At 38.8% G+C, this 144,179-nt stretch overlaps 1 protein-coding gene across 1 annotated transcript; it reads right to left on the reverse strand.

Moving 5' to 3' along the window:
- Nucleotides 1-14,419: 14,419 nt before the first annotated feature.
- Nucleotides 14,420-98,093, reverse strand: LOC145979832 (GTP-binding protein Di-Ras2). Its single transcript, XM_083112858.1, has 3 exons — nucleotides 97,952-98,093; nucleotides 23,194-23,366; nucleotides 14,420-17,077 (listed from the first exon to the last, which is right to left on the reverse strand). Exons 2-3 carry the CDS (start codon nucleotides 23,329-23,331, stop codon nucleotides 16,619-16,621), a joined length of 597 nt encoding a protein of 198 aa, XP_082968984.1. The 5' UTR covers nucleotides 23,332-23,366; nucleotides 97,952-98,093; the 3' UTR covers nucleotides 14,420-16,618.
- Nucleotides 98,094-144,179: the final 46,086 nt, after the last annotated feature.

Below are 144,179 nucleotides of genomic sequence, written 5' to 3' on the forward strand. Positions count from 1 at the left end.
ATTTGGGGGGCTGAGACCGCTAAACCATCAACTTTGGGGGGGGGGGCTATGACCAGAGACAGCAAAACACATGACTTATTACTATATACTAAGTATGTAAATATGAGTATTCTTATTTTTTTTACTAAAAAGAGTTTCAAGAGACGATGTGCATGAACTAGGGTAGTGGATGGGACGTTCGGGATACAAATGGCTCTAACATTACATTCAGAACGACATCATTGATATATTAGGGAGATCTGTTTTGCGCTCCGTGGTAGCAGATATTAAAAGTCGGGAATATTTTGCTATTATGGTTGACGAAACTTGTGAAATATCCATTCGTGGACAATATTAATATTCTGCATTAGAACTGTGAATAAAAATTTTGATATTTTTGAGGAATTCATGGGCTTTTACGTGATTCCGAACACTGAGATCAAAACTTAAAAAAGGGAGAGAGTGAGTCATTCATTAATTTATTTCAGTGATCAGAGCCCCCCTAATAATTTTGAAGAATTACAACAGCCCTCTTTCCACCTCGCTTATTCTAATTGCGTTTTTTCTTTCTTTCTTTTTCATATTTAGTGTTGCTTTTCTTCTATTTTTGTCTACTCTCTATTGATGAAGAGAGACTAAAAAAGAACACCCATGCTGAGGTCAAATTCGAACCCAGGGCCCTCGCATTCTAACGAATTGTGATAACCACTTCGTCACGAACGTCAAAAACGTGTTTCTTTTTAAAATAAATTTCAGGAATATTTCACATTTACATTACTTTGATTGTAGACGTGGAAATTCCAGATAATTAATATTTACTCCGCAATCTATCCGTTAGCCCTTTTCTTTGAGTCTTGAGAGACACAAAATTCCCTGCATGTGGTTAAAATGTTTGATAGTAAGCAACACTGCTGCTTTCCGAACACTTATTTCGGCTGTACTGCCAGACACGATCGCCTACGAAGCTGGACCAACTCAAACGAGTGTGCCACTTTTTGTGAACAGGAGTGTACATAGAACCGTTGATTAACAAAAAAAAAATTATTTTATTGTGCTCTCCGAATTTATTTTGAATACAAAGATTTAATTTCCATTTGCATCATCATTACTCAGCCAACTTTCAAAATTAACCTTGCACAAAACCTGCATTATAATAAAGAAGAAATCTATAAGATGGTCAACGTTGAAATACTGATATTGATAAGATTGCGGATTGATAAATCATTCCGTATACTTACACAAACTTGTCACTCTTGCACTACAAATTTTAAAAAGATGTAACTTCCATTTGTTACGACTTTGTCAAATTTTGGTCACAGTTCAGTATTTAAAAATAAAGTGACCGTGTGCCATACTGAAAAATAAAACTAGGGATATTCTTTTTTGCAATATGTTAATTGGAGTAGGTTAAAAATAATCTGAAAAGTTTGTAAGAATAACTCCCCGCTATTTCGAAAGATTACGGGTTGTTGTATCACATAACATGTCATCTTTGATATTAAATGAGAGTAGCACACATGCATTACCTACTTCAGTCAGTTGTTTCATTTTATTGCAATAAATTTAATAAATATTTCGTTTTTTAAACATATTTCAGTTGAAAAAGCATATATTTCGAATTTACAGGCAGACACTAGCACTTAATAAACAAACAAAACACGATCGAAAACACAACTTTCTCCAGTTTCTGTTGCCAGGTCGTACGTGTTACGTACCCGCACAAGTAAACCATATGTCCCAAATGATTGAAATTAGGAATCATAGATGGCAGCACGCAGAAGAAATATTAGGATCGCAGATTATAGTAACAATGCCCACGCGAATTGAATGAAAGTGTTTGGTGAACTAAAATTGGTAAATGTCTGTTATGTCGGAGACACATTTCTAATACTATTTACTGACTGGCAAAGCTTGTGGACAAATACTGGCACTCAATGCGGTAAGGCCTACTATTCTATACAAGAAAGAATTCCAAAGGAATGTTGGTTTATACAGATTCAACTCTCCCGATGTTCCTGTAACAGATTTACCGACGTCATTATTAGTATTATTATTATTATTGTCCATAGCGGTAAAAAAAATGTGTTGATTCAAAGCGTTGAGAGTTTTAAGTTGTAAGAATACATATTTGATTTTTGCCAAGCCGACGGGAGGAACGAGACGTTCACGTGTCTTAAGGGTGAGCACCTGAAGGGTCACGTTATGCGTCTAAAGCTTAGGAAATTCGACCGTAATGACAAACATTTAAATATCTCGGTTTCCAGCGGTCAGATTCACGTGAAACGTATACCAGCGCAGCGGTAGGTGTGCAAGGACGGATGTGTGGAGTTTCGTCGCGATCAAGCAACAATTACGGACGCCAGATCAAATCGGTTGTAATTGATCAGTTTGTGGACACCGGTTGCAATTGAGCTATGGCGACAGCGAGACTGAGGCTTAATCCGCACAAACTCAACTTCGAGCACGGCTCGTCCCACTTGGGAGACAATAGAGCAAAGTGGACTGACCTCTTCGGAAGCGTCGCTTCAACGAACGCCTAGCGTCTCTTTTCAAAATCTAAATAAAACGAAGGACATGGTTTTTCGACACACAGTCTTACCGCGATCCTTGTAGCGAGAGCAGCTCCGTGCTATCTCTCCATATACAGTTTTGCCGCGATTCTTGTAACAAGAGCACCTTCGTGCTACCTCTGCGTGTACAGTGGGCTTTGTTGTGTTTTACGAACACCAGTTTGTGTGATAGACAGTAAGTCTACACGAGTGCGCCTACCTCAACCGCTGGGAGCAGTTGAAGCGAGACCGTGTTTTTGTGATTGCTTACGCCGTTTATAATTTTTTGAGAAACGAGGAACACCGGAAACTATGGCGGGCTAGAGGAAGAAGAGAGATGAGGGCGTAACGTCAATTCGCCCGATGTCAGAAGAGACTACGCCGGTGATGCCTATCCGCCGCCATGGAGAGAGAGAGAGAACGTCGAACGCCGCCCTATTGATACGCCGATGATACCTACCAGCCGCCATGGAGAGAGAGAGAACGTCGAACGCCGCCCTATTGATACGCCGATGATGCCTACCATCCGCCACGTTGACGTCCCGACGCCCAGACCACCGATCCCGAGGGGAAGAGAAACCAGAAGTATGAACGCTTTTCGCATCTTCATCGTGGCGACCAAGGAAACCTTCCGTGTGAATACTATGTGTTTTTCAATCGCCCATAACGACGCCAGGATGCACCTCGGAAGCTGAGAGTTGGTAATGTATTCATCTGTGTGATTGTCAGCACGTGACGGCCCGATTGATTTAGAGAACGCCCTTGAAATTCGTCATCATTTTGAAAACGCCCACTCAACTCGAAATTTTATATCAAACTCCCGTCGCCCTTGTCATTTGTGATTTATTCGTCTCAGGTCAATTTTTCTTATTCCTTGTGATATTTTTTAATGGTCTTAAATTTATTGTTGTTTGTGCTCCTTTGTATTCGTTTAAAGTGCGTACTATTAGAGTAAAGCGCCGCCCACTTAATTGTTTAATCTACTTGAGGTGTTAATTTTTTATGTGTCAGTGCTAGCTATGTCAGGCAGCATGTGTGATTATTTGGTAAAAGTATTTGTCTGGTAATATGAATTGCTCGTCGCGGCGAAGTGTTTAAGTCCCGCCTGCTAGAGAGTATATGTTTGCGTCACTCAACGGAGGTTATTTGTTATGTTTGAACCACGTGAGGTCTTGTAAAAGGAAAACGTCCGCCCACGTGAACGTAATTGCCGTTGAGACGCCTTTGTTTATGCCGATCAAATAATGTATAGTCACCGCGCCGACTAGTTTCTTTTTAAAAAAAGGGTGAACTTAAGTAAGGGCTGGCTAGGATTTGAGTAGCACTGGAGCAAAATCACAAATGACCTGATTAGACAAAAATTAAGGTAAAATTAATTGAGAATGCAATAATTAGGGCTTATCGTCATAACACCTGTACATGTCATGTATCATCCTTTGTGTCGATGACCCCGTAGGGAGAATCTGTGAGAGAATGTGTGTGGAATGCAAGAGTGGGGACCTGTAATAATTCCATTGTTTGTTGGTTATGAATAGAATATACTATTTATTTTCATGTTAATTTTGGGCTATATCATTTCGTACGCATGTCGCTACCCGTGATTTTCAGGTATGCAGCTAGCCGCTTCCCGGCTACAGGTAAAGAGGTGGTTATTTGAAAGTTCATATGTCTTTGTTTTTATTCGATATGGCTTATCACTATGCACTGTCGGTCACCGGTTCCTACACACGAACTTAACCTGGACCGTAACGCTATTTCGCTTGTCCGAGGGAGATTTTGCCGCCTCTATCTAGGTAGTGGTAGCATTTGTTTTTCCCGGGCAAGGGAGGGCGTTTCACATTCCTTCGCAACTATAATGAGATGCAGGCTAAATCATACTATCGCCGCAGCTCACCTTTACAATAAGAATTTAGTGACTTCAAAAGTTTGTTTGTGCAATGAATATACTGCAACTTCGAACCACATTATATTTCAATGCAAACTTTATGAAACTTACAGAGAACCATTTTTACAGGAATTGTACAGAAGTGGACATATTAAAATTTCGGTAACCACCAAACGTCTCTAATTCCCTTATTTTCGTATTTTTCACATTGATACTTACATATTCTGCATTCGTAAGGATTCTTCTATTTCGCGTTTCGTTTTTTGCAGGCAAATAATCTCAATTTTCGAAATATCGAGTATTTTTATTTTGTCCGCTTTTGCTTGCGTTACACGCGATATGGCGGAGAAATCTTGACTAGCGTAGTCCATGATCAGTGGTTATGCAGTGTTGCACCTACTTTCGTGTTACTGATTTTGTATTTTTTCCAGGTTTCTAAAACTCCACGAACCATGCACGGATAGACCCACGAACCATTCATAAATAGCCCCACGAACCATGCACGGCAAGGTTAGGTTAGGTTCTGTTAGGTTAGGAAATATAGTTAAATTTGTTTTTCAAAATTAGAAATTTTTTTCGGGTTCGAAAACCCCACGAACCATGCACGGATAGCCCCACGAACCATTCATAAATAGCCCCACAAACCATTCACGGATAGCCCCACGAACCATTCATAAATAGCCCCACGAACCATTCACGGATAGCCCCACGAACCATTCATAAATAGCCCCACGAACCATTCACGGATAGCCCCACGAACCATTTACGGATAGCCCCACGAACCATTTACGGATAGCCCCACGAACCATTCACGGATAGCCCCACGAACCATTCATAAATAGCCCCACGAACCATTCACAGATAGCCCCACGAACCATTCATAAATAGCCCCACGAACCATTTACGGATAGCCCCACGAACCATTCACGGATAGCCCCACGAACCATTCATAAATAGCCCCACGAACCATTCATAAATAGCCTTAGAGTTACTGGGCGAAAGGGGGGGAGGTTATAATTCAGATTCAGATTCAAATGATGCACATAAGTTGCAAAAAGACTTGGAAAATGCACAAAGATGGAGCATCGAAAATAAATTAAACTTTAATGTCACAAAATGTTTTGCAATAACTTTTTTCCAGGCAAATCAAACCCAATATTTATCAGTATACAATGAATAATCGTGCATTACAAAGAGTAAATCAGATAAACGACTTAGGAGTTATATTAAATAATAAATTATCTTTTGGAACACACATTGATCAGACTTGTAATGATGCTTACAGAACGTTAGGGTTTCTAATTAGGAGTTCACAAGACATGCATAATGAAAGAGCTCTGACAAGCCTGTTTAATTGCCTTGTTCGAACCAAATTAGAATATGCAAGTGTAGTCTGGTCACCTTACACTCAATGTAATAGCAAAAAGATAGAAATAATTCAGAAGAAATTTGTTCGTTACTTATATTACAAAAAACACAAAAGATCATCTTTTCAGGATCAGGTATCATATAAACAACTACTCAGAGAATTCAATGTTACACCTCTGTATGAAAGGAGAGTAGTATCACATCAATTATTTTTATATAAGTTAGTCAATGGGCTGGTTGACAGTCCAAGTCTCCTCCAAACATTAAAATTTAATGCTAAGAAGGACATGTTGCGGTTCAGGCAGCCTTTTTATTACAGTAAATCCAACTCAACAGAACACCAGAATTCCCCCATTCTAAGACTATGTATTAAACATAATGAAATAGTCAGAAACGGCGGAGACTTGGATTTCGCTATGCCATTCATGCAATTCCTGTCCGTCCTTCGAAGAATATCATGAATAAATAATAAATAATTATAGATGTTTTCTGTGTATATGGGTATGTTTGTAAATACAATTTGCCTGTATGTGTGTATATTTGTTTATATATGAGTATTTACATGTGTATAGTTATAAATGCCTCAGTCTGTATATAGATATGTACCTTGTTCTACCTCAGTGAATATCATTTTTGGATTTATGTTCTCTAGAATACTTGTGCTGGTGTTCTTTATGAAACGATTATTGTAGTTTTGCTCTCCTTTTTCTTCTATTGTTTTTGTATTGTTGGAATTATAATTTTTTAATTGTTTAAAATATATATATATATAAGCCTATTGTAATTGGAGCGAAAGCTCTGTTATAGGTGAAATAAATAAATAAATAAATAAATAAATAAATAAATAACCCCCATCAACCTCACATTGAGCACGCCACTGATCCTGTGCACGTCATGTTGTCGCAAGTTCGTAATCAGAAATGATGAACAGTAACTCACGTTTATTTACGTTCTAGAACTGTTACACAGTTACAAAACCGCGTATTTGGAAACACTGACCGGTTGTTACGTCATGAAACGCTCGCAAATATTTGGTTCACGTAGTAGACGGACATCAAGGGAACAGCTTTCGTGCATCGGAGTGACATTAATGTCGAAAATTACATGATTTACGGGCAAAAAAATTTCAACGAGGTGAAAGCAAACTTCCAAGACCTTCCTAAAGTATAAATAAAGCCATTTCGGTAAGTACTTTCTCCTGTAAAATTGAAGAAATACGTTTTGGGGATACGAAAATTTTACCCTACTAGACATTTTTTGGTTGTTATACCCGGTATGGCGCGAACTCAGTGGCGGCTCCCAAGCACTTCCATTGTGGCGCATCTATTGCTGACCCGGATCGAGGTCGAGCGCGGGACAGGCGGCACCCCTCGATTAACCCCTTTTCTCTGCTTGTATTTAGTCATCGTACAAAAAGATATTGATTTGAATTATTGTTGTATATTTGACAAAGCCCCAAAAAGAAAGGAAATCTAGCAGGGAAGATACGGGAATCAATCCAATGCCTAATAAACGAAGGAATTTGGATATAGGTGCCTTTGTAAATAAGAGATATATTTACTAGAAGAATAAATACGTACATGAAAGGCATATGATTTCATTATTAATTAATAGAAGAAGAAGTTTCTAGAAGAATAAATATATTGATAAGTAGAAGAAAAAGTCTACTAACGAATAGGGGAATAAGTATATTGATTAGTAGAAGAGGAAGACTACCGACGAATAGAAGAAGAAGCCTATTAACTAATTGATAGGAGAAGAAGTCTGTTAACTAATTGATAGAAGAAGTCTGTTAACCAATTGATAAAAGAAGAAGAAGTCTATTAACCAATTGATAGAAGAAGAAGTCTATTAACCAATCGATATAAGAAGAAGTCTATTAACCAATCAACAATAGAAGAAGAAGTTCATTAACCAATTGATAGAAGAAAAGGCTTATTAACCAATTGGTAGAAGAAGAAGCCTATTAGCCGACAGAAGAGTAAGTCTTTCACATATCCATAAATAAGAAGAGGAAGCCTGTTAGCAGAGTAAGAAAAGGTTGTTAGCCAAATAGAAGAAGTCATAACGTATCCATAAAGAATAAGAAGCCTCCCAGTAGATGAAATATGTTTAATGGAGATATATGTGACCAAGAAACAAAGAGACAGCTTTAAATACAATCCTGTATATAAATTTAATGTAATATGAAAATCAAGAATATACGGTGCATTGTACCTTCCGTAGTAGGTTAAACAAGTTGTTTCCTTTGTTTCCTTTCTCCTTCTAAAATAAGTTATCAATCAGTTTTAGTTGCCTTGAGAATCTCATGTTTTACCCTGGCCTAAGTCGGATTGGTGTCACCCTCTACGGGACCCTAACGTACGGCAAGCAGGAGAAAGTTCCACCTTCCAAGGCGGAGGATAAAAATGCTTGGTGCAACCCACCGCCGCCTAAATCTCCCGTCTGTCGTTATCCAGCACTTTGTTAAGTGGCGGTTTAAGTGGAGATGGTGCAACCGGTCCTAAAAAGACTCCCCCCCCCCCCCCGTCTGGTTCAGTAGCTCAGATGGCATAACAATGACATGGTATGCTAGAGAACCAGGTTGGAGTTCTGATCGAGCACGTGCATTATCGCTTATATTTCTCTGCAGTACATCTCCCGTGTATGCGTAAACATAAGAAAGAACTTCTGTTTTCATCTCATTTCTTATTCATTGTTAATAAAATGGCCGGAGTTTTGTACAGAGCGACCTCTTCTCTGAACAAAGTACCAATTACCAAATCAAAATGCACTGGAGTGCACAGTGCGTACCCGTGATGATTTGTACTGTAGGATTCCTTCAAAGTGCGAGAGGCCATTATTAAGCAAATTAACACGTGTGCACTTGCAGCAAACGTATATGGACTTAAACCGTAAACACGCGATTCTTGCACACTAAGAGCGAACTTGCATCCAACTTGAAGCGTCAGGCAAGTCCTGCAAGATAAAATCGAATCTAGTGAACATTTGCAGTTAACTTACGTGCTATCTGAGTAACTAATGGTTTCTGTCTGTTTAATTTTTTGAAATGGAAGAAAATTCCAGAAGGCTTGTGTCCATGTAATACTAATACGATGTTCATGTAAAATTTGCAATATTCACTAGTCGTTAATTTTGTTGCTGTAGTAGACAAAAAAAAGATACGAAAGACACCACCATGTTAACGAAAGTAAGAACATTCCGTCTTGTAAAAATTTAATTTAAGTCCTGGATGTATCCTTACACTTGAAAATTGTAATCTTACACAGCTGCCTGCGGGACGGCAAGGGTTCGAGTCCGCCTGGGTTCAGTCTCTGGGTTTTCGGCCTGTGTATAGGACAGGGGGTAACCCACCATCGTGAGGAAATTGGGGAGCTACGAGTGACTAGCGTAACCCGGTGACGGATACCTACTACAACGGCTGAGGGTTCGACGTGCTGACCCCACGTCACCCCATTACCGGTTGAAGATCTCCACACCTCTATACCCTGTCCCAGCTAACTGTAGAGCAGGGCCGGGCATATCGGCAGAGTAGGAGGAATATCGAGTGGTGAAAGCGCAGTGTTGCCAACCGTACGGTGCAGACCTTACTCCGTACGCTAAATGCATGGCTTGTCAAAATTTGCTCTTGCAGTTTTATCCCTAATATTTCCCTAAGAAATTCTTAAACCAATCGTACGGACATGGAGATAAAAATACGGTCCGTTTGCCATGTGCGTTCGGTTTTATCCTTTTCAAGAGTTTGCAACGCTGAGGAGGAAATCGGGGAACTCCCGTCGCTCATTACACAATCCCGTTTCTCTCACTGCTCATTGGTGGAGCCGTCTCGCGTCACTACTTGCGCAGAAACTTGTTCTCGTTCGCCTGGTCTACAGTTAGCTGGTACACAGTTTAGGTAGTATTGTGGGAGGGAGACTGGCAGTCAGGAGATAGGCCAAGGCCCTTCCAGGGCTGTCGAGTCACGGGTTATTATTATTATTAATAATTATTATTAATCTTATGACCCTATCTTCAAAATAGTTCTAATAAGTGGAAATATGTAGGTACGTCCACTGCCATATTACTATACATTTTTGGCTTCAAGTTTACCCCGCTTAAAATGTCCCAGTCTTGTGTTCGAATTTCATTGAAAAATTCGAAATAGGATTTACCAGTACCTTTGCTTGCGAATGTAAATAACCTCGCAAAGCAGACAAATTGGTTTCAAAGGCATTTTGAATGAGAGAGAATACTTATTTTTAAGTTTTTATTAAAATTGAAATTTCTTAAAATATCTTTAACTACTATCACTGACAATACAAGCGTCAAGATACAGAAGAATAGCATATAGATAACACAAGGTGAATATTAGATTGTGCTGAAAAAACAATGTTCAATATATACTTTCTTGGAGAAATGCATTGGTTTCAAACATACTGCAATTTGGAATGTATATGCACAGTATGATGTCCTACTGTGAAAAGAAGTTTTATATTTATACACGAAAAAAATTATAGTCCTGTCAAGTATAACAATATCGGTTAGTTTAACCCTGAAATACTTTTGATTTGGGATTATAGACAAGTATCTTTGGCAAATAGGACAGGAGTTCTTCAATTATATATTTCTAAGTAAATATTCACACGGGTGATGTTTGTTATACATTGTGTTTTGATATAGTATATTATTAATAGGGCGGAAGTGCTAGTAGTAACTGGAATTTATAGTTACTATTGTCGTTGTGTAAAGATCAGTTTTAAATAGTGGTACTATTATTTTTGTGTTTTGATAATATTTAGAACTACTAAAAAGTATATGATGCCAATTTTCTTTTACGCTAAAATTTATTATTTATTAATAAAGGCAGAAACATAGGCGTAACTAGCGGGGGGTCAGGATGTCAAGACAACCTCGAAAGTGTCAATTTTCAATTCGAATTTTTCAGCTAATACATAGGTAAATAAGTTGTACATAAGTGGATACCGATCAACTTTGACCTCCCCCAGAAAAAGAGCTACTTACGCTTGAGATAGGAAGGATATCACAAACAAAAAAATGTTTTAAGATTATTTTATGCAGAGATAGCCCAATCGGTATTGAATTTACATGCTACTATCAGATACCTATATACAGGATTCCTTGATTTCAAGGCGACACCACTAGCCACTGCTATATCAGAGCCGATATTGGTATGTGGGAAAATATCTTAAAATTACCATCTATGAAAGTATGGGTGTCGCGAAAAGGAAAAAAGGAGGTTTGAACCCGCCCTCGGAAACTAGATTTGTTCCATTTCAAATTAGAAAAACTAGAATGTTTATTATTTTGAAATTTAGACAATGATTGATTGAGTTGATGAGTTAAGTCCACTCTATGTACAGTAAGGCTAAACGGGACTGGACCTACAGTTTCAAGTGCCTCCACCAGGTATCGAACCCGGCACCCCTTGACTAAAATGCGACGACGCAACCACTGCGCCATCGGGGAGGCCTGAACTTTAGATAAGTTGATTAAATAATAATATAACAACGGCCAAAGGAAATTGAGTCAGCTCGAAAAACAAAGAGTACAGCTTAACCAAGATAAGAATGTCTCCGACAAACTATATATATCTACAGTCATTTGTTCTCACCTCCCCTTCTCGTGCCTTTTTGACAGTGCACCATAATTTGGCAACGCAGGAACACGTGAACAATGCAAGCAGCTGATTACACCCCCCACGCTCCCTCCGCTCACTTGTGGTTGAAAATTCGACTAGAGGGGCATTCTTATATTGGCCAAACTCTAGCTACAAATTAGGAAACATGCCAGAAGTTCATGTTTGTGAAAAATAAATGAGACTATGAGTTTTCAAACTTCTAAAAAGTTAGATTTCTCTGTAAGACGACGCACAATGTCAAATTCATGACTAAACATTTCCCGTAACTTTTAAATGTGTCTAAAAGTTGATAATAAAATAGAATAATTATGCATTTTAGTACATTAATGGTATGTAATGTGAGGAAATAAAGAAGTTATCCTGGATATTCGTTCATATCCACTATATCGAGTAGAAGTTTATAATTTAGCACTAAATAATACCTTATTATTATTAGTTTGTAACAATTATATTATTAATATTTCCAGAAAGTAAGTTTCCGAACACTGGCACTTACTAACAAAAACCGATTAGTGTATTATGTTTGTTCAATAACTGTTCATTCATTGCTTAGTGAAAGAATTAAATAACGTAAGAAATTGAATCACATGTTTTGATTCAGCATAATTAGCCACGTGAAACTGAAAATCTATTATGCGGGAGAATGACGTCACGTTCATTTAGTATCCCAAATTTTAGTGCAACATTATCATTATGTTTCAGACTTAATTGCAATTTTATAATGTTAATTTTAAAGAAAACACTGTTAGCATTGTGCCAGCACATGTCTACAAATTTACCGGATTTTTCCTTTTTTTTTGTTCTTACTTCAAGCACTGCATGTTTCTAAATTAAACTTTTATGCGAGATATTTTGAGCACACATTTGGAAACTTCCGTAATTCAATAAAATTTATTCAAAACACACTTCTGGTAATCAGAGTATTTTTTTCCAAACATAACAAGTAAGTTCACATACAAAAAAAATTGTACACAAAGAACACTTTCATGTAACAATGAATCTATAACAATAAGAAGTTCATTGAAAGAAAGGAATGTATGACCTGTTCCTTTCCTAGTAATCTTAATGTAAATAAACATTATAAATGTATTATAAATTAAATAATACTATGCTCTGATATATTTTGCATCAAATTTGTAATTTTCTTTGTTACGTGGTGATTCCATTTTCTACACGTAAATCAATTTGTAGAGCAACGATGAATCCTAATTTTCTCAGGTTTATATGACCCATAATTAGCATAACTTTATACAACGTTTTATATATAAGTAACATTTATACTTGTTTATTGCAAAAAGAACAGATCTTACAAAACAAACCATGTGTAATGTGCATCATGTTTACCAAGTAACAAAACAGCATCAAATGTGTTTTTTAAAAAATAAATTCACAGCACCAAGCAGATAAACAACATACCGATTAATGTTATAGCTTAACTACAAAACATGTGGTTAGAGTTACAAGATACACTATACAGTTTAAAGACTATCTAACAAGAAACATTATACAATAAATTTCACTATACATTTTGATAGTTTTCAATATGGTAAAAACCCGTACTTTGAAATATGTTTAGGTTTTTTATATTTCATGGACTACTTCAATATCATATTTTGTAGAAATTCGTATGTATGTATATATATATATATATATATATTTATTTATATTATCTATCTATATATCTACACTACTTGCCTAGTACACACGTCATCCGAATGTCATTTTCATGTCTAGTAATAAAGATTTAAGTAATCAGTCTTTCCACCCAAATAAATTGTTTATTATATTGTTATTAGTAGTAACATTATTATTTCTTGAGTCTACATGAGTTATGATCCATCCCATATTGTTCTCGGGCTATAAAAAACAAGAGTTCGTTGCTTACAGAAGCAGGCACATGACTAGCAAAAATTACATGTTTTTTATGCATATGTTTGATTAGTTTTTTAATAGTGTCACGCCTGTGAGGAAAATAACTAGACTAAAATGGTTTCTGATTGTTTATTTTCTTGATTACCAAGTTTCCTTTGGATTGGGACAAAATTATCGCTACCATTTTTTTTTGCTTTGATAAAAAAAGAAAGTCTTGGGTTACATAAATGCTGGTGACACTTTGTACATTATTTTTATTCAAAATTATATTTGTTATTTGTACTGTATGCATGTTTTTCGTTTATTGTAACTTCATAAATTATTATTGGTCTTACCACTGGCAATTTTATCTAATGTGGATTTGCTCAAAGAGCTGACAGAGCAATCTATAAACAGGATCGTGCGCCATCTATACTTACTACATGGTACACAACTTAGGTTAACAATCATTGTTACAGTGAACTGTTACAATATATAAGATAGAAATGTATCTAGAATGTATAATACAGGTGATGTGATAAATTTATCTGGTTTACATGATTTTTCAAATGCAAGTTGCATTTATACCATGGTATTTTTTATCTTGTTTTTCTTACCATAATCCTCTAATCACTAAAGCATGGATGCAATTTCCACTTATACAAGCAGTAAATTAATTAATAATAACTCTATAATTAATGTGTAATGATACCAAGGCAGGTATATATAAATGAATCAATCAGGTATTTTGAAAATCCCTCATCTCTATTTGATTTGAGGGTAAAGTAATGCTGAATTCCTTTAAAATTATTACTAGCTTCATCTTCATGTGAATATGAAGCAATACACAGCGATAAACACAATTGTTTACCAAAGAGGATTATTATTATTAAAATATGGGTAAATTACTCCAAATATGTCAGACGCTACAATTCTTAAATACATCTAATTGGTCAGTTTCATGAGTGTATAAACTATATTCTATTTCGGTTCTTACTTCATAACTTCGAAATATTAAAATAATTTGTAGAAGATCGTAGTCTTCCCCTGAATGCTTTTGCATATTACTATAGTTACATCCTTGATTATTGCTCTTTTTCCTACAATCAGTGGCGTACACAGGATATTCAAAAGAGGAGTTACGTATACTTTTTAATTAGTAGTCAGTTCTCATTTTGCTGTCTTATCCTCATTTTGACGTTCTTTTTTTAGGAGTATTGGGCCAAAGGGCGGTTATAACCCCCACCAACCCTCTCCTATGGTACGCCACTGCTACCAATAGCTTCTGTAATGAATTCCACGCAAATTTATCGTACTTCTAGCAAACGTTTACAAAAATAAATACTTCCACGTGACGTCATTTCTCGTCTATTAATACCACTGATTGATTCACCTTTATGCACCCGCCTTGTGCAACCACGTTGGTTGTCGAAGATTTTGTTCGATTCCTAAATGCACATCAAATGTTATTTTGCTTCTTATGACAGATTTGTCATGAAAAAATACGTCCGTAATCCAAAATCACCCTCTCACGTTCAATGCTTTTCTTTTGGCATGTTGTTTCAACCCCTTAATTAATTATATACTGTACAAGAGTACTTACTTGTGATAATTTACTAACCTAACACCGTACACCATTTAGGAAGAACTAACGATTTACTGTAATAGTATTGTTAATATTAATAGCAGATAGTCTACCATTTACCTTTCACAAAGACAGTATTTATAAATGTCTGTACCTGTATAAATTGGAAATTATGCAAACATCTCATATCATGAATTGGGTAAAATCATTCGAAAATATGTAATATTGAATAAAAATGGATAATAATGATATTTATTCATTTCATAAAATATAAGCTTTGTCAGGAGCAGAAGAAACTTTTAAAAATTTATAAAGAATTATTACATCTATTATAATTATTTTTTTGGAAATGAACTAAGATTTATTGTTATGTTATAACAAGATGGCTCTAAATTTAGATATGCTCGTAAATATAATTATTCTCATACAATTAAAACTATATAATAAACTCACAAATGTAGGTAGATTGCATGATCTATTTTTTTAATTAAATTTACTATATTTTGCTAAATAAATTTCTATGTGTGTATTGAAGGAGAAATCAAGGTTCTACAAATGTAAACTAGAAAGTTAATATCGGCTTATTTGTAACTTGTTCCACATTTCGTACGAACAATTAATTTGTCACATTTCCACTGCACTGAATACTGAACAGTAATTTTCACTCACATTACACAACGGTGTAAATAATATTCAATTTTTTTAAAAAAAGAAATAACTATGACAATAGATACCTTTATAACTCTCACACACACATACATTATCCTCGTATGTACATGTCTTTTATGGCAAGTGAGTACATGAGAGGTTTAAGGGTGCTTATACGAACAACAGATAGTATGACGAAAGTTCGATTTAAGCTGCGAATCACATTACAAACAAATAAACAACGCACATTGCTAATCTCGTTCACTGAAATGTAAAAAATAACAACACTATTTATATAGATATATATGTATATATGCATGTTTTTATTATCTTCTTGTCCTCTTTTATTTACCATAAACCTCTATAGACTTTAATTAAAGCTTCTATTTTTGTCAATGCTCTTATAACTTGTCTGTTATATTAATAGACTGGAAGAATCAATGAAATATGTTCATATTTTTTTCAAAACTAATTCACTAACTCACGCACACGGTATATCACGCATCATCATCTCTCTCGCGAAAAAGTATTTGCACAGGATTTAGTTCCCATGCTCAAAGAGACGACGCTCATTTGTTTTTTTCTTATTATTTTATTGCAAAATATGTCATGGAATGTGCTCTCAATGCGAAATATATTTCGCGAAAGGTGCCTCTTTGTAATTTTTTGTTGTCTTTATATCTTTTAACACTTCTACGGTGATGGCTGCATGTTTTTTTATTTTATTTTTACACACCCTAGCGAGCTGTTTCACCATTTGCACACGGACGTCTGTACACACATTTACTCCGCATGCGCACTGGATCGCATACACTCCCTTGCTTCTGCTGCCATCTGGTGGTGTGTTCTATGCCACAGGACCAGTAATGGGACCAGTAATATCGTTGTCGTATCTTAGGAATTATGAACACTTGTGACGCCACAATATTGGGAACCTAATGGTTAGGCAGGTAACTTAATCTTCTGCTGGGCATGTTAGGTTTATCATCACACACATCGCTTTCCTGTAATTTCGGCGAGTCTACCTTCTTTGACGAGGTTGAGGTTACCTAGTGGGGATCTACTGATAGTGTTATCATGAAATCAATCAGGTAACTTTACTCGCGCCAAAATTTTCACATCATGGTGCATTTCTCTCGTATCTTCTTTGTTCCCTTCTGTGACTTGTTCTTGGAGTCGAGCTGGAGGGAGATGTTACGGTTCTTCTCCATGTTCAGCAGCTCCTGGAAGAGCTCCTTGACGTTGTGATTGGTCTTCGCGGATGTCTCCATGAAGTTGCAACCCCATCTCTTGGACTCTTCCTCGCCTTCGGTCGCCTGCACCTCCCGGTTTTCCGTTTCGTCGCACTTGTTGCCAACCAGCATGATTGGGATTCCACTGAGATCCCCCTTGATATCCTTTATCACCTCCCAGATGGGTCGCAGCTCCTCTAGGGACTGGCGTGACGTCACGGAGTAGACTAGGATGAAGGCGTGGCCTTTGGAGATGCTGAGGCGTTGCATGGCCGGGAACTGGTGGGAACCTGTCGTGTCCGTGATTTGTAGAGTGCAGATATTCTTGTTGCAGCTGATGACCTGAAAGAAATAATGTTTATTACTTGTTTACGTCACAGTTGTGTAATGAAGGTATTTATAGTATAGTAACAGAGTTATTCTTGCCGTGAGAACAGTCTATACTAGCGCCAAGATTGCATGCTAGGGTTTTATGAGGTGGTGGATCTACAACTCATACATACATACGTTTCTAACATTCAAAATTACTCTATAAAAATAGCTTATATTTTTGCTCATAGATGACAGCACAACGTAAATTTACTTTCATGTGTTACAAAATCCACGAAAAGTAAGACAATTGTTAATTATTTTATATATTTTAGTACATAGTAATATATTCGTAAAGTAAGTGTAAAGATACTATGTGTAAATAATTTGAAAATTATAATACTTTGTAATTAAATTTCAACTCTTCCGAATGAGTACTTTCTACAAATTTATAAGATGAGTTCCGCATTTGTCGTTTCGGAAGTTGTAAGCCTCAAATAAACTTTTTGAACAATATTATGTATAGTACAAATCCCTTTTAATAATAATAATAAAAAGGTATTGGGATGAGTAGCTAAGATTTTTCTTCATACAAATACGGATATTTATTTGTGATTAAAAGAAGTGCAAAACACCTGAACGTAGCTAGAAGTGACGGAAAGCTAATGGTGATGCAACACGACAGTATTTTGTTAATCCGAGCTAGACAGGTGTTCTTGCGCACATCGTTCGTCTTCTGTTTTTTCCACGACTGTGGCCGTGTCCGGATTGGCAAGCACATCGTTCCGTCCTCTCCCGTTGCTTTCGTGTGCCGTCGAACGTCGAAGTCGTCCGAATCTACATGTCCCCTTGACGAGCGGCTAGGGACAGCATTAACACCTCTGGGAATACATGCTAACAGCATCAAATCTGGCCTGCCTAGCTAAGCTGCCACGTAGGCATATAATAAGAAGTCTTTCCCTGATTACAAACTTTAATCATATCCGCTATATGCAAGGTAGAGATGTGAAAGTGGTGCCAAAATGTTGGAAAACTAACCACGTTTATTTGTTGCAGGTTTGAGTAACGTGGCTGTAGTGTAGCAGTGTCAGTGCCCAGAAAACCGGAAATGTTCACAAATGAGGAAAAAGCTCAGCATGTCCTCTGGTATCACGAGACCCGGTCACCAATAACAGTGCAGAGGAACTTTCAAATGTACAGAATTATTTCGTGTAGAATATCTGCCATCAATAAGTTGGTATTTAAAAAATGGAATTTATCTTCATTCCCAAATCCTGTCAAGTCCAAGAAACATTGCATGGAAAGATGCCACCCGATGTCAAGAGCATTCATTCCGGATTCCTTGGCACTGACACAGCTACACTACGGCCACAATTACTAAAACCTGCAACAAATAAACTAACTTAGGTTAGTTTTCCAACATTTTGGCACCACTTTCACATCTCTACATTGCATACAGCGGATATGAATAAAGTTTGTAATCAGGGAAAGACTTCCGGGACATCCGGTAAGCATGTAATAGGTTTGGCAAGTTATGTTTTGTTTATTTAAGCTATTAAATATGCATACGTGGATAAGTTAGGCAGGTCAGTTTTGGTGCTGTTAGCATGTATTTCCCAAGTCGCTAGTTTACCGTCCCCTTGCAGTACGGTTGTCACTTTTCCCGCCAGGTATCAGCCCGAACGTCACTCACCGCCCTCTGGAACGCAGGTGCACAGTGCAGAAGCAGAAGGCAGAAGCCAATCGCACAGTACAATGATTTCCAGCTATTTACTACTCATATTAAAAATGTGGCATGCGATATCTACTTTTACAATTTTTCTGCATTCAGTGTTATCGATATAATGTCCCAGAATCACAGAGTTTTACATTGTCTATTCAGTAAATGATGTATCCGCAAAGCAGAAGTTGCAATATGGCTGCCAAGCGCCATATTGCAACAGCGAGTTGAAGCGTGCATCTGTCACGCCTTTCACCTCTCCCCTCAGACTCCACGTTTGCCGCCAATTCGGACAACGGAGGTAGGCTGAGTCCCCGGATGGAACGATGCTCTAGGTGACATCTGCTCCCTATTTGGACTCTGCCTTTGCTGCCGTCTGTAGTCGCGACGGCCATATTGTCAACAATTCTTAACGTGAAGCTGTAACATCTGTTCGTAGTAAATCTGTGTTCGGCAGTAGTAATTTATTGTGCAGTGGAAATAGGTAACGGCAGAGGAGTCTCGTGAACGCATGCGTCAATTGTGGAAAAACGGACAGCTTGCTCTGCGACGACATTCATGAGCATTTCTACATTCTAATTTCTTCATATATAGCCTGACAAGTTAAGTCCCGATATGCGCAGTTCGCTGCGGAGCACTTCCTATTACGTCAACCTCCCCACCACTCTTCTACTCACTGGTCTGGCGTTGAGTACCAGTGGTGCCAAATCAGCAAAATTAAGCTAAAACAAATATGACAAACAATTTTCACTGTTTATCTTGACGGTGCCTGCAGGCTCCTATTATATCAGTGGTTCATTTCATTTAATCCGGCCTTTAAAAATGCGTGCGGTGCGCCGATTGTAAACTGTAGTATTATGCACGTGCGTTAAGGTTTATAACGAAGAGAAACTACAGGGCGAATGACTTCATTTTCTGAATGCGACATCGAGCAGTGGCCAGTTTTTTTTTTTTTTTTAACTAGTGGGGTGGTGGTTCGTTTGTTTCTCGTACAACAATCACTACGAGAACGCAATCTGATAACACGCTTGCCTGTGTTCTTTTCTAAAGCATTGAAATGTTCATGCTCTTTACTCTTGGCTGCAAGATTCTTAGTTTGAAAGAGATGGACTTAAGGACGAGCGTGTAGACGAACTGAATTAGACTTGGTGAAGCCGATTCAGACATGGACACAGATTCATCGTTAGACACAGACTCGGATGAGTGGGAGAGTGAAACTGAAGAAGGAGAACTGGAAAACATTTAGAAGGTGAGCTCAGTTCTATCGTTTATATATTTTTCATTTTTCTATCCTTTTATTTCATACATTTCTTATGCTGCTAAGAAATATCCCTAATATAACTTAATTCATTTAAGGTTTAAAGGGAAAATATCAAAATGTATTTAGAATTTAGCGTAATCAATAGGTAGCGTAGGTGACGGGATACTAATTCATGTCTTTCACATTCAAATTTCGTTGAAAATTCTCAGACAATTCCGCTCCCTCCAGGTTGCAACACTGCGAACGAACGTCGCCGCAGACAATGGAGTGGGGAAATGTGAGGTGAGGTGCGCAAACAATGGATTGCAGCGTCTTGTTTTTAAACTTGTCAAGTTATAGAAGAAGTATTTATTTTACACGAGAGCTCTGAACTAAGCTTATATTACATTTCTTGGATCTGAAGTGACGCATGCGTCAATTGTGGGAAAAGAATTATTACTTTATTTCACTTCAGATCCAAGAAATGTAATATAAGCTTAGTTCAGAGCTCTCGTGTAAAATAAATACTTCTCCTATATGAAGAAATTAGAATGTAGAAGTGCTCATGAATGTCGTCGCAGAGCAAGCTGTCCTCTTTCCCACAATTGAGGCATGCGTTCACGAGACGCCTCTGGTGGAAGCTGGAACCAAACCGCTTGCTGGCCTGATCGGATGTACGTGTCCTCTCAACTCAAGCACATTTGGTAGCTGTCGAGGTTTCGCGGAGTTTCTCTTCGATACGTACACTGCAGAACGCTGCAACAGAGATAATTCTGATCAACAACGTGTTACCGAGAACAGCCGTATATGTCGTCGGAACGTCTGCCGTGAATGTCAGCATTTGGTTTCACATGGGTGGATGTGCAGTATGCGCTTCTGTGAAGTTTGCTAAGTGTTGAGTGTTATTTGTGTTGTTAAAATTCCTCAACTAAGTACACTTAAGAAAAATAATATTTATGTATCATTCTTACGTGAACGTTCTCAATAGGTATGGTAGTTTAAGTAAAACATTTCCATCATCTGTGTCACAAGTACGTGATTACTTTAATCGAAATGTGAAACATTTTAATTAAAACAAATATATGCGCTTGAGTTGAGGATATGGACATCCAATTTTGCCGGCAAGCGGGAGATTCCAATCGCTACACGGGCACACGTTTGAGCGGCACAATGCCCAAGTGAAGGCACTGTAGAAGAATCACACGTGGAGAGAGATGGAAGGAAACATAGATACAAAGAAGGAGATAGAAACAGATGAAGTAAGATACAAAGAAGGAGATAGAAACAGATGAAGTAAGATACAAAGAAGGAGATAGAAACAGATGAAGTAAGATACAAAGAAGGAGATAGAAACAGATGAAGCAAGAAACAAAGATAAGAACACATTGAGAAAGTGTAAAGAATGAGACGTTGACATTTCTTCCACAACTAGGAAATGCCGCGAAGCACTTGGCATGAAACCAAATGAATAGACACGAGTACAGTGGCGGCGATTGAGGAGGGGCGACGGGGGCCAGTTGCTCCCAACTTTTTACCACTCTTGCTCCCACACTATGCTAAACTTTGTCTACCAAGGGAAAGTAAACTGTACTTACCCCCCCCCCCCCCAGTTTTGGAACCCAATTGCCGCCACTGACCACTACTATTAATAATAATGGTGCATATTAAAATAACAATGGCGTTTATTATCCAAAGTAAATAATATGTACAGTAAACACAAGTTATGTCACGTCTATCATTGCAAGTGATACGGTCCAGGTATTAAGCGCATGGCTACAAGGCTTGGTCTTCACGGCCAGAAGAAGATAAATCATAAGCAGATATATTCTGTGTAATGCTTGCTATATCATGGTTCAATGTATTTTGAATGTTTCGGACATAACGTCCAGTTTATATTAAATATGTTAATTGCTTACCGTCTGGTTTTTATCTTGTGCAACTTATATTAATCTACATTACCATGTACTTCACTCCGAACCTATCAGCAAGAAATAGGGCTCTCATAGCACTTTCCAAAATATAGATACTATTTTTCCTAAATTTCCAGAAATACTGAATAATCGTAACACACAAATAAAGGAATTCTAACCGGAAATATTTTACTTCCATTTTTTTTATGTTATCAGGGAATAAGACAAATGAAATCACATAGAAACAATTACATTATTTAAACTTTAAAAGCTTGATTCCTGGAGCCTAACGGAGAGGAGATAACTTTCTCTTCCTCACTTTCTCTTTTCCTTTCACCTATTGTTTACAAAAGTAAAAAAGGGTAGTGTATTAATGGATTGATTCGACTGATTTGATTTGATTATTATTTTACGTCGCTTTCAAGGCCGCCTGCGGGATTTATTCTCAGGGGAGCAGAGTCCCAGAAACTTTAATTATTATTATTATTATTAATAATAATAATACTGCTATTATTGTTTTTATTTTTGTTATTATTATTACATTACTACTACCATTACTACTTATGTTCCTTTATAGAGCCACCTCGATGGCGCAGTGGTAGCGTCGTCGCCTTGTAATCAAAGGGTCCCGGGTTAGATACCCGGTGGAGGCACATAGTGGTTCGGATCCCACTTTAAATTCTAGGTCCAGTCCCGATTAGCCGTACTGTGCATAAAGTGGACTTAAAATACAAACTCAATCAATCAAAATTATGTTCTTTTAAATTTCATACATTTGTATTTCCCATATTCTGTACATCTATATACAATTTGCATAACTGTATACTTAACATTAATTCATGTAGGACAAAAACCTTTTTTTATAGTTAGATAATCAGTGTAAAATAGACTAAGCTTAAATGTAACCCTATTTCAAATAATAATAATAATAATAATAATAATAATAATAATAGGTGCTGTAACTTACTGCCTGTAAGTCACACAGAAAACAGTACTTTTTGTCATAAAATATATCTACAATTTCACCATTACATTAACTTTTTCCCGAAATCTCAGGGGGAGCAAGTGCACCCCGCCCCCACTGCGGGTGCTCATGGTCGCTTTTCTGCCACTTTAGCTTATAGAGTCTCATAAATTTGAAACTTTATAAATACACTAAGAAAATTTGACACATTTCCCAAATACGTCTGTGATTTCGTAAAGTTTTCTTGATAAATGATTTCTACATTACCCTCATAATATGTGAACAATGGTAAAAAAAAAGGGGGGTTATACCAACCTGTCGATATGTATCCTCTATTGTAGGGATGTAGGACTCCCTAAAGGTCCCCTTTACGAACCGGAGGACCAGCGAGCTCTTCCCCACGCCCCCTGCTCCAAACACCACAACCCTATAGTCGTTACTTTGCTCAGGCATGTCTTCTGTGTGTTATAATACGGTAAGTCCAATGCCTGAAACAGAATAAAGAAGAACAGCCTATTAGTTCAGCATGAAGAACAGTGCACTAAACATAACTATAATTGTTACAGGGCTACATAACATTACAAAAAAATACGAAGTTTAGAATAATTATGGACATTATCGGCCTCCATGATGGTTATCACAGCGCGCTATGACGCCAGTGGTCTAGGGATCGAATCCTGGCCTGAGCATGCGTGTTCTGTGTGAGCGTTCCTTCATTTTCATTATATCTCTAATCCTCATCGTCGTGGTTAGTCAAAAGTGGCAGAAAAGCGACGATAACTACCAAAAATCAAATCAAGTTTAGCAGTGACGGCGACTGCGAGCCAAAACTGGGATTTGGGGCGAAGAAGTTCATTAACTCTTGGTAGACAAGGCTTAGCATTGAGAGGCCATAGTGAGGGGACAATCGCCGCCACTGAAGTTTAGAATATAAAATAATCCTCAGCGAAGCATTGTTTTGTAAAGGTTATTTCATGATATCAATAGTGATACATTTTATCAGTAATTCTTACCAGAAATATAATTTGAAATTTTATTTTGGGCCACTTTTCTTCCACATTTGGCTAACTGCGACGATGCAGACTAATTAGGATTAGATTAAGTTGCTGAAGGAACACTCCCAAAGGAACATTCATGCCCCAAGCTGGGACTCGAGGTTAGAACGGTAATGAGATCCATTTATTGGTACATGAAGAACCTTGACTTTCTAAAGACTAACAGTATTTTTCATTTATACATTAACGTACGGCACATTATCCCTTCAAATCTTAATTGGGGGAAGATGGTCTCCTCTACGTCACACGAAAATTACGCACAAAATACCCTACCTGTATGAATTTCTCTTTTCTACATGACACCTAATTAAGAAGTATTTGTGATGAACCTAGTCTGTAAAATGTCTATGCATGTTCTGTAATATAATTTAAGTATGCAGAACATTCGTTTAAGAACAATAGTATTTTTTGTTAAATGTATTGTATCACAGAACATGTAAGAAATTTTAAACAAGGACCCGTAATTATTATAATGAAAGGCGATGGGTATTTTGTGTTGGGAAAGTTTCATGTGGCGCATGTTGGTGGTATCCCTCGATATTTTGAGAGTACCTTCCATCAATTAAAGTTTGAAGATATAATTTGTCATACGTTAATGCATAAATGGAAAATTAATTCTATAACACTGCTAAAATTATAATACTATTGTTCTTTAGTAAGTCAAGGATCTCCACATACTAATCAACTTTGGATAACATTGTTTTGGTTTGCGATGAATGTTCTTCAAATATCCTCTAGGCGTCTCGCACTAGCTATAGGTTATCTTGCAAAAGATTTCAATTCTAGCAAAATATCTCCGCATTTGAAGTGATCGTTCTTACAAATTTTATTCTTTTAACTTTCCACAGTAATAATCTCTTGTAAATTATTCCAAGCACATCACAACCTTCTGTGACATCAAAACGAAGTAAAGAACATTTACATGTGTCAATCCTTCTTCGCTAGTCCGTATAAATCTACTAGCTATATTTCTTTTTAACAAGCTACCTGAAAATGATTAGATGAGATTAGCTCGAAGCTCTACCTTGTTGCTTGCCCTTGCACATTAATATTCTGTAAACTCCAATATCAGAACTTTCACCATCGAAAAATATGCTTTCGCAAAAGCATATAGAAAGAAAGCTCAAATTGTGTACTCATTCCTTTTCTGTCAAAAAAAAGACGCATGCGTATATCTTAGTAATCGTTTTCACGAGTCTCGCAGTCGCATTGTAATTAGATAAAAAGGTGTGTAAACAATACCAAAAGGTTTGCGTATTGACAAAAGTCTCTTTTCTTTAGCCTATCCAGATCGTGCTTGTATCGCAGATCAGGCTGAAGGTCGCTTATTTTACCGGATCGATAACGCAACGCAGCCAGTTACGTACGCTAGCGTCATCCACCGACGAGAAAGGGAAATAAATGTTGGGAGTATGGACGTGAACTAGATCTGAAAATATGCCATTTCGGCCGAGGTCTTCCGTCGCGACATTCGAGATATCGAGAACATGATGGAAGAGTTACACCAAGGCTAAAGAAATTCTGGTTTCAATACGGCTTATTTTGACTCGAACTTTTGCACTTTAGTTTGCTCAGAAAGGGAAAATAAAATAATGAAAAAGCAAACAAAAAAGAATAGCAGTGTTCCACGTGCTATCGATCTTCTGTATCACGTGATATCTCGTTTTGATGTTATCTTGTTGGAGCCGCATTTAGAATCACGAAGGGCAGGAGAGGTGGAAAAGCTGTTTTTATGTGGCTAATCAGAAATCCATCAGACTTCTCAACAGGCATGCCAACCGTCAGTGGCGGGGATTAAGGGGACTTGAGGGCCAGTTGCCCCCCACCTTTTGCCACTTTTGCTCCCGTACTGTATCATCCTACTACTAAGCCTTGTTCAGAAACTGTCCCCCCCCCCCATTTTGACGCTCAATCGCCGCTACTGTCAACCGTTTATTGGCATTGGGTTCAAATCCAAGCTGAATTTCAGTCAAGATATGCAATAATGGTTGTGTAACATAGTAGGTCGGCATACAAGAATCTTGAAGTTAAAAATTCTGGAGTTTCATTTGCTAAGTCAAATTTATGCACAGAAAGGCTCATTGGGACTGGACCTACAGTTCAAATTGGATCTGAACAACCATGTGCTTCCACCGGGTATCGAACCTGGGACTTAATTTTCTAGATTTGACTCATGTCTTAGCAGTTACTTTATTTATAGATTCACTAATCGAAAATAATTCGATTCGCAGACCATTTTAAACCTGAAATACAACCGATTTAGAAAGTAATCTGTTGATTGTAAGTTGATTCTCTCATTTTGCACTATCAGTGTCAACTGCAGGACAACATTGAAGAAAAATCGACATCAATAAAGAAAAATTGTTGTCCAGTATGCATTATAATTTCTTCTTAAACTGTCTATACGATAGTTTCCCATTCTCAAAATAAATTAATTATTTTTCGAACAAACTTTGGGAAATTAATTTATTATCAAAAAATTATTGCTCAGTAAATACCATAAAGGCTTCTACAATGTCTAAAAAACTCCATACACCAATACAGCGTATATTTTTCCTTCACGTAAAGTTGGCAACGCTGATTCTGTGAATGTGGGATTAAGACCGATAGCGTGGTTGACGTGAGTACCCTTGTTTCTGTCTATCTGAATTCATGCTGTTTCGTCACACGCTAGCCGATAGATATGCACGACATTTGCTATTCAAGAGTTCGATTCTGCTTACAAGACCAAACCAAAGAAAGCAATAGAATTGTGCAACGAAACCGAAAAAGAAGTCCAGTTCTTGGTAAGGTTATTTATTCGTGTGTGCAATTTTGTGCACATGGTCGACTTGGATGCGTAAATATTATCAGTCAAACATCTTTCTTTTACGCAATGCGAGATTCAAGAATTGAGACAAAGGTCCAAGGAACCATCAATGCATTTCAATATCTTAAGGTTTTAAAAATACACTTTCTGATGATGTGGTTCAGAGACTTCATCGCACAAAATGATCGTTCGATGTTATCATAGAGGTATATTCTTATATAGTCTTTCCGGTTCAAAGCAACTAACTCTCTAGCCTTCTTAAACCCGAATGTTTATGGCTGCAGCAACACAAGCCTTCCATCTGTCCCCATCCTGGTCAAGATAAATCCAATCTTTTCTATCCTTACCGATTTCAATTCAATTCAATGTGGCAAACTAAATATATTTGTAATCTTTGCAGTTTGTATGAAACGTCTCTAAGGCTGTAACATACAATCAGCAGGCCTTACTGAGGGTAAGGCTAGGGAGTGCTGAAGACTAGGGCACAGTGCACATTCAAACTACTTTAGACAACAAAATCGGAATATGCGATGGATAAATTTACACTTGGATAGCCTATTTTCTGTTTCCCAAAGTATTATTAATATTACATTTTGAAAGATGTTCTTCAGACATTGACATAACTGAAATATTCCTAAATATGCTAAAAAAATTTAATCAGACATGGAAACTACGAATCTTTAAATATAATGTATATCATTTTTAATGAGTTTTTCTATGTTTTCTCATTTAACAATTTATAGAATGTAAATATCACAAGAAGAAAATATCGATGAACGCACATAAAATGTCGGTGCTGGGTAGTGGGGGGGCAACCACAATTCTGCCTAGGAAGCCAAAATATCTAGCTACGGGGTAGACAATCACACGGAATTCCCAAAAGCTCCCTTTCGTCTATCTATGCAATTTAAGACATGTTTCAGTCAATTTAATACTTTGATACACATCCCGAACCTACTAAAACGATTACAAAAGTACAATTTATGGTTATTTTGATGACTTCATGCTTTCCAGAAAGAAAATTTTGTATAAACCCTGCATGGTGAGAGCTGCTTTAATCTGCTTTCATTTCCTCTCACGCTGCAACTATGTAAGCATAACACAGAGCGTGATCTTCATGGTAAGCAATGAGTGCCCTTCCAAAGCCTTGCGCTAAACCTGAATATATAAATCTTGGTTAAAACCCAACTTGCCCAGTGCAGCTGTGACTTTCTAGGTGTAATGCACATAAATCCCACTTCGGATATTCTTCCCACTGCCGTATGACGCAAGCATAGAACAGCGTTGTACCTTCGCAGAAACCAATTAATATTCTCAGATAGTTGTGACTTCACCTGATTGCATAAGTCTTGGAGAAAATCCCACCAAGATTTCGTTGCAAAGCGTATATTATTTTGAAAGTTTAGTTCAGAGTTGTAGCCCAAGGAATTCCTTCAAACTGCATCCGTTTGGTTTTATTGGTTTTGATTTGATGTTTTAATTCCACTTCATGCACAAAAAGCCTAATCAGAACTGGACCGGACATACAGTTTAAAGTTAGTTCCGAACTACTACGTGCCTTCTATGGGTATCGAACGCGGGACCTCTGATTAAAAGGCGAAGACGTTACAACATAGGAGACCCCCCACGATAACATTTATCAACACTTAGTAAACTACAGTCACGTTCCCCCTCCATGCACTCACTATCCCTCTCACTCGTTCACTGGTCGAGCAATCTAGAGTCACTACCTCCGCAGAGACTTGTTTCGTTCTCTTGTTCCAGACATTCCAGGAACAGCATTGATCTAAAATAAAGAACTGAACAGCTTATTTGAGAGTGTGGAAATACCTCTAAAGTGTAAATAACCAACCCTGAGACCTTCTGTAAACGAACAGTCTCACCGATTCGATGTATCACTGAACACGGAGACCTTCCCGCACGCATGGAACTCGCCATGTTGAAAGTGGCACTACTTCCTTGCTGTTCACATGGTTATTTTTAGAAAATAACCAATGTTATAAAATATCATTTTGTACACAAATCTCTAAGCTCATTGAAAGTTACAATGCATATTCCTACAAAATGTTCACACTTATCTTGCCTTGCCATGTCACCAAGTTATTTTACGAAGTGCACTATATTTGGCGGAACAAAAATCGTTATTAGGATGCTTGTCAAAGGTTCCAACCGCAATAAATTTACGAACTTCCTTTGTCTTGTTTTGATCATCATCATCATCATCAATATATTTATTGGACTTACAGCATTGCATATGGCTGTTTATGACCATTATATATTTACATAAGATACAATTTACATAAAATCTACAAATTTCAAATACACTCCTATCTATATCAAACCTTCTATAATTTTGTCTAAAAAAATGCAAGTAAAATATATTCAATTCGCATGCAAGAAAGAAGCCAAATTTATGGGAAATGATTACTGGTGCAAAGAGTTAACCATAAATGTGAAGCAATAAGTACAAAAGAAAGAGCATTGGGTTTAAAGTGAGACGTCATTTGTGGCAGCGTATCCCACACTACAAATTGGCCGTTGTTTTACCTTACGTAATGAATCCTGTAACAACGCTGGATTTTCGTGTGGATTATTTTACTTCTATGAGTTTGCAATGCTTTCTGCATGCACGTGGAAGGTCTCAGGTTTGGTAATTTGAACTTTACATTACAATTTCAGCGTAATCCGTGAGGACTCCAGAACGCCTCTGTCCCTTCTTATCACGTTTCCTGATACGCCGCGCCCCAGCGAGGCATCTTATAAGGTCAAGATCATGTAGTTTCCTGTCGCATTCTGCGTCCTTGAGCTGACCCGCATCTCTGTGCAAGAATTGCCATGCTGTTTCCTGTTTCAGCGTTGGGCTCTTGCTTCGTGGCGCCAACCAGAGATGAAAAAGACGATTCGGGGAAGATAGAACAGCAAAATGATTCATCCGCGTCTAGGAATCGTCGATGCATCTGAGAAATACTCTCATTCTATGGCAAGCGGAAAAACAGGATTGAAGCTATGCAAATCAAAGAGCTTATACTGCAGATGAACACTAAATCAAGAGATGCCACTTTGACACGGGTCTACAGCGCTCGTGTGGCAGCTTCGGGAAGCATATTTACAAAACCCACGTGGAAAGAGCAACTTTGAGCGTAGCAAAAGGCAAAAGAAGAGCTACATAATGAATATGCATTTCAAGCTGTAGTAGCAGTTTTTCGAAAGAGAAGAATGCATCAGCTCTTTCCTTTGTTTAACATGCCAATGTAGGGTAGAGGTTTAACGCATGAATGCTTATTTTTCCCGTTGAAGAACATAGGACCGAATCCTGAACACCGTCGTGTATCCTAATCGAATGTTTGTAAAGTAAAACAGATATTAACCAAAATAAGTGCCGCCCCGATTGCGTAGGGGTACCAACCCCCCTCAAGGTCATTGACGCGCCCTCCTTCACAGATCTACCTTTTTTTTAGCTTTACTGAACACTTTACTTCATCTGCTCCCTAAATTCTTCCTTTTCTTCATCTAATGGATTAAGCATGGTACACCAAGTACCAAAAGTGTCTTCGAATCAGCTAAAGTAAATGAATAAATAAATAAGTAAGTAAATGAATAAAGTATACATGTTGAATTTTACATTATATTTAAAGAAAAAATCCCCCCAAATCTTGATGAAGTCCACGCTATTACCCCCCCCCCCGGCCACCCCTGTGCGCAACTCTGCGAAGGCGTATTTGGTTACACCGTCACCTTGTAATGAAAAGGTCCCAGGTTCGATATCCGGTGGAAGCACACGGTGGTTCAGATCCCATTTCGAAGCCGGGACCCCTTGATTGCAAGGCAAATACGCTATCAGGGAGGCTTCTGTCTACTTGTTGACGTCACCAAATTTGTCACAAGAACGTTTTGTACAAATTCTTGAATTAGCATCGTTTTCAGCAAGGTGGTTTTCTACTATACATTCTGAAGCTTGAAACAGAGTTGTTTAAGGTCCAGGAACACATACATTCTAATGGGTTCTATTGCAGGACCGGAACATTTCTCTCTCGCACAATTTAAATTCGGTCCTAGTTGCGTATTGTTTCGTTGAAAAAGGTTCCTGGACCGTATTTAAATTGATCTGGAAAAAAGGTTCCTGGACCGAATTTAAATTCAGTCTGGAAAAAAGGTTCCTGGACCGAATTTAAATTCAGTCTGGAAAAAGGTTCCTGGACCGAATTTAAATTCAGTCTGGAAAAAGGTTCCTGGACCGAATTTAAATTCAGTCTGGAAAAAGGTTCCTGGACCGAATTTAAATTCAGTCTGGAAAAAGGTTCCTGGACCGAATTTAAATTCAGTCTGGAAAAAGGTTCCTGGACCGAATTTAAATTCAGTCTGGAAAAAGTTTCCTGGACCGAATTTAAATTCAGTCTTGAAAAAAGTTTCCTGGACCGAATTTAAATTCAGTCTGGAAAAAAGGTTCCTGGACCGAATTTAAATTCAGTCTTGAAAAAAGTTTCCTGGACCGAATTTAAATTCAGTCTGGAAAAAAGGTTCCTGGACCGAATTTAAATTCAGTCTGGAAAAAGTTTCCTGGACCGAATTTGAATTCAGTCTTGAAAAAAGTTTCCTGGACCGAATTTAAATTCAGTCTGGAAAAAAGGTTCCTGGACCGAATTTAAATTCAGTCTGGAAAAAGGTTCCTGGACCGAATTTAAATTCAGTCTGGAAAAAAGGTTCCTGGACCGAATTTAAATTCAGTCTGGAAAAAGGTTCCTGGACCGAATTTAAATTCAGTCTGGAAAAAGGTTCCTGGACCGTATTTAAATTGATCTGGTAAGAAAGGTTCCTGGACCGAATAGAAATGCTTTACAGATAAAACTGTTCCTTACGGTCCAGAACCCATTTACGCTTGCTGATTTTCTCTCTTGGACCGGAATTGAATTTATTTAAAATTCCTGGACCTCTAACAACCCTGGCTTAAAATTATCAATATTATGTTCCCGATCACGTGGAACCAGAAGTATTTGACAGTAATAAGCTAACAGCAGTGATACCCATATTACACGAATAAATATGAACGAAAGGAAAATAAGAGGCATACGCATTGTATCAGAAGGTATACTGTAAAAAATACGGTTACCCAGAGGTATACGGCGTATACCAAGCAAGGACATGTTCCTTCTAATGAGAAATACATCACGGTAACAGATTTCTGTACTTCTTAACACTTAAATACATTACATAATGTCCATAATGAAGCAAACACAGTGCTAATTAGAAAATATATCACAAAAAATGTGTTATTTGTTTTTCCTACATCGCTTTTCTGCTTATTTAGACGAATCGCGACGATGATGATGGATAATCATTAGATGCAATTGATGAAGGGACAGTCACAAAGCAACAGGCTACAGAGGTATTTACGAAAATGTAAAAACTGTGTTATTAAGGTGTGAACAAATGCAGAGGCGTAACTGGTCGGGTGCGGGTGGCCCCCAAAATGTTTAGCTTTATAAAAATTCACAAGTAAAGGATAGTTTTGTTAACCTTCTGGGACTTGAGGAACAAAGTTAATAATTAGTAATTTTTATGATTTCCCAAATGAAATAGTTATTTACTGCTCTGGACGATATTTTTATGAAATGTGGATCTCCCCACCAGGAATGAGAAAAATTTTCAGGTTACAAGTACCACTTTGTTCACTGTAGGGGTAGCCATAAAATTAGGATAACGGATATATATCTTGACTTAAAATTATCGTATATCCGTTTCGGATGCAACGGATAAATTCGGATATCTGAATAATTCATATATCCGAATAATCTGGTAAACAGAATATCCGCAGAATTCTGTTATCCGCATTAATTCCGGTATCCGAAAATCCGGATAGAAAATTATCTGGATTTGTCCATCCCTAGCCCAGTGTGCACGGGAGAGGGGGAAGGGGCGGAACTCTTAGTCTTAGCAGAAGGTTGTTGGGAACTCGACGCTTTTTCCTTCCATGTGGATATGTTCTACGCAGCGAGGGCTTTGGGATGGGAGACAGTGTTGCCACAATCTGAGCGCACAATTTCTCTTTCAAAGGGGCAAAATTTCCCTTTTTGGATCATTTTTTCCCTTCACCTAAACAAATATAATAATAATAATAATAATTATTAATTATGATTATTAATTATAATCGTTTATTTTAAGTGTTGAGCACAGTATAAAACCTAAAACAGCACTAAGTCAAGTAAAAAAGTACAAAGTTACACGGATAGAATACATAAGCTGTGGAATAACATAGTGAGAGCAACATATTAACACTTCAAGTTACAGTTTCAAACGAGATGTATTATAGTATCGCTGATACTAATAATTGTTCATTGTTATATAACATTGTGCAATTAACTGTGTATTGTTCTAATAATAATAATAATAATAATAATAATAATAATATTTATTTAAGTGATGATCACGATTAAACAACCAGGTGCATCACTATGTCAAAATTGGTTATACAAAATTATAAAATAAAAAAGTGGATCTTACATTTTTATACATCATCATAAATTCAAATTGTAGGTTTCAACAAGATCAGCTACTAAACCTCTGGCCTTATTTGGACATGTAAGAATTAAGATATACCTATGGGAATATCTGGGAATTTTATAAGATATATTATTCAAAAAGTATTCACTGTCAACTTGGAAAGTTAATATCTTCTCTACAAAATTTACACTTTTCATTTTTCATCTTTCTTTTTTATAATTTATTTTATAATTTTTTCTTTAATAATATAATAATAATCGTTTATTTTAAGTGTTGAGCACAGTATGAAACCTAAAACAGCACTAAGTCAAATACAAAAGTACAAAGTTACACGAATAAAATACGTAAGCTGTAGAATAACATAACATAACAAGTTTGCATATTTACACTTCAAGTTACAGTTTTCAACGAGATCTATTATATCTCTGATACTAATAATTGTTTATTCTTATATAATATTGTGCAATTAACTGTGTATTGTTCTAATAATAATAATAATAATAATATTTATTGAAGCGATGATAACAATTAAACAACCAGGTATATCACTATGTCAAAATTGGTTATACAAAATTAAAAAATTGAATACATAATTATAAAATATTATTATTATTATTATTATTATTATTATTATTAGCAGTGGTAGTAGTAGTAAAATTTCCGTTGGTCCATGATCGTATGAATATAAAATGTTACACAAATTTTTCACATACATGCAAGCCTCATCGCTTTCTGGTCAGATGTGCCAGGTTTAAATAATGGTCAGGAATCCATTAATCCTTAATTCTAATCTTTACAATTATCCGAGGATACAGAAAAGCGACGTGCAAAAAACTTAATAGAAATATAAATATATTCAAGGGAGCAGAAATATGAAGGATCAGAAAAAATAAAAAATGTGAATATGAAACGACATTATTACAGTTTATGTCAAATTCCAAAGTCAGAAGTCTTAAAATTTCCCTGAAATTGTGATATTTTTCATCAAAATTCCCTTTTGGCTAAAATTTCGGTCCGAACTTCCCTTCATGTGGCAACACTGATGGGAGATAGAGTGTCATGTGACTGGGGAGGAGGCTGCTTGACGCATAAAGGTCAAAGTTCAAGATGGCGTCCCTCTCAACCTAGACTTCTTGAAGCCCAGCAACAATGCGTTTCCCAGACCAGAAGCTCTTTCGGTCGATGGCATGACTGTTTGTCCATTGTTGTCCTTTTGTTGCATCCCTTGCAAGAAGATTTTTGTTGCGGTGAACATTGCCGGATCGGTTCGATTAATCGAATTTTAAAATTGGTCGGTTCGATTAATCGATTAAGCGAATTTTAAAAATGATCGGTTCGATTAATCGATTAAATAGACAACTCAAGTTTAAATTGTTATGAGAACTGACTAATCAGATTAATTTTGTACATACCAGATTTTATAATTTCTGAGTAATCAATCTGTTTCGAACTGTTCGATTGATGGCTCGAAAGAACAAACGAGGTGGGGGGGGGGGGTGACAAATGATAGCAGTTATCAGACATCTACGAAGTTGAATATTTGGAGGTTTTCTGTTTGGACCCAATGTACATATTTTTAACAAATTCACATATGTTACTTGAAATGTTTTTGTCCAGATGAACAGCTCAACCACAAGGATGTCCCGTCAAACATGCGAACTAAAATGCTTAGTCATTTGTTTTCTCATCTCGCTTCCCCTTCTGTCGTGCCCTTTGACAATGCTGCACAACTTGTCAATCGGGGAACAATGGAAGCATCTGATTGCATCGCCCAATCTCACTTCGCTTGATTACGGTTGAAAATTCGACTACAGCGCCACAGGAGAATTCTTTATCTTGGTCAAGGAGTTTTGCTTACTAAGAAAATGTCTAATTTCACACTAAAAATGTCACAGTTTAGTGAAGTGATTTAGATTGAAAAACAAAACTTACGCTTTTTACATGGTAATTTATCTTCACATTTCTAAAGATAGGTACAATGAATTGGATGTTTTGGATGTTGACAGTGAATTGGATGTTGGATGTAAAGACAGATCAAAACATACAAGCGAAGACCAAAAAGTACTTCATTATCTGATAATGTTTTATTAGCTTAAACTCTAAGTTTGAAAAAAAAAATGCATATTATGTTGTTGTTCGAATTTAATAAATATAATAACTGAAATACATTCTGAAATATAGTGATATGAGTCGGCTAAAATCTGTAACAGAGACCAATATTGAGTTGTACATGTCGCAGCACCATCTCGTGTTACAAAATATAAACTAACAAAGAAAATTGCTGCATTCGCACTGTTCTATATGTCTACGAGGACTTTCCCGATGACGAAGTGCTAACTTTGCTACCTTGTAACCAGTGATGTGTGTCTACGCGTAAACAACGATAATCTACATTCTACACGTAGACTATTTTATACACGTAGATTACGTAATCTATGTAAACAACATGGCGAAAGGTGATAACTTATCAAAGGGCGCCGTGGAATTAAAAGAAAATTATACTGCGTATCAGTTGCTGTTGTGTGAGGAGAACTTTTCATCCTCTACCTTCCAAATTCGAACAATTTCCCACCTAGGAAAAGACCTAATATAAGAAATATTCTAGTGTTTTATGGGAAATAGACAGTTTCGGTCCCTCCATGGAACAGAGGGAACAGGCTGTTCCCTCCTACTTACTGCGCTTTTGGGCTATTTAAATTATTTATATTAACATAATAAGAACACTTCTTTCTCCCGAAATCAACGTTTCCAAAAGTAACACTGAAGAAAATCTTTCACCGTGGCTGGACGTTTTTTGACGTCATCTACCCCCAACGCATCATGGTTCTCACCCCATGCTCTACCATGGTCTCTTAGTATCATGCTCTCTACTGTCTGAAGCCGAGTATTTCCGACCACGCGCGAAGGTAAACGATTCCCACGGCACCACGGAAGCTGAACACTCTAGCTGTTCCCTCAGAGAGATATTGCGGATTCGCTTCCAGTTTTTGCTATGTGCTGAAGTTTAATCGCGTCATAAGTGATACTTTTGAGTGTAGAAAGTCCATAACTTCCTAATCTCGTTGAGAACTTGCGTCTGACATTCATAACGAACTGAAAAAATCTTCTACAGTCTAAGCGTCTGCTAAATGCCTTGGCTAAACGCTGCGAAATAGCTTCCGAGGGAACAGCTCACGTCCACCTGTTCCACCAACCCCAAGACCAAAGTTCCAAGGCACGCAGCTGCAGGACAAGAAAGCGAATGTTGCGAGTGTTGTATGATCGACCGGCTGAGTACGAAAGCCTGTAGTTCATTGAACTTTGCAGAAAATACAACAAACCAACACACATCCTAACTGAATTAAAAACTAAAACGAAATCATACACAAGGCATTTTCAAACGAGTTACTACAACTCTGTAAAATGATTAACTGGATATTCTTCCAGTGGCAAATTATATTGTTGTCCTTGTTTAATCATGAGAAGGGAGTCTGGAACAGGTCGGGTTTTGTCACATTAACAACTTCTACTAACAGGGTGGCTACTCACCGGGAATTTCTTGAATTCCGGGAATTATGCGTGAATTATTGACTCCGGGAATTGTGCGTGAATTCTGCTTGAAATTTTCTCTGTAGACATGAAAAATTGCAACTTTTTAAAATCCCAATTCCATTGAATTTATACATATTTATTAATGACCTGAAACAAGTTTTTCACAGTTTAGATTTTACTTTTATCAAGAAAAGAAAGCTGCGTGGAAAATAAAACAGAATTCTCTCAATCCGTTTGCTTTGTTAGTGTTCTTTGCGGAACAATCCATCTGATGGACGGAAGATTATTGCAAGATAAAATATCTTGAAGTTGATTAGGTAAATTTAAAATTCTTATAGAATTAACAATTTTTCGTAGATTACTATTTCCCGTAACATTTGTGACTTGTGTTTGTAGATGTATTTATAGTCACGAGTAGCAGTGGCGTGCCCAGGATTTTTGTAAAGGGAGGGGTTACCTATACTTTTTCTTGGTAGTCCGCCCTCATTTTGTCATATTTTCTTACCCCCCCTTGGGCACGCCACTGCCTAGTAGCTATGTGAAATGACAAATGTAAACTCCGCGCCTTAAATTATATATATGTACCGTCCAAGTGGATTAGAATTATTGGATTCATTGGAATCGCACAAACCATATATTGTTAATATAAGTATTTGTTGGTGTGTATGTGTGTGGGTGGTGAGAGACTGTAAAACCTTAGTTTGAAATAGATAAAACATCTGCTTGAATTTTTGTAGTTCGCCTTAAAAACCGGGAATTATACTTGAATTTTATTATGGTCCTACAGTAGCCACCCTGACTAATCTAGCGAACGTCATGAAAAAACTCAACTATCTGTGTGCCATTATTGCATTGAGGACGTTTGAATTACAAGAATACTCAACTCTATGAAAAACGTCAACTTAATCTACGAATAAAGAGATGAAACAGGTCACGACAAAATATTATTTTCTTTCTCTGATGACTCATAAATTTATATTATCAATTTTTTCTTTGTTGCGCATCAACAATTTTATTTTTTATGTTTTCTTTATATTATATCACATTTGCTTTAAAATTATTATTGTCATAAATTTTAACGTGCCTCATGTTTGTCATTTCTGACATTTCAATAAGGGTTGAATTTTACTTGATCTATTGTATTATATTAAGACACCCATGCGAGGGGGAGCAAGTGCAGGTGACCTGTTCCCCTGCCTGATTTATCACTGCACGCCACTGGAAATAGACCATTCTTGCCTCACAACTGCCATCTGTTGTTGTTTTTGCATACTATTTATCTTCTTCCATAGTTGATAATAGAAGAGACGAGAAATTTTGTTGTAAATAGGATTCTTTTCATTTCGTTAGGAACCAATATAGTTGAAAATGTCACTTTCCTTTCATGTAACCCTAGAAAATTAATTTCAATGCACTTTAGATTGTCTACGTAGTCTATGTAATCTACAACGCAATGTAATCTACGCGTAGATTACGTGTAGACAACGCATGTAGACGTAAACGTATAGTCTACGGAACATCACTGCTTGTAACCAAGAGATTCCAGGTTTGATACTGGTGGTTCGAATCCTACTTTTAACTGTAGCTCCAATTTAAAAACTTAAGACAAAAACTCATAACGTACGTCTAAGAAATCTTGTGGTGTAGCTTTGAAAGAAAATTATTGAAACAATTTGAGGAGTTTTGGATTCGAATCAAAGGACGGGGACTTCATTTGTCCTTCGTTCATTACTAGATTGATTGATTCTTTTTGAGTGGGCACATCAGCACATAGGCTATTTTTGCCAGTCACGCATACGGGTAACTAACTAACTAAACTAACTAATTAACCCTTAACTAAAATAAAATTTAGTACAGGTCCTAACAAGAATATAAAACAAATCTGTCAAAAACTTCCTTGCTTAATTATTAAAGCTACAGGGTGATTTAAAATGAACGGTACAAAAAATAAACCATACCTGTGACCATGGGCGTCGCCAGATATTTTCCTAGGGGGTGGGGTCGAGGACATCCCCTCCGCTAAAAAAATATTGTGGTACAGACCAGTGCCATATGCAGAAGTTTGTCAAAGAGGGGTTCATTTTTAAAATTATTGCATTATCGGTATTTTAAATTATGTTATTATTATTATTATTATTATTACTACTACTAGTAGTAGTAGTAGCAGTTTTAGTTTAGTTAATTTTAGCATTCAATAAATTTATTATATGAATAATACAGGGTGTCCGGCTTAGACCTTTAACATTACAAAAGAGAATAATTTTGCTGAGAAACCCAATTTTATTACCAAAATTTACATTTTGGTAGAAAAACTCATGCATTTTTTGTCTCAGCACTAGCACTTCACACAACCTCGATATGAGCCCCCTCCCCCCTGTGGCAAGGCAGATATCGAACGGATATTCCAATTCCGTCCAGGTATTCACTAGCATTTGAGGGGTCACATTGTTAATCGCCTGACGAATTCTGTTACGCAGATCTTCCAAGTTCTCGACGGGCATACTTTAGACTTGGTCCTTGATGAACCCCAAAAAGAATATGTCTAGGAGGGAAAGATCAGGCGAGCGCGGAGGCCAAGCAAGTGGTTTAGGTCCTCTTCCTTTCCATCTTCTGGGAAAATGCTCATCGAGAAATTCTCGTACAATGATAGCAAAATGTGACGGGCTTCCGTCTTGTTGCAAAATGGTTTCTGGAGGCATTTGAGGCACAGCGTAATGCTGAAGCATGTCTAAATAATTCGTTCCTCTCACTGTTTCTTCAGCAAAGAAGAACGTGCTATTATCTTCTCTGTCATTAACCCATACCACACATTAACTTTTGGCGAGTCTCTCATAATTTCACGAAACTCCTGAGGATTGTCACATCTCCAAATACGGCAATTTTGCTTGTTAACTTTGCCACACGTGTGGAATGCAGCTTCATCAGAAAAGCACACCCTATCCAGAAAAGCATTGTTGTTGTCAATTTCGGTTAACATTTTGCCCGAAGACGTCTGTCATTTAGGTTTATCATCAGGATAATTTCGTTGATCTAACTGGATCTTGTACGCCCGTAGACGTAACCTTTTGTGCACAACGTCACGGATAGTAGACCGAGGAATGTTGAGCTCTAAACTTGCACGTCTTATTGATTTTCTTGGACTTCTTGTGAATACAGTGCAAATGACTTCAATGTTTTCCTCTGATATCTTCCCCTTCGCGTACTTCCCGCGCACCGACACAACACTTCCAGTTTCTCTTAGTTGTTTATCCCACTTAGCAATACTCAAATAGGAAGGAACATTGTCGTGACGTTGAAGATTGAATTCACGCCGAAAAGCACGTTGAACAAGCTTCACAGATTTGTTTGCTGCCAGTGAAATAACGCAGAACACTTTCTGCTGAACCGTCCACTCCGCCATCTTGGAATTTATGCGTTACACGCGCATGCGCGTCACGTCAACTCGAAGTACTGGTGATTCTCGTAAATGGCCACAGTTGCCAGTCCCATACAAACAAAAAGTTTCATTTGAAGTTGAATGTAACTAAAGTTATACTGTTTCGTAATGTTAAAGGTCTAAGCCGGACACCCTGTATAGTAGGTCTACTTATTACAACCAAGATTACATAATAGTTACTTCTAACGTTAGTAGTACCAGCAAACACAGTAGCATAAGAAGCTTCAAAACATGTGAAAGTTACAAATTAACAGAGTTTCAGTGTTGCAAATTATGAAAGTTTCGTACCAAATTCGATATCTGAAGACCATTTTTAAACAATAATGCAAAATGAGGTGAAATAAAGTGCTTCGTTTATTGATTGATTGATTGATTGATTTAGTTTATTTTACTTCGCGTTTTGTGCCTCTTGGCTAATTTGCGAAGATGCGGATAAATGATGAAATTGATGAATGGACATTCACAAACAACCAAGCCCGACCGGGACCGGGATTCTAACCCGGGACCCTTGGCGTCGCAGTGCTTCGTTTATAAATTGCCACAAATTGAAAAAATGTCGATGGAAATTTCCAGGGGGGCTCGACCGACCCCCCTGCCGACGGCCATGCCTGTGACTGCTGTAATGAACTAAATCCACAATTATCGATATAACATGATAGTTTACGTTTCAATGTTTCATCTGACAACACTGAAACCAAACAAGCTCATCATCCAAAATGGCGGCATCAGCGAAAGAAAAGGATTACTGCGTGCTAGAATACGCAATATCTTCATCGCTAACCGTTGTTATTTACTAAAGAAGCAACTCACCGTCACAACATCGCAAGGTGGGTGAAACAGTTTGAGGAGACTGAATGCTTATGCAAGAGGAAAAGCAGAAAATGGTCATCTGTCAAGAACGAAGTGGTTGAAAACATTCGTGCGACTTATCAACGAAGCCCCATCAAGTCAACATTTGTGAATGTCCTAGAACGTTTCGTTTGTGTGCCAAGTAACTTGATGAGTTGGCCTTTCATGTTACATCGACAATTGTAAATTACATTCATTACAGCAGTCACAGGTATGGTTGCATTTTGTACCATTTATTATGAATTACCCTGCATACTTCAATCATTCATTATTTAACAAGAACTACAACGATGCTACCTCTGAGGACTAAATCTGTTTATCTAGGTTAAAAGCTGAGGCTGTTTAGGGGGGCACTCAATACCAGGGTTGTTAGAGGTCCAGGAATTTTAAATAAATTCAATTCCGGTCCAGGAGAGAAAATCAGTAAGCGTAAATGGGTTCTGGACCGTAAAGAACATTTTAATCTGTAAAGTATTTCAATTCGGTCCAGGGACCTTTTTACCAGATCAATTTAAATTCGGTCCAGGGACCTTTTTACCAGATCAATTTAAATTCGGTCCAGGAACTTTTTCCGGATCAATATAAATTCGGTCCAGGAACTTTTTCCGGATCAATATAAATTCGGTCCAGGAACTTTTTCCGGATCAATATAAATTCGGTCCAGGAACTTTTTCCGGATCAATATAAATTCGGTCCAGGGACCTTTTTACCAGATCAATTTAAATTCGGTCCAGGAACTTTTTCCGGATCAATATAAATTCGGTCCAGGAACTTTTCCGGATCAATATAAATTCGGTCCAGGAACTTTTTCCGGATCAATATAAATTCGGTCCAGGAACTTTTTCCGGATCAATATAAATTCGGTCCAGGAACTTTTTCCGGATCAATTTAAATTCGGTCCAGGAACTTTTTCCGGATCAATATAAATTCGGTCCAGGAACTTTTCCGGATCAATATAAATTCGGTCCAGGAACTTTTTCCGGATCAATATAAATTCGGTCCAGGAACTTTTTCCGGATCAATATAAATTCGGTCCAGGGACCTTTTTACCAGATCAATTTAAATTCGGTCCAGGAACTTTTTCCGGATCAATATAAATTCGGTCCAGGAACTTTTCCGGATCAATATAAATTCGGTCCAGGAACTTTTTCCGGATCAATATAAATTCGGTCCAGGAACTTTTTCCGGATCAATATAAATTCGGTCCAGGAACTTTTTCCGGATCAATATAAATTCGGTCCAGGAACTTTTTCCGGATCAATATAAATTCGGTCCAGGAACTTTTTCCGGATCAATATAAATTCGGTCCAGGAACTTTTTCCGGATCAATATAAATTCGGTCCAGGAACTTTTTCCGGATCAATATAAATTCGCGCCAGGAACTTTTTCCGGATCAATATAAATTCGCGCCAGGAACTTTTTCCGGATCAATATAAATTCGGTCGAGGAACTTTTTCCGGATCAATATAAATTCGGTCCAGGAACTTTTTCCGGATCAATATAAATTCGGTCCAGGAACTTTTTCCGGATCAATATAAATTCGGTCCAGGAACTTTTTCCGGATCAATATAAATTCGCGCCAGGAACTTTTTCCGGATCAATATAAATTCGCGCCAGGAACTTTTTCCGGATCAATATAAATTCGGTCGAGGAACTTTTTCCGGATCAATATAAATTCGGTCCAGGAACTTTTTCCGGATCAATATAAATTCGGTCCAGGAACCTTTTCCGGATCAATATAAATTCGGTCCAGGAACCTTTTCCGGATCAATATAAATTCGGTCCAGGAACCTTTTCCGGATCAATATAAATTCGGTCCAGGAACCCTTTTTTTTCAATGAAACAATACGCAACTTGGACCGAATTTAAATTGTGTGAAAAAAGTTTCTGGTCCTGCAGTGGAACCCAATAGAATCCATTAGAATTTATGGGTTGATGGACCTTCAACAACCTTGATCAACACACACAACGACAAACGCAGGATAACACAGCCCTACATAGTATTGTCCTGCCCGTCGATCTAGGCGCCAGACCCTTGTTGGCCTGCATAAAGCAGTTACCGGGTTCTACTACGGTGAAGTGAGGTTGAGTCAACCTGTCGTGGCGGTTAAATAGTGTCTGACACAATTCCCTGTCGTAGGGTGAATGAAAAACTGTGCATGCGACAACGAAAGTATATTTTCTAATGCAAAACTCTGTTGTTTTGGATTCTCCAAATGCAAAAACGTTCATATCTTCGAAACCTGCAGCCACATGGGAAAGACAAAGTTGATTACAGCCTAATGATGTTCAAAATGAATGCAGAAATCTACCCAAACACTGAAGTCTTCGCGTTCAATTAGATCAGTGATTGATTGATTTGTTGTTTTAAGTCCACTTTATGCACATAAGACTAATCGGGACTGGACCTACCTAGTTTTAAAGTGAGATCCGAACCCAGGACCCCTTGGTTACAAGGCGACGACGCGCGTTCAATTAGAAATCATGTATTGCAATAAAGTATGCATGGTACTTAGTATCCAACGAACCTAGCTTCCTTTCCTTAGGCTATTCCACGAAAAGCCTTTCACCTCAGCATCCTGAGAAGACATAGTTGGAATCAGAGTTGCCAGCTCTTTCCTCACCTTAAATACTTGCAATTTACGTGTTGTAAATTAACTCTAAAGTGACTGTTTTAAGGTTACTTCTATTGCAAAAAGTAACTCTATTAAAGTACCAGCTTTTTACTTTTTAAAATTAGCTAGTTACATTTATAATTCCTCAAAACAGTAACTGTTACTTTCAACTGCGTTACAAATAACTCGTTCCTTCGACACACTTAAAGGGACAATCCGTTGTTGCTTCTGATATTTCAGTCAAGCACTGAATCTTCTCTGTGTCACGAATATTAAACAGACGAGTTGCTAACATTGCCAAAAACCTCCCAACAAGTCCAGCTGTGAGTGGAAAGAACAGCAACTTAACAACGGCTTGCTTGTCACTTACAAAATACCAGCCAGCAATTGAGCATGACATCAGTATGATCTTTTCCCACTAAACTCTGTCTCGGGAACCTGTTGAGCAAGGCCGCGCATAACTGCAAAGAAGGGGAGAAAGCGGAGCAAAGTAATGCGCGCTGCTGCGAACGGTTAGTAGCTGCAGACGCGTTTTCCCCTCCATGCACTCACTTTTCACTATCTGCGCAGAGGACTCGTTTTTCGTTCGCTTGTTCCACAGACTCCCGGGACAGAGCGGAAGGTGTCTATGGCGCCTGAAGACACATAGGGCCGCCGTTAGAGGTGTTCGACACGTGCTACCGGTACAAGGGAGCGTAGTGGTAACGTCGTCGCCTAGTAATCTTTGGAGCAGGCGAACGCAAACAAGTCTGAGCAAGTAGAGAAAACGGATTGCGTGGAAAATCGACTGCAGCTACCAGCTATTTACTGCAGCGTGTACTACTTTGCTCAACCTATTCGCTTTCTACCCTTCTTTGCCGTTATGTGCGGTCGTGTCCAGATATTCCTGGGATACAGTATAGACAGGTCAGGTTTGGTGGTTAACACCTTCAAGTTGACGTAGCTGTCGCTAGATGGTGCTGATGATTTCTCGGTCGAGTTGCCCACAGAACGGCGGGTAGCTCGGGGGGAAGTACGATCGCATCTGCCGGCTTATAAACCCACAGTTGTACGCTAACTTGCTACTGGACGCTTCAGTGCTTCATTATCCAGTTAGCTGGTGTCCAGTTTGCACGTGTTTGTGAAGTGTTAAGGTGTTAACAAGTGTTTTAGATTGTTTTCTTTTAGTTTTGGTGTTTTTCTGCAGTCTAATAATGCCACGCACAATTTCAAACAACGGATTTTTATGCACGACTCTTACGTAATTACGAATTCTTGTAGGGACGTTAAACTTCGTTTTGCAGCAGAATTCCCAGATGTTCCTTTTTCGCACAGGGACAGTGATCTGATACTTGTGAACAAATTTAGGTAATCAGGGTCTGTTCTTGATAAGAAGCAAAGGGTAAAACGAAGTGTGCTTAATGAGGAGAAACGTTGAACTACGATTAAAAATCCCTCCCACCTCTTGCACAAGAAAGACATTTTCAAGACATCTTCCTGGCGAGCTAACAAGCTTTCAAACCAGAAACAATACATTAGAAGAATTGAAAGAAAATATCAGGAGGGAAAATTGAAGCAATTTTGGAAGAGGAACTGACATGTGTTAGTGAAAATTTCCTTTAAGGATGCCGTAAATGTGTGGATTCAGTAGGACATAATTTCCAACACCTCTTGTAACAAGATACGTGGTCATTTTAATTGCAACTGTCACTGTAATTGTATGGACTTCTTTCATTACATAGCTAGCTGCCCCAGTTATGCGGATATTGTATACAGTTTGCCGGCAGGCGCGATCTTACTTTCCGCCTCGCAAGCCGGCTTTCCGCGGGCAGCTCGACCGAAAAAGGCACTATACTAACAGAGATAGCGATCTTTTAAAATTCATTGCAGGTATCTTATTGCGTATTCTGTTTCTAAAATACATTAAGTTTGTCGCAAATTGTTTTAGGCTGTGAGATTATAAAGCAAATATATTGAAAGACAATTGATAGCTCACAAGTTTTTAATGTAGTTCCTGTGAAATATAGATGATCCGAGCCCGAGAGTACTTCTATGGTTGATAGATGTCGCGGTTTCTGAAAAGTCCATTGATCACGTGATTTTTCTGTTAGCTCTAAATGATAAATAAGCCATTATATTTTCTTTATTGCACTTACTTAGTATTGGTTAGGCTTTACAATGTATAAAATCTTATTTTCTTTTATCTCGAGTAATTTGAGAGTTACCGATGAACAATGGTACCAGTTCTTTAGTTTTATTTCACTTCCCTTGATAGCAAGAGGCTCGTGTATCACGACGTCAACTTGTCAACCAAGGTGCATATTTAACAGGTGGGTTTGTCAAGAATAACTCAACGATGACGTCATGTGGTGGATTTCTGACGAAAAGCTATATTCCAATTAATCCCCACATACTCGTTAACTCACATTAAATAGTCCTTGGAAAGAACTAAATGAAACAAATGCAGAACAATAGCTTGGAGTAAATTTGTTAGGGTTTACAACATACGCCACACGAAAGTTAAAGAACATAAAACTGCCAACGAGCTATCCTGTATGTGTTCCGTATCCACTGGCTTAGAAATCTCAGCTTTGAAGCCATTTTCGCTCATATTTTATGACCTAGGTCCAAGTGTAAGCTATTATTGAGCTCATGCGAGCCTTCCTAGCTCATCTGCATACGTTTCCTGCATTTGTAATTACAAAATCACCCTTGACCTACTAACACTGACGTGAAAGCTAGTTCCTATTCTGCACACCAGATGGGAGGACGACTCGTTGCTCTTTCCAGGGTTTTGGAATGCTGGAGAGAAATTCGTCGCCCGGGGTACAAAATCTGGTCAGTGATGTAGGCCCTGGTAACTTTATGACGTCATACACCCTCTCCCCCTCAATCTCCCCCGTTCCTGTGTCTCCCCCATGCAGTTCCCGAAGCACGCAGAAGGCTGGATGGGATTCCGGGACCTCAGAATCGATCGTCCTACAAAAACCTTTGAATTCACAGGGGAGCCTGTTTACGACCCAAGGTTGTGGGGGGAAAGTCTATTCTTCCTCTAAGCTTGCTCCAATAGAACGCACGCAATATATGTCGGGTATTTGAGCCTGGGAACACTCGTAAATGATATATGGTGATGAAGGATAAAGTGAAGAGTGTTGGTTCTTTCTGATCGTTTTTCATAACTTCGATTTGCAAGCTAGGTGGCAGCACTGCTAGTGGTATACAAACAGTATTGTATTTACTGACTTTTTACACCAGGATTCTCATATCAGAATAATCGAAAACGACAATTTTTAGGTTCGTCAAAGAATCAGATCTTTAATATATTGGGCATACTTACCATCAGAAGAAAATAAAAATTTCTATATCACATTAAGATAGAGACGCAAACTTTAACTACATGAATTTGCTAATATGTATAAAATCTACCGTAGTTAAATGTATTACGTCTTAACTTTTTGTAACGTTCCCCGTATACCAATAACTGTGAAAGTATCCCTAGGGAGAAATACATGGTGACAAATTTCGTGTCCCAGATTGTGTGTGGAGGGTGAGCGGGAAGAAAAGTAGTTACCAGTCAGTCGCACATTTCATCCTATAAATATTTTTGTAAACACGCTATAATTTTCAAACAGAAAGCTAATTTATCATTATGACCTTCTAGTTCTAAATTAATAAGCACTGCTTATTAGAGAGTGCATGGGACCACTTTCGCTCGCTTGTACAGTGGGATCCATGAGTATTGCCGTGCAAATTGTCCATCACCATGTTCGTGCGCTTTACTTGACCCAATAAGAGCTTCAAGAATTAAAAGAAAACTCAAAACAAGCTGTTGACAACTTCTGCACCAGCATACATAAAAATTCATGGCTTAAAAACACATACGATGCAAGAGAAAAATTAATGAAAATAGTCATGGACAATTTGCACGGTAATATCATGGATCCCACTGTACTCGTTCGAGTCTCCTACCCTCGAGTGTATATAATCGAATATGATTTTAATGTGACAACAATCGAAGATGCATATGTGTAAAATATCCGTGCTGACTGTTTCAGCCCACAATCGTCTGTGTTATATTTGAGGGGCCACTACCACAGACAAATTACGGTTATACGTGTACTACTGAGCTTCGAGTGTAGACTGCTCGTTTTGCCTGTTCGAGCGTTATTCGCTCGAGCGAAGAAGCTCTGAATTCCGTACGCTATCTAGCGCCGTCCGTGCGCACTATTTGACGTTTGAGCGAAATTTCTTCCCTACTGTTTATGTTACAATGACCTCAATACTAAACCTAGTTAATTTTTTGGGATTTCAAAATTAAGACGACAAACATTCAAGTTCCTAATTTTAGGAACCTTTGATATCTAGTTGCATAATTTTTTGTTACGATTTTCCGGCTGCGACAGGAGCACCCATCACCGAAGCATCATCAGCTTTCGCTGCATCAGGACGACAACCAACAGCCTTATGAGGAAAGATTTACGTTTGGCATTTCTCACCAGCTAGCTTACCGCACCAGGGAAATAAAACAGTAGAATTATGAGATAGTGCTACGAATATTTCAGTCTAGAACACGGAAGATGTTTAAGCAGATCAGATATCGTATTAACATCCAGTACGTTGTTCTAATTATTGTTGCCTTGACATTTGAAATACTTCACTCATCATTTATTAACTGTTCTAATTTTGTTATGCATTTAACGTACGTTTTGAAATACATCTTTAAAGAAAAAAGCCGTTACGAGTTGTGGTGCCTATAGCTTATTTAGTGCAATTAATATTTTAGCCATTTAAGCCTTTCCTGACGGAATTTAAAATATCGAGTTTTCCCCAGAAGAACGAGGATTCTTGCCGTTTTTCAAAAACAATATGGAAAATGTGTTCATTGTGTTATTATTTAACATTTTTTTGCACAATCTACTATAGGGTAAAAGAAGGGATGTTCGCCATGCTGGGAATTTCGCCATACTTGAGGTTTTTGTAATCGTACATAGAAACTATAGGTTGGAAACACTTACTGATGCCTGTAAAAAATCAAGTAACATGTGTCTTGTTTCCACTGAAAACTACAGTGTGGTGAGCGAAATAGCAAGCAAGCAGTACAGTTTGGAATGCGCAGTTGCGTCTACACAGAAGACAAGGAAAGGTGCCGAATTTCAATACTACGTTGGAAATTGTCATTTCGTGGCAGGAAAGAATTATTTTTCTTCCATTTAATTTTTGATATCGTAACCTCAAACTTTAAGAATGTCGTGAAAAGATTTGCTTTGGAAAGCGTGCATGTACATGCAAACATAAGTTGTTTTCTTTCGACTATGCATTTGCTGGTAAATTCGCCAGAGTAACAGAAAACGTTACGATTCACAGCTAATAACCAATCCAAGTTCTGCTTCTTCTGGATAACAATGCCCGTTGACAGACTTTCCAAATTAGTTTGTATTGTATCTTTTTAAGCAGTTTTGTATTGTCATTTGTAGGTCTTTTACACTTTGTTGTCAGAGTTATTGGCAACAAACTTGGTATTTCATACACTTAAACTGACGATAAAATGATAAATAAGTTATATGGCGAATTTCCCAGCTTGTCGCGGGAATTTCGCCACTTTTTCTCATTTTAGTATTTTTAATATTATGTCATAAATATAAGTAGGACAGTATTTATGTTATATTCCTCATAATCCACAATGACTACTTTTTGTATTGTATAAATTTCGTCCTTCTCCCCAAATTCGTTTAGAAGGAAAAAAAATTAAATGCATTTTGGTGGCGAACTTCCCCTCCTTTACCCTACATTTTTTCACATTTATTAATTTTTCCATTAACAATTTTTTGAAAGTAAAACATATTATATCATTGCAATATATTTTCAATAGGTATTACAAAATTAATTCATGAAAATAACGTAAAAAACTTTATAATAAGATCAAAATATCACTAACCCGAAGCGGAATCTTCTTAAGAAATTTCCACAATGTGGATATAAATTATTAAATGCTATTTTCAAGAATATAAACAAAAGCGCAACGTAATTCGGCACGAATACAAGTAAAATTAAGTAACGAAAAAAATTGCGACATCTAACCGTTGAAAGTTGAAATAGGCGGTTACAACACACGTGCACAAGAGAAGCGGTGCGATTATAAGCCATCGTTCATTCAGAATGGAATTTTGTAGTGAACAACGGGCTATGACCGTCGCTCGTCCGGAAAGGGTAGGAAGTTTAACCAATTTCCATAAAGCTCTAAACTGCAGGAAACTTGGCGCCCGCGATAAGAGCAGTGGCGTACGCAGGTTTTTTTTTCGGGAGGGGCTGGAATTGTACATGTGGATAGTACTACATAGCTGCTTTCTAGGGGGCCAGATATTTCGTATATTTTGAACGTTCCACTCTCAAAAATGACAATGATAGTCATTTTAAGGGGGTTTGCATGGACCTTTCCCGAATTCTTCGCTGCATTTGACTTTCTCAAAATTTCGGAGGGGGTGTAGCCCCATCAGCCCCCTCTGAGTACGCCAGTGCCTTGATTCGTATACAAACGTATATTAGAACTCAAAAAGTCGGTCAGTTCTGAGCTACCCAACACATTAGGATACCAAGGCGTAAGAAACAACTTTCATATGCAGACGAGCAACCAATTATTGTCATTCCGGATAACCTTGCATTTGAATGCGGCTACATAAAGTCAAAGTAATAATACCGCACTTAATTTTGCGTCAGAAGCTTCGTCCCACGTTGTAATCACCTTCTTCCATGGCTTAACCCCGGATTGAGTCATTCCTGGTCCCTGTGGCAATCTGCACGTGTCCCCATCACGAGGGTAGAAAAAGCGAGGGATGCGTTGCTAGGAGACTGGGAGGATTACCCATAGTCCTTAGCGAAGGATGAGGGAGTAGATTGCCCAGCACCGAGCCTAACGTAGGAGCATTTCCTTGCTTCCTCGTTCAGCGCACGTGCCGATTGCTACAGAATTTGTGTATGTTACCTATGCAGGACCAACCTGTGACACAGTGTGCGTGTTAACGAGGAAGGGGGAGATTAAAATTATTCCTATGGTAATAGGTTACCATACCGCATGACGAACGCTGATGTAACGGATTGCATTCGTTATGCGAGGCACCATTTTATATTTCTTTTATGAATCTAACAAGACAAAGGTAACTTGGTTACAGTGATGTGCCGTAGACTATAAGTTTACGTCTACATGCGTTGTCTACACGTAATCTACGCGTAGATTACATTGGGTTGTAGTTTACATAGACTACGTAGACAATCTAATCTGCATTAAAATTAATTTTCAAGGGTTTCATGAAATGAAAGTGACATTTTCAACTATATTGGTTCCTAACGAAATGAAAAGAAACCTATTTACAATAAAATTTCTCTTCTCTTCTATTAACAACTATGGAAGAAGATAAATAGTATGCATAAAACAACAACAGATGGCAGTCGTGAGGCAAGAGTGTTCTTTTTCCCATAAAGCACTATAATATTTCCTATATTAGCTTTCTTTCTAGGTGAGAAATTGTTAGAATTTGAAAGAAAGAGTATGAAAAGTTCTCCACACACATCAGCAACTGATACGCAGTATAATTTTCTTTTAATTCCACGGCGCTCTTTGCTAAGTTATCACCTTTCGCCATGTTGTTTACATAGATTACGTAATCTACATGTGTAACATAGTCTACGTGTAGAATGTAGACTATCGTTGTTTACGCGTAGAAGCACATCACTGCTTGGTTACAATTACCTTGATCACAAAGTATCTCAGATACTTTTAACTTCATCACAACCTAGTTAACAAGGTAATGTGACCACAACGTTGTGGCAACGTTAGCCCCTAACATACCTAACGTTGTTACAACGTTGAATGTATGTTGATACAACGTTGTGTCAACGTTTAAGGGTCATTTTTTTCAACGTTGCTGCAACGTTGGTTGGCAACGTTGTCACAACATATACTGAACATTATGTAGCAACGTTAGGTATGTCAGGGGTTAACGTTGCCACAACTTTTTTGCAACATTACCTTGCTGCCTGTGTAATTTATGAATATAACAATGCATATTTAAAATATGGTTATTTCGCATGGTAAGCTATTAGCAATCTTGCCAAGCCATTTTTGTATATAATACATATGCGTAACAGGAAAAAATCATGTTTGTAACGTCACAGTTTCTCTTTACATATTATAAAAACTTTTCCTGCTCCACTACAATAGGCAATTGTTAGTCTGGAAGTAAGAATCACGAACCTTCCGACCCTCTGTAAACAACCGTATCACTTCGAGTAACGTATCACTCCGCGCCAGCTGTTCGTGAATGGTGCGGCCATCATATGCTGCTCACTCGCAACCTTTAATTTTACGTAACATGGAAAAACGTATTCTTATTTTAACTGATAATCTACACATTGAAGTATAATAAATTTTCTACAAGTGATTAAATACGTGTTCTTGTTCAAGAATGAACATATTTTTCTACGCCAAAAGTCCCATTTATCTGACACTGGGTTAACAGATCCCCCTTCCCCCTCCTCTCTCAGTATGACAGCGCCAAAGTTATACAAGAGAGAGAGAGATTCGTTTCAGTAAATTCAAGCCTTTATTGCCCAACATTGTTGACATGTGGAGTATCGTTTTCTCCTTTGTGCAACAAATATACCGCCAGTTTTAGCAGAAGCTAAACAAAGATAAGCCGGGGAATAAAAAGAGATTGTTTATCTTTCTCTCGGTTTCTCGTGCACAAGAAGGCGATAATAAGCACATTATTTACGCACGTCTCATGCAAGTAATGTATTTTCTTACCTTGATTCAGCAGTTCCTTTTTGAACTTGAGGCATTTTCGGCGCTAGACATCATTCTGTCAGAGTACGGTCTGTCAAATTTGCTTCCCAAAAAGGAACTCAACGTGGCACAAGAGGCGATTTAACGTCGACTGCTAAAATTGGGAAGATCGTCAACAATTATCACTATCAACATCTTCCCCACAGTGGACGGGACGGCTCTTGAAAGAAAACGAAAGCACCTCGCTTTGTATTGTGCTTATCTCAAAATCGGTGTACTTTTCTATACGAGCAACAACGTGCTTTTTTTCGCGGGACTCATAAATTGACCGGTCGTTTTCCTTTCTTTCACCACACCGAAAACACAAAGACGCAGACACACAATTAATACACTTGGACACCAACTTCACTGCTTGCTCAGGATAGCACCGACACAACGTCACATAAACGTTAAGAACAACCTGCTTCTTGCCACTTTTCAAACGGCTGTATTTCCGAAAGACTACTCTGAAAACACGGGAGACCTTCCTGCACGCAAGGAAGTCGCCATGTTCGAAATTGGCGCTATTTTCTTGCTGTTCACGTGATCGATTGTAATTTATACAATAATCACGTATTATTATTATAAATAGAAACCTTTAATGAAAATATATTTTAAAATGTATAATCCAATGTAATTTACACGTTTCTCTTCCATTAGCGTACTTTCATAGAACGGACTACATGATGCGGAAGAAATCCGTTATTAGGCTGTTGCCAACCTCAATACTTCTCACTAAGTCAAGTACAGAAAACGGAAGTGGTATGTCGAATGTCGGCATATGATAGTGCGATTTCACATTGTCAGTGACGATCCTCCGGGATGGGGGAGGGGGTGGGACGCAGGAGTCGATCTATAATTCAGAGGTGTTCACCATCCAGATGGTGACATCCTCACACTCCGGAATACTTTTGCGGGTGAAGGAGGGCAGGCCGTAGGGTGAGGGAGGTTGATTTAAAATGAACACCTCTCAACAAGAGAGAAGAAAAATGTGACAATATTTAAAAATTCACCCCCAAATATGCATTTTATTTTATGTGTAGCGTACAATAAAATGTGATTGCCTCAAAATACTTCTGTATTCTTCAGTCTTCTTTCCCCACTTTTATGCTTCTCTACGTTGCCGTTTTAGTTTCCCTTGGTGTCTGCTCCATAATCCATCATTTTTTTACGGGATGAAAAAGACATACGAGTGTGTTTTGGATAAAGTAACTTTAGATGTGTTGAAGTACACTCTGGAGGATACTGGAATGTGTGACATTGACGTGTAGATCGACCACGCTGTGACACGCACATTTGTCATTAGTTACGAGATGATGAGGGATAGGTGATATTTGAATTCCAAATTAGTTAGCCGACCCCGTGACGGAGTGGTTAGCACATCGGGCTACGACGCCAGGGGTTCCGGGTTCGAATCGTGGCCTGGGCATGAATGTTTGTGAATGTCCCATCGATTTAATCATATCATCATCATTCATCCCCATCTTCGCAAATTAGCCATAAGAGGCACAAGAGGGGAAGTAAAATAAAGCAAATCAATCAAATCAAATGAGTTAGTTTCATTATTTTATCTAATTAATAATTATTAATTTAGTCAATCAAATCATATGTATTAGCTTACTTTCATTATCTATAATAATAAATCATAACACTTTCAAACATCAAATAAATTTAATGAAGAAACCCCGGTTTCAAAACGTCATTTATCTCAAAGTGTCACATTCTTCCAGCAAGGTTTTTTTAGTAATGAGAGAAAATTAATCCTTTGGTACGGAACTGTCTTACTCCTGGGGAATAAGATGTACATTTTGTATTTGATTTTTTTAATTTAGCGTTGACAAATGGAATGTTTTTACACCTTTTAGGCTATGTGGATTATTTTTCTTCATAAGTTTGCAACACTGTTAGGGTACACGTGCTTTTGTTTACAGAAGGTCTGAAGTTCTATATTTAAAACATTACACTTGGTAATCAATTTTTTTTTATGCAGTACGTAGCTCCTAATTATATATAGTCTGGAATAAAAATATTTATCATGGGAGTTTCACTTGTATTCAACACATTTCATTTTCTGATCTTCCTTACAACTTCAATATTCACACATCTTTCGAAGGATAATAAAACACATTTTTTCACTAACTACAATCGAAAGTATCCTTATTTGTGTTACTAAAAGTTATGTTTGTTTTGCATTTGAGTCGCACTGCCATCTAGTGTACGCTGTAGGAAATATAATGTTTGGTGGTCAGTGCACACACAAATTCAGATTAAACAAAACACTTTGATCTGACGCTTGTGGCGCTCATGGTGGTGATCATCCAAACTAAAGTGTATTCAGTGGAATGTTTTTTGTAACGTTGATGCAACGTTATCACAACGTTGTTCCCCTACATACAACATTCATCATAAATACAACAAGCATACAACGTTGTGGCAACGTTATCACAACGTTGTTCCCCTACATACAACATTCATACAACGTTGTGGCAACGTTAGTGTGTTGACTGGGAAAGTATCTCAGATACTTTTACCTTGATCACAAAGTATCTCAGATACGGCTACCTTGATCACAAAGTATATCAGATACGGTTACCTTCATCACAAAGTAACTCTGATCAAAAAGTAACTCTGATACAGTAGCTTTGCTCAAAAGTAACTCATACTTTCTTGCTCAAAACGTAACTCTGATACGTTTCTTTGCTCAAAACATAACTCTGATACAGTAGCTTTGCTCAAAAAGTAACTCTGATACTTTTTGGCTCAAACCGTAACTTTGATACGTTTCTTTGCTCAAAACGTAACTCTGATACAGTAGCTTTGCTCAAAAAGTAACTCTGATACTTTTTGGCTCAAACCGTAACTTTGATACGTTTCTTTGCTCAAAACGTAACTCTGATACAGTAGCTTTGCTCAAAAAGTAACTCTGATACTTTTTGGCTCAAAACGTAATTTTCATACGTTTCTTTGCTCAAAACGTAACTCTGATACAGTAGCTTTGCTCAAAAAGTAACTCGGATACAGTTACTTGATTAAAAAGTAACTGATAGTTACTTTACTCAAAAAGTAAATCGGATAGTTATTTTGATCAAAAAGTAACTCTGATAGTTACTTTGATCAAAAAGTAACTCTGATAGTTACTTTGCTCAAAAAATAACTCTGATACTTTTTTGCTCAAAACGTAACTCAGATACTTTTTTGCTCAAAACGTAACTCTGATACAGTAGCTTTGCTCAAAAAGTAACTCTGATACAATTACTTTGCTCAAAAAGTAACTCTGATACAATTACTTTGCTCAAAAAGTAACTCTGATACAATTATTTTGCTCAAAAAGTAACTCTGATACAATTATTTTGCTCAAAAAGTATCTCGGATACAGTAACTTTGCTCAAAAAGTAACTCGGATCCAATTACTTTGCTCAAAAAGTAACTTGATTAAAAATTAACTGATAGTTACTTTACTCAAAAAGTAAATCGGATAGTTATTTTGATCAAAAAGTAACTCTGATAGTTACTTTGTTCAAAAAAGTAACTCTGATAGTTACTTTGCTCAAAAAAGTAACTCTGATAGTTACTTTGCTCAAAAAGTAACTCTGTTACTTGCTCAAAAAGTAATACGTTGCATCTAAGGGTACCGGAATTTAGGTTTCACCTAACAAGAGAACGGTGACGTCATAATGAGAAAGGGAAGTTCGCCCACGTAGAAACCAATGCCTCGCCGTCACTTGAAACACCGAGAACCTTTCCCCACGCCGAGGCAGTCCGACCTTCAATTATCTTCGCTCTCGATGGATGGCAGACGGAAAATGGGACTTCTGCAGCGACGTCGCCATGGCAACGGGGAAGGGGACGCTGGAAAGTGCGATCAGGGTTTGGCGCGTGGGCGTCCCTCGTATCGACCTACATTGCTGGGCCTCGTGACCTTGGAGCGGGTCACACGGGGTCGGGCACGAGTGGCCCAATCGCGTTTCCATGGTACCACGTCGGAACCCGGGTCAGAATCTCGTACTAGGGCAGGTGCGAGGGGAGGGAGAGGGTGAAATTCGCCACGTGAACGCCGCAGGGGAGGGAGGGAGATGAGGGGTAGCAACCCTGTTCACGGTTGTGGCACGTGCGTTCAGGTCGGGAAATAATCCGGCGGTTGCCAACTCGTGACGAGAAAGTTCATTTCTGCCCGTAGAACCATCTCAACAGGTAAGAAAAGCAAATTGCATAATATTGAAGGATAATTTCACACACGCCGAATGAGAACCAAGCGCAAATATGAACAAGATCATAAAGTTATTCCAAGAAGCATCAAAAATTCTTATATTTTCGCCATTGGCGAACTTTGCTGAAAAAGTTCCTCAGCTACAGTTAATTTGCTAAAAAGGTATCTCAATTAGAGTTGCCTTGCTCGAAAATTAACTCATTTACAGTTGATATTAAGTCAGCTAAAGTTGTTTTGCTCGAAAAGTAACTCAGCTACAATTACTCTGCTAAAAATTAACTCAGCTGCAATTACTCTGCTAAAAATTAACTCAGCTACAATTACTCTGCTTAACTCAGCTACAATTACTTTCCTACAAATTAACTCAGGTACAATTACTCTGCTAGAAATTAACTCCGCTACAATTACTTTCCTACAAATTAACTCAGCTACAATTACTCTGCTAGAAATTAATTCCGCTACAATTACTCTGCTAAAAATTAACTCAGCTACAATTACTCTGCTAGAAATTAACTCCGCTACAATTACTCTGCTCAACTCAGCTACAATTACTTTCCTACAAATTAACTCAGGTACAATTACTCTGCTAGAAATTAACTCCGCTACAATTACTTTCCTACAAATTAACTCAGCTACAATTGCTCTGCTAGAAATTAACTCCGTTACAATTACTCTGCTAAAAATTAACTCAGCTACAATTACTCTGCTAGAAATTAACTCCGCTACAATTAGTCTGCTAAAAATTAACTCAGCTACAATTACTCTGCTAGAAATTAACTCAGCTACAATTACTCTGCTAGAAATTAACTCCGCTATAATTACTCTGCTAGAAATTAACTCCGGTACAAATACAGCCCCACGAACCATTGACACACAGCCCCACTTACCATTGGCGGAAACGTACCTTCTTCAGTTACAAAAGCACGTGTTTGTAAACACTGACCGGAGTTGACCGTGATTACGTCATCACACACAGGCAACATCCAGTTGTAAGAAAATGTATGTAACAGCTTTCGTGCATCGGTCACACATTTATATCGAAAAATAGATGATTTACCAGCAAAATTAAATGAACGATGCGAGAAAACACTTTCCCGAACTTCCACAACTACAAAGAAACTGCATTCGGTAAGTAATTTCTGCTGTAAATTTGAAGAAATCCGTTTCCCGGAGATAAGAAATTTACCCAAATATTGATACTGAAAATGTTGATTCTTTCTTTCATTGACTGTCAAAGTGACGTCACGCCTCTTAAAGAATAGTACATGGTAGAGAGTGTGCAAATTTTCAAATCTGGATAGCGCACGCCATCTAAAAGAGTTATGTTCACATGGCTCTATTATTCTAAGTATTGGACCGATTGCTTTGTCTTGTGAGCGTGTCATTATACATTTTGTGTTACGTCAACGTTTAAATAATTGACATAAAGGTCACATGTGTTTCGTTAAAACTGGCTGTTGTAAAGAGTAAATTTGAGCCAGTTAAGCACTGTAGCTTGTCGAGACAGATTATAAGGATAAGCTAACAGAATTAGTGTTGCCCACGAGACGAGACATGTCCCGTCTCGTCTCGAAAACGAGACGAGACACGAGCTTGTCACATTGAACAAGTTACAGGAGAGAAGCGACAAGCAACATGTTTCGCTTGGATACGAACCCTCAGTAAACGCAACCTTCCGAATCGAAGCACCACGTGTCTCTTGTCGCTTGCGTGTCGCTCAAATTGCGTCGTTTTCTTAATATCGAGCGTGGAATCGCCTCGATCTGTTGGTACTGTCCGTGCGGTGAATACTCTTATCATAGACGGAACGGAAGGGGATCCTGTCGCTTGTCACTTCAGTGTAAACCCCCGTGTGGCTTGTCGCCTGTCGCGTGTTCCTTCCGTCTGAAAGCTCCCTGCGTATACGATGGATAAAGAGTGGATGGGAGCTAGAAAAGGAAGGCAGATTCTATACATTATCTAGCTATTGATAACACTAGGGAACAAAAAAACGATTTTATTTTGCGGCATAAAGTTTAATAACAGTTTCAGCACACAAAACAGCTGTTATTGCCAATTGTATGATTGGTTCAGTTGAATTGACTCCAGTTATAAAAATAAACACACCATGGAAAATATAGGAGGTGAAATTACGCTTTTCTCGGTAATATCAAAATTTGATAATGGGCTGAAATTCCCATAATAAACTTATTTATTTATTTGTAAATTGTTGATAGGCAACTTATCAAGCATTGCTAGGCAATATATCGGACACTCAACAAACCTTAAGGAAGAATACCAAAACATAAAAATGGTTTTAGAAAAAAATTGAATATGCTGAACATAAGTGGCTCGTGTGTGTGGATTTGAAGATGGTGATTTTTTTACTAGGACAGCAAAGTGGGTACACAAAGTATCCCTGTTTCCTATGTTTGTGGGATAGTCGTGCTAGAGAAAAGCATTGGACGATAAAAGTTTGGCCCCCAAGGGAAAATATTAGTGGGAAAAGCTAATATCATTCATGAACCGCTGATAGATAGGGACAAAATCATCCTTCCGCCACTGCATATTAAACTTGGGTTGATAAAACAGTTTGTCAAGGCCTTAGATACAAGTGGTGATTGTTTCAAATATATATGCCACACTTTTCCAGGACTAAGTATTGAAAAATTGAAGGCAGGAATCTTTGACGGACCACCACAAATTCGTACACTCATAAATGATGCCAATTTTACAACTTACATGTCTTACATCAAATGTGAGGCCTGACTGAGTTTTGTGTCCGTCGTCAAAAACTTTTCGGGGAATCACAGAGCAGAAAAGTACCCCGATATAGTTGGAAATATGTTGAAAAATTTTGAGAAATTGGGAGCTAATATGAGTGTGAAGATACATTTTCTACATAGCCACATTGACAGATTCCCTGAGAACCTTGGTGATTTTAGTGAAGAACGGGGAGAAAGGTTTCATCAGGATATAAGGATAATGGAAGAAAGGTACCAGGGACGGTGGGATCGCCACGTGACGGCCGACTACTGTTGGAGCTTACAGAGGGATTGTCCTCAAAAGCAATACAGCAGGAAATCGTATAGAAAACGTTTCACATAGTTTGTTACTTCATTGTGTACATATTTTCTTAATTATTTTGATCATAGGCCTATATAAATTTATTTTTATAATAATGATTGTAATCACAAAAAGAAATATTAAATTGTTGTTGGAAGTTCATTTATATGTATCTCTTATGTTTCCGCCATTTTGGTTTAGTTGCATTTATTTCATAAATTAGAGCCAATTCAGGAAATATATTATTATATCATTATTCAGCAGCATGAAATTGCCCTAAATTAGCTCTCAAACACTGTGCCGCAATTTCACTGTTCCCCAGTGTAATCAACAAACTTTATTTGATATACTCATGTTCTTATGATTAAGGAATCATATTTATTCTCACTATAGTTACAGTGAGCAAAGTGATTTTCGAGAATAATATTTGTGATGTCTCCCAGTTATAACTTTTGTTGGCATTATATCCTGCATTACTTTTACGAGACGAGACGAGACAAAGCGAGACGGGACAAACGAATATTTTCGAGACGAGACGAGACGAGACAGATCAAAGTCTCGTCTCGTCTCGTGGGCAACACTAAACAGAATATATATAAAGATATTTTCACAGTGAGAATTGAACATTATTCTTGTAAGATTTTCTTTTGGTTTATCTCAAATAAACAGGCATGTAATTTAAATACTGGAAATCAGAAATTTATCTGTGTTTCTATCCTCCAAAATTACTTGATTCTATGTACTCATGTACGCTAACTTCGAACATTATTTTCAGTAGGGAAGAATACCGTATGTGCAGTGGTCATGCAAAGGTTTTAATATTCCATCTTTATAAGTGCATTGTAGAAACAGGGTACGTGAGAAGTCGATAACATAAGGTTTACCATACTCACATTCCTAAGCAACAATATATGGGGTTATGCAATGGTCACATGTGCGAGGTTTGTTTATAAGTTGGGGTATATATTGAATAGTCCTGATTGCATACCTTACCAGGGGTTCATGGTGACTGTTCAATTAGCATGAAACTGACGCTATAGCTGGCATACGTTTGCGTGTCAGGGGTACTCTGAACATTTGGAACTAGTGTCACCAGAAACATAGGGGAAATCGAGTAACAAAATACCTAAACGTGATTTTTTTAATCTAGGCTGGCATGGAATGGTTCTCTAGGACAAACACAATGCTGCGTAGTCGTGCAGTACTTGACGGGGTAGTTTCATCATGTCATCACTCATCGCCATCTTCGCAAATTAGCCAAAAGTGGCTAGAGAAGCGAAGTAAAATAAAGCAAATCAATCAATCTAAATTGCGTGCATTGTTGGTACCCTTTGGCAGTGAATCCATCTCTAAGTGTGTGTGTGTCTTTTTAGCTCGATAAACAGGTGTCGACTTTTCCTGAAGGATAGATAACCCGTTTAACTGTTGTGTACATATAGGTGACGGACGCGGAAGGGTATGGCGTGGGGAAAGGTTCTCGGTGTTTCGAGTGACGGCGAGGCATTGGTTTCTACGTGGGCGAACTTCCCTTTCTCATTATGACGTCACCGTTCTCTTGCTAGGTGAAACCTAAATTCCGGTACCCTTAGCTGCAACGAGTTACTTCTTGATCGATCAAAGTAACTATCAGACTTACTTCTTGATCGATCAAAGTAACTATCAGTTACTTCTTGATCAATCAAAGTAACTATCAGACTTACTTCTTGATCGAGCAAAGTAACTATCAGTTACTTCTTGATCAATCAAAGTAACTATCAGTTACTTCTTGATCAATCAAAGTAACTATCAGTTACTTCTTGATCAATCAAAGTAACTATCAGAGTTACTTTTTGATCAAAGTAACTATCAGACTTACTTCTTGATCGATCAAAGTAACTATCAGAGTTACTTTTTGATCAATCAAAGTAACTATCAGTTACTTCTTGATCAATCAAAGTAACTATCAGAGTTACTTCTTGATCAATCAAAGTAACTATCAGACTTACTTCTTGATCGATCAAAGTAACTATCAGACTTACTTCTTGATCGATCAAAGTAACTATCAGACTTACTTCTTGATCGATCAAAGTAACTATCAGACTTACTTCTTGATCGATCAAAGTAACTATCAGTTACTTCTTGATCAATCAAAGTAACTATCAGTTACTTCTTGATCAATCAAAGTAACTATCAGTTACTTCTTGATCAATCAAAGTAACTATCAGAGTTACTTTTTGATCAAAGTAACTATCAGACTTACTTCTTGATCGATCAAAGTAACTATCAGAGTTACTTTTTGATCAAAGTAACTATCAGAGTTACTTTTTGATCAAAGTAACTATCAGAGTTACTTTTTGATCAAAGTAACTATCAGAGTAAGATCGCACAAAACGCACTTTATTCGTGCTCCAATCGACATTCGAACCCAGGGTTCTTTGCGGGCACCTCAGATGGACAAACTAACAAAGGCGAGACGCGTTGATCCCGCAGCTGGCAGCCATTCGACCTTCCGGTAATTCTACCCGGGTATTGATTCCACGCCCCCTCAGAGCTCTGTGGAGGCGTCCGCGGGAACGAACCAAAATGTCTGCTGAGCTCTCCGCCCGAAGTTGCCCCCGAGAAACAGAGAGAGAGAGAGAGAAAGTGAGTGTGTAAACCATAAAGGAGGAAATTGAAACAGGAAAAGTAGAAAGGGAAAGCAAAGAGCGAGAGTAGTCGAAAGGGAAAACAAAGAGGGAGAAAAATAGAAAGGGAAAACAAAGAGGGAGAAAAGTAAAAAGGGAAAACAAAGAGGGAGAAAAGTAAAAAGGGAAAACAAAGAGGGAGAAAAGTAAAAAGGGAAAAGAAAGAGAGAGAAAAGTAGAAAGGGAAAACAAAGAGGGAGAAAAGTAAAAAGGGAAAAGAAAGAGGGAGAAAAGTAAAAAAGGGAAAATAAAGAGGGAGAAAAGTAAAAAAGGGAAAATAAAGAGGGAGAAAAGTAGAAAGGGAAAATAAAGAGGGAGAAAAGTAAAAAAAGGGAAAAGAAAGAGGGAGAAAAGTAAAAAAGGGAAAATAAAGAGGGAGAAAAGTAAAAAGGGAAAAGAAAGAGGGAGAAAAATAAAAAAGGGAAAATAAAGAGGGAGAAAAGTAAAAAAGGGAAAATAAAGAGGGAGAAAAGTAGAAAGGGAAAATAAAGAGGGAGAAAAGTAAAAAAGGGAAAAGAAAGAGGGAGAAAAGTAAAAAGGGAAAATAAAGAGGGAGAAAAGTAAAAAAGGGAAAAGAAAGAGGGAGAAAAGTAAAAAAGGGAAAATAAAGAGGGAGAAAAGTAAAAAGGGAAAACAAAGAGGGAGAAAAGTAGAAAGGGAAAATAAAGAGGGAGAAAAGTAAAAAGGGAAAACAAAGAGGGAGAAAAGTAGAAAGGGAAAAGAAAGAGGGAGAAAAGTAGAAAGGGAAAAGAAAGAGGGAGAAAAGTAAAAAAGGGAAAACAAAGAGGGAGAAAATAAAAGGGAAAAGAAAGGGAAAGTAGAGATAAAAGAGGGAGAAACAGAAAAAGAGAAAGATAAGTAGAAAAGTAAACGAAAGAGGGATAAAAGTAGAAATGAGAAAAGTAGATAAAGAAGAGAGAAGCACCAATAAGAGAGGAACAAAGACAACAGAGAAAGAGAAAGAGGAGAAAAGCAGAAAGAGCATAAATCAGAAACAGAGAAAAGAAAGAAGGAAAAGCAGATAAATAATAGAAGAGGAGGAAAATATAGGAAGAGAAGAAAAGCAGAAAGGAGGATAAGGGGAAAGGAAAAGACAAAAGAAAGAGAAAGAATAACAAGATAAAAGATAAAATATAAAGAATGAAAAAGAAAAGATGCGAAGGTATATATATATATATATATATATATATATATATATATATATATATATATATATATATATATATATATACAAGGAGAAAAGAGAAAACAGATAAATAATAAAAAGGGAAGTTGAAAAAAGACGAAACAGAGAAACGAGAGAAAGACAAAAGGAAGAGAAAAATGAGAACCAGGAAGTGAGAAATCAGTTCATATATTTATTTGTGACGGTATTACGCGTAAAGATTTCTCCCACATGGATTTCCCCATGAGGAAGCAGCGTGTCTAAATTTCCTGGTCCTCTTGTCAGTCATTTTACAGCTCTACGCATGCGCAAACGCTCCACCAGAGAACATGACGAATAAAACGATCGGCTTCTCCATGAGGAAGTCGTTACAAGAAAGACAACAAAATGAAGGAAAGAAACAAGAAAACAATGAACGAGAGAGTTACAGGCCTCCGCTTGTTTTTCTGTTATTGGCGGGATTTTCCGTTTCAGACTCCATAGAACGGAATCAATGACGATTAGATTAAACAACAGGAAACCTCACATCTGAACCGATCGAACTATTACGTCACTTAGTCGATCAGCATTACGTCATCTCAATTTTCCAATCTAACATCCGGTCATACAGATGTTGAGTGGGCGTAATTTGCGTCCCCTTAGATATCTACCGGAAATGGAATCGTTGCGTATCCGTTCCTTGTTCAAAGTTTGCCGTTCCTTGTCCAATTTCCGGTGTTGATAGATTCCCCCGAATCGCGAGCAAGTATTCAATCTCCTGCTTCCAAGAACGTCATTGTTAATCTATATCCTCTGTTTCCATTCCTGACCCACTGTTGCACCGGTTACGTAACCAGCAAACCTTTAATGCAGTCTGAAACCCGTTAACTTAAACTAGAAATCTCTCTTTCGCCAATTTTCCCATCGTTTGCTAAGAGCATCACTTTACAAACAGGATAAGAGAAAGAAGGAGAAGCAAGAGATGAGAGAGAAGGCTCAGATGGAAACAGAAGGGAGATACGAAACAGGAAAGAGATGAGAGAGCAACGACACAGAAACAGAAGAAAGACAAAAGCAGGAGAAGAGAGAGAAGAGGGAAGCAGAGGGAGAGAAAGGTGGAAACAGGAGAGAGAGACTAAGACAGGAAGAGGAATGTATAGTGATAGAGAACAGAGGGCTAGAAACTGGAGAAAAGTGAGACAGAGAGAAATAGAAGAGACAAACACAGAGAGATTGATTTGGTTTATATTTCGTATTTCTGCCACATTTGGCTAATTGCGGAAGAAAGACAGCGAAACAAAGTCAGAAAGGGAGAGAGAGAGAGAGAAAGGTAGCGAGACAGTCAGACTGAAGAGGAAGACAAACAGGAAAAGATAGAGGCGGCGAGACAGAAACAGGACAAGAGTTAGAGAAAAACAGGAGATGAGACACGGACAGAGATAGAAACATTGGAAATAGAGAGAGAGGGGCAGACAGAAATAGGAAAAGAGAGATAAGGAGAGACAGAGTGGTACAGAAAGGCAGAAACAGGAAATGATATAGAGGGAGGAAGAACAACAGGGGATTAGAAGAGGGGCAGAGATATAGAAACAGGGAGAAAGACAGAAATCAGGAGAAGAGAGAGAGAGTGAACAAGCAGGAGAAAATGACAGATAGAAAGAGGATAGAAATAGAAGACACACACACACAGATAAATGCAGCGAGACAGGACCAGAAAAGAGATAGAAATAGAAATACAGAAACAAGACAAGAGAGAGAAAAATAGAAGATGCGAGAAAGGGGCAGAGAGAAAGACAAACAGAAGCAGAGAGAGACAGGAGGACAGAAACAGGAGAAAAAGAGAGAAGAGACAAGCAGGAGAAAATAAAGATAGGAAAGGGGAGAAGACCAGATGAAGAGGCACACAGAAAAAGATAAAGTTAGAAAATGACTTTAAATCAAGAACTAACAATCTATCAAATCAACATCCTTTTATACACACTTCCAAGGAGAAACAAGAAGAAGCACGACATTCTCTCCAATCTTTCTGCAGCATCCGCTCTGGAGCAGCGACATCCCAACTCCCCCCCGAGCATCGATCCGACGAGCTTCTACCAGCTTCAATTTAATATAAGGAGCCAGAAAAAGACGAAGAAAAGTTCCCCCTCAATACGAGCTCCTCTCAACTATGAGAGGGATTCTAAATATACCCTCATCGTTGATGCTAAGGGTTGCTGGCTAAAAGGGTTCCACCGCTTCGTTCTGTGCGCCACGGTCAATTAGCATGATTGAGATTGGACCTGATGTTGGAGGCAAGGGTCTTTTTTAGATGTTCAGTCTTTGGTAGGTAATATTTTTATGGGAGAAATGACAGAGATGGTGAGAGAGAGAGAGAGAGAAAGAGAAAGAAACACACACCAAGACAGCGAGAGGTACAAAAGCAGAAAGAAAGAGACACGGAAGGGGAGAGAGGAAGATAGATGTAGTAGCAAATGTAAAGAAAATTATAGGAGACATAGCGAGGAAAGAAAGAGAGATATTGTGGCAGAGAAAGAGAGAGGGAGATGAAAGCAGAGAAGAAGAGAATAGAAGCAAAGAATTAAATGGGGACAGTTGGAAAAGGGAACATAAGTCGGAGGGAAAGAGAGAGAGAGAGATTGAAGCTGGGAGAGGGAGAAAGATAGGCATACAAGCAGAAAGGAGGACAGAGATAGAAGCAAAGAGAAAGATAGAAATATAGAGGTTTAGATAGAAGCAAAGTTAAAGAGAAAGAAAGAAATATAGAGGATTAAATAGAAGCAAAGTTAAACAGAAAGATAGAAAGAGAGAGATAGAAGCCAAGTTAAACAGAAAGATAGAAAATGAAAGATAGAAAAAGAGAGATAGAAGCAAATTTAAAGAGAAAGATAGAAAGAGAGAGATAGAAGCAAATTTAAAGAGAAAGATAGAAGAAGAAAGATAGAAGCAAAGTTAAAGAGAAAGATAGAAAAAGAGAGATAATAAAAGAGAGATATAAGCAAAGTTAAAGAGAAAGATAGGAAAAGAAAGATAGAAAGAGAGAGATAGAAGCAAAGTTAAAGAGAAAAATAGAAAGAGAGATATAAGCAAAGTTAAAGAGAAAGATAGAAAATGAAAAATAGAAAGAGAGAGATAGAAGCAAAGTTAAAGAGAAAGATAGAAAGAGGGAGATAAATGCAAAGTTAAAGAGAAAGATAGAAAGAGAAGCAAATATAAAGAAAGATGGGAACATGAGAAAGGTAGCTGAGACAAAGAAGCAGAGAGAGTGAAAGAGAGGTACACGAGTAGAGAGAAAGAAATAGAAACAAAGTTAAAGAGAAATATAGGAGCAGTGAAACAGAGATTGAGCTAAGAGAGAAATGGAAATGTAGAAGCAAACAAAGAGACAGAAAGAAACAAAAGATAAAGATTGAGAGATAGAACGAGAGATATGGAAGTAAAGATAATGAGATAGATAGAATTTTGATTTTGATTTGATTTGATTTAGTTTATTTTACTTCGAGTTTTGTGCCTCTTGGCTAATTTGCGAAGATGGGGATGAGTGATGAAATGATGAAATTGATGAATTAACATTCACAAACAACCAAGCCCGACCGGGATTCGAAGCCGGGACCCTTGGCGTCGCAGCGCGATGTGCTAACCACTCGGCCACAGGGTCGGGCTAGAGAGATAGAGAAATAGATTCAGAAACACATAAGAGAGAGAATGTAGCAGGAAGAAAAGAGATATCGAAGCAGAGAGAGAGAAAGAAGCAAAGAGAGGGAAAAGCATAGAAAAGAGAACACAGATAAAGATAAGAGAAAAGAGAATAGAAGAGTGTTGCATGCGAAAAGAAAAAGAAAAGCATTTTGTGCAAGAAATACAGGCGTAGAGAGAATAAGAGAATAGTGAAATAAGGGGGGTGTAGAAGTAGGGCTCCATACATTCACGATCTGGGGATAAAACCTTTTACTAAAGTCTGGGTGAATCCAGACCCCCTTTATGCAGGGCAAGACCGCCAAATTCCCAATATTTAGATCATCCAACCCGAAAACCAAACCCGGGGCAGCCTTCGTGGTCAGTACCACCGCTGGAAACAACGTTGGCGGAGAACGCTGCTTGTGACTTCCTGTTTCAGTTGGCAGAAGCAGTGTTGCTACTTGACGGGAAATTTTCCTTGGTGAGGGAAATTTAGGTCCAATTTTAGGGAAAAAGTAAGATTTTATGAAAAATGAAAATTGCGAGAAAATTTGTTTTTGTTTTACTTGCATGCCGTTCTATTTCACTTGTACCTAATTAACATAAATGAAAATATATAAAGCCTGACGCCCACTGATACGCGGAGAACGCAACAGACGCGTATCCGGCGTCTCGATAACCAATCTGCAGACGACTTTATACAGATTAGACGTTATTTTGTTTTATTATTGTTAGCTTTGCTTCTAATTACAGTTTGATCAAGAGAAACTTATATCTAGTATTATTATAATTTTAATGTATGAAAGAAAACAATAACATGTTATCTTTTCTTACTTTTAATTACGGTAGAAAACTAAGAACAATTTTACTAAAAAATAAGGCCTTGTTTCAATGATATAAAAATTTAATATGCTGACCAAGGCAGTAATTTAATTTTATTATAAAACATAAACTAAGCTGAAACAACATAGGGATGATGTACGACTTAAGAGAGAGAGAAATGCGATATTTAAACACACGAGAGAAACAGGACATGACAGAGTGGGATGAGGCTAAGCAGACAGGAAGGGAGAAGAGAATAGTAGTGAGAAAATGGAAGAAGGCCAAGGAAATAGAGAAGAAAGGTGAAGAAGACACAATGAACTGGAATGGGGGACTGAAGAATGGAAGAAGATGTTAGAAAGAGTGGAAAGGACAAGAGATAAGGAGGAGAGAAGAAGGAAGGAAAAAGAGCGTGAGATAAAGAGTCCAACCACATTCAAGATGGAAGAAAATATGTTTAGCCTTTTAGGTGAAAGTACAGTTGACAAGGGAAAGCCACCTGCTAGAATGTTCCAGGACAACTTTCTAATAGTCTGGAGGGGAGTAATGTCTGTGTATATATATCGTCCTGATTTGTACTTGGTACAGAGTCTGAAGAAGACCTTGCTATAAGGTTGAAACGTTACGTTTAGTTTATGTTTTGTAATGAAATTAAATTACTGCCTTGGTCAGCATATTGAATTTTTAAAAAATAAAGGTTTTCCAGGACACGCTAGCCGTTTTTGATTAACATGAGAAAACTCAATACAAAAAGTTAACACTAGTACTTTGTATTTTCTTGGCGAAAGGAAAACAAGGAAAAATCTAGTTTCATTTGTTTGTAAACAAACAGATTTACATGTCTACTTACAGACACCTTGCCGACGTTTATATTTTGGATTAGCGCTATATTCATCAAACTTCATAGGGGATTTTGTATCACTACTAGGCTTGGGCGGGGGGGGGGGGTTAACACACGAGAGTTCTCGACACTAGTTATCACTTATCCAAAAATCTTCGTTGTTCACTGAATGTTCCGTCTTCTTTTCCTGGTTGTTCCTCGATGTCTCGAAGTTGAAGAAATTCCCTGTCTGCAACCTCAGCTTCACTGACTGAAAATCTGCAAAACTGCTGCAGACAGAGTTCACTCCCGCATGATCTCTCTTCCGGAGAGCCTTAATGCCAGTTTAACGTTTCTAGTGCTTCTGCAAACAACGACGGAGTAGCGTGGTCTTCCGACCCCTTCGCCAGAAGAAAATGTCCACGGAGGTCTGCACAACTCGACAGACCGAGCACACTAGTGCGTAGTGTTGCCCACGAAACGAGACGAGACGAGACTTTGGTCTGTCCCGTCCCGTCTCGTGAAAATGCTGTCTCGTCTCGTGTCTCGTCTCGAAAATATTCGTTTGTCCCGTCTCGTGTCCCGTCTCGAAGGGTTCTGTCTCGTCTCGTCTCGTCCCGTCTCGTTTTGTCCCGTCTCGTCTCGTAAAAGTGATCCGGGATATCATGCCAACAAAAGTCAAAAGTAGCAGAAACACGAAATATTTTTCCGGAAAGTGGGATAAAGCTCCAAATATTTTACCCATTGCGTGGTGAGAATAAATAAGGTTCGTTAATCATGAGGACATTAATATTAAAAATGGAGTTTGTTGGTCACTGATTGCTAGGTATCTTATGAAATCTACTTTGTGTTTTTTTCTCGCTTCATACAACTGTCTATCCATCGTACATTTATACCAAGTTTGTTAGAACCTGTCCCGTTTCCCGTGCTAGCGATCGCTCGACAGTTTTGGTGCCAATGAGAAACGAGAAAAAAGTCGTCTGCTGGGCAGCGAGGAGCGAATGGAAGCCAGAAGAGAGGAGCTTACGTAGACGTTGTTGCCACGTTGCGTATTTTAATTTGCTGCCTGGCTTTGGCTTTCCCCAGCACGGAGTTCAGGCGGTCTTCAGCAGCAACACCGCTTGGTTTATGCTAGAAAAGCCAGCGATCAGTTACCGCGGGAAGCCGGACAGGTTGTAACAAACACCGTATAAGTGAGTGCTCTTTTTCATTACTGCTATACCTTTTGGAAGTCTTGAAATGCTTTCCAATAGACCTTCTTTATTTCTGAATGTCGAACTTCCGTGCACTATGAAAATGTACATTTTTTCTTTAAATTCTAAGCTTGGCGCTGGGGAGCAACAAAAAAGTTTTTAAATGTGTAGTACGAACACAAAAGACTATTTAAAATTTCAATATTTAGTATATTACAAATAGAAAGCATTTATTGTTCTTAATATTGTTAAACATCTTCTATGACATAAGTTTCAAAAAGTGTTTCTTTGTGATATTTTGCTGTTTCTTATGCCCATCTTATGATGCACATACTTCTTTGTTTTCCCTTTAGCCTCTAAGTCCGGTACCACCACCGCTTGATCTAATTTATCCTTCGGCAGGCACGCATCTAGAAATATATGTCGGGGGAGGGTGTCCGAGTCAAGTGTTTCAGAAAAAATGATAATAATAACATTAACGACAACAATTAAGCAAATGTTTAAATTAATGCATTAATATAATTCATAGGTCTATTCACTTGAATATGTAAATTAATCAATTCTATTATTGTTATTGCATGACATGTTACCTAGATGGTAGAAGAATAGTAATATAACAGCACGAATATTAGCTAATATGTAGCTTACGTGTAGTTAAGATCGTCAAAATCTGCATAAAAACAGCTGTCCTGGCAAGAAAATTAATGTAAAAAAAAGTGATGAATTGAATATTTGCTGAATAACAAAAAAATATGTTACATCCAGTTGACGAAAAATAAAGTTCCTGATTAATATTTTATGCTCATTATTATAAGTAGTAGCGTACATAAAACTTCATTGATACTGTCATTCAAAGCAGTATGATCCCAATAGAATCCTTGTTTTCTAGTAAGTTCGGCAGGAATATGTAACCCTCGATTATGCTAAACAAATATATTTTTGTTTAGCTAGAGCAAGGCGCCAGGAGGATGCAAGAAGCCTTTCCTGCAAAAGTGTATGTTTTACGAAGCGAAGAAACGTGACAAAACCACCACGTATGGAAGGCAAACCTGCATTAAGTTTATATCGCACGTTTACAGAGCCGTGCCTCCTGAAGTTATAAAAATCCCAAATTCAATGATTCTTTTAGACATGCTATAGTTGACAAAAATATGTTTATGTGCACCCAAAGTGCATCATTATCAGATTATGCATATAACGTGTTATTGGAATCAACATATTTGTGTAAATTGGGTGCCTCCCCGATGGCGTAGTAATAACGTCGGGGTCTTGTAATGAAGGGTCCTCGCGTCGATACTCAATGGAGGCACAAGGTGGATCGGATCGCACTTTAAACTGTAGGTCGGCTCGCGATTTAGCCTATTTGCGAATCAAGTGGACTTAAAAAAAAAGAAAATCAACCTTAAGAATATTAAAATAAACTAATTCACCCGCAGGTAAGTCAAATTTCACATATTCTTCTTCATCCTCGTTCATAGACTTCCTGCAATACTCTTGTGTTGCATCCCACCAGGTGCGAAAAATGTGAAGTTATTATTTCCCCGTACTGCGTTATTTCTTTTCATAACAGTAAGGCTAAATTCTCGTTTTATCTGAACTTTTAAAAAATGTGCAAAATACACTATGTGGAAGAAAGTCATTGGACACCCTGGTTTCAACTCTGAAATGAACTCCTCATGGAAAAGAGAGTACAGACGGGTATATATACGGCAGCAGGAGGCTTCTCAGATCAGTCGCTGAGTATACGTAGTATAGCTGATGCCCGACAGGTCCCTAAATCAACTGTAGCCTTTATCATCAAGAAGTGGAAGGAAAAGGGACACTGCAGCAATGCACCACGAAGTGGAAGACCCACGAAATTGGACGACCCAGACAGGATAGTGCTGAAGAGGAAGATTCGGAAAAACAGGACCCATCCGATGCATTTGATTGCAGAAGAGTTTCAAAGTGCGACCAATTTGACTGTTTCGACCAAGACACTTCGCAAGGAGGCCCAGCGCTCGGTTATCATGGTCGAGCCGCTGCCCACAAACCCCTGATAACAAAAAACAATAAACGGCAGAGACTACGCTGGTGTAAAGAGCGGAGAAACTGGACGGTGGAGCAATGGCGGAAGGTCCTATGGAGCGATGAATCACGCTTCACACTGTTTCGATCAGATGGGAGAGTGTGGGTATGGCGATTACCCAGAGAACGTCTGTTACCCAAGCATGGAGTGCACACAGTGAAATATTGTGGTGGTGGCATCATGTTCTGGGGTTGTTTCAGCTGGCATGGCGTGGGTTCACTGGTACCGGTGTATGGCCACATGACGTCTGCGTCCTACCAAGATATTCTCGACAACTCCATGCTCCCCATGTTGTGGCGTTTCTAAGGAAACGAAGAATGTGTGTTCCAGGACGATAATGCGACTTGTCATGTTTCCAGGGCTACCATGGAGTGGTATGCAGGAAATAATGTCACCCGACTGGATTGGCCTGCTCAGAGCCCTGACCTCAACTCTATCGAACATCTATGGGACGAACTGGAGTGCCGATTGAAGTCGCGATCGCTTTGCCCTTCGACACTTCCAGGGTTAGTGACTGTACTGCAGGAGGAATGGGGGAATATCCCACTCTGTGTACTACATGACCTTGTGGTCAGATTACCACGACGAGTGGCTGCTGTTATCGCTGCCAAAGGCGGACTGACATCCTATTGATTGCAAGAAAACTGATGGTATCCACTGACATGTGGTGTCCAATGACTTTCTTCCACATAGTGTACGTCTCTATCTTTAAACAACCACCCTTTCCCATGTATGTGTAAAATAATCCCACTCTGTCTCAGAAAACCTCTTCCTAAGATCAAATGAAGGAAACAACTCTTAAGTGTCAACAATTATATTTTTTTGCTTAAATTTCCTATAATTTATACAAACTGTAGCACATATCACGTCCTTTGGTGCAACATTGTGAACAGCTAATGTTACTTTCCTCGTCCTAATAAATTTACTTCCAACCAGTGATGGCGCCAGGGAAATGTGACGGGGGGGGGGGGCGAAGGGGGCAACAAAATATTGTAAGGGGGCAGTCACATTAAAACGCCCGAAAACACTACATATATATATACTTATATAATAATAATTATAATAATAATAATTATTATTATAATTATTATTATTATATTCATGTATGGTGTTTTGTGTGCGTCTTTTATTTAGAGTGGACGTTTACTGCCTAAATTTACTTCTTGATTACGAGTTTATCTCCACATGATTCATTTTAATAAAGACATTAATTCTTTTTTGTTGGTAAGTTGCGTTGTCTCTAGTGGCCTATTTCAGTATTGAAAGACATTCATAATTTTATAATTCATCGTCTTTCTTGAGATGAAACTACTGATATAAATATTTAAGTTATAAGATAATAATATAAATGATGAAAATAATCCTTCTAAGAGTTTAATTTTCTTGCAAAATAAACGTGACGTTGGAAGAAATGAATCTTCTTAAGTATTAGAAAGAATGTGAGGCACTTCTCCTGTAGGAGAATTCTACTCTATGTGCTTTGGAGAACACATTGCGCACCTTTGGTACGTCCAGGACTTGACATTTCTTCTCAATGGCAAGAACAGCCAAATGAGGCAGTTTGCATCCAGCATCCTGTTTCGAACAAGCCTTTTCAAAGATTTTAAGGACAACCATCTTCGTAACGCTGAAGAGTTTTGGGCAAAATTTGTGTTTCACCTTTCAGGGAAATGTTATCACAGGATAAAAAAATCAGACAAAGGTTACAGTTATCTCATAATTCAAGAAATATTCTGACCCTGGCAATACTTACTCTTACTCTACCACTCCAACGTATGTCTGTGCTACCCAATTACAGGCACCCATGGAGTTCGTGGGAAGAAGTTCTTTGATTTTGATATGTAGGAGAAAGAGTGAACCTGCATCTAATGATTGAAGAGTGGCAAATCCTAATAAGCGTTCTTTTACCTGCCCGCGATATGTTTTGAATCGAATTTTAAGTGTAATTTGCATTTTAAGGTTCACGTTCAATACATTTCCAAATAATATCCCCTCATTAACTTCAAGACTATCGAAGAAATTCCCTTTGTTAAGGTTTCCTCAGACTCATCATCTCGAAATTCAAGTCCCTGAATAGTAAGAAAGCGCGATGAATCCACAACAACTGACATGTAGTGTCGGGTTTTCTTCGATCACCTTTGGTCCTGGGTTCGATACCCAGTGGAGGCACTTTAAGTTATAAGTTCAGTCCCGATTAGCCTTACTGTGCATAAAGTGGACTTCAAACACCAAATCAACCAACCAACCAAATCTTGAATCAACTTTCAATGTCTTTTAATAATTAGCGTTGTCACTAACGACCACGATTAGAATAATTTGCCCGTACTACAGATGATGTCTTGTGGTCCTGAAAATATTCGTGATGTTTTAAAATCATCCACATTCAACACTTTTTCCCAGTTCTTAAGACTGGTTAAAACTTAGGTTAATCTCGGCTATTACAGGACATAAATGGATGAGAAATCACCTATGCCCAGGTCGGCGCTCCAATCTTTGACGAAGCAAATTAATATTTGTTAATCAAGTTGGTATTATAAGTAGCGTTGCCCACGAGACGAGACTTTGGCCTGTCTCGTCTCGTGGAGTCTCGTGGAAATGCTGTCTCGTCTCGAAAATATTCGTTTGTCTTATGACACATGGTCAATCTTGTCTCGTCTCGAATTTTTAAAAGCCTGGCCCGTCTCGTCCCGTGGGCAACACTAATTATAAGCAGAAAAGTGATATCATGCAGAATACACCACTTTGAAAAGGTGAAAATCTTCATACTCTTATAAATGAACTCTCTTATTATTCGATATTTAATTAACTTCAGTTGGAGGGAGGGGGGCGAAGTGTCCGACATGGGGCGTCCCCCTGCTTCCTCTGGCGTCGTCACAGCTTCCAACCCTCTAATAACTTCGCTGCTGATAGCCTCACTTCGAAATGGAAGCTTGTGTGTCGGCGATTAATACAAATAACTTGTGTTCACTGTCCCTCTTTCATTCAAAGTCTGCCGTTTTCCTTTTCAGCTTTTCCTGCAAAACTTCCTGTCAGCAAGCAAACCAAATTACAGAATTTTTATTGCCCCTCCCTTGCATCAACTTTCATTCCTACTTTAGGCCTGGATTTATGGCACATACCCGCTACTGCAGGTCAACCTCGTCCTATGTTTGGTGTTTGCCCCCTGAAGCAACGGTGTCCATTGTTCAAAGCGAAACCTTTGTCAGTGGAGAACGGCGAAAAATAGTCTCGGAATACACCCTGGTCGTAAACAAGCTCCCGCCACCCTGACATTGCTGTCTGCTTCCCTCTGAAGTTCGATAAAACTACTTTGTGAAATGTGTTTAATAACGAGTGAAAATGTAGACAATAGATACTACATGTATTTTGCTCATAAACTTGAAGGCTAAATTTACAGAATAAAAAGAACAGCTACAACATTCCTTCATCTGATTTACAGAAAGGCTAATCGGGACTGGACCCACAGTTTAAAGTGGGGTTCAAATCACAATGTGCCTTCACCGGGTATCGAACCCGGGACCCCTTGATTACAAGGCGACGATGCTATCACTGTACCATCGGGGAATCCCCTCATAGAACAAAGTTTCCTTCTAAGACTATTATACAGAACTTAGTGCACTTCCTTCATTTGAAATCTATTCTATATCAGCCTCAGTATTTGGTTTTAAAATCCAAGGAATAGTATTCTCCTTAAATAAGAAATAAAGAAATAAAAAAAACATTGGAAATAATCTTCAAACGGACGTAAAAAAATCGAATCCAACCACCTGCAGAATGCCTGAGGGAAACAACAAGAATTTTCTCAACAAAGACATATCTGAAATTTCCATAACATTCTAATAATTTCGCAACCCGTGCAAATAATCATGTGGTAAAATCTTGTCGTGGTTCCCTGTAAACACTTAAATCACCAAATTAGTTCTTTCCAAATTTCCCGTATTTTCTCCTCCTCTTTAGCTCTCAGCTGTTCGGAGTGGAATAATGCAAGATTATTTGTCCCTAATTATCTTCTTCTCTTAGTTTTGCTAATATCTTGGACTCCTTAATAACTTTCCCAACAACTCCTCATCAATTTATACTGCCATGTTTCCCACAATGCTTTTCCTACTTCACTTCTGTACACCCTTTGATGTAAAAATTAAATAATAAAAATAAACCATATCCGTCGGTCCGTTTATCTTTCCAACCTATAGAGCTGAAACTATTTTTAAAAAGATAAACCTCGGACGCAGACACTCCACGATCTTTTGGCCCCTCATTCCACCTTCTCTAGCTGCCCTTTTACTTCATGTTATTCAGAATTGTATTAGTATCTGGAGTACTATCGTAACATAAAGTTATTAACCTGGAATATTTTTTTTAAAAAAAATGGGGAGTAACGCTGTGTTTCGAAAGAGTATAGGAAATAAGTTTAGGTATTCATTCATATCTCTCTGTAGAATAGTCTTCTTATTTTGACTTAATACACGCTTATCAACGTTTCTAATTGAAATACTTTATTCCAAGCAAACAAGTATTTGAAACTGATTAAAAATTTTGCATTTATTTTTTCGAGACATTCGAGACGAGACGAGACTTTTCAAAAGCCGTCCCGTCCCGTCTCGTGTCTCGTCTCGAAAACGAGACGAGAAAGGCATTCCGTCTCGTCCCGTCTCGAATTTCAAAAGGCTTGTCCCGTCTCGTGTCTCGTCTCGTTTTCGAGACGAGACACGAGACGAGACGGGACATGTCCCGTCCCGTGAGCAACACTACTAGTGCGGTCACATCTCAGTCGAAATCTCCGCGCGAAAAAAATGCACGTGCACTTATCCATTCCACCTTTGTCTTTGCGACAGTCTATTCTTTGCAAAAGGGGTGTCTTCATCCTTTTTTACTTCTTTATGTAAACAATCGGTTTCAACTTCTGGCACGGAAATTCCCGCTTCGGTTCCACGAGGTTTCCCTGCGGTGGGCGTTACATCATTTGATTTCAATAGAAGCAGACAACAGAAATTCTGTTGCTGCGTCTCAGTGGGTGTTATATAAATAGATGCTTCATGAATAATTGAGAGGTTACAAAAATGCATTGCAAGGAAAGTGTTGAACTTACGTTAATGAAACCAGTCCAGAACGAACAAGGAACTGTTTTTTTTTTTGTTTGTTTGTTTCTTTTACACCTGCAAATGTTAAATGTGTGCAACACGAGTGACACGGCACTTATTGACACGAATACCCTGTCTTTGATGAAACCCCACAAAAGGAAGCCACACGGTGTAAGGTCACGTGATCTTGTGGACCAAAACATTGCACAAAATAAGAATTTTCCGTGTAAATCTATAATAAAAATGGGTTTAGTAAAGCTTTAAGATTATGTAGCCAGTCATAAGTTTCCGAAAATTACATTCTCCTGAACCTAAGAATTATATTAAAGCGCAACGGCACGGTTGCGCAAACGGGCTAAATATATTGTGTTTATGTACAAAGAACACTAAACTTGACGTCATCTGGGTCGTCTCTAGCTGCCATGGATGGGTCGATAATAGAAAAAATTACATTTTTACACTATGCTTTGCTTTTTTCTGGTTGCGAGCATGTGTGATTGAACGGTGGGAGTAGGAATCGAAGAAACTCCCAAAATTATAAAGAAAAATGTATTAAGTGTGTAAACGCATGATATATATTATTATACACTATGACTAACATTATGCCCTATCCGATAATTTAATATTAACGTATGTTTTCATTCTATTAAGCAGACATTCTCTTCTCGTATTATCGTCCTTCTTTTTCTCGGTAACAACAATGTTTAAATTATAATTCCTGTAAATAAGATAGCCGTAGAGGTTGATATTTTTTTGTAATAACTATTCTTGACGATAAATGTGTGTATATAAAAAACAGACCATATTTACTAGCTACGTGGAAAAGTATATCATGTGAAAAAAGTAAGTTATTAAAAACAACTATACAAATAAAAGTAAAGTCGCGCGGAATTATTATGCATTATTCTTGACCGGATTCTCAACAATAGATCACTTAAATTGTGAAAATTGGAAGAGACGTAAAAGAGTGCTGTGCAAATTTTAAGGCTTTTTTATAGTTCCGATATCTCTTCTGTTGTTGATGATCGTCTTTTCAAAAGTCTTACTCTTACAGCAGTGATTATTCAACTATCATGTTAAGACATCATTTCTGAGGTTAAGATGATATTAAACTTGCAATTTAATGTAATAGCAGCACGTTCGGAATCAAATTCCAACTTTTGCGTCTCTTCTCTTGTCGCCGCTCGTCGCGTAAGGTTTTGATTTCAAAGCATTTGTGATATCTACCGCGGCTCATGGTGATCAGCAAGTTTCTAACAATAGGTAAGAATATGCAATACGCCGCGGCTTTCTTTGATTTGAGTTTCACGACATCAGAATTCAGAAATAAACAATAGTTTTTAACTGCTGTACTCTTAGTTGTTACATGGCAGTGGAGTAGTGCAGGTCTGTGGGTCAGCGATCTGAACCATGCCGAAACGCAAATGTGATTTTAGTAACGACTTACCTTACAAAAACGGTTTCCTGACTTTAGGCCTGGAAAAAACAACTCCAAGGCAGAATGTCAATGTATGTTATTATTTTAAAGTAAGAGACCGAGTTTCACAACCGTATAATATTACGGGCATAGTGAATAAATATTAGAATATTCAGACATATGCCTATAATGAGGCCTATTATTAGTTATACGGAAACGGTGTAAAATTGTCTTACAGGGGTGTGTGATCTATAAGCTCACCAAAACACCCGTAAGCACAAAACGGGTGTTCGAAGTGCTCATCGGGCCTCCCCGATGGCGCAGTGGTAACGTCGTTGCCTTGTAATCAAGGGGTCCCAGGTTCGATACCCGGTGTAGGCACACAGTGGTTCGGATCCCACTTTAAACTGTAGGTCCAGTCCCGATTAGCCTTACTGTGCATAAAGTGGACTTAAAACACCAGATCAATGAATCTACAATGAATCGAAGTGCTCATCTTCGTCGAAAGTTGTTAACTTTTTGCAATCTAAAAATGACATCTTTTTTAAAAGTTTGTCATCTGGTAACCCTAGAGTCGTTGCCGTATATTCTTTTAAAATTCTTTGAAATACAGTCTAAATAATGCACAGGATAAGCAATACAGAAGTTGTCTGGCCACTGAAAGAAAAGCAGCAAACTGTTGCTGCGGACAGATGCTCTGCGTGATTGACGCAGATCAACTCCCAGGCACTTCGAAAAGCCGCAGCGGAATGCTTTCTGCTACCCCTAAAATCTGCAAATGGACCGGTCCTTCCCTTCACCCCCGCTCGCCGTCTTCCCTCTTTTGGGGATCTTCGTGAGCGGTAAGCTGTATTTAAATGGGAGAACAATTGGCGATCAAAAGCGTGAGGACACAGCAGAGGTGCTGCCACCTACAATAGCTTGCTTTGCACAGGCCCATTAATGCATATTTGTCGCAAGTTAAACGAAATTCATTCCAAGAATCTCCAGAGGAAGATAATCTTGTGCGAACTCAGCACCATAAACAGCGCAACGCAACCAGAGATATGTCCTTGTCGAGCACAAAGAACTCGGACCGCGCTTGTTTACGTTCCCCAAGCGGCGTAACCGGCGAGGGAGGGGTGGGGGAAAGCCTCGGAATAAACAGTCGCACATTGCAACACCCGGAAGAGCGGAGTGGCTATATTGATCCCGGCCGACCGTGAGGTTGTCAAAGGGTGAAGACTGGAACGCCAGCCGCGGAGACAAAACAAAAGAGAAGCAAGAAGCCACGTGACTCTGGGTGCGAAGGACGGCGCCTTTGGCGGAAGCTGTTTTGTGTGTTGTCAGGCTTCAGCCAGTGGCGTGCCCGGGGAGTTTCTTTCGGGGGCGACTCGGGAGGTGGGCCAGATGTTGTCAGGCAGTGTAAATAATATCACATAAAAATACCTACATTTGGTAAATCAATTCGAGGTATGTTCTTGATGGTCGCACAAATATTAACCATTAATCATGTAATATGTAGCTTAATTATCTGTTAATTATATATTGTACGTTAACACCAACTTTATAGAAATGTGAATACACGTATGTATTAATAAAAACGATAGAATACATAGTATATTTCAAAATATTTTCCAGATCAAACTGTCCTGCAAACCAGAATAGGCGAGATACTCCAAATCGTAACATGATTATGTAATATGTTGACTACCAATATTCATGTCACTATGTATTTTAATCATATAATTTAATACCAAAAGTTGTATCAATATGTACACGTATATATAAGGATGTTAAGAGATTCACGAATAAATTGTAAACATTCCCTGTCCTGGAAACTAGAACAGGAAATGTATATCCCGAAATGCAACAATGAAGGGCAACAAATCCCCCATTCCAGTTCATTGTGTCTTCTTCTTCTTCACCTTTCTTGTCTGTTCCATGGCCTCCTTCCCCTTTCTCACTAGTATTCTCTTCTCCCTTCCTATCTGCTGAAGTTAAACAAAGAATGGAAGAAGGTGTTAGAAAGAGAGGAAAGGACAAGAGAGAAAGAGGAGAGAAGAATGAAGGAAAAAGAGCGTGAGAAAAAGAGTCCAACCACATTCTATATGGAAGTAAATATGTTTAGCCTTTTAGGTGAAAGTACAGTTGACAAGGGAAAGCCACCTGCTAGAATATTCCAGAACAACTTTCTAATAGTCTGGAGGGGAGTAATGTTTGTGTATATATCGTCCTGTTTTTGTACCTTGTTACATTTGTACTTGGTGCAGAGTCTGAAGAAGACCTTGCTAGAAGGTTGAAACGTTACGTTTAGTTTATGTTTTATAATAAAATAAATTACTGCCTTCGTCAGCAGAGATAGAACCAGTTTCGAAATTCAAATACTTAGGAGTAATATTAACAAGTGAAAATTATATTAAAGAGGAAATAAAAAGTAGGCTTAATTCAGGAAATGAATGTTACTTCTCTCTTCATAAACTTTTGCCTTCTCGTTTAATATCTAAGAAACTAAAAGTTAAAATATACAAAACAGTAATTTTGCCTGTAGTATTATATGGATGTGAAACTTGGTCCCTTACATTGAAAGAGGAACATAAATTGAGAGTATTTGAAAATAAGATCCTTAGGAAAATCTTTGGACCTAAAAGGGATGAGGAGACAGGTGAGTGGAGAAGGTTACATAATTTAGAACTACATAATTTGTATTCATGTCCAGATATTATTAGAATAATTAAATCGCCCGACCCTGTGGCCGAGTGGTTAGCACATCGCGCTGCGACGCCAAGGGTCCCGGGTTCGAATCCCGGTCGGGCTTGGTTGTTTGTGAATGTCCATTCATCAATTTCATCATTTCATCACTCATCCCCATCTTCGCAAATTAGCCAAGAGGCACAAAATGCGAAGTAAAATAAACTAAATCAATCAATCAATCAAATAGAATAATTAAATCAAGAAGACTTAGGTGGGCAGGCCATGTGGCACGAATGGGAGAGGAAAGAGGAGTTTACAGGATGCTTGTTGGGAAACCTGATGGTAAGAGACCTGTAGGAAGGCCAAGACGAAGATGGAAGGACAACGTTGAGATGGACCTAAGGGAAATCGGTAGGGATGGAAAAGAGTATATAGAACTTGCTCAAGATAGGGAAAGATGGAAGGCCTGTGTTGCTGCAGCCATGAACCTTCGGGTTTAAGAAGGCTAGAGAGTTAGTTAGTTAGCCTTCGTCAGCATATTGAGTTTTTCATATCATGGAAACAAGGCTTAATGGTGTTATAAGAGGTTACGTTCAATGAAATGGAGATAGAATTGACTTAAGCTAAATATGAGTTTTATACTCTCCATGACTGAACCGATATGGATGTAATTAGGAAAAGGACTTTACCTGCCTTTCGTCCGGATGTTGGTTATTTCCACAGATCGTTCTGTTTATCATCTCAATTATCACAGTCACACATCTGACCACCCTGTCAGAACTCACTCTCCTCATCCCCGACCCTGTCACAATCCCGCTCTATGTCGATTCCATCTTTCCTCTCACAACCGCCTCTCAAGTCAATAACCTAACGTTTGCCAAATTACTTATTCAGCATTCCTTTCTCTGCTTCCTGCTATGTTAAGAATAATAGCAGACTAGTCAGGTGATCGGCTATAGATATCGAAACTAAAATTCTCGGGTTCGATTCCCGGCCTGAGCATGGGTGTCCTTTGCGCGTGTTCCTTCATCAATGTAATATAATCATCACTCATCCTTATCTTCGCGACTAGTCAATTGTAGACAAACCTGCAAAATGTTATTTTAACAGCATGCGTATGATGAGAGGATGGTATACCATTAAGTCAGACCAATGACCACCATTTACTTCAGAGGATCTGTGTGCACACCGCCATTTTCATGGCACAGTATTATTCGCCTCCAGGTGCGATGCGAAATCCTTCGTAACGTAAGATGTCAGATCTGGATTTCGGGGTGGCAATTTTAAGAGAATACCTCCATGATGTGCTCAGAGACAAATGGATTGGACGAGGATCGCCAAATTTACCAGCACCTCTAAAATGGCCACCCCCAAAGTCCAAATCTGACATCTTGTGATAATGCGCCATGGGGAGACATCAAACAGAAAGTCGGCCATAATCGTTATCAGACAACTGGGGAACTTCAATAAGCTGTTCGCAGTGCGCTTGCTTCCCTCACGCCAGTCATGTTACGGAAGATTTCACATCGCACTTGGAGGCGAACAATACTGTGCCATGAAAATGGCGGTGTGCAAACAGATCCTCTGGAGTAAATGGTGGTCATTGGTCTGACTTAATGGTATACCATCCTCTCATCATACGCATGCTGTTAAAATAACATTTTGCAGGTTTGTCTACAATTCAAAGGGGGGTAATGGGACTTTTGGTACACCCTGTATAATAACATAAGAACACGTTTTTAGTGAGACTTGCCGTGATGGAAAAATACTTTCTGAAAATAAGTTGCTAATTTGTAAATTAATCTAAAATTTCAAAATGTAGAAATCTCATACACAGAGAAGGAAGAAGAAAGAGGAAAGGGTGAGGAAGTATAGAGACAGAAAAAGATAAAACGGACATGAAGAGATGGGTACGTAGAGTGACCGAAAAGGAGGGAGAGAGAAGAAGCAGATGTACAAAAATGTAGATAAAAGAGAAAAGATCAGAAAAAGATAGAGAATTAAGAGAAATGGAGATAAGAAGAGATGAAAGATGGAAGGGTGTATAGGAAGATAGAGACAAGAGAAAGTAATGTGGAAAAAATGAGGAAGCAAGATAAGGAGAACGGAAGAGAAATGATATTTTGCAAGAAAGAGAGAAAATGACAAAGCAAATAGAAAGCACAACACAAGATAAGAAAAGCGAACAATGGAAGACGGTTACAAGGAAGGAGAGAGAAAGAAAAACAAGATGGGGACAGTAAAAGAGACTTTGTTGTAACGGATCGGAGCAATCAAGTAAACAGTCAGTTGTTTCGTAAGCAACGGTCAGCGACATCTCCCTGGCAGCTTGAAAACTACGAAATATCCACCAGGAAAACAATGTTCTGGAAAGGTCATTGACTTTTATATCGTGAGCACTGTAGCGTGATGGGAAAACAAGAATAGCTCACAGACTTTCAGTCGCACTGTTATTCGAGCATGAGAATTCAGGAGACGTGTTCTTTTTTAAAAGTTCAAGGAAAATTAATTGCAAGATTTCATTTCCGTTATGCGGAATTTGCGAAGTGCGTTCGTGTGGAAATTAAAGGCAGAAGTAATTAGTCATTTCTTTCGATCTCCGCTTGTGTATGTCAACTTACAGAAGCTCTGAGACGATCACGAAACAAGAACGAACGCAACGCCTCTAGCGGATGAACTGAAGCGCTCTCGTGTAACGAGTTTCGTTAGGGGTGTTGCAGATACTGAGGCAAGAACGAGACAGTTGACGTAACGAGGACGAGTTACTGTAAAAAAATCGAGACGAGACCGAGATTTACCATCCGAGATTCTCGTCTGGATTGAGGCTAAGACAATTTCGCCAAAATCAAAATTGTCTTGTCATAATATGACTTACGTGGTTTATTTGTAATTTTGTATACATTATATATACACATGAGACCGAGAGAGTTACGGGATACGAGAAGCGAGGCAAATCTTCCAAATATAGGATCACTGCAAATCAAATTAACTAGATATAACCACGTGTCGCACCAGTGCTGACCAACGAACTACCTCGGCAGAAATTTGTGGAAGAAAGCGTGTTCAAGTCGTCGTAATATTGAATAGCATAAAGTGTAAATCACCAACCTTGAGACCTTCTGTAAACGAACAGTCTCACCGATTCGACGTATCACTGAACACGGAGACCTTCCCGCACGCATAGAACTCGCCATGTTGAAAGTAGCACTACTTCCTTGCTGTTCACATGGTTATTTTTAGAAAATAACCAATGTTATAAAATATCATTATGTACACAAATCTCTAAGCTCATTGAAAGTTACAATGCATATTCCTATAAAATGTTCACACTTATCTTGCCTTGCCATGTCACCAAGTTATTTTACGAAGTCCACTATATTTGGCGGAACAATAATCGTTATTAGGATGCTTGTCAAAGTTTGCAACCGCAATAAATTTAAGAACTTTCTTTGTCTTGTTTCGATCATGATCATATTCATATTCATATTCATACTTTATTGGTTTTAGCTGTTATACCAGCTCTACACCAAGTGTCCTAAAAATTTGTCATGCATGACACTGTTACACAAATTACAAATTTTGAATATATACAGTTTTCTTATACATAATTTATCTACATCATTATCATACAAATTTAAAATTGATAATAAATACAATTGTTATATCTGGTGACTATATCAAGTTACACATTTTGAATATTTACAATTTTCATATGTCTATATTAATATCATGAAAAAATCTACAAATGATAAATACAATTGTTACATCTGGTGACGATATTAAACAGAATAAAGAAGTTGGAAGAGGTATTCCTTTCTTTATTAGATTCTTGAATAACATCTCCCTTTGAGTGGTATAAAGTGGACATTGAAATATAACATGATGAGCATCTTCCTGATCTAGATTGCACTTGCACATAGGTGAATTTACTAAATTAATTTTATATAAATGGTGATTTAAACGTATGTGACCTGATCTCAATCTTAGTATTAAAACTAAAAACTTTCTGGGTATATTAAATGTATAAAACCACGGAGTCTTATTGTTTAAATTTAGTACATTTTTATATGAATGACCCATATATGTAAATTTTTGTTTGACCCATATCTCCCAATCTTGTTGAATTTTGTTTTTAACTCTTGGTAACATATCTGTATATGATAATAATATATTCGTTCTGTGATCCATAATTCTTGCTTCTTTAGCATTTTTATCTGCCAGTTCATTATAATGAAACCCTGAATGTGCTGGTATATATGCAAAATGAATTGTCCTTCCCTCTGTAGTTAACTTAACATACAATCTTATTATGTAAAGTACCAATGCTGATGCCTTATATAACTTTTTATATGAAGATTGCACACTGTACAAAACACTTTTAGCATCTGTTAATATTAATATCCTTTTATCTGGAATATTATTAATGTACATCAATGCACGATATATTCCATATGCTTCTGCCGAGAAAATAGAACACTCTCCAGGTAGTCTAAACTTTTTAATATTTCCATTTGAAGAGTCAATAAAAGCACATCCTACTTCTTCTTTATTTTTTGATGCATCTGTGTATATGAATCTATAATTCTCCCAATTTTGTAAATATAATTGAATATTTTCATAACTTGTTAATGAAACATTCCTTACCGGTATTTGATCATATGAAATTTCATAAATTGGATGTTTGCTATGCGTTATTATTGTAGAAAATAAATCTTGAAATTCTATTTTACATTGTAGGAAAGTTGAATATTGTCCCTTTATTTTGTTCTCTTGATATAAAATCCATTGGTCTTGCATAAGTTTATTTACTGGATGTTCTTGTGTTTCCCAGCACTTGAAAACGAATTTATTTGTAATCCATTTGCATCTATACTTAAAAGGTTTTTCTATGGATTCTAAATAAACTCCTACATTGGGAGCTGAATTCATGAGACCCAATGATCTCCTCAAGACTTTTCTTTCTAAACTATCTATCTTAGATAGAATTCTTTCTGTAGCACTTCCATATATGCTGCATCCGTATTCTAGCTTAGGCCTAAAAAAGTTTTTGTAAAATAAAAGCATTATTCTTGGGTGAGCACCCCAATTAGTATTTCCTAAAATTTTAAGCATGTTGAAAATTTTTTCACCTTTAGCTTGTAAATACCTTATATGATCCATCCACATTAATTTTCTATCAAAATTAATTCCTAAATATTTTATTTTATTTTGAAATGGAATACCAGCAATTTGTGTCAACGTATTTGGATATTTATGTTCACTTTTGTTATTAAAACATACAGCTGCTGACTTGTTCTGTGATATGATAAAGTTCATTCTCTCCAGCCAACATTTCACTTTATAAAAATTATTTTCTATTTTCTGAATACCTTCATATGGATTACAAAATGATCCTAATATACACAAGTCGTCTGCATACTGAATTATTTTTATTGTAGAATTATGAAATTGAAATATTCCTCTCATATATATATTAAATAATAATGGACTCAGTGGACTTCCCTGAGGTAATCCTTGTGAAGTGGTACGGGGCCCACTAAGTGTGTCCTGAAACCAAAATAATATTTTCCTATTTATCATCAAGTTCCATATTATCTTCATAATTATTTTCGGAGTATTTGTCTGATTTAACATATCAATTAATATATGAGGATCAACGCTATCATATGCACCTTGTATATCTATAAAGTGAGCAAATGTATATTGTTTCTTATACATTGCATTTTGAACATGCAATGTTAATGTTGATAATGCATCAATACAACCCTTGTTTAGCCTAAAACCGAACTGATAGGGATAAAAATATTGTTCTTTCTCAAAATACCACTCTAATCTTTTTAATAATAATCTTTCAAATATCTTCTCAATTGTAGGAGCCAACGTAATAGGTCGATATGATTCAGCTTCTTTCGGATCTTTAGTTGATTTAAGTATAGGTAGTATCAGATGTGTTTTCCAGTTTTGCGGCACATTTCCACTTCTCAGAATATTATTATAAATATTTACAAGTACTTTTAATGCATTGTCCGATTGATGTCCTATCATTTCATACGTTATTCCGTCGTATCCTGGAGCAGTTGATTTTATATTACTTAGAGTTTCTCTTAATTCTTGCAATGTTATTTTTGAATAAATTTCATCACTGGAACTTATATTATTTATAATCTCGGGTTTTTTATTTCTTACATAACTAGGTGTAAACTTTTTTTCAAAATGTTCTTGCCAAATTGTTGTTATAGGTGAAACTAATTTTATGTCCTTTTTTAAGAAAATTTATTTTTTTCCAAATTGTGTTTGTTTTAACAGATGGTGATAATGATTCACAGAATTCTTCCCATGCTTGCCTTTTTGCTTTATTAAAGATACGTTTTGCTTTAGCAATTACTTGTTTTAAATTTATCCAATTATTTGGCAAAGGTTGTTCAGCAAATATTTCAGACAATCTTATTCTTTCTTCTTTTGCATCTTGACACTCATCATTCCACCAACTTATAGTAGGAAAGTTGTTTTTATTATTAATTTTCTTCCGTTTAGCTACAATATCCATTGCATATGTTATTAATTGTAAATAACGTTGACACGTTATGTTTTGTTCCTGTTTAATATCTTCCATTGAGATATAAGAGTCCAAAATTATAGAATATAATTCCCAATCGATGTTTTTAACCTGCCACCTTCTAATTGGTAATGAATATATTTTAGGTACTGAGTGTGCATCATTTAACAGTGTAATGAAAATTGGCAAATGATCACTACCCCTATTCACAAAATCTACTTCCCAAAACAATTTATTTATTATATTATTTGACACAATAGTTAAATCTATGGCTGTTGGTGATTTACCATTCCATGGATAATGAGTAGCTGACCCATCGTTCATGAAATGTAATGATCGATCACTAATCCAGTCCAAAATACTACATCCTAATGCATCTCTATAATTACAACCCCATGCTTCATGATGAGCATTCATATCACCTGTGATAATGACATTGTCGTGGACATAATATAATAATTCATTAAAGTGTGTTACTTTAATATGTTGAGATTTATAACTCGATGGAATATAAATTGAAACTATTGTACACTCTAATGTGTTCATCTTAATTTTCACTGCTATTAATTCTACATTAAATAATTTTATCAACCCTAATGATTCTGGTAATGTTACTCTCTTAAATTTTATACTTTCATGTATATATAAACCTACACCTCTTGTATCTTTAGTTTGTAAATTAGATATTAACTCGTAATGAGGTATTTGATAATATTGATGCTGTCTACCACGAAATTCGGACAAACTCAATATACCTGGATGATGCTCATCTATAATTTGTAATACTTCTAATCTTCTAGCTGTAAATGAGTTTATATTCCATTGCACTATAAAAGACATACCTATTGATCCTCTTCTACAAGTTTAACTTTCTGATAATATTGCAATTATCTTTCCTATAATTTGTTGCATTGAAATTAAAATCTTCTGTTTCTTCCTGGAATCATTTAAATCACGAACTGATTCAATCATGTCTGGTAAAAGGTCCAACAATGACTGATATATTTCCTTTTGTCTACAAGAAACTGATTTACGATCCGAATATCTTCTGCAATTTATATTGTCCATATCTTGTTCTTGCTTACTATAAGGCGATTCTCTCAAATATACTGGATATTTGTATTTTATTTGTTCTTTTTCTGTGTCTGATGAGGATGAAGAATCCACGTTCACATCCTTTTTGTTTTCCCGTGGGAGTTGTACAATACGTCTTGTAGCCGATTTCATAATCTTCTTTGGAGGTGATGTAACAACTTTGCTGTATTGTACTCTCATTTTTTGACCACTATTCTCTTTTGCTATTTTCTTTTTTTCCGCCATTTGAGTTACAAAACTCGCACAATAACTCTCTCTGCCCTCCTTGCAACTATCACTTGTTGGTGCATTCTTCTCATTCACATAACTCTTTTTGATGGGAGGGAATTCCAATCCGCTTCTTCGAACAGTTTCATGTTGAAATTGATCCCTAAATAATTTAATTTTTTGTTCACATGATATATTTTTTGAATTATTTCCCGTCACAATACCTTTTGCTTCATAGTATGAGATGTTTTTCTCGGCCATAATAATTTGAATTTGCTTTTCATCCTGATATTTTGAGCACATTTTGTTGCAAGCGTTATGATCTCCTTTGCAATTTATACATGTTTCACTCATTTCGCAGTTTCCTTCGTGATAATCTTGGCCACATTTATAACACAATTTTTTACCCTTGCACTGTTGACCTGTGTGAGCAAATCTGAAACATCTATTACATTGCAACACTGGTTTCACACGTGGCACTACCTCAACTATTTGTTTTCCAACTGCTATGTATTGTGGTAAAACTGTCCCCTTAAAAGTTACACATAAGACTTGAGTAGGTTCAAGCTTAAATGACCCATCATTCCGCCATATTTTCTTCTTCATTCTTTCCATCTTAGTCACTAGCACTGGGCTTTCTATACTGCTTTCCAAATACTGCATTTCAAATTCTGTGGGTATTCCAAACACAAGGCCTTCCTTCTCCACTAAAGATTTAGGAATTCTGGCATTTACTCCTAACTTGTCTAATAACACTTTATTTTTCACAAAGTTATTAGCTTCTTGTGACGTGTTGAATAATGCTCGAACTCTATTTCGTCCACTTTGATCTACATACTTTACTTTCACATTATTATCCATCAACATATATCCAACTTTAACTGGATGCAAATTTCCTAACTGTTGGTTTCTACTTTCTATTATCACTAAATAGGGTTCGTTGGCACCTATGTCATACTGGTATATTTTTTCTTCATGATTGGTAGTGTGTTCCATCCTAGAACTTTTGTTACCCATTTCATTTTGTATTGTATTGTTCTTTCTTTTATTCGGCCCATTTACTTTGTGTGAAATGTCCATGACATCATTTACATCATTTTCTTCATGTTTTGAATCAGATGATATCATATCAATATTATCACTGGTTATAGTATTATTGCATATAGCACTATGTCCGTCCTCAACAGTATTGCTTCCCTTTTGATCCATTATGATAAATAAACGAGACAGTTAAAGCACATCTCTAATACAATCCAAAGGGATATTGAACGTCTTAAATTGTAATAGATTTGATTATTATCAATCAACTTTTGTCCTTTTCTATCACAATAGATAATAATCTAAACACTACTTAATCTTACTACACAAGTCCTTCAAAAATCCACATAACATTCGATTCAATCTAGCGAATAATCTTGCTTATTGAACCAATACGCCATTTTTTCACTCAATCCCCAACAACATTCATCGATCATGATCATCAATATATATTTATTGGGACTTACAGCATTGAATACGGCTGTTTATGCCCATCATATATTTTATTTACATAAGATACAATTTACATAAAATCTACAAACAAATTTCAAATATTTATATCAAACCTTAGAAATATTCATTACCATGTTATATCATTTTGTCTAAAAAAATGCAAGTAAAATATATTCAATTCGCATGCAAGAAAGAAGCTAAATTTATGGGAAATGATTACTGGTACAAAGAGTTAACCATAAAGGTGAAGCAATAAGTACAAAAGAAAGAGCATTGGGTTTAAAGTGAGACGTCATTTGCGGCAGCGTATCCCATACTACAAATTGGCCGTTGTTTTACCTTACGTAATGAATCCTGTAACAACGCTGGATTTTCGTGTCGATTATTTTACTTCTATGAGTTTGCAATGCTTTCTGCATGCAAGTGATTTTGTTTACAGAAGGTCTCAGGGTTGGTGATTTGAACTTTAGATATATTAACAGCCAGTGGCTCAACAGCCCCTGAGGGCCAGGGTCTACATACTGCAGAAGCGGGGTGACGTGTGGTCAGCACGACGAATCCCCCAACGTTGTTGTAGGTTTCTATGACCCTGTCACGCTACTCATTCGTATCTCCCCAATTTCCTCACGATGGTGTGTGGCCACAGGTCCCTTACACAGGCCGAAATCTCAGGAGAAAAGTCGTTACGCTTTCCCCGGGATACTAGAGCTTGCGGCCGTCCCGTAGCATGCATGTCGTCATATCAGGAAATCACTAAACCTAGAAAGTGAAAGTTTGTTCAAAGTTCACTTTCTGTACAGTTAGTCAGTGCCATAGTTGTCTACATTTACAAGAGTCTTCAGCAACGAGGTGGGTACATACAGGTGAGTCCATCGTACATATGTCCGGGAATTATTCTGTGACAGGGTGGTGGTGTCCCGCAAGCTTGCACAAAACGACAGTGTTTTTTCTCCAAGAAAAAGGTTTCCAAGAATAAAAATAACATAACTTAAGGCTGGCCAGAGAAATATACTGCACACAACTGTTCCAATCTTAACAATATTTATCTTTTGGAAATGAAATTGCAGCACGTAACGTCAACTGCATTCACTGAATATCCCGAACGAGCCCGGACTTTATATATCCATCTTGGATTTGAATTCATTTTAGATTCCTGATTTCGTGTTCCGTACCGGATGTCCTGCCTTGAAAAGGCAGGTATAACCCTTGTTATCAGAGGAGGGTTCAATACCTGGTGGAGGCACATAGTGGTTCGGATCCCACTTTAAACCAGTCCCGATTAGCCTACTGTGCATAGAGTGGACTTAAATCATCAAATCAATCAATTATTAGGTAAGGCCAAGTACACTACATTTCGTTCATTCTCATCAATGCGAACTTAGGTAAATAAAAAGCTGCAAGATTGCTAAGAACCTATTTTAAAAAGGAAGAAACCAACATACATGCTATACTTCGTCAAATATAATTCTTCAGAATGGATTGTAAGTTATTAAAAACAGTAGCAATTATACTAAGACTTTAATAAGATAAATACGTCACAACGTATTGTATAATGGTTATTCCGTGATTTTTGTAAGACATATTCTTGTACTTACTACATTAATGAAATTGTTCTTGAATATATAATTTATGAATTAGCGACATCTATTATTCATTATTTCTCTCAAATTACAAATATTGTTTCCATTGTGTGTATATGACCTGTCGACTTTTTAAGTTTAACCGGTCGACTTCCGTGGCGGAGTGATTAGCACAGCGCGCAACGAGGCCAGGGGGCCCAGGTTCGAATCTCAACCTAGACATGGCTGTTCTTTGTGAACTCCATTCGTGGCATCATCACTCATCCTCATATTTGCAATTAGCCGAAAGTGGCAGAGAAGGGAAGGAAGATAAACAATGTCAATCAATTAAATTTATATGCTACGCCACCTGCTGGGGGAAGGGGGCGTGGCCGTTGTGCTACGAAATCAGAGGTCTCAGGTTTGAATCCTTGTCAAGGGGACAGTAAATTCAGAGGGCGGATAGGGAATGTTCAGTCTGAAACAGGAACAACATTGGAAAATGAACGGCCAGAAGAGAAAGTGGTGGGGTCGTGTGTGAACCGTCCATGAATAAAGGTTTCGAACAAGTTTCGGGAATTCAAAAGCTTTCAAACTTCTGGCTTCATTGTTACAATGCACCGTCTCCCTGTTGTGTTTGAGTAAAGCTATGAATAAGTATTTTAAATGATTTGTCGATTTTCATTTCTGAACTAGCATTGATTGGTTACTTCGGTTTATTTTACTTGGCATTTCCGCCACTTTTGGCTAATTGTGAAGACGATGATGAATGATGGCATTGATGAAGGGACACTCATAAAGCCCAGGCCGGGATTCGAACCCGGAAACCCTGGCGTCGACCACTCTCAACTTGCATTAAGTTTCGGTGGGTGTGGTGTTGAACCATACCCCCTTAAACATACCCCTCCAAAGAAACAGTCGTTCTGTTCAGAAAATATAATACAGAGAAACAGTTTATACAGAAAACAAAATTATAGTGATTACCAAGTGAATGACAACGAGCATGCCAGTTGCATGAAACTGGCGTCAAAAACAAATGAAACGCGTAAACAAAATACGTCAATGAACAAAAGTTACACAAGGCTATTGATTTAACATTTCGTTTCGAGTTGGGAGGAGGGGAGGCTGGAGTTTCTCTTGCGCTTATTCGAATTACCCTACGTTGCAGTCATCTATTACTGAAGGAGTGCGAAAGAACATTGCTGAAAGCAGCAGGCTATAAATAAACGCTTGCAAAGTATTGTTACTGTTCGTGTACTAGTAGTAGTTTTACTGTAGTATTCATGTCTGTAGACAGAAAAAAAAACTCTCTGCAAGTACTCATTCACAATTGATCCTCTACATAACAGTATTATATACAACAATGTTTGAAGTTGCGTGTAACGACCACCCATAGGCGTAGCTAGAACTTTATATTTGGGTGTGCACAAAGAAAAAAAATGGGGTCTTGTACCTTCTTAATAGCATATTTTGAAACACAATCACTTGGCTCTTTAACTGCACTGATGTTTGTAAAGGAATATAAATTCACTAAGTGACAGTGTTGAAAATTTCTGAATATATGTAGTAGAAAAAACTCAAATTGCATAGAAATTACACACACACAAAATGTTCATAAATGTTACAAACAAATACATCAAAATACACGTCATCTATAACAAGAGACGTCTGTCAAAAGGTACAATGTTCTTAAACTCATCAATAACTTCATTTACATCAATAGACGAAGCTTTTTCCTGTTCCACAAATAGCAAGAGCAGGGCTTCCAATCTATCCTGCTTCTGAGTTGCTCTTAATTTAGTTTTAACTTGGGAAAGCTTGGAGAAAGCTCTCTCACACGTGCAGCTTGTGACAGGTATAGAAGAAAGACGCTGCAGTACAGAGTAGAATGCAGTAAATATCTTCTTTCTCCAATGACATCAAAAAATCGAAAAACTACAGACACTCGTTTCATCAGCGATAATGCACACGTTTGTACCAAGTAATGACATTTTCAACTTCTTACCAACTGCCGCTTATTTTCTCTCTTATTGAAATATCTGTATTTAATTCTCTTTGATAAAGCAGCCCATTAGGGTGTGCCTAGGCACACCCGGCACACCCCGTAGCTACGCCTATGCGACCACCATGTAAGCCAAATTGCACTCGTATATTCGAATATATCTTATTCGTATACTTTCAAGTCAATAACTTGCTTTAAATGATCTATACGTTATAATTTTCATAATTCATGTATATATTTACGTTTTATCTTATGTTATTATATTATACGCGTATTGTTGCACTATCTAATTCAGATCTTATAGACAAATAATTATCCCAAATAGTATATGCAACATTTTCATTATTTTTCAAATCCAAGATGGCTAGGATTATTTCTATCTTTCACTAAGAAGTTGTTGTTTTAGCACATATTACAAAGATTTCTTCCTAATATCGATCTTGATTAACAATGAACAAGATTGAAGTAATTAAGTCTTCGTTATAAGTCCGTAAACTAAATCTTTATTTAATCATTTTATGTGCAAGGGGAAATATTATATTTCAAAATCAGTTTCTTTCTACATAGTTTAACATTGTAACATTATAGTAAAGCAATTCTCCCTCGCTTTCAATAATTTAACGTTCTCCTATTGGCTGTTTATGTTAGGAGTGGGGAATGATGCTACGTGTAGCTATGTTCTGTGACCGCAACGGATCTATCGACAATGAAAATGAATGAGTGCCTACAACTGTACCAAGAGTTAATCGCAGCACACTTCGTACAATTCATCAAATGCTCAAGCTGGGTCCATGAAACTTGCTCAGTTTATCCTGATAAGTGCTCTGCGTGTGGAAGAGTTAAAAAATGGAACTACGGACTGCCAAGAAGAAGTTGTGAGGCGCTAAACTGTTCTATTCAGATCTCATTCTAACTGCGCCATCTGTCGCACCTAAACGCTACTATTTCTTGCGTGCATATTTTCGCTACAGGTGATACAGAACTTAGCCATCGTACATTATTATTGTTCTTCAAGAACTGAAAAATGATGTAAAGTACATTGAAAATAAATAAAAAAGATAAATAAACACCTTTTTTTTGCTATGACTGAAAATGTGCGCAATCTGTCCCCCTTTATCCTGTATGGCAACGTCAAAAGTTCCACGTTGACATTGTCAATTGTTGCCAACCACAATTAAGCTTACTATCGCTAATTAGGATTGATCTGACACATAAATTATCAGTTTTTCTTGTGTTATTTTATGGTATGAGTTGGTAGCATTGTTAAGAAAGAATCTGTTAAGCTGTGCCTCGCGCCTGATGTAAGCAGTTGAGGCCTTGCTGTTAACGGGAAGGCGGTGCGCGGATTCTGTCGCCAGAATTAACTTACTTATCAATGCTTACGAGGAGGGTCTAACATATTATATTTTAAATTTGTGCGAATAAGTATGTACGCGAGCGATCCGTGATTAAAGTTTTTGGACATTTTAATTATAGCATATTAGCTGACTACCCGGCGTTGCCAGGGTATTTATTTATCCAAATCTTGTATTATACAGGAAAATAATGAATTCTAACTGTAGTGTAACTAATTTTAAATGTGATCGTGAATGTTACCAATTAGCTTAGCGACTCCGATAACTATGGATTCGACATTAATCTAGGTCATTTGTGGCATTTTATTTTTCACCCCCCTCTCAGCCCCCATGCGGTAGGTGATGAAGTTGAACCGCTTTGGGAGTGTCACGAAAACTATGGATTCCATTCGCAACGCAGCCTAAATGTTAGACAACCCGAGAAACACTATCGTTATGCGGATTGCATAGAGTCACGGATGTTTGTTTGTGCGGAATTTAATATCGGTGGTTCTCGACTATTTTTACATGTCACCCCTTCCCACCCACACCCCTGGGGGTGCCAGGGTGTTTTACCCACACAATATTCATTTCCAGATTGCAAGTGATACGCGTACCAAGTTTGGTTGAAATTGCTCCAGGCGTTCAAGAGTTATGCCGGAACAAACAAATATACACACCCACACATCCATTATATATATATGATTTGAATTTTATTTGGTGTGACGATCGTCTTAATCCCGATCCCTGCGTGAGAACTGATGCTTCCAACTAACTAGCCGGAGCAAGGAGCAGGGTGTTGCCTAATTCGTTACTCCATATCCTGAGTGATGCTGATCACATCACCTCCACTCACGACCGGATCAAGAAAGTGTGGGGCGTTACCCCCACACCCCCTATACGCCTTCATGGCGTGGTGCTATGCACAGGGGAACACTTTACCTTTTATATCCTGAAGTTAGGAGTGGTGGCACGTTGCATGTGGTTGCTTATAGGTGGAATTCTAACTGTAACTAGCAACTTTCAAAAGTAAGTTGCTGTAAATGTGACATACTTACTTTGTAGCATTGGAAGTAACATTGTCAACAGTTACTTTTACAATTACTTAACGTAAGGTAGGTAAAGGTCAAGTTCGCCTTGCCTATATCATCATGCCACGAAGGCACATTCTCGATCTCGTCCATTTTGAAGGTGATGTGATCAGCATCACGCTCCAGCCGCCTTTATCCGCCAGAGTTGTCCCCATGTACCCATCGATTTGAGGCTGGTGGAGCCCCAGAGCCGCTTTATGCGGGGACAAGGGCGGAAAATTCCCGACCTTTGATGACCCAACCCCGGAATCGAACCCGGGTCTCCCGACTACACCACTGCGGTTCTCTTTTACAATTACTTAACTACATTTTAATTGTTAACTTGAAATTTCATAACGCTGGGGAAGCTCTAAATTTGGTAACTCTGTTTCCAACTGTGTTTGGCATGCGTGTCCTTTGTGAGTATCCCTTCATAAATTTCATTACTCTTCCTCATTTCGCGGTTAGCCGAAAGTAGCAAAAAAGCGAAGTACAATAAACCTAATAAATTAACAGACGAGAATCGAACCCGGGAATACTTGTTTATTTGATTTTGATTTCATTTATTTTACTTCGCCTTTTGCGCCACTTTTGGCTAAGTTGCGAAGATGGGGATGAGTGATGATATGATGAAATTGATGAATGGACACTCACAAACATCCATGCCCAGGCCAGGATTCGAACCCGGGACCCCTGGCGTCGTAGCGCGATGTTCTAACCACTCCGCCACATGAATACTTGATTAGAAAGAAGATAACGTTAGACACAAGAACAATAGGCGTAACTTGGCGGAGTCAAGGGAGCACTTGCCCCCTCCCCAAATTGTGTTTATGGAAATTTTACAGGTTAATGGTACTCTTGTTAACCTTCTAGAAGCAAAGTAATAAGTATTGTTTTATAATTTTTCAAATTTAATAGTTATTTAGGAACAAATAGTCCTGGAAGCTACTGTTATGACGTAGAAAACTTTTTAATTCTGTCCCCCCCAAAGTTAAGCACCCCCCCCCCCAGAGGCCTCAAGTTACGCCCATGACGACAACTTAATGTTGAAAGTAACAGCCCTCGCTGTAAAAGGTCTACGATGACAGGGACTCTGGTTCGAATCCTGGCCTGGACATGGATGTTCATTGTTCCTGTCCCCTCGTGAATTTCATAGCTCATCCTCATCAGCGTGATTATCCAAGAATGGCAGAAACGCGACGCTAAATAATAAGCAAATGAAATCGTTGTAAAAAGTAAGCGTTACTGTCACTAAATGTAAAAAGTAACGATTTCAGTTTCATTTATACAAGACGAGTAAGGTAATGTGTGTGTTATAGTAACGACTTGGTTTGAAATATCACAAAAATCTAGTAACTTACTAATCTGGCTCCCAAGGACGACCGATCGTTTGTTCGCAGCAACACTGAAGATCTGCGTCACACTCACTAACCACTCCACTGCCGAACCATGTCCAGATCTGGCCTGCAGCTTGACTTCAACGAGGTACGTGATTTCCAGTCCGCGAGCCGACCGATCACTGACGACTTTCGCCGAACGAATGAGAAGTGGGGTATTCTCCGATCGCGCGACGCAGGCGCGATGCGACGCGAGGCGACGGTTGGTGACGTCACGAACTGCGTCATCGCGAGATCTATCTGGCTACGGCAAGCGGGGGCTGGGACGGGCCACTGTCGACGTTTCGCGAAATTAGACAGACACGTCGTCCTTTCCGGAAATGGCGCTTACACGCCCATTCGTGGATGGAGCTGAATGGATTTCTCCTGTTCTCCCCCCCGCCACGGTGAAGGAGCGTCAGGTGTCTGGCTGCCGAGTGGATGGCCCGGGTTCGAGTTTTCTTGGATACTGGCGATTTTTCTCCTTGTAAGTGAACTACAGTAAAAACTGCATATCCCGGAATTTCTATAAGAAGGAAACCTGTAAGTACGGGGGAAAAAAAAGTCCCCAGATCGGACCGATTTTATATCTGAAAATGACCTGCTTAAGGCGGAAACCTCCTTAACGCGGAAACGGAACACCATTTAAAGACCAACGAGATGTTTTCATTCTCAGTAAGACGGAAATTTCTTCCTTTATTTTTTTCGCTCTCAACAAAACAATGCAATACTGTAAGTGGAGCACGCCTCTGTTGCCACTCGCTTATCGGTAACATTGTCGATATGAAAGAATGCGCTACAATACTCATAGCTGTTACGATTCCGTTTCTTTCTTTCATCTCTTACCCTCTTTCTCCACCTTTCTTTGTCTATTTCTCCTCTGTTCTTTCGTCACCTTTCTATTTTTCTTATCTCTCTTTGTTTGTTTCTTTTTCTTCACTTTTATCTCAATCTTTCTTCACCTCTCTTATTCCATCTTTCAATCTTTCTCTTTCCGTCTATGCACATCGCGCTACGACGCCAGGGGTCCCGGGTTAGAATCCTGGCATGGGCATGGATGTTTGCGAGTATCCATTTTACTTCGCTTTTTGTGCCACTTTTGGCTAATTTGCGAAGATGGGGATGAGTGATGATATGATGAAATTGATGAATGTATCGCACTTTTATTCATGTAAGTACATGCATTAGTACTCTACATTATAAGTAATGCGAAATTAAATCTGTCTTTCCATTATTTCCTGCAGCGCTCTATACTCTATTTAAAGTCAACCCTGTATAAGAAGGAAAACTGTTAAGACGGAAAATTTTGCTCGGAACCATCATGTTTCGGGATAGACAGGTTTTACTGTATCTAACGTATACAAACAGAGTTATAAAGAAAGAGAGAGGGAAATAATAGACAGATAGAAAAGATGATATAGGGATAAAGAAAACGAGTGAGAGAGAGAGAGAGAGCTAGAGAGAAAGAAAGGCAAAGAGAAAAGGAGAAACAAAGAAAGAGGAGAAAGAGAAAAGATAATTGGAGGCAAGCAAAAAATGAGAGAGAAATGTAAATAAAGAAAGAAGAAGAATAGAAAAAAAGAAAGGAGAGGAAAACAGGAGAGAGAGTGAAGAGGAGAGAGAGAGAAGGAACCGGATACAGGAAGAGAGGGAGAGTCGAAAAAGTCGCCAGAGCTTCGCTAGTCTGTCAAATGCAGTCCAGTGTGGACTACGTTTCTTATCATAAGGGCTTGGAAGTTGAAGACCTATAAATTGCCAAAAAAATACCTAAAAATATAAAAAAGGACCTAAAAACTGAAAAAACGAGGTATAAATGTGATCCAAATTAATTAATAACTTCAGTTTCAATAACTTATTAACGAATTAAAAAAATATAAAATTCTGGATGTATGGAACACACAGTGCGAAAAAACTGAAAGCTTCAAAACAAGAGAAAGTTGCCACTTACAGCGCCACCTTCCAGACAAGTTACGGTTAAAGGACCTTGTACCGTACCTGCTTCAGTCGTCCAAATATATATATATATATATATATATATATATATATATATATATATATATATATATATATTATTTGTTTACTACAAAGAGGATGTTTAAGAGGTGAGAATTGATGATGATTCGAATTAAGAATGGGCAGTAAAAACGTAGTCGAAAGAAGGTGAAGTTGCAAAAGAAAGCCGTTAAGACCTAAAAAAAGGCTAAAAAAGGACCAATAAGCCGAAAAAGGAAAAAAAGGACAAATAAAACCCACCTTTTTCTGGCCTACAATGACCCAAAATGAACATATATTATGTTGGGCCGTGTCTTCGGACACTAGGAAGAAAAAGGATTTTTCCTCATCTTCCGAGCTCTACTTATTATGTTTTTCAAGAATTAATCCCTTGTTAGGTTAGGCGTATTACGTTTGATGCTACTAATAATTATTACATATCACATATGTAGAGGTCAGAGCACACATACAAGTCCACTCACACACATGTGTGAGTGTGTAGTGTACCACTTCACACTGCAAGATGTCACGAAGGCATAGAGAGAATGTGGAGGTAGGGCCTCATTCATTTGTGGAGGGGATGTGATCAGCACCCCGCTTCTGCCGCCGCCTTCAGTCGCCAGGATTGCTCCCAGGTACAGTCAGCGGTAATAATAATAATAATGGGAAACTGGTATTTCAAAAATTCCCATTTCTTTTGTCAGTGACTGTACATTTTTATTAGATGCTGGGTGAATCCTAGAACCTCATCATGCAGGAAACTTCCCACCTGAAATACAAATTTCGCCATGGTTGGTTGATTGAGTTGGTGTCTTAAGTCCACTTTACGCACAGTAAGGGTAATTATTGGGACTGAACCTACAGTTTAAAGTGGGATCCGAACCACTATGTGCCTCCAGCGGGTATCGAACACGGAATCCCTTATTTACAAGGCGACGATGCTACTACTGCGCCATCGGGAAGGCCCAAATATCAGCATGGGTGTTATTTGTGAGTATACCTTCACCTAAACATGGCTCAATCTCATTGTCGCAGTTAGCCGAAGTACAATAACCCTCGACTTACGTAGATTCGCAGTTCGTAATAACTGTACGTAGTTATCACAAGACATTTTTTTATTTGAAAAGTGTGATTTCAGTTTCTTTTTATATTCTTTTATATATTTTTCACACTTTTATAGTTTATATCCGAGTAAATACTGCTGCATTATGTTTCATTTATAAAATAATACGGTGTAAATAATCTACATACATTTAATAATAATAAATATTGCAGTTTCTTACGAAGTTACACTTAAGCAATCTACAAATTCGACTTACGTAAAATTCAAGTTATGTGAAGATTTACGGAACGCATTACTTACGTAACGGGGTGGGGGGTTGCTGTAGAACAAAAGAGAAGTAAAATAAAATAAATAAAAATTTATGTGCAATATGAATATAAAAGTTGCACTGCTGGAACAGGTCAAAGCCTTGCTTCAATATTAGGTCACTAGTTTTAGACGTAAATTTTCAATTGTTTTCGTAACGCAAGCGAATCAAATTCAGAGGTGAAATTACTAGCTTAAAACGGCATAATTGATCACGACTGGTCTGCTCACAGAAGATAAGAATCGATACAAGATCACGTATCGATATATCGAGGATGATGTAATCTGATTGGTTGACCAGTGATGTGCCGTACACTATACCTTTACGTTACATGCGTTGTCTACACGTAATCAACGCGTAGATTACATTGGGTTGAAGTTTACATAGACTACGTAGACAATCTAAAATACATTAATATTAACTTTCAAGATTTTCATGAAACGAAAGTGACATTTTCAACTACATTGGTTCCTAACAAGCTGACAGGAATGATTCCTGAATCCTATTTACAGCAAAATTTCTCTCCTCGTCGATCATGAACTATGAAAGAAGATAAATCGTATGCAAAAGAAGAAAACAGATGGCAGTGGTGAGGCAAAAGTAGTATTTTCCCTTAAAATACTAAAATATTTCCTACGCTCGGTTATTTTTCTAGGCGAGAAATGTTCGAATTTGCAAGGAAACGTGTGAAAGGTTCTTCCCACACATTACCAACTAGTACACAGTACATTTTTGTTTTACTCATACAGCGCCCTATGCTAAGTAATCAACTTTTGCCATGTTGTTTGCATAGATTACGTAATTTACGTTAATAAGTTAGTTTCTGTATATAGGTACGTACCAGTATATCGTTGTTTACGCGTAGACGCACATCACTGGGAAACTCCCAATTATATCTATTGGTCTACCGGACCAAAACGTGACAAAAGTCAATATGGAATTAACGTCTAACTACATTACACTCCGATATAGAATGTTATATTAAAGAACAATCGCCCTTCAAAATCAACATCATTCAAGTCACGTGTAAAAGTCACATTTTCCACTTCGTTACTATGAGAGTGAAGTTATCCCTATAAAACAGCTTGCTGCATGAAAAGCAAACTCTCTTCCCTTTATCTTCGCGCAAGGACTTGTGGGAGTCCCAACGGATGTCCGCAGCATCCAGAGATAAGACGAGATCTGTAAGTAGATCCTGCCGCTTGGGGCGCCACCGTCGCGTGCACATATTGCTGCGTACGTGAGAAGCGTCCATAAAGAAAACAGAGAGAGATATCAGGAGTCTGTGGACGACCTCATTAGTTTGGCAGGAAACAAGTTGGAAGACTTTTGTGATAAATGCAGTTCCAAAACGAGCAGGGTTGCCGGTAGCCGTAAAATTATTGGATATTAGCGAAAGGAAAGTCGAAAAGTAACATGTTATTTGAGAGTTAGAATATATTCGGTACCAAAATGTCGCTATAGAAGTTTGAAAAATTAAGCATGACAAGCGTAACAATATAACAGAAAATAAATTCAGTGTTCATTTTTTATTGGTTACAGTTTTTTTATGAAATTAGACGAGTAAGTTTTAGAGAAAAATTGTCTTGTTTCGGCTAGTCTAGTTTTCGTCATGATCTTGTTTCAGTCGTTTCGACCAGACAGTGATAAAAAGTGCTTACTTATCAAAACACTTTTAAGATTTGTTTGTGCGTGCACGTTTCAATAACCTCTCTATATACATTATGGCAACAAACTCAGTAAAAAATGTGTCTGGAGTCTGTGGAGTCAGACCCGCGCATAATGGTAGTAAGAAGGTGAGAACGAGTGGGTGAAGCAAGGACAGTGCGCGCTGCTGCAAACCACTGGTAGCTTCAGCCGCGTTTTCCACTCCATACACTCTCTTCCCTTCTAACAGGTTCATTCCCCTATCGAGTCCTACTTGCGCAGGGGACTTGTTTTCGTTCGCTTGCTCTAAAGATTCCCTGGACAGAGTGTAGTATGTGCTGATTAGTAGCGTAGTAAAGCGATGCTGCTTTTGGAGAAATGTTCGCTGAAATTTCGAACGAGAATAGATTCTCTTCTCGTCCAAAGTCTGTTCTCGTTTTCTCCTCGCCTTGTCTGGTCTCGTCAAGTGTTTTGTCTCGTCTCATCAAGCTCTTGTCTAGTTTTTGATTGGTTTCATTTGTATTACTTCTCTTTCTCGCCACTTTCGGTTAATCGCGAAGATGAGGATGGATGGTGATAAGATTAGATGGATGAAGTAACAATGACAAACATAAATGGACAACACAAAACACAAGTCGCACAGATGATTATATAAAATGCAGGCCAGGGTCACCACGTGAAAGCTCCCGTCTAGTATCGTGTTTCGTCATTCACCTGGTCTCGTCAAGTTTCTGGTCTCGTCAAGTTCCTGGTCTCGGCAATTGTCTGGTCTCGTCAAGTTCCTGGACTCGTCAAGTTCTTGGTCTCGTCACGTTCCTGGTCTCGGCACGTTCCTGGTCTCGGCAAGTTCCTGGTCTCGGCAATTGTCTGGTCTCGTCAAGTTCCTGGTCTCGGCAATTGTCTGGTCTCGGCAAGTTCCTGGTCTCGGCAATTGTCTGGTCTCGGCAAGTTTCTGGTCTCGTCAAGTTCCTGGTCTCGGCAATTGTCTGGTCTCGTCAAGTTCCTGGTCTCGTCAACTTCCTGGTCTCGTCAAGTTACTGGTCTCGGCAATTGTCTGGTCTCGTCAAGTTCCTGGTCTCGTCAAGTTCTTGGTCTCGTCACGTTCCTGGTCTCGGCACGTTCCTGGTCTCGGCAAGTTCCTGGTCTCGGCAAGTTCCTGGTCTCGTCAAGTTCCTGGTCTCGGCAATTGTCTGGTCTCGGCAAGTTCCTGGTCTCGGCAATTGTCTGGTCTCGGCAAGTTCCTGGTCTCGTCAAGTTCCTGGTCTCGGCAATTGTCTGGTCTCGTCAAGTTCCTGGTCTCGTCAACTTCCTGGTCTCGTCAAGTTACTGGTCTCGGCAATTGTCTGGTCTCGTCAAGTTCCTGGTCTCGGCAAGTTCCTGGTCTCGGCAATTGTCTGGTCTCGTCAAGTTCCTGGTCTCGTCAAGTTCCTGGTCTCGGCAATTGTCAGGTTCGGCAAATGTCAGGTTCGGCAAATGTCAGGTTCGGCAATTGTCTTGTCTCGGCAATTGTCTTGTCTCGTCAAGTTCCTGGTCTCGTCAAGTTCCTGGTCTCGTCAAGTTCCTTGTCTCGTCAAGTTCCTGGTCTCGTCAAGTTCCTGTTCTCGGTCTCGTCTCTATAGCATCCTTAATGAGATGATACTAGCACGATGTGCTTTTCTCAGTACTTTTCAGCCTTCCACTAGAGGCGCTGTGCACTTACGATTCCATTGCATCGCCTCACGGCATGCCTGCTTGTCTGGCTACACCCCGAGTGCAATGACCCAGGGCAGGGAGGGAAACAGTCTCCGGGGGCGAAGAAGCAAACAGAAGGCAAAGGAGATCTTCTTTCGGAAGCGAAACTTAAGTGGTTTTTGCCGAAGAGCGGAGCAAAAAAGAAAAGTGATGCGACTTTCTTTCCTTCCAAGTCACTTCCGGTATTAACGCTCCTCGGTTACATCGTTCGCGCAGAAGAGAAGGATTATTTGTTGCCGTGGGAGAAAAAGCTTTGTCATTTGTCTCCCAGTTTCTACTTGTGCTCGCTTTTCTGTTTTTAAGCTGTTATTTTCGCTTTCGCACAACTTTAGGCTAATCGCGGTGATCGGGACTCGTATCCGGAACCGATTACACAGGTAAAACTTTTCATCAGTGTATTTTCTCGTTCTCGTATCATATGTATTACGTCTACAAGGCATCACGTGTTGTAGCCACAGACATTTCTGTATTGTAACAATTTCAAATGACTCCTTAGCGATAATTACAACCCAGATATGTACGTGGCTGTACAAAGGAGTAGATGTGAGATAGGAAAGTATGTTAATGGCACTCATCAATCAATCACCCAAATGTCAACCTCTCTTCCAAGTAGTACTCCCTGGACTGCATTTTGCAGACTAGCGGGGCTCTGGCGTCTCCATTTAATCTTATCACCATTCATCATCATCTTCGCGATTAGCCAAAAGTGGCAGAAAAGAGAAGTAAAATAAATCAATGAAAAAACTTAGTTAAAAAACGTTATCTTTTACAAGTGCTTTACAAATTACTTTTAGCTCTATTATTTTATACCACAATGTCCTTCAAAACTAATACATTTAACCACATATAATCTTAATATTCTCAATAGTGTGTGTTTAATCGCCAATACTAATTACTTCTAATTTCTTGGGCTTTCTGTATGCACTTAGTCTGCTGTGATAAATTGACTCACTTCATTTCACATTCATATTCTTTCTTAAAAGGCAATCTAGATAAAGCAGCGCCATCTGTGTACGAGGATATACATTTCTTCCCAGTTAGCAACAAAACGTTCCCTAGGGATCCTGGAAAGCCGAAGGTCGTGCAATGAGGAAGAAAGACAAATAAAATCACCCCAGGCCTCTCGCAGACGAATTCGCGAAAGTTTTAATCACTTCTCTACAGTATATCACAAAACAACCTCCCTCCCGCTGAGGGTGAATGGAAACGCGCAACGTCTTGTTGAAAGACTCTCAAGGCCAGCCTCTCTGCTCGCCCGCAGGACGTTAGCAGACGTCACCTAATTTTAGAAAGAATTCTGCGAAAATGGAAACTAGACTTCAGTACGTGTTTCGAGTTTAGAAGCCTAGGCTCTCAAGGCTAATAAAAGAACTTTTCAAGCTTTGAAAACCGTGGATCAAGTTTCTCCACACAGTACAGCCGTGAGCGATATTAAACTGGAATTGCGGCTAAGTATTCTTTTCCATCGAGTGACGTTGGTGGAAAATTTCGTGCGCTTGCGCTATATTTTACAGGATACATCGCTTGCATGGTACACTAGCGCCTCCAAGCGGATGATTCAAAACATGGTGTTACGGAAGTAACTAGCGCCGCCAAGCGGATGGTTCGAACAAGTCAGTCGCGTAGCCGCACACAACTCGGAAAAAGAAGCTAACTTCCATCAATATTCTTTTCACTGCTTTTTATCTTGCATTCTTGCATGGGTACTCAAGTAAAGCCATAAATTAACTTTCTGCTTGTTGTGTTTTCCCACAGCCTACTGCCATGTTGTGTTTTCCCACAGCCTACTCCAAAGTGATGTCATATCGCCAACCAATAATCGTTCACTGCTATTTATTGACTTCCCTGTATGCAACCATCTTGCACATGTAAGAATCTCTTCACACAGAATTGCGACTTCACAGAGTTCCGTGTGAAGATTTCCATTTGAGTCAAAGCTTCTCTGAAAGTAGACAACGAACCTACACTTTCCGAAACTCTTCCTTGTTATAATAGAATGGATATTGACAACATCGATATTACTCTTAAAATAACACTTCGAGAGCAATACCATTTGGACACCCAGTTTTATTTTGGATATTAATTATATCTTCAATATAAATTAACAATTGTTTATTCTGCATATTGAACTGCAAATTCATATGTTCATAAAATACATTGGAAGAATTATCTTGGTTTGTAGCACCAATAACAAATTAAAAGACTTATCTGGGTCAGACACAGCCAATAAGAATCGTCATGGTAGCTACGGACGTCCCTAAAAATTTCCCCTTGTAGTTGTAGGCGAAGAGAAGGCACTGTAGCAGAAAATTATCACACTATAGAAACAAAGGCTATAGAAAATTGATAATGACATTAATTTGAACGAGGCTGTTTCCACAGATATACAGCTTATATATAAACACCATGTATTCATCAAAGCGTAATTATAAACAGATAATTAGTGTTGAATATTAAGCAGTTATAAAATTTCAATATAAATTTGATTCTTTGAACCGTTCTTCAAATTTTGTACTCAAAAACAAAACTATTATCATTACTTTATAGCATAATAAATATATTGTAGAAATACTGTTCAAATAGGTAATATTAGAATAGATTGTCAGTTTATATTGTGCAAAAACCCTCATTTCTTTAACAAATGAACGTTTAGTTGATTTTTCATAACTAAAAAAATAGTTGTCCATGGTACATTGGGCGGATTTGACAAAACTATTGGTATTACTAAACCAATTGGCCAAGAAAACAAGAATAAACCTTTCAGAAATATTTCCTTAGCTGGTGTGCATCGGCAAGCAAGGTGCTAATGGTCAGTAGAATAATTTTAAAGCCCATCTTTGTGACGGAGTGATTAACTCTGTGCGCTACAACCCCAAAGGTCCCGAGTTTGGGTCCCGGGTGTTTTTTATTCATTTATTTCATCGCATCATCACTCAACCTCATCTTCGCAATTAGCAACAAGTGCCAGAAAAGCGAAATAAAATGAAAAATTGCTATTCCGTAAACTTTCCTCTATTACAAGTGGCCATTTAATTACTAATTCATTATCGCCACTGAAGGCTTCGAGTTCTGTCCCGGGTAAGAATGCCCTTACCCCAATTATATGTAATTATCATTCATCCTCATTGCCGCGATTAGCCTAAAAGTGGCAGGAGATGAAGCAAAATGCAAAGGAGCCAACGTCAACACATCTCGTTTTATCATCCGACAACAAGTCCACCTGCCCTTTGTTTACAAGCTAACACATGCTCCGTCCCAATATCAAGGCCGCAACTCAGAGCATCTGTCTCTCTCTATCTCAAGCGGAAAAATCCCGCTTGGCTCCGATGCAGGAAGCAGATGTGTCTATCATTGCAGTTGGCTCTTATCCTAATTGTTATGCAGCCCGTCACGGAACAGTGCTGATTGGGATGCATAAACGGCAGGCGTTTCGTACGAAATTTGCTGCAGAATCTGGAAAGCAGGGCACTGCAACCTCCACATATCCGAAGAAGTCACTAGCGCCGCCAAGCGGATGGTTCGAACAAGTCAGTCGAGAAGCTGCGCACAACTCGGAAAATGAATGCATTATTACCTAAATACGTATCACAGCTTTTTTGGCTTGCATTATTTTATGAATGCTCATTTCAGCGACAAACTAACTTTCTGTTTGTTGTTTTTTTCCCACTGTGTACTTCTCATTTCGTCACCAATAATAGTTCATTGCCATTAACTGACTTGCCTGTATGGAACCATCTCTTCACACACAGATGTGGCTTCTCCGAGTGGTGGCGTTTGAGATTGCGTTGATTGTTTGACACAAGAAAACACACCGGATCATTATGGCTCTACGTCTTATCTTATACTAAACATATGTCATTAGTAGCGTATGTTGAAATGCACAGGACACGGTAGTTATCAATTGCATTGTCTATGCTTCGTTGTTATTTGGCACACGCGCTCCATCTCTTGACATGAAAATTAATTAACCTTGTATAACGAAAACTAAATACGATTACATGAAAATGGTAGTAAAGAATACACACATCCACTACCGAGACCATACTGGAGCCCATTCGAAGCCTCGGATTTTGGTCAACCTTTGTATAGGGACTGTGGAGATCATCGGGACGCGAATGCTGACGTAAATAATTATAATTTTCACCACCAGGCGGAAATGTGGCGCTGTAGTAACAACAACCAGAAGTCGGACATGCAAAACTTCTTTTTATGTCAGTACAGCAGTGTCTAATGCCAGTGCTCATTATGGGTGCCGTCAAAGGGAATTGTCATTTGGAAGCGTAAGACAGCGTGATAATCAATGATGCTAGGATGTTGATCACTGTGCACCAGTCTGAACGGCACCCATAGTCTCCACAGCATCTATACCAACTTCCACCGCAACACGATGCTTTGAACAGGCTGCACCTTGAGTAAGGGAGCTTTAATGGCTACCTGGAAGCGTTAAAATGTCGCCACCTCAAGTCCATTTTGTAAAACGTTCCAAGAGCAATTCAATCTTAACAGAATTGAGAATACTAAAGTTTGTCAAAGTACATTTTAAAGCCGTTTGATCTTCAGGTAGGATAACCGAGACTGGGCCTACTGTTTTAGGTGGGGTTGGAATCACTGCGTGACGTGCCTCCAACGAGGTTCTAACCCAGCATCTCTTGATTACAGGGCGTTAACGTTATCCACTACACCATCGGAGAGTCCAGAATTTAGAATATCAAAGTACCAGGTGGCTATAATTAAAGTGACGGTGTTCAGAGTGATACAGCACGGGCTGTAATGAGAGTAGCAGTCTGAAACTTCGTAGATATGCTAATGAAGCAATGCGCTCGCGAATTATGAAAAAAAAAAAAAAGTTCCAATTCTCGCCACCAGGATAAAAAATGGCGCTGTAAGCAGTCAAAATGTGGAATTTTCCGTAACTCTGACGTCAAAGTCGGTGACATTGCCTAACCATTGTGTGAGCTACCTGATTGTGGTTGGTTGCTTTTTCCTTTAGTAATGTTCATGTAATTCTAATAGTGAAATTGTAGCGATATTTTATTACAAAGAGCATTGTTTTCTGCGATTTATAGTGTTTTTCCTCTAACTATACCAAGTTTTGACTGCTAACAGCGCCATTTTTTACCCTGGTGGCGAGAATGGGAACTTTTTTTGCATAATTCGCGAGCGCATTGCTTCATTAGCATATCTACGAAGTTTCAGACTGCTACTCTCATTACAGCCCGTGCTGTACCACTCTGAACACCGTCACTTTAATTATAACCATCTGGTAGTTCTGATTGGTTGATTTGGTTTATTTAATTTCGTTGTTTGCGACTTTTGGCTAATCGCGAAGATGAGGATGAGTGACGATATTGATGAAGGGACACTCACGAAGAACACTCTTGCCGGGATTCGAACCCGGGCGTCATAGCGTGCTACAGAGGTTGGCGGAGTAGTTTTTAGAAGAGATAATATTTTAGTAAAAGTCGTGGCCGAACTCGGGCAAAGATCCAGAAAAGTTAAAACAAACATAATTGTTATTGTGTACAAGTAACTATTTCTTAACAGACACAAACAACTGAAGAAAAGTTACTACTGAGACTTTCTCTTAAGTCTTGACGGCGCCATTTTCCGATTCACGACATGGAGCAAAATGTCAAGCATCGGAAGCATCCAACGCGCACATTCTGTGCTCGCTAATTTCATTACGTCATCAGCTCGACGTGGCGTCTCTCTAAAGATAGCTGCGTCACTTGTTAATCCGAGCGAAGAAGCTATTGGGTCGGACGCGGTGTAAGGTCGAATTATTTATAGTCTTCCGGGGGCTGCCAGGCATCTAGTTTCTCCCGCTTCCTTCGCGACACCGTAGATAATTCTCTCGCATCGCTTCCCAAGTGACACATGCGTTCACCCTTCGCTGCCCAGCGAGCCTACGCACGCGTGTCTCTTACGCTCTTACGTGCGAGTCTGTATATGGTGATTTTTGTCACTGTGATGACTTCATTTATCACCGTGATTCATCACAATGAAATCACGGTGCGAATTAACATGAAGGGGAGGTGGTTATCAGATGTTAAAGACGGAGTTTCAAAAAAGGATAATAGATGGCAGCACAAAGTAAAACAATTTAAATTGATTGTTGGAGAATAAATATCAACTTAATGCAAGCAAGAATATGACAGAAAGGTGTAGAGATAAAAGCAAGGTAACACTTCCGTATAGTGGAGACGGATTTCTTACATTTTGCAGAAGAAAGTACTTACGGAAATAATTTTCCTTTGTTGAGGATCGGGAATGTAGTTTTTATCTTTTTCAACGCCAATTCGTTTTTTTTCTGGGAAAATATCTCTCAGGCACGGAATTGTTGTTGCTGCCATGCTTTATGCACGTGAAGACGATGTTCCGTGTTTAAGATGACGTAACCCCCAATAAGTGTTGCAAACCACGCCGTGTTTTCGCAAGAAGATGACGTGTCTAGGATGCGCCGTGAAGTTTTAAACTATGTTTGCCTAACCTAACCTTACTGGAAATGGTTTGTGGGGCCAACGCCAACGGCTTGTGAGGCCAACGTCAATGGTTTGTGGGGCTAACGAGGTATTAGCATAATTTCAAATCTGGCCACGAAATTAGGAATTTTTGAATAAGGTTGAAACACTGCATTGACACTCCAAATCGACAAAACACTGCCTCATGGCGCGATGAACCAGTACGCTATCGTCATATTGCGTGTTAGAGAACCGAGAAAAGGAAGAACAGTAAGTACTCGTAAATGTAAGAAATCAGACATTATTTCCGTTAGAAATTCATTCTTACAGCTAAAGAAATGTTCCGCTAAGAATTGTGCAATAGCAATGTAAAAAAAGTGCGAAATAAATTATTTCTAGGTGTCTCCACTATACGGAAGTAGTACATAAATAGCAAATAGATAATGGAGGGAAAGCAAATTAAAAGTAGTTCTCCTTATTCATAAAGTTCAAACCTATAGTCAATTGTTAGGCACGCGTAAACAAGTATGAAAAGAACTAAAAATGTAGGAACGAAAAATCTCTTTGTCCTTATTTCGCCATGTTGCGTGGCCTTGGGAGGATTTTTTTTTAATTTCGTGCTATGTAACATCCGTAATACATACATTGCAAAATCATGTAGCAATTTAAGAGTGCCCTGGAGTTTGGCATCAAAAGAGTTTTCCTGCCCCGGCGCGATACAGAGACACCTAGCGACATATCAGGGAACTAGGAATTCTTCTCGGTTGTGTCCTAAAATCTTAATATCGTTATGCAAGTATTAAATAAATGTGAGCCAACAATAAAGGTATTATTTAATATTAATACTTAAATATTTAAAGATAAGTCCATTATTTTTGTATTTAACACAATAGATATGTAATGTAGTCAAGATTTTTATTTGGGCTTGGAAAGAAGAGGGGCACGGTGGTAGTATGGGAAGTAGAGTGGCGAGAGAAATGTGCTCTGCCGGTCTATCAGCCCATCCTTAAGACTAAAAAGAAGAAAAGAGATTAATGAATGCTTAATTATGCGCTTTTGTATGGTACATTACTTAGGTGTTAACTGTCAGAGGCGGCATAACTGCCCGTTCCCTTTGATTAGCGTCAGAACCATATTTCGGATTACATAGGCGTGGCTATTTGTTTAACTTTATTTTCAAATGTATGTTATGCCCATAACGGCTAATCGGGACAGGTCCTACAGTTGAAAATGTGACACGAACCACTATAAGCCCCCAGCAAGTACACGGCTATTTACTTTTAAAATAATTGGATTTATTGTTGACAAGAATTACTGCATAACACGCAAAATCTTTTAACATATTAAGCTAAGAGATTACTGTTATCTTCAAGGGCGCCCACAGAGGGGGCTAAGTGGGTGCTTGCCCCTTCCTCCCTCATCTGGAAAGACTTCACATAATTCAAATTTTCAATTGTAGCGGCAAAACATGGACGTGAAGTGCCGTGAAGGACAGCGGATTAAGTGCCTATAGAAATAATCTTAGTGCTGGGGATGCCTTATGAGAATTCTTTTAACAGGGGGAAATCATCACCCCACTCCCCCCTCCCTCCCCTGTGAAAAAATACTTCGTGCGGCCTTGGTTGTTCTAATGGCATTACGTATGTACACGTATTGAAATAAAAGTGTTATTTTACAGTAACACTTCAAGTCTTTTGAAAATAAGGCTATTATTTTTAATTAAAACCGTAAATACAGGGTGTCCCATAAAAATGTATACACACGGTAACAGGAATATAAAAAACAAGTGTCCATTGCATTTTGAAACACTCGTATTAGACGAGTCCCATTGCAAGAAGATTATGCTCTCAATGTAGATGATCCGAACCAGAGGGTGCAGTTTTGTGAGTGGCACTTGGAAAAATGTGCCGAACATATGGATTGGATGAAGAAGTTCAGACGAATGGCCTCCGCGTTCACCAGACCTCACGCCATTGTACTTTTTGCGTAGGGATGCATAAAAAATAAGTTTGCGGTACAAAAACCGGCAACACTGGACGGATTGAAGGCAGCAATTGAACATGAAAGCCCCCAAATGATACCGATCGAAATAATTGTTCATGTTTGCGATTCTATTGCTTCGTGTTTCCAACGTTCCTGGACCAGAACAACCATAACTTTGAAAATAGTAGTTTGACAATGAAAATTATTTATGTCCGTAGATTACTTCAAATTTTGAAAATGAACTGTTTGTCAGTAAGCCCTGACGTTATAATCATTCAAAACGTGTATGTATATATATATATATATACACATACATATACATACATACACACACACAGAGCATTCCCTGACATTCGCTACGAGACTCGGCGGCAAGCTGCCCGGCATCAGCGCTTGTCTTTCCCGGTGAACGGGTCAGCGACAGTCGCTAGAGTCGGTTATTAAAATTACAGTTTTCATATTGTGTACTAACCTTGACTACAGAAGGTGTTGAAAATGATGTCCCTCTGCTGCAACACATTCCTGGCATCTCCGAAGGAAACTGGCATTTACACGTGCAAGTTCGTCTACTGTAATTCTCCCGATTTTTCGTACAATACTCTCTTTTAACTCACGGATTGTGTACGGATTGTCTTTGTATACTTTATTTCCTCATTTTTCTTTCCATTTTTATTCAGAACGACCCTGTTACTCTAAACTGTTTACGTGGACCCGTTCACCGGGAAAGACAAGCGCTGATGCCGTGCCGCTTGCCGCCGAGTCTCGTAGCGAATATCAGGTAATGTTCTGTATATATATTATTGGGACACCCTGTATATATGATGTTAATGTTTTTATTGGAGGAAGGTAAAATTCATCTCGTCCGGCTGAAAATTCTATCTCGAGCCGCACCTGTTAATTGTGATCCCCTGTCTCCAAACTCATTTCTACTCACTCTGTCACTGTGGCAATTACTATACTCTGTCCAGGAAATATGTGGATCAAGGACGCGCATAACAGTAGAGAAGGGGAGAAAGCGAGTTGGCGGAGAAAAGCAGTATCCGCTGCTCCTATGCGCTGGTAGCTGCACTCACTTCCCTCTCAGGCGTTCACTGGTCACTACTTACTTGCGCAGAGACTTGCTTTCGTTCGCTTGCTCCAGTGTTTCCCGGAAGAGAGAGTATAAACTGGCCGTAATAACCCAAATTATGATCAATAAATACTCAGAAGTGCTTTAAGCATTTGTGTATTAATAGATTTAATGCACTAAGTTTGTGAGATGACAAAAACTACACCAAAGTTTCTCAATTCGTCATAATTACTTAAAATTCTCACAGAAGATGGAGCTAGTGAAGTACTATTGCTAATACAAGTGTGAAAATACAAACAAATGTCGATTTTTTAAAGTTATTGATCTTATAAAACACAGTTTCTTCTGTGACAGAGAAAACTGTGAACCTTGTGCAGGCCCTTAGCGAGGAAAAGACTATAAGGGCTAAAGCCTAAGGTGCCGTGGAAAACTTCTTCTTAAAAGAAAACAAAGTCAGAATATGCGATGAAGAAATTTACTCTAACATTTAGTACTTTGTGTTCTAAAGCAGTGCGTACGTTCTTAAATGTATTATTTTACTTAATTCATAACATTTAAAGGTCATTCCGAAAGTAATGAGCATTTATTTCTTGAGGGCAAATCTGTGACAGCAGAAGTATGAGTGTTGTGTGGTAGGTGGTGCCATCTGTTGCTGTGCGAATTAAGCTTCTTGCTTGGGGGAAGGGTGCCCACTCAGTAGCGTATTAGTGATTTCATTTCATGCGCTATGTTTTTAGGGTATGCAAAGTTATATATGTTACCATTCAGTATTCGCTATTAAAGTTACCACCTGAGCGCTAGTGTCGCTTCCAATATGGCCGTTCTATGTAGGATAGATCTTTATATACATTCAGCAGAAGTACGGAATAGCAGCGTGTTGTCATGGCTGGTACGGTACGAACGTTTAAATTACCAATAATTTTAAATATTGCGAATGCGATGTGAATTCCAGGAACTCTAACGAAGGTGAAGCTGTGCTGAGAACGAAGCATTTAATTATGATAGGCAAAAATAACACGGAAATCGCAGACGAACTAATATATACGCACTGGTTCTCCAAAGCACCACTGCAGTTCTTCCCTTAAAGAGGTAGGCTGGTTTAATAATAAAAAGTAAAAGTAAAGTGATCAGCATCACGCCCCTGATCGCCTTTACCCCCCAGGGTTTCCCCCAGGTACCCATGTCATTCGACGCTGGGTGGGCGCCGGGGCCGCTTCCACCGTTAGAAAAGTTCCCGGATTTGAACCGGCCGGGGATCGAACCCGGGACCTTGAGCATGGTAGTCAGACGCGTTACCGACTGAGCCACCGCGGCCACCCATAATAATAACACAGGATAATAATAGAATTCACAGTTTCATCGAAGCCATCTCACTCTGGTTCCCTTTATGATTACAAACATTAAACTATTTTCATCTTCGCATTTAATCGACTTTCACCTATTCCAAATGTCACACATGATACCATAGATAAGGTCTATGATAATACAATACACTGTTTTTAAAAAAGAAAAAAAAGTTTTATTCATAATGACCAATTTAAAACTTTACTTTCATGGTAATAGAATCATATATCGGGAAATAAAGTGAACAGACTCCTGCATTCTTCGTAATTTCCTTGCCGCATTTCCATGTTATCAATTTATCATCCCTGCCAATCAATTCTGTTTTCCCTGATTTATTTGTTTCATTTTGTTGATTCCACAGGGTGGAAACACATGTAAGCTTTTCGCTTGTCCTGGCCCACAAAACGATTTATAGCAAAAAACTGAACAGTATGCGTTACTCTTTCGAACATTTCCCATCATGCCTGCCCATGCTTTGAACGACTTCAACACAACATCGTATCTTACATAGAGTAGTTCGGGAAAATCCCACCAGATGGCATATCGGATAATTTTAATCGCGAATATTAAACTATTGCCTTGTGGTTCTAATTACCTGAGAACTTTTATCCTAATCTAAGTCATTAAATATATTATGATAACATTTACACGTAATTTAGCAATTCACAGTCTAAGAAAATCCAAGTCCACACACAAAAAGTCTATCTAACTAGTTCAATTCACTTTATTTGAACAATAATATTCTCATCATGAAAAACAATACTAAAAACATTTTCCTCTTGTGCACCCTCTGCAACCCACGACAGTGCAGACAAGTAAAATAGACTATTTAAAAATAAAACTTCAGACGTGAAGTAGGATGCAATTGGTTTAAAAGTTACTTAACTGTTTCCCGATTGGATTTTCAGTTGTGTTAACAAATGCAACAAGAAGAGGGTTGGGCAGGTTTGCTTGATCCTGGGCAAACCATTAATGTTGCTCATTATGTCCAGACACTCTAGAAGCTCCGTCGTGCTTTGAGCGATAAACGTCCTCCAGCACGACAATGATCGGCCCCACTCAGCTCGCTCCACTAAGGAAGAAATTGACAAAATTGGGTGCGAAGTTCTTCCACATCCCTCCTACATTCCTGATCTAGCACCATCAGATTACCATCCGTTTGGATTTGCTAAGAATCAGATGCAGCGCCAATGTCATGAGCCAGCAGTGGCGGCGATTAGGTGAGCGTGGGGGCAGTTGCAACTTTTGCCCTCGCACTATGCAAAGTCTTGTCTTCCAAGAGCTATACTCTCTCCTTGCCGCCTTCCTCCCAGTTTTGTCACCCAAACGCCACTACTGCGCAGAGGTATTTTAAAACTTCCAGAACGGTATGGGGATATGTGTACAAAGAATTTGAGATTATTGGGAAGAGTAAACAAAAGACTGTAGATTTAGGTCATGTATTTGATTATTCAATAACACAACATGATAATTTAGGAGGGAGGAATTGGTCATTACTTTTGGTATGGTCCTCGTATAAAACTAGCAGAAGTTTGGCTACGATGAGTGACAAAGTACAGAAACACGTAGAACTTTTATGCAGACCTTTAGGTGTGTGTCACGGTTTTCCCCTTTCACAGGCTCTTTGGCGCGTGGAAGGAGGGCAGGGGAGGGCCAGAAGCCCTATAGAAAACTCCATCGTCGCCTAAACCATATTTTTGAACCTGAAACATTTGATACCATTCTTGAATTCTTTCAGCAAATGTAAATTACATTTATGAAGAAATTATTTTCAAACTATTAACATCCGCCATCTTGGATTGGTCGCCATTTCTTTTAGCTGTAACTTTCAAATGGCAAACATGTCTTTTTGCTATTTTTGCACCCATGTGTGGCATAGAGGAAAATGAGTATCCCCATTAGTACTTGGCCTGCTGACAAAAAGGGAAGAAGTGAAGCTCGTATGCTAAGCCACGCCACGCCCTCTTTCGTGACGGTACTAACTTGACTTAAAAACAAAAGAAAACACGCAGATAGGCCGTCGAGAATAAAGGACTGTTACAGCGCAGCTTTAGATTTCCGTGTCGGTAAACATTGTGCGGGAAGATAAAGAAGCAAGGTTTATATATAAAAAAGAAAGAGTGGCATTGTTCGTGACGTCACGCCGTTCGCGGATTCCCCGAGCTGCGGGAAACCCTCGTAGCAGGGTCACGTGATGCGCATGCATCGTACAAAATTGCACGTGTGTGATCACGTCATGCGATTAGTGTAAAAGCTCGTAACCGTGCAGATTGTTGAATCACTCATCTGGGACAACAACGTGTGGGGGAGGCGGGCACGTGCCCATGCGAAGATTCATCTGCCCACTCGTTTATCCGCCCAAATAAATTTAAGAAATATACAATTATTGCTACGTGCTCGGCTTAGGACAAGGTCTTGTTAAGAATTTTGATGGTTCCCCAGTGGTGGCGCGATTTCTTTGGGCAGCCCCCACGCACTACGGTTTGAGTCAAGCCACGCGCATCTGCATAAACCGTAGTGCTTTGGGGACAAACAAAATTCTTAACAAGACCTTTTCTGTTATAACTACAGCGCCAAGACGAAAGACAAGACCGAAATTAAAATATCTTCTCATCCTTATTTGATTTTTGATACGTATCGTAAGTGTACTTGTCAACTCTCTTTCACGTTTTCCTCTTTTTCTAAAAAAAATCATTATTACACATTCGACTTGATTCAATCAATTATTATATCTTAACTTTTTATCTTTGTTTTAATTATCTTTTACACCTATCTAGTTTATTAAAAATTAGTTTAATCATTTGTCAGTGGCGCTGTCATCTGTTATTGTCTAAGTCAAACATTTTCCTTTTATCGCTGCTATGGACACGTAACATTATATTTTAGGAAAATTATGAAACTATATCTTGCCCCTCATTCGAATTGTTTATCTTTGTGAATGCCATTTCACTTTTAATAAATGACCATCTTATAGCAAGCTTCAGTATCTATTGATGTCGCTAAGGGAGATTTCACACAGTTGTAACAAAGGAGATGCACAGACTGGAAAAAGCAGAGAGTTCAAACACTAGTGTGTCCATATTGCTGCATTCAGGTTCACTCTAGCGCCTCCAAGCGGCGATTCTTTAAAACACGAGCAGTGTCGTTCGAAACTTAGAGATAACCACAAAGTCCGGATAGAACAGATTTGATGAATGACTTATAGAAAATTCGTGCAGTGAAACAGAAAAATTACGAATTAAAGAATATGTGGATAGCTCGTAAAACGAATAAACGGTTAAACTCTCCGAATAATGCACACATTCATTTCCCATAATCCGAATATTCTGATAAAATTTTATCCTGTTTTGGCCATCACTGTAACGACCAAAACATGGCCTCTTATGATACGAAAGGAGAAATATCAGCAAGGAATGAAGTTAATAAAGCAATAAATCCAAAACTATCGATTAGTAGTTTTGAAGCATTGTACCAAGAGATTATAATGAAAGTTCCCTGGAGCCCCTTCGAAGCATCGGATTGCGGTGAAACTTGTAGATGCTATGAAGAACATGAGAAAGCCGATGCTGACGAAAAAAAAAGTTAGTTCAAATTTTCACCACCAGATGGAAATGTGAAGCTCAAAATCTGGTGCATAGTGAACAACATCCTGCTGTTGAATCATTGATGACGCTGTCTTACGCTTCAAAAAAAAATATATATATATATATATCCATTGTTGAGCCAATTGAACTTAAAATTAATAATGAAACCATTCCATGTAAAAATTCAGCAAAAAATCTTGGCTTGATTGTTAACGATACGTTGGACTGGACGCACCACATCAATGCACAATGTAAAAAAGCATATTTTATTCTGAGAAACCTCTACCGTTTCCAAGATCCACTACCTGCAGAATGTAAACTTAGACTAGTTCAATCTTTAATTTTTCCACTATTTGATTATTGTGACACTGTGTATGGGTCCAAACTTGCGAAAAAAACTCAGCAGAAAGATTCAAATCGTACAAAATGCATGCATCAGATATACTTTTGGCCTGGATAAACGCGATCACATCCTTCCCATCTTCAACAGGTATAATATTTTAACAATGGCCAACAGGAGGCTACTGCACTATCTATCTTTCATTCATGTTCTGCAAACGGAACGTAAACCCGCGTACTTACTTGAAAAATTATGTAATCGCAACACAATTCACAGACACGTGACACGTCGTCACAATGAACTTGAAATTCCTCTCCATTCGACTACGCTATATACCTCGTCCTTTTCTATATCTGCCCCGAAAGCATGGAATGCACTACCAACAAATGTTAAATCCATAAAACTGAATAAGAGTTTCAAAATTAAATTGAAAGAAATGCTTCTACAGGAACAGCAGCAGAACAGTAGCACATACTAGAAGTGAACTGGCATTCAACAAACGACAAAACTCTCATGTTCTATAACTGTAACTATTGGAATTTTATTAATATCTTCAAATTATTATTATTATTATTATTTACTTAAATGCAACATTATGTTAACATTTACATATATACCTATATATTTTCTTTTCACATTTGTATTTTTTTAAATATTTTTCTTGTTCTTTCACATTTATATCATCCTATGACTAATATTACTGAAATGAGAATATTCGTAATTGTAGGTAATGTGACTTTTTATTTCTCTTTAGTGTAATCAAGCTTTCCATCTGTACTCATATATTATCATACTATATTATATATACTTATATTTTCTTATGTAGCTCATGACAAGCGTTAGGTGGCAGAGCATCCTACGGCTGAACCTCGCCCGCTAAATAAAGGAATTATTATCATTATTAAATGGTCATTCATGTTGGCGGCGCGCGTATTGAACACTTCTGTACTGACAAACTAAAAATAAATTGGTTTCATTTGGTGTTTTAAGTCCACTTTATGCGCAGTAAGGCTAATCGGGACTGGACCTACAGTTTAAAGTGGAATCCGAACCCCTTGTGCCTCCACCGGGTATCGAACCCGGAACCCCTTGATTACAAGGCAATGACGCTACCACTGCGCCATCGGGGAGGCCCTAAACTAAAAATAAAGTATTGCATGTCCCACTTCCGGTCGTTGTTATTTAAGCGTCACATTACAACCTGGTGGTGAAAATTTAAACTATTTTTGCACCACGCCATGAAGGCGTATATGGGGGGTGTGGGGTTAGGGACCCACAGTTTCTTGATCACGACTGAAGGGGGTGATGTGTTCTGCACCACGCCCCTGGCTGTCTTAACACCACAGATTTTCCTCCAGGTATCCACTTCATACGACGCTGGGTGGACGCCGGAGCCGCTTGAACAGGTGGAAAAAATCCCGGTTCTTCCCCGCCGGGGATTCAACCCGGGTCTCTCGCATGGTAGTCAGACGCCCTAACGACTGAGCTACCGCGGCTTATGATGCTCATTTATACATAACCAATATTATTTCAGAACACGCAACATCGCAGAGAGAATTATGCTGTCAAGATGCCACAACCTCTTGATTGTCGTTAGTGTAGGAAGAGAGGTTTCTCCATAAAAAATGTCAGTCGGCCTCCGAGGCGGAGTGGTTAGCACAGCGCGCTACGACGCCAGGTGCCCACAGGAGGGATTATGGCGCCATAAAATTTTTGGGGCGAATTTTTCCATCAAATAATATAAAATTCAAATTTTATATATTTTTCCAAAACATATGTAAAAATTTTACACCTTAAGTGCACCATATTTAATCCATTAGATGAAGAGAAGAAAGTATTTAAGGATGTTGGGTGGAAGAGTAAGGCCAAAATATTAGGCCTTATTTTACACATGGGTTTGGGGGGGGGGTTCTGAATTAAAAGTTTGACGGGGATAGTATTCAATTGTAGGCCTTAGATTATGGCGGGTATTTTAGTTAGAGGGGATTGAGCATTATATTGAGGAGGGTATCAATTCTTGTGTATTACTATTGTCTTGGCAATATCCACTCTTCAATATCAACAGTAAGTCTAAAATTCGCTTTGAAATTATGGTGGTAGGATTAAATTTAAAGGGGGAGATACAAAGCTTTTGATAAAGTGTTAAATCTCTAAGGTTGTCAAGGAATTTCTGTAGTGCAGAGAGTTCGATCATTAAATTTTGAGGACTGTATTTAGCGACGTTTCGACCCCGAACGTACCAAAAGAGATGCTGGAAAAGACTAATTAATTATCTCGGGATCCTAAGAAAGTACTGACACCCCATTAAATTAATATTCTTGAAAGCCTGCAAAGAAATGGATATAAAAATTTTCTTGCTCGCTTCGCTCTCAATATTGTGTTGCAGGGATGCGTGTTTCTTTGGCGCTTTGCTGAGGTGAATGTGTACTTTTATACTATAGATGCATTACAAGACATAAGCGATATTCTCGATATTCATTAATATAACATCACTTAATGCTTAGTGTTGGTATGCTGCTTAATTTAAAGCAGGTTCATCATTTGGGACAAAAATATATCTAAACCGCGTTTCTAACTTCCTGAGCTTTACTTTGTGGGATTAATATTTATATGGTTTGAGTGCGCGAATAATATAATTTGGGAGGGACGCATGACATGAATTTGGGGGGATTGCGCCATTGGCCTTGGGGGGAAGGGCACCCCCTGACGCCAGGAGTCCCGGGTTCGAATCCCGGCCTGCGCATGTGTGCTCTGTTGACTGTCCCTTCATCAATTTTATCATACCATCACTCATCCTCAAGGTCACGATGCGGCAAAAAGCGACGTAAAATAACTTAAATCAATCAATTATATTTGTCACCCAGTACATCCCACACTTCACTTTTTGTTGTACGCTGTTGTTTCGAAATATGGATATAAGATTTAAGAAGCGAGTCGAAGTTACACGAAGATACCCGATACTCGAAAAGGTATAAATTCGTTTAAAACGTTGAGAAAATCTTATCTCCTTGAAACTGAACCTTGACACCATAACTCCATGGTTGACATGGTAGACAGAACTTGGATGGGCGCGTCTCACTATAATTTTCCGATTCAATTTCTACATCCTGTCCAATTCGTTATTTATGTACTTTTTTATAACACGGGAGAAAATGCATTATTATTTCGCAACAGAACTTCAAGTCTTGAAGAAGTTATTGCAACTACTTTTCGCGGCGTTTAAAGCCATTAAATGGCTTCCATTGTGAGAAAGATGCTTGGAAAGTTTATGAAAGTCGTTCAGGCGGCCCAAAATCTTCTTATAACCCTTTTAGAACACTTTATCGCACTTTCAGCGCCCGTAAAAGGGTTCAAAGTGATAGAAATTTCCTATAACATCTCTGGAATACATTTATTCATCCGTTCTGTTAAGGAATGGCAGGGTAAGACGACACACTGTTTAAAACAGGTCATCCTTATTTATTTAACACTAGATGGCAGCGCCTTAAGAATATTTTAAAGAGTAACGTTAACAGTACTACGTGTATTATCTGCTTTGAATGTAGTCAATAATATAAAGACAAATTATGGTAAATTGTAATATAATATTATATGATTGAAGATTGTAGCAGGTTCCCAGATATATATACATTTTACAACCTATTTACAATGGCATTATATACCTTGGGACTGTTAAGGACATGAGTAATGTTTCATTTGACTCGTTAAAATTTCTACTATAAAAAAAAATGGCGTACGCTTTTAGAAGGAACATGAGTTCAGCCAATACGCAGCCGGTGCTGTCGCGCTGTTGCCAAACCAAATGCTAGCGGAAGGGGAACACAGATATTGTGTCCAATATTCAGCTTCTTATGGGTATAATGCATGCACGTGATATTTGAGTACAATGAAATTTATAGTGAAGAATTCTTCACAGGATTATATCATATCGCTGCCGCATATAAGAGAAACTCGTACCCGAAAGAAGTTTGAAGGTATTTATTATAGAGGAACTGCAAGGTCATCATCATGGCTCTCGTTTCTGTTTTCTGGCATGTTTCCCAGGAGATTTGAATAAGGGTTCACTTCTGTGGTAGATACTTTACCCTGTTTTATAATACGCAACACAGTATGCACACACACTACACGCTTCAGCCGTAAGTTCTCGACTCTGAGAAAACACTGTTTCAGCTAACGCCAATTCCTTGAAGTAAGAATAAGCTTTAAAACTAAGATTTCTGTCTTGTGAACGTAATACGAGTATTTATCCTTGGTGCCTGTACTACTGGTACGTACTAGGTTTCGAGAGCGACATTATTAATTTGATTTGATTTGCTTTATTTTACTTTGCTTTTCTGTCACTTTTGGCTAATTTCGATTTGGGAATGACTGACGATATAATGGATTTGATGAAGGGACGTTCATAAACATCCATGTCCAGACCAGGATTCGAACCCTGGATTCCTGCCGTCGTAGAGCGATATGCTAACCACTCCACAATGGCACCGGCGCGACATTATTAAATAACACTCATGCAACACACAAACTATTGCACAACTATCGAGCATAAGGGCTGTATTGCACAACGCGCTACAACGCCAGGAGTCTCGGATTCGAATCCCGGTCCGGGCATAGGTGTTTGTAAGTGTCCCTTCATCAATTTCATCGCCGGCCCCCGTGGCGGAGTGGTTAGCACATCATGCTACGACGCCAGGGGTCCCGGGTTCGAATCCAGACCTGGGCATGATATTTGTGCCATTCATCAATATCATCATTCATCCCCATCTTCGTAAATTAGCCGAAAGTGGCAGAAAAAGCGAAGTAACGTAAGTTAATCAATAAGGGCTGTATTGAATCCTCTCACAACTGTTCTTCATGCCGTACGAATAAAATTATCTTACACCGCCCTTGTTATGAAAACACTGAACTCAAAACTAACCCCGACTCGCAATGTTTGTGAACATACAAGACAATGAAAGGTCATTGTGCATATTCAGCCGAATTTGACACCCATAGCTTTACCAAGACAACAACTCATCGGGGTCAACACGGTGGCAACGAAAAAACAACAACAGACGGAACACGGAAGGAAAACGAAAGGGTCATTGTGTCTGTGTGTAGAGACGTGTTGTTTCTTGTGTAATCTTCGAGAAACGATAACTCCGGCTGTAGGCGACGGAAATTCATGGGACTTGGACAGTCAGGTTCAAAATGTCGTGCCCCTTCTAATGATGAACCTTAAAGTGGCGAGTTTTATGAAAACTTCTTGCGCTCAAGAAAAATACAGAACACGGCGTTTAACTCGCGCGCCGCAGTTTCCTAACTCTACAACGTTGCTCTCCTGCCATTGGCTGTCGCCACGCACACCCATTGCGTTGCTCCGCCCGATATCGCTTCTAAAACCGTGCGTCGTATAATATTGACTACGTTGTTGGGTTAGGAGGCCAGGTTTAGGGCTGTTAGCGACGTGTTATAATTATTCCATACATATTTTCGAAGGATATAATTCATATTAAACTTGAGCAATATTTCAAATACAATCATAATCGTATATATATATATATATATATATATATATATATATATATATATATATATATATATATATATATATATATACCGCGTGAGGCACCTAAAAGTACCACCTGAAATAGCGAAGAAACCAGAAACAGTAGCGATGTGAGGTTTGCGGGAAACAATAATATCAAATGGGGCTCGTAAATCGGAGGTATGGGTGGGTCGAAAAATGTCGACAAATGGGGCATCTGGAGCAAAGTCATATTTTTTTAAATGGAACGATATACAATAACATGCATAATATAAAAGAGCACACGCAGAGAAACACAACGCCGTTGGTCTCATGCATCTACTGCACATACGAACGAAGATATGGCCAAGGAAAATATGTAAACAAACTAACAAGTGGCCTACTTGACCGTCAGTACCACGGCATGTAAGACTCCTCAGGTGCCTGACAGAACTGCCTTTACGCAGAGCAAGTTTTGATAGCAGGTCCACGAGATCGTGTTAGTTCATAGCAAGCAGTCGTAGTGGTAAGAGCGAAGATTATTGTGTTCACAAACATAGAAAAAGCGGACATGGTCCTGATTTATGGGGAATGCCGAAAGAATGCCTCAGAAGCCTACCGTGTGTACGCAGAGAGATATCCGGACAGACGACAGCCATCTCGACGTCTGTTTGGTAAGTTATTTATTAAATTAAGAGACACCGGAAGTGTAACACCACGAGCACGTGTGCGGAACAAGCCAACTACAGGTGAGGCAGGTGCAACAAATGTTCTCGCCGCTGTTGCTGTGAATCCGCACGTTAGCTCCCGTGAAATTGTCAGGGATGCTGGGATGAGTCAGCGAAGTGTATTGCGCATTCTGCACACACACAAGTTTCACCCATATCATATCTCCCTTCATCAGGAACTTCACGGGAATGATTTTCTGGACCGTGTTCGGTTTTGCACATGGATGTAACGACACGACACACCCGATTTGTCACATATCCTCTTCACTGACGAGGCAACTTTTACCAATCATGGAAATGTCAACCTAAGGAACATGCAATATTGGTCGGTGACAAATCCACATTGGCTTCGCCAAGTGGAACGCCAGCGCCCATGGAGTGTGAACGTGTGGTGTGGTATAGTGGGTGAACATCTCATTGGCCCTTTTTTCATACAAGGGACACTGAATGCTGACCGATACATACAGTTTTTACAACATGAACTGCCTGTACTATTGGAGGACATACCACTTCAGACAAGGAGGGAAATGTGGTACCAACATGACGGGTGCCCAGCTCACAGTGCAAGACGCGCCACAGCATGTGTGGAAAATACATTTCCAAATCGTTGGATTGGACGTGGAGGGCCTGTCAAATGGCCGGCTCGTCCCCCAGATTTGACACCGTTAGACTTTTTCCTGTGGGGAAAGCTGAAGGACATTGTCTACCGGGATGTGCCAACAACTCCAGAGGATATGCAACACCGCATTACTGCGGCCTGTAGGGACATTCCCTACGAGATGCTACATTCTGTGCAACGATCTTTGCGTGGGCGCCTCGTTGCCTGTATCGCAGCTGACGACCACCACTTTGAACACACACTTTGACAGGTTTTCGCTTCTTACGCAGTGGTTCTTCGACATACTGTCATGGTCATTTTCATTATGCTGTAACACTGTCAAATACATGGTGCTGACGATGTCTACTGTATTTTTTCTTCCTTTAACACGTTCTGTCTTCATCTTGTCCAATGGCTTCCGACATCTCATACTTGTACATGCCGTGGTACTGACGGTCAAGTGGGCCACTTGTTAGTTTGTTTACATATTTTCACATGGCCATATCTTCGTTCCTATGTGCAGTAGATGCATGAGACCAACGGCGTTGTGTTTCTCTGCGTGTGCTCTTTTATATTATGCATGTTATTGTATATCGTTCCATTTTAAAAAAATATGACTTTGCTCCAGATGCCCCATTTGTCGATATTTTTCGACCCACCCCATACCTCCGATTTACGAGCCCCATTTGATATTATTGTTTCCCGCAAACCTCACATCGCTACTGTTTCTGGTTTCTTCGCTATTTCAGGTGGTACTTTTAGGTGCCTCACGCGGTATATATATATATATAGGGTGTCTCAAAAGTAATAGTGCAAACTGACACAGGTGAAAGTACACGATAATAGAGGCAAAAAAGACTCAGTAAGCATGGGTCTGCAAACGAGCCGTTTTCGAGATAATCGCGAATGTGTGATTACAAGCCGCCACAGACTTCATTGTTTGTAAACGTCGTTCTAGTTGGTAAAGTGCTAATAATGTGTGCGAATGTGTGGGTACAAGCCCTCACTCATTGCATTTTGTAAACACCGAGTGCTTTACTCCTTGCGCGGTCCGAGGTTTGCTCTTTGTTTACAAAACAGAAGATTTCCGAGAGGTGGCGTTGTAATCAAACAGGAGGGATACAGTCAGTACACAGTCTAATCGTAACGTGGGAGTCACTTTTCTTACGGTATTATTAGCATTTTACCAACAAAGTCGACGTTTACAAACAATGAAGTCGGTGGCGACTTGTCACCACACATTCGCGATTATCTCGAAAACGGCTCGTTTGCAGACCCATGTTTACTGAGACTTTTTTGCTTCTATTATCGTGTACTATCACCTGTGTCAGTTTGCGCTATCACTTATGAGACACCCTGTATAAAGTTCCCATGCATATAGATCCGTGCCATGAAGGCACAGCCAGGGGGATGTGGGAGGGTAAGGCCACCTCACACATTCTCGATCCCAGCAATTTTGGAGGTAATGTGATCAGCACCACGCTTCGGCCACCAGAGACCCATTGAGTTGAGTCTGAGTGAGGCCCAGAGCCGTCTTACGGAGGGACAAGGCCGGAAAGTTCCTACCTTAGATCATCCATCCCGGAAATCGAACCCGGGAATCCCGCGTGGCAGTCAGACGCTTTACGGTCCACACCACCGCAGCTCCAACGTTATACGTATTACGAAGATTATCGTAAAATAGGTTAAACGCACCCAAATATCAACCTCGCTTCCACGTAAGACAACCTCAAGAAAGAAGGAAAGAAAGAAGAATAAAGGAAGGAAAGAGGGAGATAAGACAAAAAGGTAAGAGAGAAAAAGAGAGAGAGAGAGAGAGAAGGAGAAATAGAGAGAGAGAAAAAGAAAGAGAAAGAAAGAAAATGAGAAAGAGAGAGAGGAGGGAAGAGACGGAGAGAGAGGGGGAGAGAGAGAAAGAGAGAGATGGAGAAAGGGGGAGAGAGGGGAGAGAGAGAGGGAGAGAGAGAGGGAGAGAGGGAGGGAGAGAGAGAGAAAGAAAGAGAGAGGGAGAAAGAGATAGAGAGAAGAAAGAAAGAAAATGAGAAAGAGAGAGGGGGAGAGAGAGGAGAAAGAGAAAGAGGAGAGAGAAGGGGGAAGAGAGGGAGAGAGAGGGGCAGAGAGGGAGAAAGAGAGAGAGAGAGGAGAGAGGGGGAAGAGAGGTAGAGAGAGGGAGAGAGAGGGTAAGAGAGAGAGATTGAGAGAGAGAGAGAGAAAGAGATACTCTCTCTACTATCTCCCTCTTTTCTCTCCCTCCTTTCTCTTCTTTCTCTACTGTTTTAGGCCAACGAGGCTCTGGCGCCTGGAAGTAATGCCAGTATAATGATCTGTAGGGTTGTTCGCTGTCCTGTATTTGTTCTTATATATGCCGAGTGCCCGTTTACAGCCTGAGCTTGGAATTAGGTAAGAATATTTTATTCCTTAGAGACATGTATTGACTCTAGCTACGGTAAGGGGCTGGACCCCGTATATGACTGGTGAAAATAGCCTACGCGTAGAGGAAAAGGTCTAAATATGGGCCCCCCCTTTTTATGTTGTCATTTTCGGAGGAAAAAAAATATATCAAGCACCTGCCTTTAAAATGCATATCTATGAAATGTATACTTAAATGTAGTAGCATGCTAAAGTAAAGAAGGCCTCAATTTTTCTTAAAAAAAAGTAATTTCCAAAAATGGTAAAATGATGTATTTCAAAATTGCGGTCTAAATATGGGCTACTAGTGGCAATGTAACGAGTGCACTCACGGTCCCCGAAGTGACGTGTCATTCATACCCCAGTACGGGGCCAAACGTCGTTATGTGTACGGGAAACCGGTCGTGACTCCTACGGTCCAGGTTTTGAAGTTCGGTACTGAGACGGTCGTTTATTGTCGTACTATTGCGGGGCGGAGATAAATACCTTGAAATATTGCACAATTTTGTTTACCTTAGATATGTAGATTCGAACATTCATAACACACTAATAGCATAATATCCGATACCTGAAAAACATCAAATAACAACACTGACGAACGGTAAAAAGTGAATATATATTGTAACAACAAAAAAAATCTTGCAATCAACAACTGTTTACATAGCCTCCTCAATCGCTCACTCATTCACTCTCTCTCTCTTTCACACATCTGAGGTATTTTTACATGTGAAGTATAGATACAAACAGGCGCGGCTCGTGCATAATTTTCCTGGGGGTTCACCAAAATTATGCAAAGTGGACTTATCTAAACCTTTTGAGACACTACACGCTTTGGTTCGTAGAGATAGTACTGGGAAAATTATCAAATTTTGGCCGATAGATTACTGACAAAGTTAATTTGCTTTATGTTCAGATAACAGTGACAGTACCAAGGAGTGTGTGTGTGTAGGGGCGATCGTTTTAAGTTAAGATTTTCGTATGGTATTGTATTTAGGGGTATCTCAGAATTCAGAAAATATTGACGCCTCAATTTTGCCTCTTCCACTCTTGCCAACTCTTTTCTGGTCCCACCACTGTCAAATATAGGCCTTATATTATTGGAACTGGATCCTGAACCTACAGTTAATAATACAAATCTCTGCCTGCTAAAATGAGTATGTATCAGTAATCGAACCCAAGACCCCTTGATTACAAGATAATTCTTATATAACTATTCGAAACTATATCGCTAAATCAAAGCGATTCGATTCCATTCTATGCAATATGTTAACTTCTCACACAGCAACAACTACGCTCCTTCCAATACACAATCCACCTCCCTCCACTCAACGTATCACCATGCCAAATATATTTCAATCACCAGCCACGTACTTCAAAACAAACTAACAAGTATGGAGACAATGACAAGTAACAAAGTCAATCGCGCGAGTCCCCTCGAACACCCTCTCGTTCTAGTGTATAACTGATCGCACGAAACCCAAACAACTTTTTGGTCGTCTTCTGACGTAAGTGCGAAATGCCTTCATTGTTAGGTTAGGCTTGAATAAATAGCAAATACTACATTTTTGGTCAAGCACGGTAAAGCCCCGAAAATTGCAGTGTATATATTCTAAGACAACTAAACCAATCTAAAAAGCCTAACATGTCAACGAAAACATTAAGTCTGACGTAAGAAGACCAAAAGGTTGTTTAAGTCTTGTCCGAAAAGCGACCCCTCGCCCTATTTTTGACTTTTCGGCTCCTTCCACCTGAAGTGTTTCCATCTTAAAGAAGAAAACTCTGAATGTGTAGGCAAGTTGTTTTCTATCATATTTATCTTATTTGTCCCATCATCTTTATTTCTGGCTTTCGTTTGGGGTCACCTCTACATTTATATTACACCCTCTTCATTAATCTAATAAGTCTTGTAAAATATAAATAATACAAAGAGAATGCCAAATGAATTCAAATTGAAACACACAGTGCAACACCGGAAGAGAGAAGAGCGTGATTCACTCCAGCTCGCTGGTGATCCTACGAACTGCGCATGTCCGTTTTGACGAGACGACCTTCCTGGAGTATCAGACTGCATGTATTTTCGCCATATGTACGCGTAGAGCTTCTGCTTTCCGTCCCATGCTTTTAGCAGGGTAGGGGTTGCCTTGCGGAGAATCAGCGGAGACTTTGCACGAAACGGAACTAGAGGGGAGCTGAGTGGCTCTGGCCCGCGGTTTCTCCTTCTCACTAAGAGAATTTGGCACTCTACGCTTATGAACTTCTCAGTTATTGTTTATTTTGTATATTACTGGGGGTTCACTGCACATTTGCGCTATACAGCCAACCGCGCCTGGATACAAATCATGGATCTCATTAACATATCATTTCTTTTTAGTTTTAAACCTTTATGTGAATTTAGGTTATTTGTCTGCCAGCTCCTGTGCTCTTTTAAATTAATTTATGTGCCATCCCTCGGAAAGCGGTTATCTAAGACAATTGGGTCGACGTGGTTAAATCTTTCGTTCGAATGAACGTATGTATCCAGTCGTAAGCACGACATTTAACAAGTTTCTCGGACGGGGGTAATACAAATAAGCCTCTTTCGTCCAATGAGAACAACTACACCATTACATACTGATGCAAAACTTAATCGGCTCCAGCTGCCGGAATACACAAATCAATCGTCGGCGCGAGCAAAAATTACATAAAAAAACACTATGCAATAAATAATACTACTTCACGCGCACGACCTTGCAATATAAATTACGCTTTCCACAATTAAAAAGGACTCATCAGTCAACTATTGACAAATCAAATGGCGCGACGGGGCGGTCGGTTACACAAAAATGGAGCACACTTTGACAATTTACACTAAAAATTAAAGTAATGGAATGGAGCTTCTAACTCTGAATGCAGACAATTAAATTAGAACATCTGAAAATGAAATGACCTTTTTTTTATAACAATACCAGACACATTATCAGACACGGAAGTTAGGTTCGGGGTTCCTGAGTCACTTTGCAAATAAGTGAGACTTCGGCGTTAACAGTACGGTGTTGATACTAACAATGCATGTTTACATGGACATAGACCATCTGAAGAATATTCTACCGGACTCTGCTACATCGCGTGGTCATTCATCTCTCCTGGACGCGGGGCTTGCACACGGTTCCTTTGCGGCGAAATTGTTCTCCGAGGTCGATCGCGACGAAGGATGATTGCGACGATATGGTGTACTTGCACCTCCTTAAAACTTCGGGTGTTCCTCTCGTCACTAGCGTCGGGTGTACGTGGTCACGAGCCGGTCCGGAATCTCTCTAGTGTCGGGCATCAATTGGACGTCGATCTGGAATAAATCTCTCTCTGGTAACGGGCTTCGATTGGGACGTCGAACTGGAAACGTCATTCTGGCTTTGGGCAGTGACTGGCTTTGGCGTCGGCTGGCTAGCTTCACCGGATGATGATGATGCATCGTTGCAGGCGTCAGGGAAGTCGACGGACTCCCTTCTCTATCTCCTTTAGCCGCCCATTATTATGTAGTCAACGCTTGGCAAAAACAAATCACCGCGTAATACTTCACCAAAAATAAGGCGCACACTGGTAACTCTCTATCTGCAATTCGCTCACGGTACGTAGGAAAACAAAGTCCACGGAGACAAACAATAGTCACTCGAGAGTGTAGCGCGGAGATGCTCTCCCTATGAAATCCGGGTAAAAACTGTGTCCGACTCGAGTACTCTCGATTTTCTATCACTTTCCAATTTGTCCGTTGAGAAGCACGCTAAAGTGGCTTGGCTTCTGTTTCCGAGGAGATGGAAATGACCTCTGTCCATTGTCTTGAAACGCGGTCACCAGGCGCGTCCTCGATCCTTTCAGGCTTGGGCTCCAGCTGATTTTCCTGGTCATCCGTGAAAAATGGGTTCGCCCACCCGCTGCGACTCCTAGCCCGGTCCCGACGAAAATAATCCTTCCTTTTCTCCGGAGGCCCCGTGTTGGTGAAAATATGTCATGTTCTAAGCAGCAATGACAGTTCGGCTGTCACTCAGGGAAAACCCGTCTCCCAACTCCCGACGTCTCGCTCGGATACAAGTTTACCCACAAAATAAATCAAACCTCACACTTTTATATTTGAACATTAAATGAATCAATAAACAAAAATAATTTATATCGAACTGCGTTTCACATGTCACTGGATACCGTGACAGCAATATCACAAAAAGCAATTAAAATTTAAAGAAAACAGTAATTGATCGCTCAAACATTATAAAATTTATATTTATGAATAATCTGTTGTTTTGAAAATCACGGGGAATGGGAAAAATCAAAATTAAGAAAAACATCCAAATATTTGTTGAAAATGTGATCTCAGCATTAGACCTCATTTCATAGTCCATATTTAGACCATCACGCTATTTTTCTTCTTCAATTTATTTTCGCTCGCTGTGGTACATATTTCACAAACAAATAATGGCATTATAAAAGTCCACATTTGTTTTATGTACCGCTAATATCATAACCTATACAAAGCAGATGAGAATTCAGAAAACGCTTAGTTAAAACATACCTGCAAAAAGTTGCGAATTGGCGCCGCAACCTTTGTCCTTGACAGATAACCAGTTCCCATAGAATGTGCCAGGCTGCAACACCTGGCAGCGCTGATAATTCCAAAACCCATATTTAAACCTTCGCCCATATTTAGACCTTCTCCTATAAGTGCTGGCTTCTTCTTGGGTGATGCTTGGTCAGAGATTCCCATTGCCGCGGTTTTCTGGCTTTCATGACTGATATTATCGAGACGCTATCCCGTAAGGGTCCTCACGATGCTGGCTCATCACCGGAATTCATGGAGGCACCAACTGGGATCGAACCCGTAACAGATTGCACCAAATGTGAGAGCGCTACCAAGGGAGCTGGAAAAGGCTGGACTAATGAAAACGAGAGAAAGGAAGTGAATGCATGAAGGGGCCAACGCGACTGCAGCTACCAACAGCAGCAGCGCGCACTGCTATGCTCCCCCACATGCTCTCTCCCCTTCTCAACTGTTGCGTGCTGCACTGCGCCATACATTCCAGAGACAGGATGTAAACTAAATTAAATTACTGCATTTTTGTGAACACTCTGTACATAAATAACATCACTCTAAATAGCATGAGGGTAAAGGTGGAAAGGGATTTTTACTCGAGTGGAAAATATTTGCGAGTTTTATTTTTTGAACGAATTAATCCATCGACTATTCCTCCACTTGTAAACAAACATTTTTTTTCTGTCTTTCTCTCCCCGTAAATGTGTGATAAAGGAAGGAGGAGAAAGAGGATTTCTCTCTCTTTTTTCATCTATTTGGAGCATTTATTTTGCTTTCAATTTAAGATGAATTGATCATCTGCTTGACTAAAGGCCGTTTCCATGGTAACGTGAGCATCCCTGGCGATTCCCAGCAGTGTTGCCAAATGTTTCAGTTCCGCTCAGGAGAGAAAAGATATATATTATACACGAATATTTCTAGAGGAAAATTCCTGTTTTACTATTGTCACATTACATAGAATGAGCTATATACAGGGTGACTTCCTAAAAATGTCAAAATATTACAATGTGTACAGGATAACAAGCTGAACAACATTTCTTTGTAATGTTATGTTGTTTGAGATCTCGTACCGAAGCTACGGTCCTTCGAAAAATGAAACCTTTGTGTGTGTGTGTGTTTTTTAGCAGAAAATGTAGATTCAGGGAAGCCATCTATTTTTCTCCGATCAAATTATATACTACATAAATGAAAGTATGTTGTTTAAACATTATAAAATTTGTTTTTAAGTCCACTTTATGGTCAGATTGGCTAATCGAAACTGGACCTACAGTTTAAGATGGGATTCGAATCACTGTGCATTGTGTTTTGTATTTGTATTATTTCGCGTCCCTTTTCTGCCACTTCGGTTAATCGCGGAGATGAGGATGATTGATGAAATTGATGAAGGAACATTCGCATGCCCAGGCCAGGATTCGAACCCGGAACTCCTGAACTAACCGCTACGAAGGTCGGCTCAATTTCACAAACTAATTCTCTTTACACAAAAATATATAAAATTTCCTATTCATTTTCCCTTAGCAGGTAATGTTTACATCAAAATTCCCCTTCACTATAATTTTTCAAAATTGAAATTCCCTTTTGTTGATGTAATGAAATGAAGCAATTTTTTTTAAAGGGAGTCACAGACTCGCTTCATTATGGCATGATAATATAGGCCGGCTCGCCAGTTTATGTAGAGCAACCTGGAGTGTCATTGGGCAGTTTTGATCTTTTGAGAATGTCTCTCATTGGATGGATTTGCTCGTAGTTGGGCGAGTGGGTCGACTGCGAAACTTGAGAGTTATCGATTCTCTCGAAACTAATCGGAAGCATTACAAGTCCAGGGATTGGGAGAAGATGATGTGTTCAGTGACGTAGAAGTGACGTCAGAACAAAATGAAACTCTCATTGCAGAGTTGGGCCGAATAAATTCAAACTCAAGTTGGAAACGCTCGAGAGTCGGGAAAATATACATTAAAAGAGGGATATTTGCCACTAAAGGGGGTGAAAAGTCATTAATACAGGGACAACTGGTACTGAAAGTGTGATATTGGACACAAAAGAGGACACAATTAGCTCAAAATAGGATATTTTGCTTTAAAATGGGACACAAATCACAGAAAAACCCTCAAAGCTGTAAGTAGGCTATATTTGTCTCTAAATGGGAGACGCATTACTAAAAGCTGAATTGGGACACAGGATATACGACTCTAAAGAGAAACAAAATAACTAAACGCGGGACATTTGGCACTAAAAAGGGGAAGAATATCACTAAATGACGGATATTTGGCTCTAAAAAGGGCGCTAATCACTAAAAGCTGGACTAAATGGGGACAAAATCACTAAAACTGGGACATTTTTACATTAAAAGGGGGACAAAACTCACTAAAAACGAGACATTTGGCAGCAAAGGGGGGGTCAATCACTAAAAGCAAGGCATTTTGCACCAAAATGGGTCTAAATTCACTAAGAGTGAGATATTGTGCACTAAAAGAGGACGAAAATCACGGATATTTGGATATATATGGGGATAAAGTCACTAAAGATAAGAGAATCGGCACAAAAAAGGGATAAAAATTACTAAAGGTTTTCTCTACTCTTACGGCGTGCGTCCTATATGCTGGCAAGGGAAATGGGGAAGCGACCAATCCAGCGCGACCAGAAACGCAGCAGCCTGTAGAACGAGGTACACACTGCACCTCCCCTCCTCGACCTTGTAACTCTCTGCGCTAGTGGTCTGCAGCGTATTCCCCGCTCCCTTTGCCAGCATATAGGGCCCCCGCCGTAAGAGTAGAAAAGACCTATAAAAGTGGTTCATAAAACACTAAGAGAAGTGCAATCGTCCCTACAAAGGTGTTAATAGGCTGTACAGTAACAGAAAGATTAAGTAAATACGAAAGGGGAGGGGGTATTATGTACTAAAAGAGATATCTATGTATGGACGATATCGTAAATTTAATATCGCGATATATTGTCAAGAAAATATTGTCACAGACGATACGATATCTTTTCCGTATCGTGATATCGTCGATATATCGTCTCCACGATATATATCGCCAAATATTGTGACTATATACCGTTATATCGCAAATATCGTTACGATATATCGCCAAAATATCGTGACGATATATCGTTATATCGCCAAATATCGTGAAGATATATCGCCGACACGATATATATCACCAAAATATCGTGACGATATATATATATCGCCAAATCAAATATCGTGACAATATATCGCAAAATATCGTGACGATATATCGCCAACACGATATATATCGCCAAATATCGTGACGATATATCGCCAACACGATATATATCGCCAAATATCGTGACGATATATCGCCGACACGATATATATCGCCAAATATCGTGACGATATATCGCCAAATATCGTGATGATATATCGCCAACACGATATATATCGCCAAAATATCGTGACAATACATCGTCTAGTTGATATCACCTAGACGGTATTTCTCAATATCGCGATATATCGTCTGCACGATATATCGCCCAACACTAAATATATCATGAAGAAAAGGCTGGAAAAATAACTGGAAACTGGATAGTATAGAGGAGAGTACTGACTTAACAGAAGGGTTGATTGATTGATTGATTTGGTAAGGCTAATCGGGACTGGACCTATAGTTTAAAGTAGGATCCGAACCACTATGTACCTCCACCGGGTATCGAACCCTGGACCCCTTGATTACAAGGCAAAGACGCTACCACTGCGCCATCGGGGAGGCCCACTTAGAGAAGGATAATGTGCATTAAAGAAGGATAGTGTGCGCTGGATAAAGGTCACTGCAAGAGCAATACTGAATACTTGCACGGTGACAGTATACCGTGCCTCAATTATCTCTGAAGGAAGGCAGCGCATAGCGTCAGAGAAGGGGAGAAATCTAGTAGCCAGAGCGAAGCAGTACGCTCTGCGGGAAAGGCTGGTAACTGTAGTCGCTTTCCCCTCCACGCAATCCGGTTCCCTCTCGCGTGTTCATTGGTGGAGCCGTCTCGCGTCACTACTTGCGCAGCACCGTTCGCCTGCTCCGGAGATAGTTGGGACAGGGTATAGTCACCCGATCTCACTCGTAAAGCGAGAAGAAAAATATACGAAATCAATCCACAAGTTGTATCACTGTCTTTAGTGAGAAAGAATCTACTTTGGCAACACTGCATTGTCTTCTCCAGCTTGACGCTGCCTTCGCAGGCAATAAGATGTTGCCGGGGCTTCAATAACGACTTTTTTTCTCCTCGGCGCTCGATTCCAGCATCTCCTAACCTCGTAGATTAAAAGTAGGAGCCCTCCCCCAACCCCTCCCCCTCAAATCCACCGGAGCTGCTTTCCAATCGGGACTGTCGACATGAGTTAGAGACAGGGGCGGACAGGGTGAGGAAAAGCAGACGAAACGCTGAATGAGACGTCATGGAACGCAAGGTCTGCTGTGGCATCTCAAAAGCAAACGGGGAAACACTGTGGATTTAGAAATCAGAGATTAAAGTCACCCGGGTCCTCCTTAATTGGTATCCAGGAAATTGGGGTTGGTCAAGAGAACACTTCGCTCATTCCTCAAAGAAAAAATCGTATTGCTTTTATTATTACACAAATATCACGTAATTTTCAGTCGCTTTCATTGTCTCTACTTTCCGCCCCGATTTATTTGTTTTTTTTTAAAAAAAAATATTTTTCCATTTTCCTCTTCTGCCGTATCATCTTCTTCTTTATATTCACTTCTGCTTTCCATTTTCTATACATTCCTTCCGCATTTTAGCACCTTTTCTTCTCTTCTCCTTCCTTTCGCTCTCTTAGGGTATCTTATTCGTTTCTCACACCCTCAGCATCTCTCTTATTCGTTTCTCACATCCTCAGCATCTCTCTCTTATTCGTTTCTCACACCCTCAGCATCTCTCTTATTCGTTTCTCACACCTTCAGCATCTCTCTAGTTTCTCACACCTTCAGCATCTCTCTAGTTTCTCACACCTTCAGCATCTCTCTTATTAGTTTCTCGCACCTTCAGCATCTCTCTAGTTTCTCGCACCTTCAGCATCTCTCTAGTTTCTCACACATTCAGCATCTCTCTAGTTTCTCGCACCTTCAGCATCTGTCTATTTTCTCACTCCTTCAGCATCTCTCTAGTTTCTCACACCTTCAGCATCTCTCTAGTTTCTCACACCTTCAGCATCTCTCTAGTTTCTCACACCTTCAGCATCTCTCTAGTTTCTCACACCTTCAGCATCTCTCTAGTTTCTCACACCTTCAGCACCTCTCTAGTTTCTCACACCTTCAGCACCTCTAGTTTCTCACACCTTCAGCACCTCTATAGTTTCTCACACCTTCAGCATCTCTCTAGTTTCTCACACCTTCAGCATCTCTCTAGTTTCTCACACATTCAGCATCTCTCTTATTAGTTTCTCACACCTTCAGCATCTCTCTAGTTTCTCACACCTTCAGCATCTCTCTAGTTTCTCACACCTTCAGCATCTCTCTTATTAGTTTCTCGCACCTTCAACATCTCTCTAGTTTCTCGCACCTTCAACATGTCTCTAGTTTCTCGCACCTTCAGCATCTCTCTAGTTTCTCGCACCTTCAGCATGTCTCTAGTTTCTCGCACCTTCAGCATCTCTCTAGTTTCTCGCACCTTCAGCATCTCTCTAGTTTCTCGCACCTTCAGCATCTCTCTAGTTTCTCACACCTTCAGCATCTCTCTAGTTTCTCACACCTTCAGCATCTCTCTAGTTTCTCACACCTTCAGCATCTCTCTAGTTTCTCGCACCTTCAGCATCTCTCTAGTTTCTCACACCTTCAGCATCTCTCTAGTTTCTCACACCTTCAGCATCTCTCTAGTTTCTCACACCTTCAGCATCTCTCTAGTTTCTCACACCTTCAGCATCTCACTAGTTTCTCACACCTTCAGCACCTCTCTAGTTTCTCGAACCATCAGCGTCTCTAGTTTCTCGCACTTTCAGCACCTCTGTTATTAGTTTCGTATCCTAGAGCTCGTGCTATTCTTTTAATCGCGCCATCCCTGCCTGATTGACCAGCATATTTAACTCTCTACGTTTTCTATCCTAGAACTGGGAGGTCCCGAGTTCTAATCCCGACCAGGGCATTCTTTGCGAGTGTCCCCTATATCAATTCCATCCTAGGCATAAGTGGCAGAAAAGCGAAGTAAAAATAAACGAAATCAATCAATCCCAGAACTCACGATTACTCACAAGCGGGTACACTGAAATACAGGGCCCGGCATTTAAACCTGGCGGTTTTTAATTACAAATAAAGACAAAGCTCTTTCATACAACTAACTAACTAACTCTCTAGCCTTCTTAAACCCGAACGTTCATGGCTGCAGCAACACAGGCCTTCCATCTTTCCCTATCTTGAGCAAGATCTATATACTCTTTTCCATCCCTACCGATGGATTCCCTTAGGTCCATCTCAACATCTCTTTCATACAACAAAGTCAATTTAATAAGTGTTGCACTGCAACTCAAAGCATTTTAGGAGAATAACGTAAGAGACAGTTTCATCTCGTAATTTCTTGACAAGGGCAGTTCATTTTTTGAATAGCACACCTGGGAGGCGTGACAACTGAATCTTGCCGTTTTGAATCAACACTGAACGGAAGTTGCTTGAGGTAATGCCATTCACCATAATCGTAATTCCAGTCGGAATACAAGTTTACTTTGGGTCAAGGTGAATTTATTTAAATCAGGTTATTTTTTTAAAAAAAAGAAATCGTTGATTTAAATCAAAGAAATAATTTATATAATAATGTACATAAGGATTTTGTAGATATCAGAATCGCCTCTGGTGAAAATGCATTAATCTCGTAATGATTTAATGGTGTTTAGTAGCCTCTAAGAAAGGAAAAAAATACATAATGTACTGATAGGGTGAAGCTTATTCGAAAGTAAATGTAATATGTAAACTGCAAACACACTTAAATGTCTCTTGACTTAAAATTCAATAACTTTTATAGGCAAAAAAGCAAAACGTTGGTGTAGAAAAATACACAAAATACTAATCATGTTAAACCATAAATAGTGTCATTATCAATAAGCTGTAAATAAACATGGCAGCGGATATTTTGCAAACTATAATTTTTTAAAAATGCCAAGATTCAGCTACAAAGACTAAAAAATATTTTAATATATCGTACATCCAGAATGCTTACAGAAAAGTTACTCAACAAACATTTCCATAGTATGATGATGTAAACAGTATCAGAAAGAGAAAAATGTAGCTATACTTAGTGATATATAATTTTTATTTGCTTTATTATATTTTAAGCCGTTTACCAGAAAAAGCCATTCTAAAGGGTGTTCCGTATAGGACGCCGAATTTGAATCCAATGCTATTGTATTGTTTCGAGGATGACAGACCTGTTGTTACCAATGTTGGCATCTGTTGTCATGCCGATTAATGTAGCCTCAATTGTTTTTACCCCTTTGTTGTGGTTTCCTTCCTAAAATCCTCGAATAATCCAGGAGCGTGAAATCCATCCATCCGCTGAGAACGACTGTGGGGTGTGGGTTTTGGCAGGTGGAGTGTGGTCTTACGCCCTGTGATTTCTTCTTATGGGGGTTTGTGACATCAGAGGTGTACGCCAACAAACCACGAACCCTTTTGGAACTGAAGGCGGAAATCATACGGGTGATTGGAGGCATCGGGACAGACATCTGCGAGAGGGTTATCAATAATGTTGTAGAAGCGTATAAATGCATGCAGACTCTGTAGGGGTGGACATATGCCTGACATTGTCTTTCATACGTAAATGGGAGATGTTACTGCTCACATATATGTGAAATATAACTATTTTCATGATATTTATCCCTATTTGTATTTAATTTTCTAATTCGGCGTCCTATACGAAACCTCCTATTTAAAAAACATATCTATATGCATGGTGAAAAAAAACATACAAGCAATTTTAATGGTGTTTTTTTTAAATAAAAAAAATAGATTAAAAAAAATTATCAAAAATTATTTTTTAAATAAAATTCATAATTTTTATCCGCCCTGTTGTGGGTAAGGAACTTCCATTAGACGGCATCAGGACCTGATGGACATCGTATGGTTTGAAATCCCGGTCTCTGTTTAGAGGAATCATTCAAAAAATGAACTGTTCTTGTCAAGAAACTGCATGAAACTGCGTCTCAGTTATTTTCCTAAAAAGCTTTGAGATGCAGTGCATACTTATTAAATTAACTTTGTTGCATGGAAGAGCTTTGTTTTTGTTTGTAATTAAAAACCGTCAGGTTTAGTTGTCAGACCCTGTATATCCTATGTAAGGACGAAATCAATTTTCACTTCTAATCCGTTCCTCCATCTGGACACTTTTGTTCAACAGTTCCCTTTTTACAAGTGCCAAGTGTATCATGCCAAGTGATTAGTACGCCCTCCTCTTCACACCCACGATGTCCCCAAAAGATAATTTTTCTGGAGCAAAGCGCGAAGGCGGGAAGTAATTAATCCTTTTGAGGATGAACTTTTCAGCGTCGAGTAGTCTGTGGGGGGATGAAGCAGAAGTATTTCCTCATGCACTTAAGGCGAATTGAGGCTGGTGCGATCTGTTGTTGAACCCACACGAGATTAATTCCTCTGTGTCATTTAAGATTAACCGCGGCGATGAGGATGAATAGTAATTATTTCACATTATGGAGAAAAATAAGAATACATAAGAGCGTGTTCTCGCCTTGCTGCGTGAAAAGATGATTTCTCTCTCTTCTAGGTACAATTTTCATAAGCCAGAAAAAATAAAAATACAAGCAGGAGTCACTTGAATACACCGAAAGCTGAACTACGTGGTAAAGTGGTTAGCACGACGCCAGGGGTCTCGGATTCGACAAATAGAAATGTCGCTAACGGAAATACAGATATTTGGTGCACGATACATTTGTGAACCGGAGACAATTCGCGATTAAAATTATCCGCTGTGCCATCTGGTGGGATTTTCCGCAACTTCTCTATGTAGGGTATGAACTCGTTCAAAGCATGGGAAATGTTCGAAAGAGTAACGTCTACTGTTCAGTTTTTTGCTCTAAATCGTTTTGTGGGTCAGGACAAGTGAAAAGTTTCGCATGCGTTTCCACCCCCATGGAATCAACAAAATGAAATTTGTAAATAAATCAGGGAAAACAGAATTGATTGAAAAAAAAGATTGTCATGGGGGGGGGGGTTAATATTGAAATATGGCAAGGAAGTTAGGAAGAATGCACGTGTCTATTCACTATATTTTCAGAAAGATTATTCGATTACCACGAAAGTAAAGTTTTAAATTGTTCTTTATGTATAAAACTTTTTTTTCGAAAACAATGTATTATGATGAAATTTGGAACAGGTGCAAGTCTAGTAAGTCCGAAGATGAAAATAGTGTGAGAATTAATTTATGTCTCACAAAAGTAACCAGATAAAGAAAATCGACATGCTAATATTATTGTATTAGAGAGAGCCTCAATGAAATTGTTGTTATTATTATCCTGTGTTATTATTAAACCAACCTGCCTTTTTAGGGGAAGAACTGCAACGGTATGTTTTGATTGCTTTATTGTCAAATCATTTCCGAGAGCTCCAGTTACAAGCAGATGATACCGCACTGCTTTGAAGAACCAGTGCGTATACATTAGTTTCGTGTGCGTTTTCCGTGTTATTTTTATTATCATAATTAAATGCTTCGTTCTCAGCACAGCTTCACCTTCGTTAGAGTTCCTGAATTCGCATCGCATTTAAAAATATCGCGTAATTTAAACGTTTCTTCCATCCCAGCAATGACAACACGCTGCTATTACGTACTTCTACTGAATGTAAACAAAGATCTATCCTACGTAGAGCGGCCATATTGGAAGCGACACTAGCGCTCAGGTGGTAATTTTAATCGCGAATAAGAACTTGGAACGGAAGGTTCCTCACATTTCCTGCTCATTTACCCCACACGACACATGACTGGGCACAGGAAACAAGATTGGCATCAATTACACCGGACCGCGAGAAGTTCTGAAGTTTGCGACTTGCAGCCCGAGCTGACAAACAGCTGGAAAGTTGGGTTTTCGTTCGTGGTTCACGGACTGCCACCAGTTCAGCCTCCAAATTTGAATTCCAACCGTGGGGCCGATCTTGAGTCAGGGTTGGAAGGGTGAAGCGACTTGCATCCCGATACAGGGTGTATCATAAGTAATAGCGCAAACTGACACAGTTGAAAGTACGCGATAATAGAAGCAAAAAAGTCTCAGTAAACATGGGTCTGCAAACGAGCCGTTTTCGAGATAATTGCGAATGTGTAGTTACAAGCCGCCACTGACTTCATTGTTTGTAAACGTCGTCCTAGTTGGTAAAATGTACTCTTCGTTGCTGTAAGGTTCCATTTTCACTACGCAGTACAGTACAACTGACGTGACTCCCACAGTACGATTAGACTGTGAACTGATTGTATCCATCCGGTTTGATTACAACGCCACCTCTCGGAAATGTTCTGTTTTGTAAACAAAGAGCAACCTCGGACCGCGTAAGGAGTAAAGCACTCTCTGTTTACAAAATGCAATCAGTGACGGCTTCTAACCACACATTCGCACACATTATTAGCATTTTACCAACTAGGACGACGTTTACAAACAATGAAGTAAGTGGCGGCTTGTAACCACACATTCGCGATTATCTCGAAAACCTCTCGTTTGCAGACCCATGTTTACTGAGACTTTTTTGCTTCTATTATCGTGTACTTTTACCTATGTCAGTTTGCGCTACTACTTATGATCACCTTGTAGAAACGTGATCCTTCGCTCTGATTTGAGTTTGACTGTGACAGCAGGACTTGCTTTCGCCCCAGTGGCGGTGAGTAATCAAACAATCTAACTGGGGGGGGCGGGGAAGCGTTGCCTCCAGTCTCCAAATTTGGAGATTGACGCACGGGCGC

Source organism: Lepisma saccharinum, chromosome 26 (assembly GCF_977018435.1).
Source record: "Lepisma saccharinum chromosome 26, izLepSacc3.1, whole genome shotgun sequence".
Taxonomy (NCBI): Eukaryota; Metazoa; Arthropoda; class Insecta; order Zygentoma; family Lepismatidae; genus Lepisma; species Lepisma saccharinum.

Coding starts and splice junctions, on each gene's coding strand:
- LOC145979832 (XM_083112858.1), bottom strand. CDS start 23,331: ATGCCTGAGCAAAGTAACGACTATAGGGTTGTGGTGTTTGGAGCAGGG. Junction 17,078..23,193: donor TAGAGGATACATATCGACAG/GTTGGTATAACC, acceptor TATTTCTTTCAG/GTCATCAGCTGCAACAAGAA.